Source organism: Sphaerodactylus townsendi, linkage group LG11 (genome assembly GCF_021028975.2).
Source record: "Sphaerodactylus townsendi isolate TG3544 linkage group LG11, MPM_Stown_v2.3, whole genome shotgun sequence".
In the NCBI taxonomy this organism is placed as follows: domain Eukaryota; kingdom Metazoa; phylum Chordata; class Lepidosauria; order Squamata; family Sphaerodactylidae; genus Sphaerodactylus; species Sphaerodactylus townsendi.
The window spans coordinates 50,990,463-51,134,641 of record NC_059435.1 but is presented as its reverse complement, the minus strand read 5'-3'; the positions used below and the strand labels follow the sequence as shown (position 1 = coordinate 51,134,641).

Here is a 144,179-nt window from a genome sequence, read left to right as displayed (position 1 = left end):
CAGCTGGCTAGATGGGAATGCCTGGTAGAAAAGCTCCGTCTTACAGATCCTGTGGAATTCATTCAAGTCCTGAAGGGCCCTGATCTCACTGAGGAGCTTATTCCACCAGGTAGGGGCCAGAATTACAACTCAACTCGAGATGACAGAGATCTGATCCCCTGGAAAAATGGGTTCTTTGGAGGGTACATTATACCCAGAGGTGGGATCCAGCAGGTTCTCACAGGTTCCTGAGAGTAGGTTACTAATTATTTGTGTGTGCCGAGAGGGGGTTACTAATTGGTGATTTTGCCACCTGATTTTTGCCTTAGTTACGCCCCTCCTCTCAGCAGTAGCACGCAGAACTTGAAGCAGTCTAGCAGGAGGTGCACCGACGTGCGTGGCAGCCTGCGCCTGCGTGCATTCGTTTCCCGCCCAAGGACCAGCGCAGCAGCTGTGTCCTTGCCACAGCCCCCCCCCAGGAATGCCCCACCCCCGGAATGCCTGGCCACGCCCCCGTTGTGCCCCGCCCAGCCCCATTGGCGCTACATCACAGTTTGAATCCCACCACCATGGGAACCTGTTACTAAAATTTCTGGATCCCACCACTGATTATACCCTGCTGAGACCTGTCCTCTCCCTAAACCCTGCCCTCCTCATACTTCACCACAAAATCTCCAGGAATTTTCCAACCTGGAGATGGCAATCCTAGCCAATCCCAGCACTAATGAGTCCTCCCTCAATGGCCAAAGTAGCCCCCCGCTGCCTTTTTCACACAGAAGCCGAAGCCTGGAATGCTGTGGTTGCCTAATAACAGCCACTGAGGAAATATGTTCCTGAAAACTACAGTCACTCCATATACCATTTTGGGTTCCTAAATCTCTGTTGGGATTTTCTGCCTGAATTCAGACTGGACAATAATCCTTTTCCAGTATACATCTCTACAGTTTCTCTATCAATAAATGAGATTTCTTTCACAATGTCATCTATTTTATTTGATAGAACTAGAGGACATCACAGATGCAATTCACTGTGAACAATATAAAATGCAATTCTGAGAGTGGGGCAATATAACTGAAGACTGGAGACTTAACCAATCAGAGTAGGGTTACAACTGTGGGCTGGAAATTTCCTGGAGATTTGGGGGTGGAGCCTGAGGAGGACAGTTTTGGAGAGAGAAGGGCACAATGCCTACTGCTTTGTCAGTTGTGTCAGGTTGCAGCCATCTTCTTGGTTCTTGGAAGCAGTTAACAGCAAGGGAGGCAGAGTAATTCAAGGCAGGGATCAGGTTGCCAGAGGATAAGCAGAAACAGCACGGTCCAGTCCAGGTCAAGTTTCAATCAGAGGAATGGTGGCAGTTCAACATTTCCTGTACTACTTGTGGTCATGCCCTACAGCTTCTTCTGGGAGTATTTTATAGTCCTGCTCCTAAGGCTTCAGCCACAATCCTGTAGCAACGCATCTTCACTGTTAGCAGGCAGCTGATACTGGACCAGGAGCCGAGCCCTTCGTCACCTAGCTTGCAGCTCTGTTCTCAGCCCTCTTCCTACATTGCTCCAAAAAGGTGTAGGCAATCTTGGAGGGTTGGGAGCATCCGCCTGCCTTTCATCTGCTGACTCAAGGGTGGGGTGGGGGCACGACTGTGCCCAACTCTGGTTGTACCTCACTGCCTTGCTGATTGCCTTCTGATGGTTCTGAACTAACTACCCAGGGCCCCTCTTCCTTTGAGGAATTCCCACTGCCCTCAAGCTCTAACTGATCCAGGACAATGCATTAGACTCCAACCACCAAAGGCACTTTCTTTAGGGAAACTGATCTTTGTAGTCTGGAGATTAATTATAACTCTGGGAGACCCTTCAGGCCCCACTTGGAAGTTGGCAACTTCAGATCCTTTATTGACACTCAGTAAATTGATTTGCTGGCTAATTACCATCATATCCAAGACAATTTTAAAAAGGTAACAAGATTTATTTATTTATTTATTTATTATATTTCTATACTGCCCTCCCCAAAGGCTCAGGGCGGTGTCCATCAATGATAAAACAGTTTAAAACATCATAGTATATAATTTACATAAAATAGTACATAAAATACTAAGACTACAGATGGCTTCAACCCCTCCCTCCCCTCTTTATGTACCCACGGGAGGCCAGATGTTCTTATGGCGGAGTTGACATCATCCCAGCTGGCCAAACGCCTGGCAGAACAGGTCCGTTTTGCAGGCCCTGCGGAAACTTTGTAAGTCCCTCAGGGCCCTGATCTCACCTGGAAGCCTGTTCCACCAGGTAGGGGCCAGAGCCATAAAGGCCCTGGCCCTTGTAGAGGCCAGCCGGATTGCCTTGGGGCCAGGGATCACCAGTAGGTCCGCCTCCGATGAGCGGAGGGGCCTAGAAGGGCGATATAGGGAGAGATGGTCCCTCAGATAAGCAGGGCCAAGGCCGCGAATGGCTTTGAAGGTCAATACCAAAACTTTAAACATGACCCGGTACTCAATTGGCAGCCAGTGCAGTTGGTATAGGACCGGCGTAATCCGGTCCCTAGCTGTTGCCCCAGAGAGGAGCCTGGCTGCTGCATTCTGTATGAGTTTCAATTTCCGGATCATGGATTGAGATGATAGTAACATGCTGAGGACAGTGTGCAATGACGTAGGTATAGATTTTTAATGGGGTGGGTTCAGTGACTGAGGGCTTTCTGGCTGTTCCATTCCATGCATTGTTTCAAGCAAGCTGGACATGTAATGGGAGGGGCTTGAACCCGAGAACCCCCCCCCCCTTACCTACGTCCCTGAGTCCCTGACTTGAATCTACGTCCCTGACTTGAATCTGCAAGAGAGAAAGTGTGTGGCTGAAAAAATTATCTGAAAACAACTGCCAGGGGTGTGGTAAGACTGGGTATCAACTACTACATTCCACCAGTTTACCAGGTTTCTATGCACTATTGGATTCACCCCTTTGAGATCTAATGACTCATGGATGACTAGTGTCTTTCAAATGTATTTTCCTCTTATTACCTCATAATACAGCTTTAAGTGGGGATTAATGATAATGGTGGGTGTTACTGTTCTGCATTATGAATTTCATTTCTGTAGAAAGCTGAAGTACTGTTTGTTTGTAATGGGTTTCTTTTGCCCATTTATCATATGTCGCTATAGTATTTCTATGGTATTGTGTCAATTCTTTCAGTTAAGTTTCTGCTTCCCTGAAATCGCTACCTTAAAAAAATGCTTTGCTCTCCTTTTCAAAATTTGTACTGTTTTTGCTGTTTGCAAGAGATCCACTGTTCTGCAGTTACATATGTATAATGCTGCTGTGCATTTTGACATCACTAAATAGTGTGAGCATGATTGGCTGGTTTATTGTACTTCATTGTTTACATAAATTAGTTCAGCGGCAATAATGCAGGAACTTCTGTGCGAAGTTCCCCCCAATGGTGTTTTTTACTATCCTACACCCTGTTAATTGGCCCATGCAGAAGAGCCGTCGCAACCTGGAGAATTGTTTTCAACTCTCTATCACAGAAATGAGAGAAGATTTAGATTGTTGCCATCAAGAACAATGCTGTTGTGACTTGCTGCCCCCCCCCCTCAGTGTGTAAGTTTGTTGATGTTATTAACTTGGGTTTAAATAGTTTCGGTTTTCTGTTGATGGCATGTAGGGAGTGATATTTTAAGCTTCTCTGAGTCCCTACTGAATGATGAAAAATGTGTTGAAAGTACTTTTATGTCACAGCATAAGAGGAACAAGTCACTAGCCTCTTCTGTTACAATAGTGACTTCTTTTAAAAAATGAAAAAGAATGCTGGGAATGCAGAGAATCTGATCATTATAATGTTATGACCCCATAACAACACATCATTTACCAGTTTAAAAAGAAAAGAAGCTCATTAGTGGTGTGGGACCAGGGAAAATGTTGCCAGTGCAAAAGATCCAGACTTCCCTGTCCACATGGGTGCAACCCTTTGCTGCAATCTTTCCCAAAGCAGACTGAGGGAAAATGAGGGAAATCTGTGAGATACATAGACATACTACAATGCTGGGGGAAGTAGAAAAAAAAAAGAAAACTCTGCTTACAACTAGCATCTAAGCCAGGACAAACAACCTGAGCCTAAGCGTCCAAGGTGATGGTGGAGGGAGGCTGACTGTCCGGCTCCTGAGCTCCTGATCAAACACCACCTGTCCTTCATGTTTTCTATGCTGGATTGCTGCTTGTTTAAATTATGGGCAAGGTCCATCTGTGGCAAGGGGGCATATTTCGGAGACCTGAGTGGGCTTTGAATGTTCTGAGTGATTGAGGGGGAATTATAGGAAATTTTATTTTGTGGGGCTCAGAATCAGCCTCTATCTTGTACTCAGTTTGTGGCCTTGGTCTTGTTTCCATCTAATGCAGTTGTGAAAGCAGAGCCAAGACTCTGCACAGTAGAATTCTGCAGTCTGGCTGCTTGAGGAATAAGTTTGCACTTAGGCCCCTTCTGCACATGCGGAATAATGCGTTTTAATCCACATTCTGCAGCTGGATTTTACTGTCCAGAATAGCAAAATCCACTTGCAAACAATGGCAAAGGTGGATTGAAAGTGCATTGTTCTGCACGTGCAGAAAGGGCCTTAGACTTGTTCTTAGAAAAGAAAAGAAACAGATTCTTTATTGTAAGAGAACTCCATACTAGATAGGAAAGGCAGAGTAAAGGCTTCTACCTGTCTGTGTAATCTGGGATGGAAAGAAATGGTAGAAGGCATGTTCAGGCCTAATGGTGGGCGAAGGTAGAGAGAGAAAAGGGAAGTGACTACAAGGAAGAAACCCCCGAGAGTAACATTCTAGGTAGCAAAGGGACAGTAGCAAGAGTGGACAAGGGAAAGGGTCAGAGAGCACCACGTCTACCTTAAGTCTTCACTGCCCTCCCTTGAGACTCCAAGTCTGTGCCACCATTAAGCAGTATTGCCAGTCCATGCAATCCAACAAGCATTTTACGGAATCTTGACACAGAGTGTGAAGGCAATAAGGTCCCAACATTTGCCTCCAATGCTCAATAACCAGAGAGGTTTGGCTTCTGAAATTGATGTTCTGTTTAGTGAAGGACTTTGGTTGAAAAGGTGGGAATGTTATGATAGGGTGGAGCTGAAGGAAAGTAGTTTGCAAATGGGGTGGCGGGGGTGGGGGGAGGAGACATTCTGGTTTTGGAAACACTAGCTGCCATAGCATGCATGAATGCATGCTTAAAAACACATACATAGTATTTAAATATAATAGTTACTGAAGTCATTTTATTTGTTTGTTGTAGCTGCAGTCTGTACTGAAAAATTCAGGCTGTTTTTTGAAAAACCAAGTATTTGTTAACCAACATACCCTACATTAATCATGTTGGCAGTATATAGGTTGTTTCCCACAATGCAGATCAATATAATGTTTAGGCATATTCATCTCGGACTAAGCATTGGAAATCCTTGTAGCTGGATAAAGATGCAGTAATCCCAGACATTTAGAATCCAATATTTTGACATTTCTTTTGTCTTTTTGTCTTGTTGTTTTTGTAACTTTTACAGTCCAACTTTTACTTAGCTATTGTATCTAGGAAGCATAGTTTAAACAAAATAAATACAAAAATATTACGAATACAGCAATAAGGAAGAGATTTTGTTAAATTGAGACAGCGTTTTCATCACAAGTAGTGTAGCCTGACCCATTCCTCTGCTAGCTGTTGTTGCTCTTTCCATTCACTTTCATAAACAGATTTCATCAATACACTTTCATTTGTCTCTTCATGTACAACTGGAACAGATTAAACATACACTTTATCAACAACCCTGGTCCACAGGAGTATTTAGTGTGTTTTAAGTTCTTTCCTGATCTTGATGTCAGATTCCAAAGGCATGTCCACTTTAGCCTGGGGAAAGATGTATCATGTAGGGCACCATCAGTTTCTTGGAGAAAAAGCAGAATATCAATGCATTAGATAGTCAACTGTAGTTAGAAAATAGCAAACAGAGGTGGTAAGATAAGGCTGTATTTAATTTTTTTTCCAGGCTGGAGATAAAATGTTTTGGGCTAAAAACATTGGCCGCTTCCGCACGGAGGCGGAAGGGGTCGGGTCGGCGTAGTCCACGCCGACCCGACCCCTCTGGGACTGAGGCCAGGGGACACACCCCCTGCCCTGCGCAACCGCTCCGGAGTCGCAGGGAAAAGGGGGGGTGTCCCCTGGCCTCGGTGATGCGCCGGAGGGCCGCAGGACAGGTAAGTCGCCCGGTTGTGGGGGGAGGGAAGGCGCTTGGAAGCTGCTGCCATTCGCACGGCAGCGGCTCCAAGCCGCCGGTTTCCATAAACCTCGCTTGCCAAGAGAGGTTGGGAAACGGCGGCTTCGAAGCAGCTGCGCCCCCTGTGTGAATGGCTCCCTGGGGTCGGCGTTTTTGCCGTCCCCAGGGCGCCATATTCCGCCCGTGCGGAAGGGGCCATTGTGAAACTCCTTGGGGGTGATGCTTATTACCTGTCTCAAAACATTTTATTTTGATTGTGTGGAAAAGGCCAGTGACTGACTTGGAAGGGAGATCTGAATTCAGGTTGCCTCAGTCCTAATCTAGCATTCTAATCACTGTATGATAGTATGTTTCTTCCCTGTTTGACTCTTCTTGCACCAAATGTTTCCTAGAAATTGTAAAAAAATTTCAACTTTGTGTTATTTCAACCATCAACATTAGACATTGCCTCTTCCTCCCATCTGAGTAATAACTTTGCATTGTAAAGAAGAGGATCCTTATTGTCAGGGGTGTCTAGCAACCAGAATTTGTGGAGCCCTGTTTCATTAGGGTTTTTTTTAAAAAAAAAAAACAACAAACTTACTATTGATGGTCATGTTGCTGTTCAGGAATTTGTCTAATAATTTCGTAAACTGTACCATGGAAATCCTGAAACTGAACATCAGGGCCAGAATCTGACTGACTGGAGACCTGAAAGAGTGAAATAAATTTTCTCTGAGAAAAACAGGCAAACAGGAATAGGAGTATAAAACAGATCAAAAACTAATTTTCACTCTACAGCAGTTTCATTTTTGCAGTAATTTCACTTTTGAGCAATCTGAATTACACCTATGAAGGTTAAAAACTTTATAGCTTTTCAGTGTGACCTGAAGCCCAAATGTATGAGGAGATTATCACACTGAGAATGAAAAGAAGCAAGCAGGAAAACAAAGGCCAGATTTAGTGTTGGTAAAATGACTATATGGAAACTATACATAATGATTAATAAAGCAATTATTCATTATTCTAATTTCTATATTAATCATTTCATTCATTCATTCATTCATTCATTCATTCATTCATTCATTCATTCATTCATTCATTCATTCATTCATTCATTCATTCATGGGTTTTGTATACCGCCCTACCCACGAAGGGCTCTGGGCGGTGCGCAACATAATTTCCTCACACAGCATATACAAACAAAACCCCATTAAAATTAAATTAAATTAAAACACAGCGGTAATTAACAAAGATGGCGTCAGCAATAAACCCCAATTAAAACCCTCCCAGAGAGGGCGAAAACAGAGCAGAGAAGTGGGTCCCCTAGATGGCAACGGAACTCCAAGTCGGAGGAATAGAAGGGGCACTTCAATCAGCTGCTGGACACTTCAAAAGCCCGGTGGAACTCAGTCTTACAGGCCCTGTGGAATTCACCAAGATCCCGCAGGGCCCAGACAGCTGGAGGGAGAGTGTTCCACCAGGCAGGGGCCAAGGCTGAGAAGGCCCTGGCCCGAGTGGAGGCCAGCCGCATCATTGAGGGGCCAGGAACCACTAGCAAATTGGCCTCTGCCGAGCACAGAGGCCGAGTAGGGACATATGGGGTAATGCGGTCCCGAAGGTACGAGGGTCCCAGTTTCCATTTCTGAATGTCTTTAAGCTTTCTTTTGTATGTTTTATACATATGTAAATTGTTACTGCTATTAATTACCGTATATGAAGACAGAAGGAAGTAACTGTGACTGGATTAAAAATTATATATTTATACAAACACCTACCCTAGAAATTCCTGTAGAGTCTGGAAATGCAACAAATTCATATATTCCAAAATCATCTAGTGCATCTTCATGTCCTAAAGTATATATATTTATACAATTGAAGAAAAAATATTAGCTATGTGTATTTGTGTTCGTATGAATAAATTTTCAAGAGAAAAAACTGAAGAAGCACAGAAAATAACCATAATGTGGAAACACTTTGTGGGGCCAGAGCCGCTTCTCTGGTCCTACACAGCTGGGTTAGTTTTAAGAAAAACTAAGTTAGAAATAAAAGCAAAAGGCATCTGAAATTTAGAAAAACAAACAAACAGTTTACTTAGCAGAATATAGCAAGTTACAGAATGTGAACACTCCCCAGTGCCCTCGAGTGATAGACCCAGAATTCAGAACATTACAGAATACAGATACGTTACAGAAGGTGACCTTCTCCCTAAGGAGAGGCACACCCCAATCCAATGTTTAGAATGTTACAGGAGGTGACCTCTCCCGAAGGAGGGGCCTTGGTGCTCTCAAGTGAGAGGCACACCCCGTATAGGAAAACCTGAGTTTTTGTAGCTGCAAAGACGTCACACAGTCCATCCCCTACTCTACGTATGATGGTCCATACCCCTTAAGAATCTCATTGGTCAGATCTGTCTCTGGTCACAATAAGACAAACCCCTTATTCTACGTCACACGCTTTCTGTAATTCAAACTGCACGCTGTGAGCTTATGGCCATCCTTGCCCATATGCAAAGGACTACCATAAAGTAGCTTGCTCCTCCAAGAAAAACCTGTTCTCTGAGTTTTACTCTCAGAGAGAGATGCCTTAAGGCATTGTAGGCTTAAGCTATGCAGCATTCCATTGGATCATAAAACGTCTCCCAACAGTTTGAAATGATTCTAACAATTCCCCAGTTTGAAATGTTAAAACATAATTCTAATACAATGATTCTAACAACAATAGAATTATAGTGAAATACAAATACATGTGAATATGAATCACTCTTATTATTTCTATGTTCATTTAACTATATAGAAGAACTCTTATTTAACTAATCACCTTGATTTAACTCTCCCATATTGCGGGTCCTACCCACAAAAACAAGGTAATAAAATTGCATCTTGTCTTCTGTCACGTAGACAAGATCCCAAAGATGTTATCTGTAGCCTGCCTGCATAGGTAACATGGCTTTTGACCTTTGCAAACATGCAGGCTTCAGCTGGTCACTATACAGAGACACTCCATTTTGATTCTTAAATCCTTGGTTGTGTGACTTAATCATGTTTCTTGATTAAACACAAATTAATACACATTCTGATCTGTTCCCACAACTTCAAGAGAGAGATGGTAATCCTATTAATTTAGTTCAAGCAGTTACATACTCTTATTTCTCAAAAACACCTGTGATAGATTACAACAAATCATTAAAAGTCACAAATAAAACAGAAAAGTTCCAGCATAAAAAATAAAACAAATTTAGGCAGAGTATAACAAATCTTATATTCTAAAAACAGAAAAGAAAAATCTAAAAAATATCAGGTGAATAGGTAAACTGGCCGAGTAAAAACCACAAAAGAAATCTGCATTTTTTAGTCAAACCAAAGAAATCACAAAACTTGAATATATTCCTAGGTATGAATCCTCATAGCTTTGTTATCCCTTCTTGATTTCATCAGTGATCCCTCTCCCAACAGCATCTAAAGAAGTTTATACCTTCTTCTTGTTATATTCTATATTACCTGAAATACTTTGTGCTTTTCTGTAATCCATTTCAGGCCTAGAAACACACACACAAAAAATCCATACATTTAGCATGTCTGATCCAGATTAGAAGCAAGGTGATGGCATTAGTGAGGAAATTATCATTTAGTTTTCTACCTGCTCTGCAGCTTCCATTGTATAACTGGAAATAAAAGACAAAGAAACTTTATCAATGACTTTTCCCTTTAATTAAAGGAATCAGGAATGTAATTGAGAATTCATTTTAACATACCTTTATGAGGCTGAAATCTTGTCCATAATATTACAAGGAATATTGATATTATCAGAAATAAGGAAATTCCAGTTATTATTGCCAGAGGTGACAAAAAATTTTCTTTTTGGGTCATCTTTGCCAGTCCTGTATTAGGGAAGAACAAAAACATATAGTTGATGTTTGATTTGTAGAAAATACTTGACCACACCAAGGCCCCTTCTGCACATGCAGAATTATGCACTTTCAATCCACTTTCACAATTGTTTGCAAGTGAATTTTGCTATTCCGCACAGTAAAATCCAGCTTCAAAGTGCATTGAAAGTGGATTGAAAATGTATTATTCTGCATGTGTGGAAGGGGCCCAAGTTGGGCAATGTAACGATTTAAAATGTGTATGCCTTTCTTTAAATGAGAGGTAAGTTGTAAAAGGAGGGGGGTGAAAGTGAGATGGGAGGGCTAGGTGACTGGTTGACACTTGAGAGAGGCATGGAAGGTTTTTGTTGAGAGAGAGAGAAAGCAGAGAGAGAGAGAGAGAGAGTCGTGAACTGAGTGTGAGAAGGGGCTAAAGTAAACTGAGAACAGTATGATATTAACAGCCTAGAAAGCAGATTCCTGAGTAAAGTCCTTCCTAGTGATCCATGCAACGGTCACCTCCAGGCTAGACTATTGTAACTCGCTCTACGCGGGCCTTCCCTTGCGTTTGATTCGGAAATTGAAACTGGTCCAACATGCAGCGGCACGCTTGCTCACAGGGGGCGCCTTTTGTGATCATATTCAGCCTGTGTTGCACCAGCTGCATTGGCTCCCAGTGGAATTCCGAATCATCTTCAAGGTGTGGGTTTTGACCTTTAAGGCCTTACGCGGCCTGGGACCCTTGAACGTTAGAGACCGCATTACCCCATATGCCCCTACTCGGCATCTGTGTTTAGCAGAGGCCAATTTGCTGATGGTTCCTGGCCCCTCAATGATGCGACTGGCCCCGGGCTGGTGGAACACTCTTCCTCCAGCTGTCTGGGCCCTGCGGGACCTTAATGAATTCTGCAGGGCCTGCAAGACTGAGTTGTTCCGCCGGGCCTTTGGAGTGTCCAGTCACTGAGTAGGGCGCCCCCCCATTTACTCATTTACTTTTACCATTCTTTTTGTTTACATCTACGTTACCCTCCTAAGGAGGAGTCCGGCCGTTCCCTCCTTTTGGGGAGGCTTTTTAATAAATTGGGTTATGGGACGCCTGTTATTATTGTATTGACCGCTGTTTTAATGGTTTTAATGGATTTTAGTACATGTAATAATTGTTTATTTTGTTATAAACTGGATATATGTTGATGTTGTTGAACACCGTCCAGAGCCCCTTGGGGATGGGGCGGTCTACAAATCTAAACAATAAATAAATATAAATAAAAATAAAGTACAAAACATCTAATGTATGAGGTTCCTATATGGATCCTCGCATGGAAATCCAAGCTTGAACAGTTGCAGTCCAGCTTCCTACATAAAATCTTTTGAGTTCCACACAGTGTCCCCTATGCAGTCCTTTGCCTTGAGGAAGGACAGCACCTTCTGGAAACCAGGGCATGGGTCACCACTTTCAAATTTTGGGTGCGCCTCTGTTTTCATTCCAACTCCCACAGCTTGGTCCAACTAGTGATGCATGAACTCCAGACCTCTGACTGGTGGCTACTAATCGAGGCTAAGATCTCCACATTGGGCCTTGCCTGGGACTCCTTGCTCATGCTGACTGGCAATGAGTTTACCTTCAACAAAGAACAAAACTGTCCAAAGAAGTGGTAGAATGCACATCGAAGGTATGGAGCGATCAGAAATGGAGTCAAATCCTAATAATGGGTACAGAGATTTAGAGAGTCTGAGAAAGTAGATTTATATGGAGTGAAAGTCACCTCAGCCAGAAGTTATTGCCTCAGATTGTTTTACTCATTGTAGAGATAAGATAAATTATTTCTTGAAGCCATTAAGCTAAAGAAAAATATACAAATAAAATTTTGATTTGTTCAAATTAACTTCTAATCCTACACCAGTAACTTATTAGGATTTCTTCCTCAGTACCACATAGACTTTCAAAATTGTTTTAGAGATTGGATACACAAATTAAATCTGAACAAAACTGGATGTAACAAATAATTAGTGCTAAAGGAATGATTACCTATGAATAGAAAATAAGTATTTGCTGCTGTAGATTGATCTTGTGCAGATGGGTTTGTTCAGGTGCACCTAACTTTGCTTAAGATCGAGCTGGTAGTTAGTGTCCGTCAGCAGTAATGCAGGTAAATGCATGTGGTGTCAGATATAATGAAACACATATACTACCTTCCTTGGTAATATAATTTCACAGGATCTATGCCCAATTTATCTAGGTAAAGTAAAGTTTCCCCTTCAGTCGTGTCCAAACCTGGGGTACCACTGCAAGCAGTGATTCCATAGGCAAGCTGTTTTTGTGGGGTAGTTTGCCATTGCTTTCCCCGGCTATTCTTTACCCCCTAGCTATGTGCTAGGTACTCGTTTACCGACCAAGGAATGGATGGATGGCTGAGTTGACCACGAGCCAGCTGCCAGGATATCTGACCCACAGGGGGCTCGAACTCCTGACCGTGTGAGTGGCAGTGCGAGCACTTAACCATTATGCCACGCGGCTCCTACCAATTTATCTACTTTGGGGTTAAACCAGGAATGCAAATGTCCCCTTGGCAATTTACCTGAGCCAAGTCATTATATGCTTCCATATGATCCAGAATATTTTCCAGAAACTCATAGTTCTTTGTTTTTGATTTTTTAGGCAAAAGATCTATTCATCCTTATAATTCTGAATAGATTTTTTTTAAAGTTACAAATCATAAGTTAAATCATTCCTCTCACAGGGGCTGCATGTGACCACTAGAGGGTGCTCGGCATATTGCTTTCTGTATTTCTAGTCTCACTTTCAGAAAGATTCTAGCTGCTGTCTGGAAGCACAAGAAAATAAGGACTAGTGGCGCAGGACTCAAGGAGCCATATTCTACCACTCTGTTCTTAATAAACCATATGGGAAAAGATGAGAGAGATTTCCCAGTCTCTAGCCATTTAGAAGTTGATGTGTTGTATTGGTTACAAATGATGTGGCCATGAAGAGGAAAATACGAAAGAAAAAGGTGTTGTGGAAGGAGGAAATACAAGAACTTCATCGTATGTAAAGTTGTAAACTGAGGGAGCTCTTGGTAAACCAAGACATAACATCATATTTTATATGAACCCAGAGAAGTAACACTTTATAAACTTACTAGCACTGATAATTAATAGTTGCTAGTCAGATGTCACTGGGAGCTATGACCTGCTGGGAAATTGCAGGAGGCCCTGACACTATTAAATCTTTAGAACAGCACTTATCTGATTTTCTTTAAAGGAAAAAGTTAATGCCAAAATGTATTCTCAGGGTGACTGTATACCGCACCTAGTAGATTAGAGAAAAAATAGGTGTGTCCAAGCATACCTCAGAACAACAGTCAGTTTTGTTTCCTTAGAGCAAGGTAGTCTTCCTTCTGCTTTCACTTTATTAAAGACAGGTTTACATATTTACGTATGTCTGAAATTGCTGATAGGGTTGACTCTTCTTTAACAGAAGCATACCATATGCCTTTCTTTGACATTGATTCAGTGACTCAGTGCATAATCCTTTCTTAAACATTGTAAAAATATATGGAAGACAGCGCTATGGTGACATCACAGCTGCCAGTCAGTCAATACTGTGCATACCGTGTTTCCCCGAAAATAAGACAGTGTCTTATATTTTTGCTCCCAAAGATGCTCTATGTCTTATTTTCAGGGGATGTCTTATTTTTCTGTGTTCTGTTAGTCGGGCATGCTTCCAAACAAAAACTTTGCTATGTCTTACTTTCGGGGGATGCCTTATATTTCACACTTTAGCAAAACCTCTACTACATCTTATTTTCAGGGGATGTCTTATATTCGGGGAAACAGGGTAGCTAGGTCAGCTGCAAAACCAATACATATTTGTCAACAATGTAATTAGTACACTTTCAGAGAACCTCAACTGCAGTTTTTATCATCTAGGTCTTTCATAATAATTGTGGCTTGTCACGTGACCACTGGCTCATGGCAATTCCAGGGCCAGGGGGTTTCAAGTCAAGAGAAGAGCAGAGGTGGTTTGCCATCGTCGTCTTCTGCATAGCAAGCCTCGTCTTCCTTTGTTGTTTGTCATCCAAGTACTAACCATGGCTGACCCAACTCAGCTTCCTAGCTCTGGGGAGACTGGATTAGTCACCCCTATGCTGGCTGCTTTGGTCTCTAAGAAGCCTCAAACTAATAACTTTTGCAGTATAACTTGACCCTTTACTGGCCCCCAGTACAAATTATATTTGTGTCTAGAACACTCTACCTTAAATTAAATATATAACTGATATCTCGCCAAGTGTAAATATGGGAGAGATAAGTTGTATTTATGGCTTGGCAAAGTTGCAAATTAATTTGAGTAATTGCTCTTGGTAACAGTGCGGGCTCAGGACACAGATAAAGCTCATTATTTCCATTTTTGCCCCTGCTAATAGCATCACTGTGATAATAGAGCAGGTGGTTCTAGATGTGAAATGTCAAAGGGAGCAAATGAATTTACATACACATTTATTTTCTCTATGCAGATCCACATGAATTCCAAATGGAAAAATGGGCATGAGCTCTTGGCCGGCAGCTTTATTCTAGAATCAGTTTTTGTGTCACTTCATCAGATGTACTGGAGGGTAAATCCATCACGTCAATGTATATATGCAACAGAAATGAGGAGGAATGCTACAAAGAATGGCTGATTCAAAACAAGATCCATTCCAAACAGTAATCAGTTCACTTTGGATTGGATGTTGTTCTGAATGTATTTTTGTCAGTTGCAAACAGCCATCAGCTTCTCTCTATCATTCTGCTGCTGCATTCTGCTGTAACAGCTACCCCCCTGGAATGATCATAGATGAGATAACAATTCTATTTGTTTTAAATTTTCTATTTATACTGAATGTTTCCAATTAGATAGTTTTCTAGAGCATGAGCAGCCATGGGAATGACCTTTCATCTGCCAATACATCCCATTTTTATGACTGACTCTCTTGTCAATTAAGACTTTGCTTGGCAAGATAAGAAACTATGAATTGTTGCTTCCTTTTGTAAGCACACTAATATTGACATCATAGAAACCAGCACCCTAATTAGTCTTAGTTTATAAAAGTCTGAAGGTCAGGGCTTCACAGATGGCCTATGTTTCATGATTTTTTAAATACGTCTTTCCTTTGAAAACGTTTCCACTGCAATACTGCAATGATTTTGAAAAAAACAAATTCATAGTATCTAGAATTATGCAGTATCTTAGGGTTTGTTGAAGAGTGCCACCCATTTGATGGCAATTTCGTATGGCCTGCTCTATGTTGGTTCTAATGTTTATCAGGCCCATGATTATTATGGTAGCTATGGAGCCTTGAACAGCTCTAGACATGAACTTGGACCCAGCCAGCTTTTCTGATGGTGAAAATGGAAAGAAGCATCATTTCTAACCTCTCCAAAAGGCTATGTTGAAAATCATGGTACCTGCATGTGTAAAGGCCTTGTTTGATTGGGGGGAGGGGCTATATCATGGAGGTGAAGTGAGTGAAATTGAATGGAAAAGCTGGCTGGATCCATCCCATGGCTATGAGTGCTGAAATCCCCCAGGATCAAAATCCTGGAATTGCAGCACTTCTACTGTATCAGCTGGGTTCCCATTAGGCTAAACAGTATCCAAATAGAATCCCTGTTCTGTCCCCAGAGAGCAAAGCCACCCTTTCCCTTGCTCAATATAGGTGGTGTCCTGAACTTGGTACCTCATGAGAGAGATGGAATTGTTATGCAATGCAGTAATACCATTTCTCCTGCCATCAGACATGTCATCCTTGGAGTCAGTCACTAAGCGGGACAGGATCTTCTGCTGTGTTAACCTCATGTCTAATCTACAGATTATGTATGTATAGGTCAGTGTAGCAGGAAATGATTATCAGTTAGATCCTGGACAAGAAAGCCAGACTAGTATGAGTTACAGAGACCTGTCTGGGTATGACAGGTTAGGGTATAATCCCCTGCTTTGTCCAGCCGCGTATCTGCACCACAAACCAGGCTAGCTTTTTTGGTCAGGATAAAATTTACAGTGATAATTGATCATTGTTCTCCACCACCCCCCTCCCCGAAGTATCTGACACAGAACTGCTTTGAAGCTAGAATAAAAGTTTTAATGATGTGCGATAACAAATACATGCCTTCAAGACTGCACTATCCTTTTAGGATTTAAATTTAGATTTTTTAAAAATTAACATTCTGCACAGTCCTGTTTCTTAGAAGGGAAATTCTAATTTTTATTTCTAATGCAATATTTCTAATTTTCATTCGTGTTTTTCTTTTACAGGCATAAAAATATTTTTAATTGTACTTGTTTCCCTGTAAAATTGTAATGCATTTTTCTTTTATAGCCTCTGAAAGATCAGAAGATTCCTTTTCGGTGATTATATTAAATCCTGCTATACAACAACAGCTGTTGTCTATGTTTACTTTTAGCATATTTTGTTTTGCTACGATAGACTAACAGAGCTACCCCACTGGAATCAGCTCTTTGTGTTGCGCAAATCAAACAAGCTGGTGAAATACCCTGTTAGAAACATGCTAATATCTTAATTTGCATTATTGTAATGGTTGTAAGATGTGGAAAAGTTTCTATTTCAAACTAACAGGATAGTACATGAGACATTATCATACTCCTATCAAATGCTTTTTGAATAATAACCAAGATCAAAAGCCATGTCTGGAATTTCATTGTCTGCAATGTGTTGGGTTTTTTTGGACACTTATTAACTATTTATTGAGAAGTTATTTCTGAATCTAACAAAATCAGGATAATCTTCATTTAGCAATAATCCTACGCGAAGACCTTATAAGCGGTGAGAAAAGAACAAAGGATAGGAGAGAAAATAAACTGGCAGCAGAGGCGTATCTAGGCAAACTGGAGCCCAGGGACAAAACCTGAGTCCCGCCCCGCCCCGCCGGCATGGAGGTGGGGAAGATGCAGAGCTCAGCTCTGTGATTCAGAATTTTTCATGATCAAATTTAAAAAACCCGAAAAATTTCAAAGAAAGCAAAAAAAAAAAAAAGCTGGGGGAAAACCTCATACCAATACGGGGGTTCATGTTTTCTGGCTTTTTTTAACATTTCCAGGTCTGTTTAACTCAAACCTGAACTTCTCTTGCATACCCATAGCAGACAATATAGCTTTTGCAATATGACCTCTATACATTCATTCTTACCTATTGGAATAATTACCACAAAGACACCGGTTTCGTCCCGTTTTCCAGTCATGTTATTGTACACGCTGCACCTGTACTCCTCTGCTTTCTGTGTCACTTTTTCAGATGCAACTTCCAGATACCGTCCATAGGTAATCACACGCGTAGAGTTCTCTGCTTTCCGGATCCATGAATAATTATTTGGTGGATTGGAATCTGCTGAGCAATAAAACTGGACTGCTTCGCCTTTATCAAATGTAAACACCTTTCCTATTTTATGACCTTTCTCAGAATTCACTGTAAGCCCATAAGGTCCATCTGCATAGATACAGAGATATTGGTGAAAAATAAAATAAATGACATCCATTTATTTCCAGACTTTTCTTTCATGCACTATTGTTCGGCCAATCTTTTTTTGAATATATATGTCAGTGTATTCCAAGCCTTAATTTTATTTAGAAATATGTGAGATATAGCAGTACCATGTGAAGTAGGATTGTGGGTGAGGAGGCATTCTTTCCCTCTCTCTCATATCTGTTCTTTCTCAAGGAACTAATGTTCTCCAGTGATATGGAAAATTAAGAGACAGGTACCTCAGCATTTTGTTTGTGTGGCTAGAATACATACACAAGTGTAAAGTCCAGTTCAAAAAGCACAATTTGTTGGGGCTACAGTAGAGCTGGATGTTAAATTTTTCCTCCAACACCATTTTAACAAGTAACCATTAGACCTTTGAAAGGAAAAAAGACATAAACAAAACTTGGGTTCATTCTGCATGCGCCACTGAAGCGGCTGCACACTGGCATATATGATGCTGGTGTGGCCCCAGGGTTGTTCCCATGCTCCCGTGTGGGCAGCCACAGCCCACGGGGCGCCTTTGCATGGAGGTGCCTCCGTTCTGTTATAAAACTTACCTTGTCTTTCCTGCGCAGCTTTACAGGGATGAGGGGACACGCCCCCGTGGCCATGGCAATGCCTCAGGGGTTGGAGGGCAGGAGGCATGTCCCCTCATCCCTGCAGAGCTGCAAAGAGTCGACAAGGTAAGTTTTAAAACAGAATAGAGGCGCCTAAAAGCAGCACCTCCGACCTGGTGCCATTCACTTGGCACCAGGTGCACAATGTTGTGTTTTAAAAGACTCGCTCATTGAATGAGTTTCAAAAATAACATTTTCCCACCAGTTGCCAGGGGAGGAGGGGAGCACAGCGCTGCCTTGTTTTGGAGGTGGCAGCTGTGTGATCAACGCCCCAGGAACTGTGTTTTTACCATTCCTGGGGTGCTGTTTTTTGGCCATGTGGAGTGGGCCCGGTACTCTCCCCTACCCAAGCACTTGATCAGATAGCATTTTGGGAGGGATTTTGCCAAAAACAGAACCGGGGAAAGAGTTAACACTTCTCTGCCAGTACTGCAGGTCTGATCAAGAAGAGATCAGGGATTCCTCAGCATCTCAGGTAGCTTCATGTCAGGCAGTGGAAGAGCACCTTTTCAATGATGGAACCTTAGTGAGCCACATCGTTATGCTTTTGTTGGGGTTAGATATGACAAAATGCATAAACATTTAGGGTGTGGTCTACATACCTTTTATGTGTAAGCTCTATTGTATAAAATGGGACTTACTTCTGGGTAAACATATTTAGGATTATACTATGATTTGCCTAAGTAACTTTCCTACATACAGCTGTTTGTGCCATCTATACCTAGTAGCAGTGGCGCAGGAGGTTAAGAGCGCATGTATCTAATCTGGAGGAACCGGGTTTGATTCCCAGCTCTGCCGCCTGAGCTGTGGAGGCTTATCTGGGGAATTCAGATTAGCCGTACACTCCCACACACGCCAGCTGGGTGACCTTGGGCTAGTCACAGCTTCTCGGAGCTCTCTCAGCCCCACCTACCTCACAGGGTGTTTGTTGTGAGGGGGGAAGGGCAAGGAGATTGTCAGCCCCTTTGAGTCTCCTGCAGGAGAGAAAGGGGGGATATACATCCAAACTCTTCTTCTCTTCTTAGTATAAGAAATAAGGGTAGAAGGTACTATAGATGCTTTATAGGGTAGTTATTGTAACATCTGAATACATAGAGCAGCAAATGAAGCAAGCAGGCAGTGTTAGTTGTCAAAGCACCATCAGTCGATCCCTCGCCAACAATAACACAACCATAGAATCATAGAGTTGGAAGAGACCCCAAAGGCCATAAAGTCCAACCCCCTGCAATGCAAGAACACATAATCAAAGCACTCCTGACAACCATGCCACTTCCCAAGACATGTCAGCCAGTTGGCAAAACCTTGACTGGGGCCAAGTGCAAATACCAAAACTTTCTATTGCCTGACCACTCTGGCTTTAGCCCCCACTATGCTTGGAGGTTCTAGAAACATCAGCTTAATCTCAGTGCCCATTAAGCAAATCTCTTTAGCTATGAAGGTGTACCAAAGCCTAGTAAGATTATCATAATTTCATTTTGCATGACAGATCACAACGGTGACAACGTTATGAAAAACTGTACAAACCTTGAAACGGCTTTCTACAAAAGGGTGAAACCCTTCTGTTGACCTAGCAAGGTAAAGTGCATAAGATTTCTATTTACAGAAAAAAAAATCTGCAAATTAGTTTTGGAATAGCTCTAGGTAAATACAGATCATCGTACTTGCAGCTGGGCAATTATTTACTGAACAATCTCACAGTAGAATAAAACCACAAAGAGAAATACTCAAGTGTGATCCACATGTGTCTCACTCAGGGCTACTCTCTCTGTACATGACCAGGCATGAGCCATGGAATCGATCTGGCCACATATCAAAGCAACCAAGGCCTGAGAATATCCTGATCTGGGTCTGGGGCTTTGCTGAATTATCTTGGAAGGGGAAAGGAGTATGCAGCACTGGCCCATGTAATTAGCAGGCAGTATGAAGCCCTTGGACTGGCCAAACCTGGGACAAATACTACTGGCATTCTTGCTTAGCTGATAGAACAGTTCCTTCTCCTGGCTGAATGCCAATTGCCAGATACTCCAGCTGCTAAGCCCAGAGACCTCATTTGTGGTTTATATTTAAGCATAATCACCCATGACCCATTCTGATGGAGACAAATTGAATAAGCCAAGAGATGGTCAGTAGAAAGAGCCAATAAGCAGATGGCAAATCCAGGAGGAAGGGCACAGACCCCACAAAATCCGGCAGGTCTGGGGAAAAAACAACAGTCTCGGCCAGAAAGCTTGAAACACTTGTCAGTAGTCAACAGCATCTCTAGAATGACCATGAAATCCCACCTGACTCTTGATTGGAGTGGAATGATCCCTCCATTTTCCCACTGAAACCAGTAGGGGAACTGAACTCAATGGGCCTTTCCCCACTCTCTACGATCCCCCCTATGCTGCGCGCTGCTCTCAGCGCGTGGCATCCCTGGCGCGCGCCCAGGCGTCCCCACGACCCCGCACTCTGCGCGGGGTCATCAAAAGGTGCCGTTTTCTCCAGCACCAGAGATGCCGTGCACTGAGGGGGCGCGACAGCGGCAGCATCGGGGCGGCTGCGCTGTCGCCGCCCCTGTCGTGGGGAGTGCAGGGGGACCCCGCACTACTTGAGAAGAGTAGCGCGGGGCTTAAGGTAAGTGGGGAAAGGCCCTAAGATTCAAACAGTCTACATAATGGGCCACCTAGCCATTGGCTCTTGGCCCAGTTGTTGGCTCTGTGCTTATCTGTTTTTGATCTCGTTGGACAAGTGAGGGCGGCACATTCCCGCATCAAAGAGTTGAGATTTAGGCTAGAAGTTATGAGTAGCTAGCCTGATGTGTTTAAGTTTAATTTCTCTTTGCCTTTTTTGAGAACCTTTTGTCTTCTCCATTTGAATTGAACATTTATTTCACATTTTACCAATGACTTTTAACCTTATGTCTCTACATAAACTCCTCTCTTTTATCTGTAATGTGACTATGTTTTTTTGAGCATCCAGCCATACTCTTTAACAACTTGGCACCATTACCTCAGGTAAGAAAATAACATGTTAACTTTTCTTTTAGAGGTGGCTTTGGGTCACACTTCCCCAATATGCTGAAATCCTGGCTGAACACAATAGCACTTCCTCCAAAACTACTCCACTGCTACAAGCAGACCAACTCCTTTTTCCCCTCCTTTTACAAAATTTCTATCCCTTTTCCAATTTGGTCCCATGTAAAAGGAGTGGGAGGGTGGCAATACTTGATTTTTTCAAGAGCTGTCTTGCATAACAATATTGAAACAGATGAGATGGCAATCAAGTCTCAAAAATTGTTACTTTGGAAAACTTGGAATGGCTGAATTCGCACAGTACTTAAAATGTTGGCTTTGGCTGTTCAGTCACTCTGGCAGACCAATGTGATCTTCCAAATTTTGAACTGATCTTTTTCTGTACAAAATGTATTAACGACATAGTACGTTTGTTTTTAATTAATGGACAAATAGAAAGTAGCCTTGATAAAAGCACTTATTAAAAGCAATGTTTATTTTTCTAAGTAAAAAGCATTTAAAATTTAAGGGTGTGTTTGGTCTAATTCTCTCAAAACCATCTTTTCCAGTATCGTTCTCAGAAGACGGAACCTTTTCACTTACTGAAACCTATTTACTAAATGGCTTGTAAAATAATAAATCACCACTTCTTAGCAGCAATTTACTTCTCAGTGGGAACATGACCAATTGCTCCTGTTGCCATGAAACCGTAACCCATCTTGGCTCCAAATAGAGGGTAAGTATTGACTGTGAGTGACCTTTATTATTACTGTAACTCTCTTGGCAGATATGGCATATGGCATGTGGCATATGCAGAGCCTGGAGCCTGCACTAGGTTCTTATTGAGAGAAGAGACAGCTGGAAAATAGGATTGCCCTGTATAACTGCTAAAGTTTAGATAGAATTGTGTGATGTGAAAACAGAATCTAGTAGATGAGATTACTGTGGATACTGCTGACTTTCTTGTTATTAAATGTGCTTGTAGGTTCAAAAAGGTTGGGGACTCCTGTTCTACACCCACACAATTCCCTTCCATATTAGTATGTGGTGTCAACAGTACAGGCATAATAGGACTGCTTTAATCAGTTCTGACATAGCATGGTGGAACAACAAAATGGCTGCCGCAAAATGGCTGCTGCAAGATGGAAGAGCCAGCAAGAAAGTTTGCCACAATTAACTTCTGTAACACTGTTAACTTCAGTAACACAGTGTAGATCCTTGCACTGTGATGGCAGCTGCTGCCACAGCAACAATCAAATTCTCAACAGTCAGAAACCTTGTTGAAGAAAAGCCCTATCTGGCCCCACCCACGTCCTGAAAACTCTTGGAAGATGCCAGAAAAGGTGTCCACAGGTTCATGGTGCCCATGGGTACCACACTGGAGATCCCTGGCATAGAAAGTAAGAAAGGAAAGCACAAAAGAACAAGTTGTTGTTGACTGTGCACAACTTAAAATGCAATCTAGGAATATTACTGGCTATGAACACATGAAGCTGCGTTATATTGAGTCAAACAATTGGTCTATCAAGGTTAGTATATCTAATCCAGTAACGTAGCGCCAAGGGGGCAGAGGGGTGCACAACACACTGGGCATGCGCCCCTGCAGGCTGAGACGAGGGCATTCCAGGGTGGGGCGGGGGCTGACAGGGGCGTGGCAGGGGCGCAGGGCGCACACATGCCCCGGGCGCATTTCCCCCTCTCTCCACCTCTGTGGCCATCTGCCAGGAATGCTTTGATTCCTGAATGGCAGGGGGTTGGACTTGATGGCCATTGTTGTTTCTTTCTGCTCTATGATTCTATAACAGAAATATTGATATAACACAGAAAAATCGATATCAAAATGTTAAGAGCTTTTTAAAAAAAGCTGGCAATCTTGCAATGACTTGGAGCAACCTGGAAATGAGGGTAAGCAAGCTGTGCAGCAGGCTGTGTGGCACGTCCTCATGTATAAAGAAAGAAATGTAAGGAGACCCGACTACGACCCCAATGCAGTGTGAAAAGCCCTGAGGAAAATACTCCAAGCATAATAGCCTCTATTCTCTTCAGGATCAGAGGAGCATGTCTATTATATTAGGTGCTGTGGAACACAGGCATGATAATGCTGCTACAGACATCTTGTTTGTGGGCTTCTTAGAGGTGCCTGGTTGCCGACTGTGAACAGACTGCTGGACTGATCCAGCATAATTTTTCTTATGTTCCTATTGTTTTCTACCTGCTCACCCTCATTCTCTCTAATCAACTAATGTACAGAACAATATATGTATTCAACTATGGTAAATATCTCATTTACTCACAGTATATAGTTGGTATGATTACATCACTCTGCAAGGCACTGACAGAATTGGTGGCTAAGCAGCTGTAATTTCCAATGGCTTCTTTAACAACAGGGACAATTGACAGTGTGTCATGATTTGGAGACAAAGAGAAGTTGGTGCTGGCTTCAATGGGATTTCCATTTTTCATCCACTGGTAGCTAACCCGTGTGCCATTTCTCACAGTACATTTCAAAGTAATGTTCCCCTTGTATTCCACAACTCCTGCAGAAGGTTCAGTGTACACCACTGGTTTTGTGACAGGAACTGTGATATAAGAGATATAAGAAGTTATGTCCAAGATATTTCCATTTACAGTAGACCATTTATAATTCAGTGGGGTTATTCCCAATATGGCTTATTCCGAGGAAGATTTTTTAAAAATTGCATCCTGTATTACTTGATACTTCAACTGGGTGCATCACTTTTGAGTATTCTCTGATGTAAAGAATTGCGGCAAGCAAAAAATAGCATGAGCCTTGATTTTACGGCACTAATTTATACTTATAGGGAGCGCTAAAAATGTAACACCCCCCCCCCCCCACACACACACACATTTGCCATCTGAAACAGTACAGTTCATTCTACCAGCCCGTAACTCTACCATCTAATTCCCATTTGCCGGAAGAAAAGAATGGTATCTCAGTTCCCTTGTTCTGCTGCATATATAGACCAGTCTTAAATCTGTTCCTGCACAAAAGTTGGCTAGTGGGAAAATACCAATGATATGAAATATTAAATAGGAATTTCACAATAAATACGTTTGTATTTGGAACATTAGATTCCAAAAGACTAAAGAGACTGGATTTCCTACCAGCCTCTTGTCTTTCAGAAACATTGGTTCAGGTTTGAGGTATACAAGAATCATGCAAGTGTCCCTTTCTCTGAGAACTTGAAATCATGGTGACTGCAGTTTCAGAGAACAAGATAAGAAAGGAAGGGAGTCAACCCAGGTGCCAGATAGACCATTTGGCTTAGTGTACCTCCCTCCCTCTTGGCTTCCTCCCCAGCTTACCAGAAGTAAAGTCCCAGGCACCATTTTGTGGCAATATACTACTGCATTAATGATATTTTGTGGTGTTCTTGGGTTTTGGGGCTTCAGTTTGAATGTGGTACTTTAGCTCTATTTGCTACAGCTACCAGAATGACTATTTGGAGAACTCATCTTGCAAGCATCCCACCTTGCTGGGTTGACTTCTTGATTTTAGAACCAGAAGGGCTAGATGTTTAGTCCCTTGGTCTCTGGCAGTTAGGTTAGTTAAGGTAACCCATTGCCCAGGATTGGGAAGTTTCACACTCCAGCACTTTGTGGTTCTGTATTTGACCAACCTGTCACCCCTCAAAGAACTCTATAATTGTAGACAAAAAACATGTTACTTACCATCAACAGTAACGTGAATCTTTGCATGGGCTGATATTCTCTCATTTCCAGCGATATTGATTTTAACAGTATAATTACCTTCGTCACTGAAGTGTAAAGACTTTATCAGCAGAGATGCATTGGGAGGAGTAAATGTAAATTTGTGCTGATATTCCAAGTCTGAAACTACAGTCTGATTTACAGACATAAACAGAGATGTGGTTGATTTTGATGGCTGTTCAAACATCCACGTTATCTGAATATCAGAAACCGTTATGTTGAAATGATATGCAACTGATAGTTGTAGCGGCTGCCCTTCAGTGCCATGGAACGTATGTGATGGGACTGTCAGCCTTAATGCAGAACAAACTCCTGGAAAGTTAAGAAGTTTTAAAAAAATAAAATTTAATCACAAATGACTGGAATAACATATGTTTTATGCTTTGTTATAATAAATTCAAATTCAAAGAACTTTATTAGGCATAAAAACCATCATGTGCCGTTTGTTATAATAAACAAATTCTAAAAATGCTGTGACTGCCAATATTGTAAGTAACAGCCTGGTCAATATCAGCCTTCTTTCTATTCGCCCAAATTACTGGCTATCTGAATACTTCTTTGACTTTATGCAGATGACTCAGTTTTACTTTCCCGAATCCAGGCTGATCTTCTTCAGGCTCTGAAAAGTTTCCATACTTACTGCTTGCATGAGGAATTATCCACAAATTTTACTAAAACTAAAATTATTGATTTGTTTCTCATGTTTTGACCAAAAGTGAGGCATGGTTAATTAATTAGTGGAAGATTTCTCAGGTTTTCTCATTTAGGTATTTGGGTATCTTATTTCATTTCACCTTGTCTTGGAGATGTCATGAAACAATTGGCCACTCAGAAATCTACAGCTATTATGAAGGCAATTTTGTGGGCATTATATTCTGTCATTCTTTAACTCAATGGTAATTTCACAACTTTTGTATGGTACCCCATACAGATTTCTGCTGTAGACAGTTCTATAAATAAGAGTGTCTCGTTCCTTCATGCAATTGGAGGGCACCCCAGGTGTATTTCATCATTGACCTTGTCTATGAGTTTGGACTGAAGCTCGTAGAAGCTCATACCTGGGACAAGCCTGTAATTTCTGGTTTAATCCATTTTGAGGCCCCAGAAAGTATCTTGTTAAGCTTAACCTTTGAGATACCATCCATAAGTTGTTGGTGTTCTCTGCTTCTTATATCTTATTCTGAACTAGACCCTAGTGTGTAGATCAAAAATTCTGCACAACAGGAATTCTACAAAGCAAAAGGAAGCCCCAGATTGGCCAAAAAAGTCTTAACTATTTTTTTTTTAAAAACAACAACCTCCAACCCTCCCTCTCGAATAGGTGGTTCTGTGTAGCCTTTGGTGTCTTTTAAACCTTGCCTCATTATAACTATGGAATCTTTCCAAGTAAAGAACAGATGAAAAATAATGCTTGTGTTTTTGCTGTCAGTAAGGGTGGAGCTGCCTGCAGGGGTTGTAAAGTTGTACTTTCTGAATACTGTCTGATGATTTATTCAGGTGTAGTCAGTGCAGAGGGACTTCTAAGCAGCCAGAAGGACACATGAATTAGGGAAGCTGCTGATGTACAGCAAAGTGCCCTTTGTCTATTTATGTTTCATTGTGTTTCTTGGGGAACAACATTAGATTTCCTGTGGCTCCTCCATAATAGGTTTTTAATGTATGGTTAAAATATCATCGGAAATAGCAGTTCAGGAGCTATGTTAGAAAGCAGAGAACACATCTCAGTGTTAAAAAATGCAGAAATCCAATGTTTCATTTAATGCACCTGTTTTTAAGTCTTTGATGTTTTTGATGAATATGCCAATGTGCAGCATCACATGAGAGAATATAGACTGGAGCCCATCAGCTCCAGTGATTTCAGGGGTATTAATGACATAAGGCTAACCTAAGCAGAGTTACACCCTTCTAAACCCAATGACTCTTACTGCAATAAGAAGAGCTGGTATATTTCTTGAGCCATATGTTATTTCTCAAGGGCTGATTCCTCCTTACTGTGGCTGTCAGTACAAAATGTCTGTTAAATAAGACCTTTTGTCTACCTGGTTTTCTTCAGAGGTTTCCTGTCTACCAGGAGCTCTTCTTGTGCTTCCTCTATAGAGCTGGTCTTGTTTGTGGACTTCCGAGACGCACCCGATTGGCCACTGTGTGAACAGACTGCTGGACTTGATGGGCCTTCGTCTAATACAGCATGGCTTTTCTTATGTTCTTATGTAAGCTAAAGCTAAGCACCCATAGTCCCCATTTTTAATTTCATCTCAGCCAGGACTTTCCAAGCTAGATCCTTTGCTTACTTTAGCTTGTGTCCCACAAGGCTATTGTCCACACTGCTCTCATGATCCTCAGTACAGACTTTTTGAAAGTCAGAGGCTGATTACACAGGAACCCCCTGCGGCATGCTGGCAACTGAACCCCGGCATGGCAAACGTCCTTGTACAATACAAGGAAGTTGCCATGTGTGGGGAACAGAAGTGGCATGTGGCAAACTTCCTTGTACTGATGTACAAGAAAGTTGTTGTGGGCCTACTGCTCTTGCTCTTGGCTTTCCCCGCGGGAAGCAAGAGCGCTTCAGGCACACACATGATGCTGCTGTGGGGCGAAGAGGTACTAAGCTCTCCCGTACATAATTGGCCAGAGGGGATCACTTTCTCCCTTATTTCGCCCACAGAAAAGCTGGCTGCTTCCGACTCACAGGATGGACTTAAGCAAACCATTCTCTTGCAGACTCCACCTGATTCAGGAAGATACATGACTGGCTCACTTCACATGGGCCCCTTCCGCACACGCAAAATAATGTGTTTTCAAACCACTTTCACAACTGTTTGCAAGTGGATTTTGCTATTCCGCACAGCTTCAAAGAGCACTTAAAGCAGTTTGAAAGTGCATTATTCTGCATGTGCGGAATGAGCCATGGATGTTGTAATGATTATTGCAATCTTGTGTTTGACATTAAGGTTTTAGGGAAAGTTCTCTGCTTCCCTTTGCCTCAAATTTGTATTTTTGACCAAAAGCAAGCTGATTTAAAATGCATTTACTTCATTTTTACTCTGCCTTTCCCCCCAATAGGAATCCAAAGTCGCTTACAGTGTTCTCCATTCCTCCATTTTATCCTCACAACAGCACTGGGAAGTAGGTTAAATTGACAACGTATGACTGGCTCAAGATTTCCAGCAACCTTCCATGGCAGAGTAGAGATTCGAACCTGGTTCTCATAGATCCTAGTCTGACAATCTCACCCTTACACCACAGGGTTTGGCATATCAACTATCTGTTTTTTGAAAACAAGTTTAAAGACGAGCAAGTCTCTGACCTGTGAAAATAGCTATGTAAAAATTTGCTTATACTGCTTTCCTTATCCCAATGATTTCTTGAGGTCAGTTTCTCTGTGTTGCGTATCAACATGCTAGATTTTATCAAATTAATCTCCAGAGCTCAGGCTGCTTTTTGCTTCTATACCTGCCTTGAAGTATTAGTAAGCACAACACCACCCTTGTTGACTGGAAACATCATGCAGCTTTTGTTTAAATAAAAGGTGACATCATATTTTGTGTTTAATGCATAAATGAAAAAGCTCCCTGGTTTCTTTTTTATTTTCAAGGTGTTTCAGTGCATGTCTCAGTAGCATGAGTTTAATCCTCCACTGTTACGCTTTTACCAGCAATTACTTCCAGCAGAGTAGCTCCTCCACTAAAAAGAGCAGAGACCTACTTAAAAAAAAGAAAGCTGGGAATCTAAAGGAACTACCGTGTTTCCTCGAAGACACTCTTCAGAACCGTACATCTTAGTGATGAAGCAAGATTCACCACTGAAATATTCCTGTCTATGTCATCAAGGCTAAACTACTACAGTACTCTGGATAAAAGGTTTAACTTGGTTCCTCTTTGGAAGTTCTGCTTCAGGACTAGATGGGGAATGGACAGTTGAAACATTTTAAATGGCTATAGCAATATCTGTGCCCTGACCTAGATAACCCAAACTAGCCTGATCTCATCAGATCTCAGAAGCTGACTGAGCCCTGGTATTTAGATGGGAGACAACCAAGGAATATCAGGCAAACCAATCCTGAAGCAATAGCAAACCACCTCTGAAAGTATCTTGCCTTGAAAATTCTATGGGGTTGCCATAAACAGGGAAAAAATGAATGTCTGTGACATTCTATTCTATTTGTGACATTCTAGACGCAATTCAAGTTCCAGCCCACCGATCCTTGAACAGAATTGTGACTTATATTAGGGCCTTAGTAGTATTCCAAAAAGTGGAGTCATTTCCTCCCTGTTACGGCCATTCTTTCGCTTTAGTGGTAGCAAAACACTGATTGTCTGCATTTTCATTCAGGATGAGACGATCCTGTATGCATATCTTAAAATCTGTCCTCCACTTGGTAAGTGTGTCTTTGAGTGTCTTACACTATTTTTGCCAGCTAATGTTAATACCGGGGAATGTGGACAAAAAAGCAAACGTACGTTAAATCCAAGATGCCTCTGAGGACAGTCGTGGGGGGATGGGGGACAGGGTTAGGGGTTCCATTCTCTGTAGATACGCCACTGGTTACCTGATTTAGAATTTACATTTATATTATTTGTACCCTCCTTCTCTTCCCAATTGGACTTACAATATAGTTCTCCCCTTCTCTAGATAAGGCTGAGTATAAATGATTGGCAGGGCTGGAGCGAGGGAAAATGCACCCGGGGCACACATGCGCCCTGCGCACCCACCCCCACGTGTGCTTGGTGCATCGTGCACCCCCTTGCCCGCTTGGTGCTACATCACTGATGATTGGCCAATGGTCACCCAGTAAGCTTCCCTACAGGATGGGCGTTTAAATATGGGTCTCCCAAATCTTTATCTGATACTTTAACAGCTACACCACAGGCCTCTCTTGTTGCAGGCCAATTTATTCTGAAACTGATTGCAGCAAACCTTAACAGACAGAAATTGTTCAAAAAACTGCTCTTCTAGAGGATAAAAATAAAAAGAAGTCTTGTGGCACCTTAAAGACTAACATTAACATTAACATGGGTCACCAGTGTTTTCTTTACTGAGAATTTCTTCAGAGGAATCAAAATTATTTATTTATTTATTTATTTATTTATTATTTAGATTTTTATACCACCCTATCCCAAGCTTCTTCTCCTAGGGCTGCCAACCTCCAGGTGGGGGCTGGAAATCTCCCAGAATTACAACTGAGCTCCAGATGACATAAATCGTTATTATTTGCTTAAAGCATTTATTCCACTTCTCCCAGAGAAAGTGGCTGCTGTAGAAAATGGACTGCATGGCATTATACCCTGCCAAGGTCCTTCCCCTCCCTTATCTTTTATATCCTTGGCTCCATCTCAGATCTCCAGGTATTTCAGAACTCTCAGCAACCCTATCCTCCTCCCAGGGTATTCCAAAGTTTTGCTCTGTCCTAGTAAGAAAACTTGGACTAGGAACTGCTCCAGAAATAAAGTTATTAGCTAAACAGCACAGGGGAAAACCCTATGAAATAATAACTACTTTTTAAAAGCCTAGAGCAACTCTTTTGTGCAGTGTTTTCCTGAGTCTTCTTGGGTTGCATGAACTATTCTACAGCAGCTGGAGAACTACCAGTAGCTACCTGTTGCAGACTCCTGAGAATAATATATTATGTTACTACAAACAAGTAGTTTTCTGAAGAGTAACGAAAACAGGAACCGATTTTCAAAACAGACCATGAAAATATTTAATACAACAACAATGCAATCCTAAACAAAGTCACAGCCTTCCCATGGCTTAACAGTGGTTAGGATTGCGGTGCGTTGTAAAACTTCTTAATGCTTTTGTAAGAACACAGAATATATGCATGTATCAATTAGCTAGCTAGATTGCTGCATATGCACTGGTTAACTTATTCCCAATACCTAATATGATCATACCCCCAACCTTTTCAGTAGATATTACTCATGTCTTCAGGATCAAAAGTCCCACACAATTTTATACCTGCAAAATTACCCAATTTATAGCATGCAAAATCATAGCATGCAAAATTATGAAATAAAAATCTTACATTAGGTGGAAATATTTAAAAAGTGTCAACTCTTACCTAAAAGCAGCACACATATTTTGCAGTGCAAGTCATAAAATGTTGCACTGTGGAGCTCCATGTATGCATCCTGTCCCATGCAAATGCTTCCTTCTTGTTGGTGCAGTTGGAGCTCAGTCCAACAGCCGTGGGTTTATTTGCTAGGGAAATCAGCTCTGAGTTAACAGCCCCTACCTTGTCTTGCTTTAGGTGATTTGAATATGTGTATACAAAAGACAGAGGGAGTGGGAACACCTGTTGGATTACTGTTCGACATCTTCATTGCCTATGACCCTATCATAATTCCCCGCTCCGGTATATTCACAGCAAACACAGAGCATGATAAATGGGGCATACAGTATGAATCACTTAGCATTGATAAAAAATAAATGATCCTAGAACATGTGCAGGCTATGTATACCTTAATATAACATACAAAGAAACAACCTCATAGAAGAACATCATTGACATACCAAACCTTTGTACAGAAGCATTAACAAAGAAACTGAAACATTTGGTTTGATCATATCAGTCTATTCCAAATGGCACAATATTATTCTTCCCTATAATATTGTGCAATTTGAAACAGACTAAAGTTATAAATATAAATTTGCTTCTTAGCCAAAATAAAGGGAAAAAATGACCCCCCCCCTAATTTTAAACCAATTTATTTATTATTATTTTTTTGGCAAGAGCCAGGCTCAGGGTGATTTACAATATTTCACTACAATGACATGAAATTATATACAGGATTAATTTGTAAAAGCATAAAATCTACAATTTCTATTTGCCAATAAAATCCCAGAAAAAGCCAACTAAGATGGCACCCTAACAAAGATTCACTCCAAGTACGGATTAGAAACCAATCTTCTACAATATTACCATAGTGATGGATTAATAAATCCTAATCAGTGATGATGCTGGTGGGAATAAAATAGTAAAATGGAGACGAGAGGAAGGGAGGGGGAATTTGAGGAAAGGTCCAACAAATCAGCAAGGGGTGGGGGCAGCTCTGTGTTGAACAAGTTACATAATCCAGTCTGGAAATGACCACAGTCTGGAAGTGCTCTCTGTGGCTAGATCAGATCAGGACAGATAGGAGATCACCTGCCAGGCTCAGCAAAGATATTAAAAATGCAGCCCTACCAATATTTGTGTCCTGTGTTCATGAAGCTGTATTTGTGGAAGCATCCAAAGTCAACCCCAAGCTCTTTACAGAGCCAGATGGTATGAGTTCAATCCTGTCAGATGCTGAGAGTTGATAGGTTCCTTTGTTATATCCTAGCAAAGGGTTTCCCATTCAGGCCTTATAGCACCACTCAGACAATTTCAGGCTGGGAAAATGGTTTGGAAGGGAAGACAGATGCCCCTTCTCCATGAGCTATTGTCCCACCCTAAATTGGGCACCATGGTTGGAGTGATTGAGGAGGACTTGGAACTCATGTCTGACCATTGAACAGTATGGGGACTCCAACTGCAATCTGTGTAATGCATAACATTCGAAATGGCCTTGGAAACCACAGTCTCAGCACCAAACACAACACAAGATACACTCTCGCTTCTACAAAACTGGAGGAGGAAAACGAAACTGGATCTTGGTGGCATGGGAGTAGAGATGTCTTCATGTGCTTTTGTCCTTTGTGCCTATAATTTTTTCTCCTTAATTCTTTGCTAGTTTAGCTCTTTTAAACTTTTTCCTGTAAATAAAATCTTCCAATTTCTGGTTTCAACTTTACAAGCCTCTGGTGCCATTTCTTTATTTAGTTTGTGACAGAAATACAACAGGTTATTTTAGTTTTCTTTCAGATATACTATCTGCCCAACTGACAAATGCCTTAGAAGAGCAGCTAAAGACTAGATGGCTTCTTAGAAAAAAATATGTGGGAAAACTGAAAGAGAAATATGAACTCTCGAACATCCTCTTCATGTTACTAACATTTTTGTTCTGACAATAAAAAGTTGCTCACTCAGAGCTATTCTTTCAGAGAATTTGGAGGGGAAAATTTCCCTCAAGCACAGGCAATTGGCAGACGCCTGTGTGTAAGAGACACCCCCCCGTTCCCCCGGTCTCTCGCTGAGGAGACTAGGGTGCCTTGTCTTATCCACCATTGCTCTGTGTTCCTTTGACGCTAGGCAGTTTTCAGCTCATGGCAAGATGTTGGTCTTGATGGAGTGGAAGTACCCTAGAGCCAGATAAACATGCTTTGCAGAGAAAGTCCATCTCCACAATGGAAAGGTCACTGTGCAAACAAGAACAAGGATTAGGATCCATGCTTCTGCCTCGGCTGGGAATAATAATACTTTATTATAAGAACAAATGCTGCGTATTTTAAAGGATTTACAGGCAGCTATTCTGAATAGGAATACAGTGAACATCTGTGAAAAGCAGTGAAAACAACAAATCTGCTTCTGTGTGCAAAATATATCACAGGTCCAAGACCAAGAGTGCAATGCAAATGTCCCTTTGGTGGGAGTAAATCCTACTGAATAGATATGAATGGGATTCTGAGTAGACCGCTTAGCCTGGCCTTGTGTTTTTGTGTGATTCAAACAGGAAAACAAATCAAAGGGAATTCATGGGGTGGGGGCAATATGTACCTGTCTCCTCCTGGGGAAAAAAGTCCTCAGGTTCTGCAATCTTTTTGATTTTCCTTAGTCGCAGTGGTGGGGAAAGGGTTATTTCGTTGTTGGTTGGTCATGGGGTCGTGAAGGCTGATTTTATCTTTTTTATACTAGTTGTACCACTATTTTTTTGTATTTCATTAGTGAATTATTGTCAAACTTCTAAAATTATAAATTGTTTTGAGCTGACTCATTCAAACGTTATCATACTTTGCAATCTGTTTCACTGATGTCATAATTTGTAATCCGTCTACCAAAAACATTAAAGTGACAGTTCAGTAAAGGGAAGAGTTTCGCAGCATAGACAGACGCTCTGCTGCCTTTCCAAATCTACATCCGACGCGGTTTGCTCAGTTTCGCTTTTGACGGCACTCCACCCGCTTGGTGGCTCCAGCGATTCGCCTAACGTTGCCGTTCTAGCAAGTGTCTTCTCTATTACTCATTTATTTTATTTCCCTTCCTCTCGGCAAATCTCCTCTAGGGGGAGGCAATACGGCGTCCATGAGCCTGATGGGAAATGTAGTTCATATGCCGCGCAATGAGGAAAGGGTCCCCCCCATCTGCACTACAAGTGCCATAGGGCTTAAAGGCTCATGGCATATCACGTGATGCGCAAAATGGCTTCCTTGTGTGTAAGAGAAGGGGAGCGGGATACGAGGTAGAGGGTTTTGAAGTGTTGCGACTGGCGTAGCCATGCAGAAGATCAAGTCGCTTATGACCCGACAGGTATTGTATGGGGGAGAAGGGCAAACTACTAGTGCTAATAAAGGGGCCATCTGGAGCAGTTCTCGCAGGACAGTGTGGGGCGGGCAGTGCCCGGGGGCGGGATGTATGTTTGTTACAGTTCCAGGAGCAGGCCGAAGAGCAGTGCTGGAATGCAATGACGGCTTTTGTTATAGTATTTTGTTGGTTGGGTCTGTATGGTTGTCAGCCTCGTCGCTCATTTCTACCGTCTTTTTTTCCTGTGTAGTTGTAACAATATTATAACCCCCTGCTTTCTCCTTTGCTTTTGTGACTGCCAGCCATAATTTTGATCTCAGGTCTTATTTTGTCCTAAACTCCCAGTGACGTGAAGTTCAGAGTGTGGCTTCATATGTTCCACCGTTTCTTATTTAACGTAGGGCTGTAAAACTGGACGTTTCTCTGCTGGTGTCAGGTGTGAGGAATGGGGTTGGGGTGGGGACTAGTTCTGCTAAAGCACAGCCAGGAGGTGATTCACAAATGTGTGTTTGTGTGTTGTGGAGTGAGAGTCTGAGGTTTTTTTCTGTATTGCCCTTGTTGATTCACTGGAAGAAATGCCCTCTCTGTTCCCTTGTGCATTGAACTGACCCTGAGTGGAGAGTTGTTTGTAGAAGGGTTGGCATAGTATTATTACAATAAAAGATGGTAAGTAAGATTTCTTAAGCTCCATCTGTCTATTGCAGAGATCCCCAACCTTTTTGAGCCTATGGCCCCTTTTGAATTCTAACACAGGGTGGAAAGCACAATAACATTGTTTCTGCAGGAGATGGAGCCAAACACAATAGGTCAGAGCAAGGTTATGCATAGCTCTCATAGTAACTGTTCAATGAGAGCAAGCATGGTACAATGGTTAAGAGTTACAAGACTCTAATTTAGAAAACCAGGTTCAATTGCCCCTTTCTCTACATGAAGACCTTGGACTTGTCATGGTTCTCTTAGAAGTCTCTCATTCAACACTGAGGCAGGCAACATCCCAATATCTCTTGCCTTGAAAACCCTACTGGGTCACCATAAGTCAACTGTGATTTGATGGCACACACACAACTTTTCAATATTTAAGACAGAAACACTTCTCAGCTAAGTTGCCTTTTAATATGGGTAAGTGGCAAGAAACTGGTTGGCAGGTGCTATGGTGCCCGAGACACCCCATTGGAGACCCTTGTCTGTTAGATTTTCCCCCAACAAGGCTTATGTTCAGAAATAAATTTATATAATAATTTCTTAAAGGGTAAGGAATGAATGAACGAAGTAGATAAATTCACTAGGAGAAGGGAAAGAGGGGTTGACTGTCTTCTGGGTAGTTTATACTATATGTTATTACTAAATTGAGTCAAAGGAGATGAAGCGGGAATAAATTATTTAAAATTATAAACGATCAGTGGATGTTCTTCAAGTATAGGACTTTATCAATCTTGACTTCCAGTATAAGTTATAATATCAGTGTTTAACCCTGACTGTTCAGGTGGAACTCTTCTGTCAAGCCGTTAAAATTGTCTGAGTGAGAAGCTGGTGTGAAGGATTTGTTGGTTTCTATCAGCTCTGGATGTCACAAAGCTTTATGCAAGGCTGCTGGTGTAGGGAAAAAAGACTAGATGAAGGAGAAAAAATGATGCTGTTTATGTTATACAAGAATATAGTATGGAATGTAAACATTTTGTCTGGTTCAGGGGTGTTGCAAAGTATCCCACAATTTATAAGTAGTTTAATAAATAAATATCCCGCCTTTCCTTTTGGCTCAAGGTGACTTGCAAATCATAATTAAAAGTGTAATAATTAAAAAAATCCCCCCCCCCCATTTGCAGATACCTCGTATTGATGCACAATGATCATCCTTGGACAATAGAATGGATTTACTGTGCAATGGCTGTGGGTACATGAAATAAAAACATATGTATTCATATGCTGCATCTCTCCTTGGGGGCTCACAGCTGCTCACGATAAGGGAACATTGCAATACAGTGACTGTATTAAGATTGAAAAATGACAGGCTGCAGTGAAGCTGCTGACTGATGGAGAGGAGAGTGATGACATAGAATATCCTTTCCTTAGTCCTTGGATTCTGCTCCTGCTTCAGCTGTTTTTTTCCAAAGGTTTTCCAACAGCCCTCCCCCAGAAGGATTCTACCTCAGCCAAGTAGTACTGGATGTCCTTGTTCCATGGAGCCTGGGCTGCTTTTTTTCTGGCAGCTGCAGAGCCTGTGTCTTCTGGCTCTTCCCAGCGGCAATTATGGCAAATAAATGCACTTGCAGGGGGATAGTGTTAAATCCCTCTCATCGGCACTTAGGTGTATCCAGTAGCTTTATCTCTTGCCTTTCTGTCAATAAAGAGAGAGGTCCAGGGAAGACCAGTCTGTCTCCAGATGTTGCCTGCCTTTTCTGTATTTCCTTAGGCTTAATCCCTGCTGACACTCTGCCTGGTTATGTATTCATTTGGCTCATTTATAGTCCCCCTTTTTTTGTGGAGGCTTGGGGGTGGACAACAAGATATTTACACCTGGGGAGTCTAATACTGTTTGTTTCTTGAACTGAGAAAGGCCTGCTATAACAAAGTTTACGAACACCTACTAAAGGAAATGTAGTTGTATATTTTAGCAGGGATAAACCAGTACTGAGAGAAGGGAGAAAAGAATATGCTGGATTCATATGTGCGTTGAATCTTGAGTCTGTTTTCTTTATATATTTGTCACATTTCCCCCCGTACATCCTTACCCCAAGAAACAACATACATTGTTCTCCCATCCTCCATTTTATCCTCACAACAACCCTGTGAGGTAGATTAGTCTGAGAGAGAGTAACTGGCCCAGGGTCACAGCTTTAAGGCAGCATAGAGGTGGCCTCCTGGGTCTCCCAGGCCCTCTGGCCACTGCACCACTGTGGTTCTTGATGACCATGAAGTGTGACCCGAACTATTCATTGGATCAGGTAGCAAAGATAGCATATTTTTACATTTAAAGACAGTGCCTTAGATATAACATAGTATGCTGGAAAGTACTGTAAAATTAGATGATTTACAGTGCAATCTGTGCATACTTACTTGCAGTTAGCCCCAGTGCTTACTGGGACATACTTCTGAGTGGATGGTGCCTGCTGTTATGCTGTTTGTGTTGCTTTTAAAGCTAGGTTATTGATACTTGTCTGCATTCAAGTGAAATATATAGCCCCATTTCAGCAGTATACATAGCTCAATTAGATCTTAGGATGGGCTGGTACTATATAGGAAGTATTTATCATTGCTTCCTATACAGCTTTACCATTGTCAGATTATTGCCACACAATACCTTATATTTTTATTCAACTGTGGAGTATAATTTAATAGAGGAATGAGCTGGCATGTAGTGGAGAGTATCACACCTTGTGTTGGCGGAATATCCTGTTAATAGATATGTAATGAGAGGCTATTTCCGGGATGATGCTGTTCACTTCCATGCCATTAAAAGTGTCAGCTACCCCCTGTTAAAGGAAAAGGACATTTTTCTCCAGGCCTTTTGGCAACTCTGGATGGAAAAGAGCTGGAAACTTTGCTCTTTGCCAGTATAAGTTGTCAGTAAGTGTAGATCTTCTACTCTGCTGGTGCTGGTAAATGGTGGCCGTGAGTTCCTCCCTAAATTTATAAGTTGATAGTCAAATTTATGGGGGTGGTAGTTGTTGAAGTGTTTCTGGGATTGCTGTCAACTGTGTTTGACTGTCATAGACTTATAATAATTAAATCAACTTTAAGTGTTTACTACTGCATATTTAACTGTGGAGTATGCAGAATTTCAGGGATTCCTGAAAGAAACTACATTTCAGTCTGGTTTTGGGCCTAGTTATAAGACTGAAACAGACTTGGTTGCCCCCCTCAATGGCCTGCACCAGAAGATGAACAGAGGGAATATGACCCTGGATCTCTCAGCAGATTTTGATACCATTGATTGTGGTATCTTTCTGGGCCACCTTTTGGGGTTTGGACTGGGAGACACTGCTCTGTGGTGGTTTCAATCCTACCTTGATGGTAGGTTTCAGAGTGTAGTGCTGGCGGCTTCTCTGCCCTTGGCCTCTAGTGTCTTCTGTAAGGGTCAATATCTTTTCCATATCTATGTAAAGCTGCTGGGAGAGGTCATGCACAGCTTTAGTGGAGTTGCCACAATATGTAATAGTAGCTCTATCTTGCTCTTCTAGAAGATCCCAGGGGCTGTGGAAGCTGTGAACAGCTGCCTCGATGCAGTTTTCAAGTGGATGAGGGATAACAAGCTGAAACTTAGTCTAAACAAAATGGAGGTGCTACTGGTGGGGAAAAGGCTTGACTAAGGAAACGGGATATATCCTGTTCTGGATAAAGTTGCACTCCTTCTAAAGGAGCAGGTTCATAGTTTGGGGGGGGGGGGGAATACTTGATCAGGCATACTTTAAGGATTGCCTTCTTCCATATGAACATACCCATTCACTCGTCATCTCTGTAGGCTCTGCCATCTGAGTTTAAGTGGATGGCAACCCGAGAAGGGACCTTCTCAGTGGTGGCACCAAAACAAGGAGATTTGCCTTTCTTTTGTTTGGCACATCCCCAATAATTGTTATTGGTTTTCCTCTCTAGTTTTGACTTTATGTGTGTTTATGTTTTTATTGAATTATTGTGTATATATACTTTATTTTAAATCTTTTTAATATTTTGATGTTTGCTGCCTTGGGGATCTTATTTGAGTGGAGATGCAGCATAAAAATGTTGTAAATAATAATATCTTTCTTGAGCTGTTTTTTTTTCTTTTTGTCTTCCGAAGGGTCTCAAAAGTCCTCAGGGAGATATTCACGATTTGAGCCCACTTGAGAACTTCAGAATTCCTACCAAGGTATAGTTAATGTACATTTATTTATTCATTCACTTATATATATAAAACCAGCCTTTCTTTTTTCCAAAGGGAAAAAAAACTTAAGGTAGTTTAGAAAGAAACATGTAATATGTGTGGGGGAGAAGCAAACTGATGGAGGGGGTGTCGTTGTGTCTTCCTCTCTGTCCCTCAGAGCTGGGAATCATGCCAGGTAGATTAAATGCAAGGGCCTTACTCTGTCTAGCCACAGAACGAGTGGCCATTGAGGGAGTTTGAAAATGAGATGGACCAGATGGAGTTTGAGACAGCCAATGGGAAGAGGTTCACCCTTCTTTCTCTTGCTAAGCTGGTCCGCTGCTGTTTTCAGTGTGACATTTTTCGCTGGTGAACATTTCTCCTTGAAAGTGTGGTGTCAAACTGTGCCATTAGGGACTGACAACGTATGGTCTATGGGTTGGATCTGCGCTGTGGAAGCCAGCTAGCTCTTTCGAGTCAGGATGTGCAGGGGGGGGGGGGGTGTAGTGGCACTGTTGCCAAGGACGACACAGCCAAAGTGCAGGTGTGACACCTAATAAGAGGCTTGCTATGCCATGACCAGCAAGCAGACAGCAATGCTGTCCCTTCCCTGATGGAAGTGGGTTATGCAGCGCTGGCATAAATTAATGCCAGCAAATGAGGGTGTTCCTGGGACGAAAGAGCTCAGGAATTCAACTAAAGCCAGCTCCACTGCAGAGAACATCTCCACTGGCACCAGTTCTTACACTAAAGCAGTGTTGACTCCATGTCTTCCCAGGTGCCCGGGTATTCCGCTTCCACATAGCTTCCTGGCACTGGCATAATTGCCAATTGTCACACTGCCTTTTAAGCTGTTTCACCCCCCCCCCCCCTTCTGAATTACACTGTTAGTGGTGTTACTGTCAGTGCTTTATTGTTGTATAGTTGTAATTAGTGTAACACCTGCGTATTTGGCTGCCATATGTGTGTTTTTACCAGGCAACAAGAAGAACTTTGCGTAGTTGCAAACAGATGTACACAGCCTCCACCCTTCCCTTCTCCTTTACCTCCGCCCTTGTTCGTATTCTTCCTTTGCCTGGGTTAACTTGGTCCCATTGCTCAAACATCATGCAAGACGGGGAAACGAAATTTCCCCAGTATTTAAAACGAAGCAGATTTTTAAAACGAAAGCTCAGCCTCTTAGAACTCTGTTAGTTGAAACACCTTTTGTCTTTAAGTCTTGAACTAATTCTTTCTAGCCTGTATTTTGCGAGGTGTGTGTTCAGTAGGCTTTCAGAGGAATTGAAAGATTTTGTTTGTGGCTGTCAAGGTTTCCAGTGCTGCTGTAAAAAAAGGGGCAGCTTTATGGTTTATAACTGGACAATTTGTAATGGGAATTGGTGATGGCTAATGGGTTGTGTCAGAGGATGTTGTTTCAATTGAGGACATTTACTGCTTTTTATTGCGGGCTGTTTTGAAGCTTGCAGCGAAACAGACTATGCATTTATTGAATGGATGGATGAACTGCCTTCACTGCCGATGCTTTGGTAAGCAGTTTGTTGAAAGGGAGAAGTTCAAAGGAGCAGGAAGAGAACAGGAAGAAATGTTTCTTCTCATTTCCTCTTCTGGGTTCGGTAGACTAGAGCAGGAGGAAGTGGTCTTTTTTCTGCTTCGTGATCAAGCTGTGAACCCACACAAAACAAATGTGTGCACATTGGATGCATCAGGGCTTGTATATATTTGGCTCTACTGGGTGTGCCAATGAGCACTACATGTACAGCGAATGGAACCATGAAGAGTTATTTTGGCAGCCTATTACGTACAGCCACATGATCTCCGAAAAGCACAAAGTGGTCATAGCCATCTGCTGGCTTGTCTCCCTTGGCAGCCTTATATATTTTATTCAACTTACAGGCTACTCTTCCCCATATGGGTTCAGGGTGGCTTACAACATCAATTTAAATAATCAATAAAACATTATCTTATGGGTCTTCCCCCCGCCCCCTTTCATACTTAAACCTGAACCAAGGTGGAGTTTCTGGATGTTGCTTCTTTTGAGGAGGGACAGGGGGTGGCTGAGACATAAACTGAACCCACCTTCCGGAAGTCTTCTGCTCCAAACAGAGGGATCATTGAATCATAGAGTTGGAAGAGACCCCAAGGGCCATCAAGTCCAATCCCCTGCAAAGAGGAGAGACATTGGAGACCTGAAATGAGCACCAGGATGAGGGAGAAAGTATTGGTTTCACTTGTTCCCTGTTTTTTTTGCCTTTGTTGGTTGCTTGTGTTAGTGAGCAATGTGTGTGTGTGGGGTTAGTCGGGCCAAGGAGAGCAGCCCATCACGAGGACGAGCCTTCTCCCTTGCAACCACAGCTGCCTGCCAAGCAGTTTCTTCCCCTGGACTTTAAGGTCCAGGAGAACAGCCCATTGCCCACCCCAGCAGCTCCCCACCCCAGCAGCTGCACCACAAGGCCCTTTGCCACAGGTACAGGCATCCCTGGCCACCCCCAAGTCAAAGCTGTGAACCTGGGCAGCTCCCACCATTCTCCAGAGACCTGACTTACCGTCAGGCTGTTTGGCAGCAGTGGCCAAGGCAGTTTGTCCTGGAGCAGCTAGGCTGGGAGGGTACTCCTCACCCCCTCTTCCTCTTTGATGCAAAAACAGTGACCTCCGAAGGCCAGCGCCTTAGCCAGAAGATAGGCCCCTGGCTTCAGCCCAGGAGCTGTGAGAAGACACCTGGAAGGTAGGGGAAGGGAGAGGTCAGAGGCAGCTAACACCTCTCCAGAACTGTGAGGGAAAGCCCAAACAAACAGGCTGTACCTTGATCTGCCCCAGACTTTCAGTGGTTCATGGAAAGGCAGTGTTAACAAGAGACATGGGGCAAGAGCATTTGGTATCCTGTAATCTCCAAATTAGGTCACAGTCATTGAACACGTTGGAGAAGGGTGGGTGCTGAACAATAAAATGTAAATGTGGCCAGGGGTGGATGGTTTTCCAGATGGTCATGGACTACAATTCCCATCAGCCGCTGCTAGCACGGCCAATTGGCCATGCTAGCAGAGGCTGATGGGAATTGTAGTCCATGACCATCTGGAGCGCCATAGGTTGGCTACCCCTGCTACGCATTGAGTAGTGGAGACTGCTCAGTCTGGATAAAATCTTGTAATGAGATGGGTGTGGCTCATGGGCCATAATTGGGAGACTCCTGGGCTAGAGGTCCCGAGGCATGATTAAGTACCATTTCTAACAAATGTGTGACCTTCTGAATGTTTTCAAGTGGAGGTTATTATCTGCTTTCTCCCTAGCCCTAGAATCAATGTGCTTTTGTCAAATTATTCAGAATTTAACTGCATCTCTGTGGCCTGAACTTTGAAGGGTTCCAGAGGGATGATCTAAATTTCAGAAGCTGTACAGAAGTTAAGCAACGACGGCTGTGGTTCACTGTCCAGAGGGAACACTTTGTCTTCACCTTGAATTCCATGGACTTTTTAAAAAAGGAACTTGTATTCAGCTGTGAAATTGGTGTTGCCCTGGAGGAAAGTATCAGGATTGACAGCCTGAGAGATCCTTTTTTAATTATCTGTGCAGTTATTTTGGGAGGCCTGTCAAGAAAAGTAGGCAAGTTAGGCATACATTCCTTTTCTGTGAATCGTGTTCACTATCTGTTTCTTTAAAAAGACTTGTGGGGTGGGGATATTTGGGATTTCTTTTTCATTCGGATAACTCTTATGGCTTTTCCTGACACTGTCCTCCTCATGAACTGACTGTGCAGACATAGCTAACCTGCCCAGATGATGTCTTTCCAGCAAGTGTTTTTGTCTGTAAATAATTGATTCCCTCAGTCAGGCTGCTAATTAGGGTGGTTGTCAAAAAATGAAATCCGATTGGTTCTTGCTCTAGAATACGTGGTTATTGTGCACATCTTTTTGAGGTGGTCCCAGTTTTTGGACTGATTGGAGGGTGTGTCTGATGATGCTACCTGCAACTACACAGATCTTTTCTTCCCAAGTTGCTCTGAATTTCTTACCAGTTTTAATTTACTTTTCAAATTCTTCTTCCTCCCCCTACAGTATGCTTGGAGGCTGCCTGCCTGCTTTAGGCAGTTGTCGCCCACACCTCTCTTAATGACAGGATTTCAATTCATGCCTAGTCAACACTGTCCACTAGACAATTCTTCTCTGCCCGGGCTTCCTAGAGATACCCTTCTTGAAGGAAGAATTTTCTGAAAACAAAGGAAAATTGGATTTTAATGTATGGGTTTGTTATGTCTTACTATTTATAGTGGTAACTATTGTAATTGTTGTAACATTGGAAGCTTCCAGGGGGAGGCAGCATGCAAGTGTAATAAATCAAATCCAAGTCAGTCACTCTGTATGTCTGTCATTGTTACCTGTTCTTAAAACAAAGAAGTGAATAGGTAAACATCTCTCTGCACACCATGAGTAGCTTATGATAAGAATCTCCAGGGACTGTTAATTAAATCTTTCTGGAGCTCTGTAGACCAGAGAGTGCGCTGTAAATCATAATGAAATTTTTGTGTTGCTGTTCACCCTTGAGACCGCCAATATGTTATGACAGGAAAAAGCTCTAATTGCAGAGCTAGGAAAGCCGAGTCGTTTCCTTGTGTGTGTGGTGTTCTGCAGATGTAATTGTCTGGAAAAAATGTGTGGGAAACATGCAGAAGAGAACAACAGAAGGCATGGCCATAACACGGTTGCCCTGCACTGGGTCACCTGTGCCTTGCTTAACAAAACATCCTCCTTTTTTGCAATGAGCTGGTTCTCAGTCAAGATGGACTGGTGTTCTCTGCTTGGTTTCTCCAGTTATATTTTTGTTGCTGGTTTTGTGGCTTCAGTTGTATTTGGTAACGTGTGTGTCATTTGTGCAACTTGCGTGGCTAATGTACTGACACACAGGGCAGGTTCACAATTGGCGAGCTGCGAGGATCCTTTGTGAGTTGTGCGGAAAAGGTTGAGTGTGTGGCAGATGGCTCCGTTCCCTCAAGAGAGAAGCAAAATTGACAAAGGAGGCTTTTGGGCCGATGAAGTTTAAAATCATCTATGATTCACATTTGTCAACATATTTAACTTTTTAAAAATCCAGTTCTTATTTGAATGTAGTTAAAAAATCCCTTGCAGTCAAATTTTTGTGCCTGTTTAGCATCTCTGGCCCCTGAAATTTCATTCCACCAGAAAAGCCATAAGAAGCGTCACTAACCTCTATTGATTTTAATCAGTGGAAACTCCTCAGCTATCCTTAGCTCTGTGTTAGAAACCAAGACCTTAAATGACTTTACTTATAATTGAAGTTCATACATACTCCACAAGGTGGCAATTTAATACAGCTGTTGACTAAAGTCTGAATATGGGCTGAAACATTTTGGAGGTGTATTTTATTTAATTGTAAAAATTATATGTGACATGAAAAAAAACACTGCACATTAGCACACTCATCACCCTCTTTGCATGATTCCCTCCTCCTTTTTATGCCTTTCGTTGCTGAGATGAATCAAAATCACTGAGATATCTCTCCCACACAGTCAGATGGAGTTCCTATTTCTTTGGCAAATGCCTATTGAATAATTACAGTTCATTCATTAATTCTTTGGGACAATCCTTTAGGACAACTGTGCTTTCAAGGAGGATTGCCAGTTCCCTGACCCATGCTCTTTTCCATCTTCCACCCCCTTATAAGAGCAGAAAAGAAACAGGAAAAAACCTGGTGCAGCCCTGTGGCAGTAGCTGATTTATCTTTCAGTCTCCTAGTGTTGATGCTGGCAGGAGGGGAGAGAGAAGGCTAAGGAAGCAAAGCAGTGGGGAAGATGGACCTCTGGGCCAGTATCGTCTTCGCTCCTAGTGGAGTGGAAGATGCCAATTTCTTGAATTGTTTCATGTAAAACAAACCTGGATGTCTTTATTAATACCCCAGTTTTGTCCCCAGTGGGAACCTAATGTGACTTGCAGCAGCATCTTCTCCTCCTCCATTTTCTTACAATTATCCTTAGTTCAGTTGTTGCACAAATTCCTCTCCCCCACACCCCCACGTTCACCCAGACACATATTACAAAATCTCATCAGTGGTGGGTCCCAGGGAGATACAGTCGTCTGGTAGTCTCCAGCCTTCAATGCTGGTTGTAGCATCATGTGATTTCGAGCTGGTCTGTCATGGTCTCCAAGCACCCCCCCCCCCCCCCACAACATGAGCCCCAGGCTAAAAACCAAGGTCAAAAGTCCTTTGGCTCTTTGGCTTACATCTCTGGCAAGAGCTGGATTTCAGGCTGAGGCTCTACTGATAAATGCCTGTTATTATCGCCTTCCATATTGTCTAGCCTGCTAATTGAGAGGTGCCTATCAGGTCCTACTCTCTGTGGCCTTCAACTCCAAGGTTACAATCTCAGTCTAGGCCTTTTCTGTGATGTCACCTCTCTTATGGAATCCCTTTCTTCTTCAGGCTCACCTGTGCCTATGTGTCTTTTTTGTAGGCGCCACACCAAATTATTCTGTTCCCCAAGCCTTTAATTAAACAGTTTGTCTTTTAATGCTGTTTAAACCTGGGATGGTTATCTTAAGCTGTCAGTGGTCTGTTTTGCGGCCTATGTTTTTATGCTGCTCTGGTGTTTTTAAATGCTGGATTTGTATTGATATCTTTATCTGTTATTATTTTTTATTTTGCAAGCCATCTTGGACAGATTCCAAGAGAGGTGGCATGATTTTTTCCCCCTCAATAAATCTTGTGAGGTTGGTTAAGCTGAGAGTGTGTGACTGGTGCAAGTCACTCCAAAGGCTTTCAAGGCAGACTAGCCATTACACCATTCTGGGTTTCTGTCGTATATATTGGGTTAAGAATCCCTTTAGCATTGTTTTGGCGTGACATCTCCAGTAGGCAGATCCTCAGCAGCCTGCGAGGAATAAGAGAACTCATTGTTAGGCTGGTACTGAGAGTGCCGTCCTTCACAATAACACAATAACATATGCTGTCAGCCCTCCTAGGCTAAGATTAGACTTGCTTCTCATGTTATGAGATACAAAAATTGACTGTGGCTGTATGCCCATTTGTCATAGCAACAGCAAGAGAAAAATGTTTTGAGGATAAAGTCTTCCAGTCTTCTTTTTAATACTGGTGACCTCCCCCAAAAGCCCAGCGCCGATGTCTTGTTTGCGATTTTGGAGACTCGATGCCCTCTGTGGTCTTGCGTGTTCCTCCTCCTCGTGCAGATTCTTTCCCCATTTTAGAAACGAACCAATATTAAAAATCAGTCGTAATTACTCAAACCAAAGTTTGCAACTGTGATTATTAGTTGTGGGTTTGGAAATGCTAGTCTGAGCTAGGCTAGTGTATTGATATTGTAAGTCCAGATGTAACCTTGAATTACAGTTGGGCCTGAAGAGGGGATAGAGAATTTGCATGTGATGAAGACTAGCAAGAGAATTCAGGGAGCATATGCAACAGTGGGCTGATTCTTGATTGTTTCATAGCCAACAAGTCCTCTTTGATGCAAATGTTATGAGTTGATGGTGTGATTGCAGTTTGCAGATTGTTACCGATTGGTGTCTGCTTTGTCAGAAAGAAGTCAAAGGGAAGATTAAAGCAATACTGTTTAAAGTGGTCAGATGTTCTATGCAAATGTACTGTGATCAGAGGTGTAGCTACAAGGAGGTCAGGGGTGCATGTTGCACTGGGCGCGCGCCTGGGGGGAGCAAAAATTTCAGGTTTGCGTTTTATATTTTTTAGTGTTTTCAGTTTTTGGTCTGCAGAGGAAGCAGTTTTTAGGCTAGCAGCACCAAAATTTCAGGGAGTTTTCGGGGGACTCTCCTGATGATACCACCCAAGTTAGGTGAGGTTTGGTTCAGGTGGTCCAAAGTTATGGACTCCCAAAGGGGGTGCCCCCATCTGCCATTGTTTCCAATGGGAGCTAATAGGAGATGGGTGTTTGTTGTGAGGGGGAAGCGCAAGGAGATTGTAAGCCCCTTTGAGTCTCCTGAAGGAGAGAAAGGGGGGATATAAATCCAGACTCCTCTTCTTCTTCAACAGCAGCAGAAATCCCTGGCAGCAGAATCCCTTCTTATCCCTGGCAGCAGAAAAAGGGAGTTTTATTGGCGTTGTTGGTGGAATGTGGCACTCCAAGTTTCAGTTAAGATTTTGGCAACCTTGTATGGAGGCTCTTTTTGTGTCTTCTAATACAGTGGGGGAAACCCTCTTCAGAAGAGCCGTTCCCGTCTACGCTGGAATGTTGAAAGACCAGAAGGGAGTCCCAGCTTTTGTTATTGGCTCTATTACTAGTGAGAGTAAGCGACATTTATTATGGGCATCCTGCAATGGTCCAGGTAACGGAGTCAGGGCATTCTGCCCTAGGAAAGAAAGAGGCTTTGGCACACAGTGCTCTTTATTCAAAACAGTAAGAGGTGTAGGCGTATTGTTGCTGTTACCAAGCTCTTTGTAAACGGCCATTGTCAATTGCATGTTGTTTGCTTTCTAAACATTGTAACACTATTTCCATGTAATCTGTGTTAAGGAGGAACTTCGAGAGCTTCGGGAACAACCAACTGATCCTCAGGCGCAGCAAGAAATAATTAACAGCATTGAAGAGGTCTATTTTTCCAATGATTCCTTTGATGTTGTTAAGTACGAGTTGGAGGTAAGAAAAGTTTATCACATTTTCATCCTGCCATTCCTCCAGAGACCTTGAGGTGGTGTGTATAGTCCGTCCTTCCTTTCATTCTCCTAACGGTCCCGTGAGGAAGATTAAGCTGAGAGTCTGAGTGGCCCAAGGTTATCAAGTGAGTTTCATGGCCAAGTGGAGATTGAATTTAGGTCTTCCCGATGTTGACCCATCACCCTCACTGCTAGATCATGTTGACATATTCTGATTTTTTTGAATTGGAACACTGCTTCTAAAGATGTTCCTCATTACTGTACAGGATCTGTATTTTCCTTCTGTCCTTAAAATATCAGAGTCACTTCTTTAGTTGCTTGGTAAACGAAGATATCTAGTGGGCACGGACTGTGCCATCTCCCGGTACTCACTGATCTCTAAATAACAGAACAATTGAGTGGCTTGTACATGAACATTTTTATTTGTTCTTTACACACAGAAGCTACCCCCTGTGCTGAGTCTTCAAGAACTGGAAGAGTACAGAGACAAATTAAAGCAACAACAAGCAGCTGTAAGTAGAATGGATTCCCTCCATGAGGTCATTAATTCTTCTCTGAAAGCAAGAAAGATAGCTGACTCTAACTTAAATGCAGTTTTGCAATTTCAGCACAGCCTGGCAATTTAAAGCATCTCTCAAACTTGTCTGTTTTCCCAAGCTCCACTTTGGCCTTTGTCTACATATCCAAATGCTCCAACTGCCCCTGTTTACTTGGGATAGCCCTGGTGTTTTATTGATTTCTTATTTATCCATTTGAACCCTGCTTTCTACCTGAAGGGACCCAATGCAGTTTACAGCTGTAGTCTGATGTAGTGGCTGTCAGAGCGGTCCAGAATCTCTGTGCATTCAAATAACATTCTGTGTCCAACTTGGCTTGTAGCATGTTCTGCTGCTGCTGATTTTTCTGGCTGAGTTTGTTCGTTGTGCACATGAGTTCCAATGCGTGTGCATGAATAATGAATGGTAATGCAGAGTACTGCCCTGCCACCTTCATATCCCACCTGCCAAAGTATGCAATAAATGCACAATGAAAGTGGGACAACTGTGTGCTTCTAGAGTACAGGTGTCAAACTTGCAGACCTCCAGATGTTATGGACTACAGTTGCCATTATCCCTGCCAGCATGATGCTGGCAGGGGATGATGGGAACTGTAGTCCATAACATCTGGAGGGCCGCGAGTTTGACACCTGTGTACCAAAAGAACAAATGTGCTGTAGTCTTTGAAATCAGGTAGGGTAGGATGCTGGACCACGGCTTGCAAAATTCCTCAACATTGGTCCCTGTTTTGAAGAATGAGGGTGTTACAAGGAAATTCTTCAGTTCAGTAACCTTTATTAGGCATCAAGAAGAGAAGCACCAAATAAAAATATACAGGATAAGAGAAGTGGAAGGGATATCGAAAAAGAAGGTTCTTATTTTTTTCTGCGAATCTTTGGAGGATGCCTGCCTCCCTGGCTCCGTTCTTTGCTCTCTCTTTCTTTAGCTGGCATTCCGTGGCATTACCTGTAGCAAGAGAGGCCTCGTCAATGCTGTAAGGGAGGAGGATGGAATAGGCAGTTGGTGGATCCTTCAAACTTAGTTCAAGATGGCTAGCCTTGCTGTCTGGGCTGTATTTGGGGGCTTTGGTTTGCTTGAGTTATCTGAATTGCTTCACTGAACTTTTCTTTAAATTCTGCTGAGTGTTTGTGTGGGAAGTCATGTTGAGAGAGATGGAGAGTCCTCCTCTTTGCTGGATGCACGCCAAACTTCATGGATTGACTTGCAGAAAGGAATGTCTTGAGACTGAAAATGAAATGTACTTAATTCTGTGTCCTTGTGGTGGATGTGACAGCACAAAGATGCTTATGGAGTTCAGTGCTAGCAAAGCACAAGATGTAACTGGAACCCTGAAAGAGGAAAGGATATTCTGCACGTTAAAGGAAAAATAATAAATTATGAGTAGCATGCAAGCAGTAGTTGCTACATTGTGTAAATTGCTTCCAGGGTAGTGCATTTATTTTCAAAAAGTGGATTTGTTTAAACCCCCTTTAAAGGTGAATCATTTATGAGTACACACTAATAACATGGTAAACAGACTATATTAAGCTTCATTGTCCGGGTTAATTTTTATTCAAATGTGCGCTTTAGTTGGGAAAGGGTAGGAGGTTATTTTCAGTATGGCTGCTGATTTCCTGAAAGAGTCTATAATTCTGCTTGTTCTTTGAGTTTTATTTACCATTTAGACTTGCAAATATTTTAATGTAATGCGTTTAGTCCTGCTGATAATTTTGAAGAATTTCTGATACAACTTGTGGTTTATTAAAGATTTCTGATACTCTTCAAAGTACTTGAAGCACAATAGTTTTGCTCAAATGCTGTATTTCCCATGATTTGTGTTCTTCATTGTAACATTTTATTTTAAGGTATCCAAAAAGGTAGCTGACTTGATACTTGAAAAACAGCCCGCCTATGTGAAGGTAAGGCGGGTGAACTGGGTGCTGGGAGAAATGTGTTATAGTAAAAGCATTGTGTGGTTTACCAAGTGCTATGACAAATGTAATTCAGTCCAGTTAATAACTTCCATTAACCATAATTGTGCATGCTTTAGTGAAAAGGGAAATTGTTGTTTTAATCTCAGAAATCTGTGGCACATATATTTGAAAACCTATGCTTGATCCCAGCAACGGTGCACTTATGCCGTTTTGATCAATATATAATTACCATAATTAATTTCATTAATAAACCCCAATTTTCTTCATTGGCCTAATGTTGGTTGCAAAACATTAAGGTGGAGAAATGTACATTTTGCGGTGCAAAACATTTGTATCTGTGATGACAGTTAATGGTAGGATCGCCTAACCCAAATATGTTGGCTGTTGCTTTCATGAATCTCAGCAGCTTGGAATTGAATAAGCTGAGAATATTTTGGAGAAAGACCAAGTAAGTCAAGTACTTTCCCCAAGCTTGGTTTTAACCTTTTTAAAGGGCTCCAGCATATCCCAATGATGAAATATTGCTGTAGCAATTGGAGAACAATTTCGTTTTTATATCCCGTGTAATTTTCCAGTTTCTTGCATTCTTCAAAAACAATTAAATCCTATCTCCCTCATACTTTTTGACCCATGAACTGCAGATAGACTTTGGTTTTATGAACCAGCCTGTCAGTTTTTCCATGTAAGGAATGTCCTCTACAGAAATATAGCTAGAGTAGCTGAGATGTAGAATACCATCTTCCTTTCTATCCAGTTGCCCTGTCCAAGCACTATGGTATCCTAACTAACATAAAATGTGGCACCGATAGCACCATCATGAGTCTTGCTTATGGTACAGTGTGGCTTGGCTTCCACTGAGAAATAACTGATGAGGAGTGATGGACAGGCCCATTCATTCCTCTTCTTCCTTAGACTCCTTATTATATTCCTTAGTCTCCCTAAATGGCTTGGGTCCAACCTATCTGAAGGAGCACCTGAGATCGAGCAGGAAACTCTCCTTGGTGGTCCCTTCCCCTGACGCTGTGGGGGGAGGGATAGCTCAGGAGGGCTTTCTCTGTGGCTGTCCATTCCTGTGCTACTAATGAGCATTTTGCTGGAAGGGTGATTTTCTTTGGCATCTCTTAGAACTCATAGATGCTAAGTACTGTCACCCATCCTGAGAGGTGAGATCAGTACCGTATTTACTATAAAATAACTTGTGTGGTTAGCTTTTTTTGCTCTGAGGTATGTTTTTATTTATGCTAGCCACAAAACTATAATGTGGAACTTAGCCTTTAGTGTTCGCACTATTGGCTTTTAAATGCTTCTATTTCCTTGAAGGATTATTACCCACACATAAAACAAACAAAGTAGGTATTTAATGTTAGCAGCAGCAGCATAAATAGTCCTGTTTAGTAGCAGCAGTTTAAAAATAGTCCTGTGCCTAGATCTACACTGAAGCATGGCTGCCTAATGGCTCCAAAGGGATTGTTTAAGCCTGTTGTGGCGATAAGAATACTTCCTGAATGCCAAATGTGTTTTTACTTGATATGAGTTGTCCAAACATAAGCATATTCTACCAACCATTAACTGGAAAGTTTTGTAGGGCTCTTTTGGCATGAGAAGAATAAACTGGAAGATGACCCCAACTGATCTACTATCAGTTGTAATGAAAGCGAATAACCTCCTGGTAAAAACTAAGTTTTTCTAGTCTTGTCATCTGGAATTGATGTATTAAAGTTGGAAGTCAAGGAGCTAATGAGTGGGCAGCTGTTGTCAAGCAAGGGTGAGCTGTATGTAACTCAGAGGATTTCTGTGAAAACAGGAAGGCTATTGTACTTTGGCCATTTCATGAAAAGACAAGAGTCACTGGAAAAGGTCATAACACTTGGAAAAGTTGAAGACATGGCCTTTGGTTTGCGAGACCTGAGCAAGGCTGTTAACAATGGGATGGTTTGAAGGTAATTAATTCTTAGGGTTGCCATAGTGTAGAAGTGACTTGACAGCTTGTTAACACATACTGACATCCTACGTAAACAGAGATTGAATTTAGTAGGTACAATGAATAGTATCAAGTCACATTGGGCTAGCAGTACTTAACTGTATTTTTGTAGGTAATTTCCCCTTCAGTTGAAGGATCATTTTCTTGTTGGCTACATACATTAACCCTGATAATGCATAATGTGCGATGCTGAGAAAATTGACAGATCCAGGCATGGTCTTGTACCATGATCATTCCTTTGCTGGTTTAAGGCCCATGCTGCTTTTTACTGGTTAAGATTTTTTTTAACAACTGTGCTCATGTGAATTAACAATAAGTTTGGAGGAGCATCACCTTTTAACACAGTGACTTTAATTTTGGAGTAAGTAAGTAAATAAATTAAATGCTGTTATGTTTTTGTAGGAACTTGAACGAGTGACATCGTTACAAACTGGCCTTCAGTTAGCTGCAGTCATTTGCACAAATGGAAGACGGTACAGTAAAAGTTTTTTCTTAACTGCTATGTGAAGCTCCCCCTCCTCCTTCTGGCCAGGGATTGGCAGATATGCTGTGCAGATATGGTGTCCCTCCTTCCCCTTCTTGGGCTGTCTTCTGTCCATCCTTGATCCCATTGGTGCAGTTGGCCAGCTTGTGGAACCACAGGGCTAATGCCTGTGGACCGGGTAGGCGTATCAGGCCTTGGCAGGCGGCTGGCCTTTCTGGTGGGAGCCAAAGTTGAGATTGTGTCATCTACTATCAGTGGTAATGAAAGCAAGTAACCTCCTGGTGAAAACTAATTTTTTCTAGTCTTGTCATCTGGAATTGATGTCTTTCTGAGCCTTGCAAGTCCTATTCGTCTCTACTTCCCTGTCCTTCTCTAAGTTACAGTGTTTCACTCTTGGCTCAAACTCTCCTTCACTCTTCCCCTCCCTCTGGCTCTATTCCGTCTTTTATCCCCTCCCTTCTCCTAGATCTGACTTCTGATCCCACTTCCCTGCTCTCCCATAGGCCCACGGGGTGCTTAGGCCCCATGGGGTTGAATGCACATGTTTTAGTGTCCCCTTCCCCCAAGTACCAGGGTTAACTTCACTCTACTGAGACAGGAGCTCTTCATTTGGTCCCCTTGTAGAAGCTTCTTTTAGTAAACGATGTTGTAAGGAGGCTGTCCTGTGCATATATTGCACTATAGATTGGGCGGCTTATGTTTTTGTGGAATCCTGTTTGAATGTGTTGAAAGAGATTTGTTGACCTTTCAGCTTGGGACTATCGCTCAGGTGTTCTATAGTGTATATTGGCTCTAATCTCTGATTTAGAACTTTGGTAACTGATCCATCACTCAAACTTTGACTTCCATGATCACTAGTCTGACTGTGGTGTGTGTGTGTGTGTTCACCTGCAGACATCTGAATATTGCGAAGGAAGGTTTTACTCAAGCCAGCCTGGGCCTTCTCGCCAACCAACGAAAACGTCAGCTGCTGATGGGGCTGCTCAAGTCCCTGAGAACAATAAAAACTCTGGTAAGAACAGCCTGTGTCTGGCGATCTATTAAGACAGTTTAACTGTAGCATCAGTTGCAGTAACCTGCTTCTCTTTTTCTTCAATTTCAGCAACAAACTGATGTACGCTTAAGTGAAATGTTGGAGGTAAGAATAGTTCAGCCCAGAATGTAAATGTTGGTGAAAGGCTGGTATTCTTATGAATTCTGAATGTGCTAGAGGCTGGCAGCTACCATCCTGGACTGTAGGTCTCTGAAAAAGATAAGACCTGGCTGCTATATGACTTGCCCACACTACCTGCAGCAGCTGTACCTGTCCAGAGGAAAAGCTGTCACTACCATGGTCGGAAGGAGGAGAAGAAGGAGAAGAAGAAGAAGGAGGAGAAGAAGAAGAAGAAGAGGAGGAGGAGGAGGAGGAGGAGGAGGAGTTGGATTTATATCCCCCCCTTCTCTCCTGTAAGGAGACTCAAAGGGGCTTACAAACTCCTTTCCCTTCCCCCCTCACAACAAATACCCTGTGAGGTAGGTGGGGCTGAGAGAGCACCAAAGAACTGTGACTAGCCCAAGGTCACCCAGCTGGCATGTGTTGGAGTACACAAGCTAATCTGGTTCCCCAGATAAGCCTCCACAGTTCAAGTGGCAGAGCAGGGAATCAAACCTGGTTCTCCAAATTAGAGTGCACCTGCTGTTAACCACTTCACCACGCTGGCTCTCTAGCCTCTCTAGGAGGAAAAGTGAACAGCAGGTGATTCCCTTTATGCTGCCAGTCTTCTGTTTCTTTTGCTGTACTTAATTAGGCCTCCCTAGACTAACTTATAAGGGAGCTCGCTTCTCTCAGACAATTTATAAATTTTGAATTTTGGATCTGTGAGATTTTGCTTTCTGCTACCACTTTCCAGTTACAGTATCTGAGGGGATCCTCTGCTTATTGGTAGTCATTGTCATAGAGAACTCTGATCTCTCTGCTTACCTTGCGTTTTATGGCATCCTTCAGAGCTGTTGCAGTCTTGGCTTGGAAGGCATGCAGGGAACTGGGCAGTCCTGGTACTTTATGAGGACAGCTTATGGATCTGGACTAAGTGTTATGAGGAAACAGTTGTTTTTTTAAGTGTTTAAAGGGGACGGGGGCTTAATTTTAGATTGTATCTATTGCCTGTGTTTGAATACACCTGTGTTTAATACTTCCCCTGATAGTCTACTCTGAGATGCTGTTAGTTCTGGCAGTAAAAAACAAAGTCAGGTAGGATATTTCCTTTTCTTTTGGAGCTAATAGCAGTTTGTAGGAGGTGTGGCTGTTTTGCTGGGGATGTGGTCAGGATTAAATTCCTCTCTTCCCAGTGCCACAGCCTTGATGCGAATTGTAGCTCTCCCCCCGGCTGCTTTTTGACAGAAAAGGCTGGCTGATCCATTCCTAGATATTTCATAGGTTAGGTGATGTGGCTTTCAATTTCTTCCTTTATTTAAGGCAGGATTTTTCTGCAAGAGGAGATGTAGGTATATCTTTCCCTACTTGCCCGCAGCTACTCAGAGAAGATAGCATCAGTGGTTTTCTTTCAACAACAGAAATGCACTGAAAAGAACGCCCACACAGGGTGGAGCTTTTCCTTCTGTGAAACTCTGAATGCTACTCAGCCTTTAAGGATGATACTCCTGCAGGCCAATCATGGGCAACTTTATGGCCAGATCCTGCATTTTGGGAAGTTAGCACCAACAAGCACAGTTAACCAGAAAAGAAGAAGAGTTTGGATTTATACCCACCTTTCTCTCCTGTAAGGAGTCTCAAGGTGGCTTGTAAACTCCTTTCCCTTCCTCTCCCCACAATAGATATTTTGTGAGGTGATAGGGTTGAGAGTGTTCCTAAGAACTGTGACTAGCACAAGGTCACCAGGAATGTAGGAGTGCAGAAACACATCTGGTTCACCAGATAAGTCTCTGCCACTCAGGTGGGGAATCAAACCTGGTTCTCCAGATTAGAACCTGCTCTTAACCACTACACCACGCTGGCTCTTGTTCAGATGAGCTGTCCCTGTGCACATTATGCCAAAAGTGTGGCTGGAAGATGATTCTCTCTCTCTCTGTGTGTGCTAATGTATTTTTTATTTCCCTCAGGAGGAGGATTATCCAGGGGCTATACAGTTGTGCCTTGAATGCCAGAAAGCTGCCAGCACATTCAAACACTACAGCTGCATAAGGTAAGGTGGCAGATGTTCTCCGACACACTTCCCATTCTTCTGTTATACCACGGGCTGAGAAGGAACATGCAGCACTTTAGGGAATTGCCAGCTAATTTGAATGTGCTGTGGCAGCCTGGCTGTAAATTAATTTTCTAGTTAGAATGACAGGCGTAGGTATTTTTTGTTTTGTTTTTAAAGCTCGTAAAGTGCAATTTACATTATGAAATTTCCTGAATGCATGTAGCGGCTGCTGTTAATGCCGATGTCACATGCTTCTAAGTGGCTTAATAATTATTCTGGACAGATCTTCCCTTTTTTAATGTTAATGTTTTGTGCTGAAGGCTGAGGAGTGTGGTGCTGCATAATGCATTTGCTGAGGTAGCAGCTTAAGACTTATCTTTATTCACAGTGCCATTCAAAATACTTAGTAAAGCAAGAATAACCAGCCCGCTCTGGAAAGAGACACAGATATCTGAATGCTCCACACATGTGTGAAGCTTATGAAACTGGCCATTCACGCATGCACTTCTTATCCTGTGGCTGTTTGCTTCTCAGTGTTTGTTTTCGCAGTTTTTTTTGTTTACACCAGGTTTCTTACCCTGTGAAGTGCCCCAATCCGATCTGCCATTTTGCCCACTGTTTCCTCCATTTGGGAAGATTGCCTGCTGTCTTCCCCACCCTTTTGTCTTCCCCCCTTCATGTCTCCCCCCCCCCCCCTTCATGTCAGTTTCACAAGATCTATCGCTCCAGCAGTAGACCTCCAGCATTAAAATAAAAAAGCCTTTCGGATCGTTTTGAAATGGTGGCCTAAAGAGTGGGAAGAACTGCTGTGGTGTGGTCAGAGGAAGGCAGGGAGGAGCGAGAAAACCTGAAGAACGGCTAACACAATGGATCTCCTTCGCTTTCCCTGTGAAGGGAGAGACAGTTGCGCTTAAACAGGTTTCAGAAATTGTGGGGATTCTCTGATCTGGGGGAGGGGTGACTGCTGAAGAGAGCAAAACATGTGCATAACTGAGACTCAAACCCAAAGGAAATTTATGCTCAATGAAGAGGAACCCACATGTTTGTAAAAGTCCTGTGTCATTGTGTCACTGTGATAGATTTTCCAAATTACATCAAGACTAATAGAATTCCTTTGGCTGTGAATTTAGCTCCTTATTCCCTTGACAGCACTGTTGGAAACTGGGTACCCTAGGCAGAGGTGGGATCCAACCAGTTCTCTAGAAGTGGTTACTAATTTTTTCTGAGTGCCGAGAAGGGGTTACTAAAGCAACCTCCCTGCCCAATAGGGACTGGAGGTGCGCGTGTGCAGCGGCGCCACTGTTTGAATCCCACCACCATCGGAACCTGTTATTAAAATTTTTGGATCCCACCACTGACCCTAGGGCTCATATTATAAATGTATATGGTTTTTTTAAAAAAAGATCCTGTGACCTGGTGGCATGATAAACAGAATGTTACACGTAAGAGGAAATTTAGTAGCAGATAAAGTATCTTGATAATCTTTGCTTTCTTTGTTGAAAGCAAAAGAGTTTCCAGTCAAGATAGCTTCAGATTAGAGAAGAATTTAGAAAAGATCGAAGTGATACAGGCTGGCAAGGTCTTGGAGGGTGTGAGGCTCCCCATGCTGGAGACAGTGAGTTTTCCACTCTTTGACTCAGTTGGGAATTTAGAGAGACGATTGGACCTTGCTCTCTTGCTGGTTGGTGCTGTGGGAAAAGTGCATTTTTCCAGCTCTTTCTTGCCCAGAAATTGTTCCTGTTCCTGGACTCAGCTGAGCTAATTGTACTGATCATGAGTCCATTGCAAGGTTACATGTTCTACAGGCCACTACCCTTGAAGATAATTAGTTATTCTAGATTATCCTGTAGTTTTATGGATCAATGGATCAATCAGCAGTGGCGTAGGAGGTTGAGAGCTCGTGTATCTAATCTGGAGGAACCGGGTTTGATTCCCAGCTCTGCCGCCTGAGCTGTGGAGGCTTATCTGGGGAATTCAGATTAGCCTGTACACTCCTACACACGCCAGTTGGGTGACCTTGGGCTAGTCACAGCTTCTCGGAGCTCTCTCAGCCCCACCTACCTCACAGGGTGTTTGTTGTGAGGGGGGAAGGGCAAGGAGATTGTAAGCCCCTTTACATCTCCTGCAGGAGAGAAAGGGGGGATATAAATTCAAACTCCTCCTCCTCCTCCTCCTCCCCTCTTCTCCTCCTCCTCTTCTCCTTCTCCTCCTCCTCCTCCTCCTCTAATTAACTGTTGTAAGCTGCCCTGAGTCTGTAAGAGGAAGGATGGCCTATAAATCAAATATGTTGGTGGGAAATGCAGCAGCTTATGTGCTATATATTATTCCTTTCTTTAGAACATTGCACTGGCTGCCTTGGTATTCTTGAGTTCAGTTCAAGGGACTGATTCTCACCTGTGGCATGGGAACCATGGGACTACCTTTTCTGGCACATGCCCAAGTAGTAGCTTTGTTCTGCTGGCCAGGGACAACCTGGCATTGTATTCTACAAGTGGGTTAGAGGAGTTACCTATTCATGCATGCTTTGAGGGCTTCCCTTGAATGGTAGAGTAGCCATCTTGAACATGTTAAGAAGGAGCCCAGGTTGTTAACGTTCCATGAAGGTCTTATGGCTGACTTGCTTTGGAGTGCTTTTCAGTTCAATTTGTGGAGTGTACTGTATTGGTGAAGGCTTTCATGCCAGAATCAACTGGTTGTCATGGGTTTTCTGGCTGTGTGGTTGTGGTGTTGTAGTTTTTGCTCCTAACGTTTTGCCTGCATCTACGGCTGGTATCTTCAGAGGCATATCACCATGCCAGCCATAGATGTGGATGAAATGTTAGGAACAAAAACTACAAGACCACAGCCACACAGCTAGAAAACCCAAACAGCCACCTGTGGAGTGTTTTGTTGAATCACTGATAGTTGTCAGAGTATACTGTCTTTATTTACTTTATGTATCAATTTGAAGTTGATGTGGTGCTTTTAATAATGATTTGGTGGCTTGTTCTAATCAGCACTGTAACTCAGCTTGTGTCTGTGACTAGAGAAAGCCAGCATTTAAAAGTGCTCTAAATAAATAAAATTGGGAAACGTGAAGGCAATTTCTGCTTAAAGCCATATAATTCTGGGAAAGAGCAGATAGAATTTCTGTAGGTAAGAGAAGATTTTCATGCGTTGCTGATCTTCGTCTCTTTTCAGCAATATTTGTCTCCAACCAATGGATTAATTTTCAAAATCATTTCTATGACTTGTAGACCATTCCCAATAGACTTTCTAATCCTGTGAAATACATTATTTGCATGGTGTAATCTTCTACAACTGGAATCATGCCAGTTATTAAAAATATGTCCCCTTTGCAAAATGAATTACAGTTGTGTATAGATTTGGTGTATAATTCTAGGTGTCTGACCCTTGAACAAGCTGCTCAGATCGGTTGCTACTCTTCATTCAGAGTAAAATATACACACTGAGCCCAATATGATTTACGTCTCAGGGTTTAAGAATGTAAGGAGAGCTAACTCATTCTGACTTTGGGGTTGTAGCAGATATTTAAATACCTGTTTTATTCCTAATACTTTGGCTTCATCACTTCAGTCAATCATTCCTAATCATAATGGTTAGAAAATTAAAAGGAGATCTCTCACTAGGAAAGTGATTGACCCAGTGTGCTTTTTCCCTTTGCCTGCCCGTGGAGTAGCGTGATCTTGGAAGGAGACATACCTGGGTCAGGGAGAGGCTCCTGAGAAGAGAGGCAAGGGGGAAGGGGGAAAACTGTAAGATGTCGGCAGCATTCAGATGTGAAGAAGCCAAAATTAGTTCTTGTGAATGAACTAATTTCTTCAGCTCGTATACTTCTTCCTATCTTCCTTCGCACACAGAGCCAAGAGTGAATGTAAGAAGAGCCTTGCTGGATTGAGCCAATAATCCAGTGTCTGTTTTCCCTCGTGGGAAGCAGCTGTCATGGCCTCCCTCTGCTGTTACTTACCAGCAGTTGGCATTGAGTGGTAGTTTGTCTCTGAACAAGGAAGTCTTACTCAGGCATCATGGATGTGTTAAGATTCAAGGTGTAGGCTTTGTTCGGGATTCATCTCGTGCTCACAAACTGGAGCCTAAACCACAGTCTAACTCTAGTTTGTGGCAAAAAGCAAACTCCAGTTTGTTTGGAAGTTCAGATGTCACAACAAATTGGGGTTGGATTGAAGACTTCCTAAAGGACAAAGGTAACGCACAGCTCAAGGATTTGGAGCTAATTCATGTCATAGTGGGGGCTGAGGTGTGAATGCAGCTTGGATGTTTGAAAAAGAAATGAAGTCCAGAAATCCTGATACAAATTATATATCTTGGACAACTTTTATGACAAATAACAGTAACACAGAACTATCTGGCAATGAAGGGGAAAAGCGCACAATGCTTTTAGTGCCTTCTTGAGCATGAGGGCAGAAACAGATGTTAATCCTCGTGATAATATAAGAACGAGACAGGGAAATGTTTTGTGGGAGTCAGATTTTGCATATTTCTCAATCATGATTCTTAGCAGATTGACACATGGATCAGCATGGAAGTCACAATGGGAATAAATATAGAAGAACAGAGAGATATTTATTCCATACTAAATTGTTCTTCAGATTAATGTGGGATTTAGAGAGCTGCAAAACCAAAAGGGCAAGCCTATTGTACTCAGGAAAATCGTACAGACACTCTAATTGTAGCAGAAGGGGAGAGAATGAAATCTCCTTTGTTGGTCCAAATGGCCACGTTGGCCCTCCCTTCTCAGGCAGCCTTCTGCTCTTTGCTGGAAAAAAGTAAGAATGGAAGGCTTCCACCCAACTGTATTTTTGTTAACCGCTTCAGATTTTTCTGTTGGAGAACTAAAGGTGTGTGTGTGGGGGGGAGGGGGGGTATTACATTTCTCTTCCATTCTATTTCCTTGAAAGCCCCCATAGCCTCTCCCTTTTTCCTGCCTTCTCTTCTTCCTTGTCTACCAGCCAACATATCTTCACCTCCTCCCATATTGTCTATTCTTCTGGGTGGTGTACAGACATGTTCAAAAACTAACAAATAAAATGATCAAATCACATAAAACCTTAGAACCAAGAGGTTTCATTCAAAATAGAGTTGAATTAAAATGCATACGTGGAGAAAAAAAACTTTGATCTTTTAGTATATATATTTTTACCGTTATCTGTTACGGTAGCCTACCATTGCTTTGCAAACCATGCTTTGACCTTTCTTGCGTTGTGAGTTTGGTTTAAATTGACTTATAATCACCTGTAATTTAAAATTTTTTAAAATATGTGTGTTCTGCAATTTCTCCATTAGGAGATCTCACTTGTTGATATGCTTGAAACTGGATCCCCCACGTGTGTGACTCGCACCTTTTCATCCACCGATGTGTCCTTTATTGGCATGGTTTCCTTTCCCCCCACCTCCTGCTGTGAGGTTAATATTGGCAAGGATAAACTGAGACCTTTTAATATACTTGCATTAATTGACTGAGTTAATGCCACAAATCACTTTTGCGACTATATTTAATTACATCTTTTCTCGATTGAATCGTTTTGCCAGAGCTTGCTCTATTACATTTAGCTTCATGTTACAGATTTGAGCTGTGCACGTTGTTCAGACCAGAGTAAATTGACTGAAATACAAAGTGGAATCTGTGTTGCATTTTTTCTTCTCTCTAATATGAAGTGTACCAAAGAGACTTTTTGTCCTGAAAATAGTCAGCTCTAAGCATAACATATTGTTCCCAGCTTCCACGTTCTTCAGGTTGGAAATAACTGCAAGAAAGAACATGGAGTTGTAAAGTAACAGCTTTCTCCTTCATTCTTCCTGGCTCTTCTTCACCTCTCACTGCTAGAATTGAATCAGATGTTTAACAGCACTTGTGACAATTTTGTAATGGACAATGACTTTTGAAAGTATAGTAGTGCATTAGTTCTCTTCCTGAGCTGGGTGAATGGATATCTGTGCCAGGTCCTGATTTTACTGCTTATTCGTGCCATGCTGGAAGCAACAGGAAGTCTGCATCTGAGGTGAAGCATCAATACAAGAGACAATACTTTGAGGGTGCATAAATTATCATGACGTGTAGTCTCATTTTTAGTGGGAATTTTTACTTTTCTACAGTATGAATGGTTATGCTGTAGCTACACGAGTGATTTTTAAAGAAAGAAGGTCTGTTTAGATAGGGGATATGTTTATAATGGAGGCTGAAATCTTTAGTCTTTGTTTATATGCAAACGTGTCCCTTTGGAGACAGTGCAGGGGGCCTGAGAACATAGATAAATGGAGGAAATTCTCATAGATCAATGTTTTATTTTAATCTCTGATTTATAGACCACGCTTTACAGACCACAGCGTGGTATAGTGCAGTGATAGCAAACCTTTTCAAGACTGAGTACCCACATTATTTATCGCAAACCCAGAACCCACTTATTTATCGCAAAGTGCCAACACGGCAATTTAACCTGAATACAGAGGTTTTAGTTTAGAAAAAATGGTTGGCTCAGAGGTGTGCGTTACTCAGGAGTAAGCTTGGTGAAGCAACCGTGCAACGCTTCGAATAGGTGAATCACGGATTTACTCAGGGTTTACTCAGAAGCAAACCCCATTGCCAGCAACCAAGCTTACTTCCAGGCCAGCCTAGATATGTGTGAGGGGTGTGTGTGATTTTCTGTCCCCCCATGATGAACTCTGGGCGCATGTGCCCACAGAGAGGGTTCTGAGTGCCACCTCTGGCACCCGTGCCATAGGTTCGCCACCACTGGTATAGTGGTTAGAATGTCTGACTAGAATTTGGGAAAGGTTGAATTCCTACTGTGCCATGGAATCTTACTGGGTCACCTCAAGCCGGTAGGGTATAAACCTCTAATAAATAAATGTTACCCCCATTCCAAAATCTTGCACATATAGCAGCACATTACTAATGTAAAATATCCCACTAAACCAAATTCCTCTGCAGATTCCCAGCTCCTTTGAATTTTCTTTATAGAAAATTCTTTTTGTTCTTTCCCTTATTCATTCATATATTTACAGCTAGTAAGCTAAGCAGCATAATGTACAGAAAACAGGAAAGAAAATTCATAGGATTAATCATTTTTTCAAGGCTAGTTGTTTTTTGCTTGAATTATAATGTCTGTCTGTCAATTTATGCCACTGGCACAAAAATAGCCAGATGTTCAGTTTTATTGTGTTTTTTTCCATTTTTGAACTTAATTATGAAAATAAATGTATGCTCAAAGTTGCTACCGGTATTTTGGGGTTTGGTGGATCTCTCCATTGAATTCAGTTCAGTTTTGTCATGAAAGCACAGATCCCCTGGCATTAATAAACTTGGGGAATTACATGTATCTGAAGGAGCCCAGATATACTGCTGTTCTTCTTTGTGGATTTCTCTACATGTTCAACATACAACTGAACTTTAAGGGATAATAATAATGGATGCTTTTTGGAAGTGCTGTTGGAGGAAAAAAGTGTCTCCTGTCATCACATGAGGTAACAAGAACAAAATGTCAGACATATTGTCAGGAAAATTGCCCTGAAAGGATGTGCCAAATTAAAGTGCAGTGCTAAAACATTCACCTTGTTCTGAAACATTCATATAACTTAATGGCTTGGTTTTAGACAGATTCTAAAGTTGGACTTTATTGTTTGCAGTGAATTGAATTCAAAACTGCAAGACACTTTGGAGCAAATTGAGGTGAGAGCTCTTTGTTTGCATTTTTACAGAAAGGGAATGCTTTAGTGCATATTGACTTTGAGTGGCTTTAGCTATTCAGGTAGCACTTTGCTTGGGTGTGGGGAGAGATTGAATGTTTCCGCATGAAATTGTAGCTTGATATTGTATAATTATAACAGATTGTTTCTTTCATCTGTGTTCACTTTTTTTTAAACAAACTTTTTAGGAACAGCTAGATGTTGCGCTTTCCAAAATCTGCAAGAACTTTGATATCAATCATTATACAAAGGTTCAACAAGCTTACAGACTACTGGGGAAAACACAGGTTAGCACACTTGGTTTGAAATCATGTGTTGATAAGTTGGGAATTAGTCTTTGTAATTATTTTTGCTCCTCCTCCGGGTGTTGAAAATAAAGGGTAGTTACAATACAAAAATGAGTAAAATGTATGAATGTGCTTTCTACAATTACTGGCTAATTATGAGCCTATGAAACTGCTTTTTGCCGAGTGAGACCATCGATCTAGATAGCTCAACGCTGTATTATCTGACCAGTAGTAGTTTCCAATGTGTCGGGCAGAGAAGGGCTTCCCTACACTTCTTTCAATGATTCAAATGCTGACCTAAGCAGAGTTACGACCTTCTAAGCCTAGTGACTTCAGCGGAGTTAGAAGGCTGTATCTCTGCTTAGGGTAACACTGTTGAACCAGCAAAAACAAGTGCTTTAATGCTTGCATCAAGGTCTTTTTAAAATCCTACTAAATTCCAGATGTATAGCCAATTGGCCATGCTGACAGAGGCTGATGGGAATTGTAGTTCCTGAACATCTGGAGAGCCGCAGGTTCCCTACCCCTGGCCTAGATCTTTGGGTCCCAAGGGTGACATGTATACCCACTGCAAGAGAAAAATATACATAGAATATTTGAAAGAAACCCAACTCGCATTAGTTGATCATTCTCTTGATGTGATTGATCATTCTTCAGCAGCTGCACGTCCCTAGCATATTGTTTGTGCTTTTACACAGATCTACCTTTTGAAAATAGCTGACATTGTTTTAGGCTCCTTAGGGTGACTTGGAAGGGATCTGTGGATGCTAAAGATGGTACATGGGTGAGAAAGTGTTTAAGATTTCTTGCGCTGGCAGTCAGACCTACCAAATGGGAGACTTGCCAGCCACCTCCTGCACTTTTACTCTGTCCCTGCAGTTAGATGTCTTTGTTTTCTTTTACTTAAATGACCTTTCACTGGTGGCAGAAATAATTGTGGATGTACTAGATCGTGAGAGGATTTATTGTTCTCCTCTTTGACATTGGCAACAGTCCTTCATATTCTATCTATCCTTTATCTGCAGCCAACTGGTTTTCCACCTGAATTATGAAATCTTCAATCTTTTTTGCTGTAAGGCTTATTGACTATTACTTATGCAAATCCTGCCCGGTGTGCTTTCCAGAATGAGATACACTCTGCCACTTGGACATCTAGTGTCCATTCATCTTCCTTTGTCAAAGTTGCTGCGGCAGAAGCTGTGAATGGTATTGTTTGACCTGCAGGGTGTCTTGATGAAGTACATCCTAAGGCCTGCTGCCAAGGTAGTTTTGGCTGGCTGGTACTGCGGGCTGCGGTAAAATGTCCCCAATCTAATGATGTTTGCCAGTGTGCTTAATAATTTGTACTCTGGAAACTGTTAACTCCTGTGGAAAAAAAACACTAAGACTCCTCAGGAACACTAAATTCTGATATTGGTTTCTGGTGCTAGTGTCTACAAAGACGTTTCTAGTTTGATCTTCTGGCTGGTTTTTCTGCTGGCTAGAGATGAGGGACAACCTAATGAGGTGTAGTGGTCAAAAGCAGGTGGATCCTGATCTGGAGGTTTGATTCCCTACTCCTCTACCTGGGTGGCAGAGGCTTATCTGGTGAACCAGATGTGTTTCCGCACTCCTACATTCCTGCTAGGTGGCCTTGGCTAGTCACAGTTCTTTGGAGCTCTGTCAGCCCCACCTACCTCACAAGGTGTCTGTTGTGGGGAGAGGAAGAGAAAGGAACTTGTAAGCCACCTTGAGTCTCCTTACAGGAGAGAAAGGTGGAGTATAAATCCAAACTCTTCTTCTTCTCATTGCAGCCCCATCCAGCATGGCTTTTTTGTATATATTTATTTCATTAGTTTTATATGCCACCCTTCCCTTGGTGGGCTAAGGGTGGCTTCCAACAAATTCTAATAAATACATAAATCCAAATTTTTAATATGTGAGAGTCCTATGATAGCAGTTTTGAGGATATAAGGAGCTGTCTTCCCTCTGGTAGTATCCAACCCACTAATTGCAATCACTTTTATTTTGTCTCAAGAAAGCACTGAGAGGCATTCACTTGTATGGGAGAGAATAAACATGTTGTACTTGGCTAAGTGGCACTGGCGCTGGTGACCTCGGTAGCGCCTATTCACTTTTGTAAGAGAAAAGGTAGCTGTACTGGAATCCTCTAGACATGCAGTCTGCCCAATGTGCAGGAAGCAGGGAACTGACTTTCTAATGATGCATTTTGTTCTCCCCCCACCCCTTTACTTCATCAGACAGCGATGGACCAACTACATATGCACTTTACTCAGGCCATTCACAACACAGTATTCCAAGTGGTCCTTGGGTATGTAGAGCTGTGTGCCGGAAACACAGACACCAAATTCCAGAAGCTTCAGTACAAGGACCTCTGCACAGTACGTAGTAATGGATAATGGTTGAAATGTTTTGCATGAATGTGTGTCTGCACTCTGCTAAAAAGGATTGTAGACCCTGTTCTGCCCTGAGCACCTGCTGTGCTAATCACTGTATGGGTTTAACATGGGGGAAAAGTAAGCGATTTGAACATGACTCCGGATAGACATAACTCATTTAGAATGTATTGCCCTTGCCTTTAATCATCTACTGGTCACCAAGTATGCAATATTATCATCAGATGCCTGCCCTCCTACCAGTGAAAAGTGAAGATGTGTAACCCTTGTGTTTCAGGGAAAATTATGAAGAAAGCATACAGTTTTAAGCTCTTATATATTTATTTAGGATTTTTTTCTGTTCTATCTCTTCAGAGTCCTGTTTGCGGTGCCTTACGATTATAATCAACACACACAAAAATGAACCACTCATAAGAACATAAGAAAGAGCCTGCTGGATCAGACCAGAATCTATTTAGTCCAGCACTCTGCTACTCGCAGTGGTCCACCAGATGCCTTTGGGAGCTCACATGCAGGATGCGAAAGCAATGGCCTTCTGCTGCTGCTGCTCCCGAGCACCTGGTCTGCTAAGGCATTTGAAATCTCCGATCAAGGCAGATAAAAATTGGCAGCCATAGAGCAACTTCTCCATATGTCTGTCCAAACCCCTTTTAAAGCTATCCATATGTCTGTCTAAGCCATCACCACCTCCTGTGGCAGCAACAGGAAAAGTCCTATCTCTGATCATCACCTACCTCAGCTCTGAAGGCAGGAGCACAGAGAGCAGGGTTTGAGTAGTGGGTTTTAATTGGCTGGCTGGATAGTGAGGGAGGAGACTGGCCCTCTAATGATAATTTGAGTAATTGTGTCTAGCCAATTCTCAGCTGACAGTCTGCCTTTTTGTCTTATGAAACATTATTTAGGTTTGCCAAATTTGTGTGACTCAGTGAACTTAGCACATCCTAGGCTTTTGTTCCACATGCTTCCCTATGGACTTAATCCATTAAAAATTAATGAGGAAAACCTCAAAGCTCAGGATGAAGGGTATATTAATCTAGTCGTAAAAGCCTTCCCATTCTTCCTTTTAAAGAAGCTCTTGAAAGCATGACTATATCAAAATACTAGCTTATTTAGTGACAGTTAAATTATATATTTTTTAAACATCAGCATTTAAACATTTGTGAGTTGTGAGTTCATGCACGTTCATTTCTAGGCCTGGAAAAATCAGATTTCTAAGTGCCAGCTCATGCTGAATTTTAGGTAATTGGCCCCTTTATGACTTTGATAATTGTGCTCCAAAGTATCCTAGCACAGTTGTAACTGTTCATGGCTGTCTTTAAAATCTTCCTCTACTTAAGACTGAAATTAAGTAATTACTATTGAATTGTTATAGTAAACTGCTGCAAAATTGTCAATTTCTTTTGATTTTTAGAACACCTAGAATTACTACTGAAAAAATGGAAATGTGCACACTGTAAGGAATTCCATAGAAGCAGAAATAAAAGGCTTTTTGGGTGTAAAAGTCCGTTTATTAAGACATCTTAGAAAGCTCACGTACACGTAGTGGCAGGAATGACACTTCCCGCCAGAAGCACAGGTTATAACACCATTCACCCCATCCCCCTCCTGCTTCCCATGGGAACGGAGTCCTCATCTCCCGCGCAAAGATAAAGTCTCCGCCGATGAAGCTGGCCCATCGCCCGGGCTGTGGAATGCACTCAAGGTTACTTCACCATCAACACCATTGAATCCTTTACACTCTGCCTCCCTTAAAGAAGACCCCTCCCCCCCAGGTTTATGAAAGGCTGGCCGTGGAAAGCAGAAATAAGGGTGGGGCGTCAATATTTAGGAATAAACCCATTGATTATACCCAGAGGAATATCCCACCCAAGAGACTAAATATTGCAAGCCGCTATGCGATTAAAGCGAGAGCCCAGGCTAGCGTCAATTTCGTAGTGCTTGTGACCATCAATAATAGTCGGTGGGGAGCCTCTCCGGTGAGGTCGTGCCAGGCATCCCGGAAGCGGGAGCCTCCTTGAGCAAGCTGGAATGGAAGACAGGATGAATGTTACTAAGAGAGTTAGGCAAATCTAAGCGGCAGTGGCGTCATTAATCACTTTAGTAATCTGAAAAGGTCCCGCAGATCTTTGCCAAGTTTAGAAAATTTATGCACGTCTCTAAGATTTTTTTGTAGATAAATACACCCAAGAGCCCACACGCAGAGGGAAATCCGGCGGTGTTTATCCGCTTGCAGCTTTTGGGAGTCCTTAGCTTGTTGTGGCCCGGTCTGGACCGTTTCCATCCCTCGGCTAGGGATGAAATCCATTGTTGAAACTCTGGAGGGTCCAAAGCTGTCGTGAGGTAGTTGTGGCAACCTTGGCCGGGGAAGGAAGCGACCAGACACAATTTCAAAGGGTTTTTTTTTGTACTGCTATGAACGCATTGTTATAGGTACTCCATTCGCGAACGGAATAAGCTCGCACTAATTGTCTTGGTGGTAGTTGGTGTAACAACGTGAAATACTGCTCTAGGGTTCTGTTCGTTCTCTCTCCGTCTGCCCGCTTTGAACGTGGTAGAAGGCGACGGCGGGCGGCCCCCCAACAACCCCAAAACGCCTTCCAGAACTTTGAAATGAATTGGGGGCAGCGGTGGAGACCACCTTAACGGGCGGAATGGAGACGGTAAACATGTTGAATGAACAGTCGTGCCAACTTAGGAGCCGAGGGATGGAAGCACATGGAATAAAATGAGCTTGTTTAGAAAATAAGTCTACCACCACCCACAAAACCGTGTTGCCATGACTTTCGGGCAAATCCGTAATAAAATCCATGGAGATGACTTCCCAAAGAGGCGGGAGGCCACGGAGAGGTTTCAACAGTCCATGGGGCTTTCCGGGATGGTTTTGGCTTCTGCACAAACCGAAAGCAGCCCTTAATGTATGCCTCTCAATGTCCTTGCGCGTGCAGCGCCACCAGAACTGCCGGGCGGGCCAAATGCAGAGTTTTCAGAAAGCCAAAATGTCCAGCCGGCGGGCATCGTGGCAAGCTTCAAGAACCTGCTTGCGGAGGGGAGGCGCGTGCAACATTCCCCCCTCCGCCAAACTCCATTCTCCAAGCGCCAATAGGGAGTCACTTTCTTCCGCTGGAGGCTCGTGCAGCCCGCCTCCTCGAGTTCCCACTTGAGGAAAGGAGGAGAGACGACTAGGAATGGGGGGTGGAGGAGGAGTGGGCGTTTGAGATCGGGTGACAGCCAGCCCCAACTGGGAGGGAGAGAACAGTCGCGTGCGAATGTCTCGTAGAAGGCAGCTCCCCCCTCGGTAGGCCTTGGCCAGCGATCAGCCAGTTTATTGGTTTTCGAGGGAAAAAGTGGACTGTAAAAGAGAAGCGAGAAAAGAAATCGCCCAACGGGTTGTTTTATGGACATCTGGAGGGGGGGTGGAAAGAGCTGCCAGGTTTTTGTGATCCCACCAAACCTGAAAGGGGTGTTTAGCCCTCCAGCCAGTGGCGCCAAGTGGAGAGTGCTACTTTAATGGCCGCAGTCTCTTTATCCCCTACAGTCCAGTTGAGTTCAGCACCAGAGAATTTCTTGGACAAATAAGCAGCACGGAACCAGCCTACCATCTTTATTTTTTATGCAACAGGGCTGCCCAAAGTGCTTTGTCCGAGGCATCCACGTGAACCACAAACGGGAGATCTGGGTCAGGGTGCTTTAGGATAGGTTAGGTGGTAAACGCAGACTTTAAGAGTTGAAAGGCTGTTTGACTCCTCGACCAGGAAAGGGGCCCGGGCTTGGCGGACAGTGGATCTTTACCCTTAGTGCGAAGAGGTCTGTGAGAGGGAGAGTTCAGTTCAATTGGGGTATAAAGTCACGATAGAAATTAGCAAAACCAAGAAAAAGATTGGAGCTCTTTCGCGGTTGGTGGGGGCAGGCCATTGAGGACTCGTCAATCTTAGCAGGATCCATTTTCAAGCCCTCGGCGGAATCCGTAACCCAAATAGTCAATGGAGGTCTGGTGAAAACAGCATTTTGGAGAGTTTGGCAAAGAGAGAATTGTCGAGCAAGCTGTTTCAATACCTCTCGAACCAATGTTTCATGCTCTTCTATGGTTTGTGAGTAAATCCAAAGCGTCATCTTAAGTATACCCACAACTCCCTTGTACAATAAATCATGGAGAACTTCGCTGATAAGGGCCATAAAAGCCCGGGGGCCCCACTTAACCCGAATGGCATTATCAAGTATTCAAACTGTCCAAACTTTGCGTTAAAGCGCAGTCAAGTGTTCATAGCCTTCAGCAATTCTGACCCTGTAGTAAGCTTCTCTTAAGTCCAATTTAGTAAAATCTCGGCCCTTTGCCGAGTGCATCTAAAAGGTCCTTGATCAAAGGCAAAGGATATTTATTGGACAGGAGACACATTGAGACCTCGATAATCTGTGCAAAGTCAGAAGACTCCATCTTTTCTTTTACAAACAAAGCGGGGAGGCAAGCGTGTGTGTGTTTTGGTAATATGCAGATGAACCCAGCTGAGGTTCTTGTCCAAGAAGGCACTGAAGTTCCTTCTCCTCATTGGGACTCATCGCGGTAGATTCTACCTTGGGCAGTTGCTCTGGTTGTATAACGATTTTGCAGTCAGTGTCTCTGTGGGGTGGCAACTGATCGCATTCTTGCTCCTGAAAAACTCTGGCTAAATCATGATACGCAGGTGGGATGTCAATAGAATGGGGAGCAATGGCTGAAGAAGCCAGGGAGGGTGTGTCAGGAGAAGTTGGGTTTCCCCAATTCATGTGTTCACCGCAGGGAGGGTCAGTGAATTCTAAGATCCGTTCTTTCCAAATGAACTTTGGTTCATGTAACAATAACCATGGCATGCCCAAAACTATGGAGTGTTTGGCCACTGGCGTAAAATAAAACTAATTTTCTCCCAATGGTGTGCGCGCGGAGGAGAACCGCTGTGTTTTGAACTGGGCGGTCCTTCGCGTTCCGAGGGGCTGCCGGCCCATTTGGGTGAATGGTATGGGCTTAGCCAGGGGAATTTGGTCCAGACCTGGCTCCTCTGCCACCTGGGGCCGCGATTAAACAGTGGGAGCAGCCAGAATCCACAAGGGCGAGGCTATAATGCGAAAGTGTGTTTAGCGGGGTTGGCCAGAAACGCTTGGACAGTAATGGGGCGCTGCCTTCACTCACCGTCAGGAGTCGGGCCATGTCCATGGGGGGGCTGAAGAAAGGCAAACAGCTGCTTCCCCTCCTCTGGGTCGCCGATGACCGCTTTAGACGAGCCCGTCGGAGGCTGCCCCGATCTCGTGGTGGCTTGGCAGATGGAGTCGTAGCTGGCGCTGTTGGTTTTGTTTCTTAAGGACAGTTGGCGGCTAAGATGACCTGGCCCTCCGCAGTAAAGACACAATCCCAGTCGGCGGCGGCTCAGAGGTGGTTTCGGTAGGGCGGCTGGGCTTGGCTTGGTGGGCACAGTGGTAGGTTTTGGCGCGGCTGCCTCCGGCACGAGCGTATTCCAAACGAGACGCCACCTGGGACCCCAACTGGATCCAATCTCTATAGTACGAGGAACCCGAATTAAAAACACCGCTTTCACGCAGCTTGCCGCCCACAGCATCCGAGAAGTATTCGCATTTCATGCTCAGGCCACTCAGGGAGGAAGTCGAAGCAGCCACGCATCTAAATTCACGGGCAAATTCTGCAAACGGGCGGTTGCCTTGCTGGATAGTTTTGATGGTGCGGATAGCTTCATTCTCTGCCTGGATCTTGGAAGCCAGCTCTTAAGGCTTGGAGGAATGTAGGCACCGTCGAGAGTCTTCATCTTGCAAATCCAAAGGAGTCACGAACCAGTCGGCTGCTGCCCCATCCAGGACTGAGCCGATGTCCCGCGATTTTTTCACAGCTCAGACCGGTATAAATCATCATGAGTCTTCCAAGTGGGCATTGAGTTGCAAAATGAAGTAGGGAAGTTTAGGCGGTCCCATCAAAACGGGCTGGTATCGGGGCCGATAGTAGCCCCGCTCCATCGCTCTTGGCCTGCTGGGGCGTGGTTGCCGTGGAGTTGAGCAGGTTGGGCAGGCAGCTGTTATGCGGGGGGGCCGAATCGGGCTGGCCGGTGCAGCTGGCGCTTGGGTGGCAGGACAGATGCGTGGCCCCTGGCGCCGGGCGTGATCAGTAACAGCATAGACTCCAACTTGGGGCTTCCTGGTCTGCTGCCTCCTTAGCTCCCTCTCCAACGCAGCCAGCTCCCTTTCCTTCGCGGGTCAATGCATCCTGGTGCGCATGCAGAGCAGCTTTTTCGCTCCACTTAGCCAGTTCGGCCCCGCTTAAGAGCTTCAGTGAGCTCACTTTGGCGCGGCGCCAGAGCCTGAACGCAGCTGCGTTGCCGTTATGAAATCCAGTCTGGAGTGTTCCAGGACTTTATCATGGACCGACAGATTCTGGGCATATTGTCGTTGAGCGCATTTTTTGCACGGTCCAACTCGAAGTTGAACTTCTTTGGCGTTGCCGTTCCGGTCCCTCTGCAGGTTTCGCTCTTGCTGCAACTGTGCCCGTTCCTCCTCCCCTTAGCTGACGTTCCACCGGGTCCATGCTTCTTGGGGCATCTCGCGGTCGCTTCCACTTCTTCATCCCAGGTCTCCTTCGATGGGAGAGGAACAGATCCGGCTGGGAGTGCAGGCTTTCTTCGGACTCTTCGCCGCCTGGAAGGCGAGACGCCGAGACACCGTAGCCACCGGGTGGCTCCCCCGGAGCACACCTCAGGTGCGATTACGCTGGCCCGATCAGGGGTCCGATTGGAAGGCGCACGGATACCCTCCCAATCCCAGAGTTTAGTCCCAGTATCCTTCGAAGGGCCCCAGTGCTGTGCCACGGTGGTTCTTTGGGAGCATCACCAAAATACGAAGTCCAGGAATCGCTCAATGGATTCCTGGGTTGCCGCATGAAAGGTGGTCAGGCCCGTCTCCTCCATGACAGGTTGCATCTGAGGTTTGTAATCCACACGGGGAAAACGGGTAGAGATCCGGATCCACAATTTCGATCCATAGACAGCGCCCCAAACGGCTCATGGAAGTCCCCATGGTCGCCGCCACGCCTCGCTCCAACGGAGTAAAGGAAGACTTCGTGCTGATACGAGGACGGAAAGAGCCACCAGCGAGGCCCGTTCTCCTGCCGGTTCCTCCAGATCCAGAAGGGAAAGGTCGGAGCCCACTGTTGGGGGCTACCGCACCTTGCGCAGTAACATTCAAGCTCTCCATGTCAAGACACCAGGGGACCACTGTACTAGGTATATAGATGAATTAGGATTCCTGCCACAATGTAAGGAATTCCATAGAAGCAGAAATAAAAGGCTTTTGGGTGTAAAAGTCCGTTTATTAAGACATCTTAGAAAGCTCACGTACACGTAGTGGCAGGAATGACACTTCCCGCCAGAAGCACAGGTTATAACACCATTCACCCCATCCCCCCTCCTGCTTCCCATGGGAACAGAGTCCTCATCTCCCGCGCAAAGATAAAGTCTCCGCCGATGAAGCTGGCCCATCGCCCGGGCTGTGGAATGCACTCAAGGTTACTTCACCATCAACACCATTGAATCCTTTACACACACATTATGTTTGCACCCAATGTGTTGAATTAGAAGGGGAAGAGGGGTATCCCCCCTCTTTGTGGCCTCCTCTCTTCTTCTCCTGGGTGTACCACTTGTGCTTTTTTGAGTTTTGGAGAAGTACTGCTTGTTTTGCTTCTTGAATGTTTTTTTCCTGTATATATCTTACTAATTTTGCATTTGGTGATTGCTTTAAAATTAGAAAGCAAATGAAAGTGAATGAAATGAAAGCAAATGAAAACCGCAAAAAAATCTTTTTTTTCTTGTGTCTTCTATAGCACATTACATCAGACAGCTACATTCCTTGCCTTGCTGACCTCTGCAAAGCTCTATGGGAGGTAATGCTTAGTTATTACAGCACCATGGAGTGGCACGAGAAATGCGATTGTGATGAGCCTGCTTCACCTTCTGGTAGGCAATGGCTATTACTATTTTGAACTAATCCTTGTACATAGTTGCCTAAGGGATGGAATGTTTGACGACGAACCCCCAGCCAATGGGTGCGCAGGAGTCACGACATTCCATCCTGTCCCCGCCCAGCCCAAACAATATAGGCTGCTCTCCTGGAGGGAAGAGGATGGAAAAAGAGGGGATCCCCCCTTCTGGAGTCCCTTTTAATTTAATTTAAAATGGACTTTGGTGCTAGTATCAAAATGAAATATGTAGTCCAATTTTCCTCTTCAGCTGAAGAATGGCAGGTCCAGTATATTTGACAAATGGAACCACAGAATGACTTGCAGTAGGAAACCCCATGTAAAAGTGTTAATTTGGTTTGATAGTAAGATTTTTTTGTGTGTATGTTGATTTATAATTTTCATGTTTACTCTGGTGAGCTTCTGATGTTTTGTAGTGTTTTTACGTTAGAGGATGAAAACTAGGTGGTTTATAGTAGAGCCCTAAGGCAAGGCACACTCTTCTTAGATCATTAAAGTCAAAAGGCTTGGAAGGGGATAACTCTGTAGATTTGTGACTGTTACTATGATAACCTCTTGTTTCTTTAGTGTTCCAAATGGTTGAGTAACAGTTGTTCAGTAAAGCACTATACTAATGGCATACTCTAATCTGGTTGAGCCTGTGGGCACTTAAAATTCTGAGAACAGAGAATGAATGCCATCATAAAATGGCTGCCTTGGAAGGCCAAGAACAGTCAGAAAACAGCTGCGGTTGGGCACTGGGGCCAATCACAGAAAGTTGATAAGGTGCCAGGCAAGCATCTCCCTACTATGAAGTTAATGATCCAGTAAGGTTGTGGGAAGCCAGGGTTGGGTCTTTGTTTTGGGAAAGAGATGCTTTTGGGGAAGAAAGAAATTGTTTGGGGAAGAAAGAAAGGAAACACATGGCTGGGGGTTATCTTGGTAAACATTTAGCCTGTACAAGTCACAAGAGGGTAGAAATATTTAAATGAAAAAAACTCTGGAGGAAAGAAAGGGAGTGCTAGTGAGTGACATTTTAAGAACTGGACTCCTGCCTCTGAGGTTTTGAAACCTTGCAAGTGCAGAGTAAATGAGAGGAGCTCAGAGAATATGTTACTTGGGGTTGCATAAGAAAAAACAAATAGTTTCTTATTTTCTGGCATCTCAAATGAAAAACACTTAAATTTCTTTTCCAGATGGAAGCAATACGATGGGTGGTGAGGAGACCAATTTTGACCGCAGCTATGTGAAAAAGAAATTGGAACACGGACTTTCAAGAATATGGCAGGTCTGTCTTTGGAGCTGGCAAAATGCTTCCCATTCCCCCATGGATTTTTAGCACAGAATATTTTTTAAATAACTAAGTAGGGATTCATTCTTCAGGTCTGCTTGTAGTACCAGCTAAGCTAGGCTTATTTTTGCAGCACAGTTTTATTTTCTTTCTTTTTAATAAAGATTTTATTTTTTATAGATAGAAACAGAACAGAAAAAGAGAAAAAATACATCAATAGACAAAGAATATACATATAATAAATAATGATATAATAAAGAATAAATACCCTCATGGACACCCCCTTGGCATGGGGAAGGGGCTTGCATACTTCTAGTTGGAGCAGCAGTGACGTAATGATTAAGAGGAGATGTACTCTAATCTGGAGGAACCGGGTTTGATTCCCCGCTCTGCTGCTTGAGCTGTGGAGGTTTGTCTGGGGAGTTCAGATTAGCCTGTGCACTCTCAACACACGCCAGCTGGGTGACCTTGGGTTAGTCACAGTTCTTCTGAGCTCTCTCAGTCCCACCTACCTCACAGGGTGTTTGTTGTGAGGGGGGAAGGGAAAGGAGTTTGTAAACCCCTTTGAGTCTCCTTACAGGAGGGAAAGGGAGGATATAAATCCAACTCTTCTTCAGTGACGTTGAGAGCTATGCTAGAGGTATACTACCAGAAGGGACTCCCAAGCCAGACAGGTTTCAACAGAGAAACCAGACTAAGAGTCTACACCAACTCATACAATATGGTAATACAAAAGAAAAATAATTCCATACCCCCAGGACATCACACCTCCCCAACCACTTTTATCATTATAACAATCCAATGAGGTAGGCTGGATTGAAAGAAAGTGACTGGACTAGGGTCACTTAATTAGTTTTATAGATTTGAACCTGGGTCTGTCTGATTCCAGTTTGACATTTTGTCTGTACCTCTGTAAAGTGCAATCAAGTCACAGCTGACTTATGGCAACCCCATATGGTTTTTAAGGCAAGAAATGTTCAAAGGTGGCTTGCTTTCCATTTATCTTGAAATTCTTTAATCAGTCTTTTATTCACATAATTGGTTAGTTTTGCTGTTACTGCATATTACAGATTATTTTCCCTGTCCTCTTGGCATGGGCACTCTCTTGCTTTCCATTTTGCTGCAAGTATAACTTTGGCTGCTGTTATTGTGTGTCAAAGCAATTCTTCCGGGATTTTTGGAATTTTTTGGCAGAATGTCTCTTGGCTTCCATATCAAATTTAATTTTTTAAATTTTCTGGATTTTGTCATGTATTTCTTTCCAATTGTTTTGCTGTTTGCACGGCTAGCACATGCCCTAACAAGTATTGTCCACTTAACATTTCTAATATTTCCCTTTTAGCTCTTGTCCATCTTTGTGACATCCTTTGGGGTAATATGTCACTAATAAAACATCTGTTATCTATTTTCAGTTAATGATTGGCAGGCTGTAAATTTAATGTCTTTCATGTATAAGTGTTTCCATTGTTGGAGATACATTTCCTCCTAAACATTTTGCATGAATGCAAAGTTTTCTTTTCTGTAACAAGCTTTAAAAGTCTTTTCTAAACATTCAAATTATACACAGTCTTAAAACAGCATAACAATTTTGTATTGCAGTGACCTTTATTTTCTAGGCAGCGTGTTTCCTAAAGCCCTTTTGAGACAAATTCACAATGTCTCATTGTTTAGTTTTTAAAAGGTATTGCTGGTTTGTCTTAAGGAAGCAATAGAATGTTCTCTCAGAAATATAGGCCAAGGCAACACTTTCTTGTATTTATAGGCAGCATACTACTTTTACTCTTTAAATACTGTTTTCTCTAAGTGATGAATTTAATGAGTCTTACAGAAGTTCTGTTGCACAGTGAACCTAAATCTGTTTTGAAGGGGGTACCAATCCCAAGGCTAAATTCAGTGAGCCAGTGTGGTATAATGACTAAGGACGTTTCCGCACGGCCAAATAACAGCGCCCTAGGGATGGAAAAAATGCTGTCCCTAGGGTGCTGTTCGCACAGGAGGCACTGCTGCAGGCCACACCTGATCAGCGCGAAGGTGCCACTTTCAAACGCTTTGAAAAGCGGCGTCTTCTCGCCGGTGCAGTGTGAACAGCACAGGCAGGAAGACGCCGCTTTTCCCGTCCCCTCCACTCACCATCCTGTCCAGCACTACTCTGGAGGGACACACCCATGCTGCCCTCTGACCCCTGGAGGTCGGAGGGCAGTGTGGGCATGTCTCTCCAGCCCTCCAGAGCAGCGCTGGACAGGACGGTGAGTAGAGGTGGCCGAACCAGAGCTGGGGAGAAAGTCAGCGTGCGAACGGTCCCCGAGCCTCCACCAGCATAATTTATGCCGGCGGAGCTGTGTTTCCCCCACCGTGCGGAAACGGCCAGTGAGCAGCAGGGCTGTAATCTGAAGAACCAGGTTTCGATTCACTACCAGTCCGTTCCTGCTGGGTGACCTTGAACCAATCACAGTTCTCGCAGAATTTTCTCAGAGACAGGCAATAACAAAAACAGCAAATGGGCCATTCTCGTTAGGGCAGTTCTGCACAATTGGCAAACTAACCAAGATTGGTACAAAAAATGGTTGCTGTCTGGATAGAGACACAATTTGAATAGAAGAAGAAGAGTTTGGATTTATATCCCCCCTTTCTCTCCTGTAGGTGACTCAAAGGGGCTTACAATCTCCTTGCCCTTCCCCCTCACAACAGACACCCTGTTAGGTAGGTGGGGCTGAGAGTGCTCCAGAAAGCTGTGACTAGCCCAAGGTCACCCAGCTGGCGTGTGTGGGAGTGTACAGGCTAATCTGAATTCCCTAGATAAGCCTCCACAGCTCAGGCGGCAAAGCAGGGAATCAAATCCGGTTCCTCCAGATTAGAATTCACCTGCTCTTAACCACTACGCCACTGCTGCTCTCCACGATTTCATCTTAACTGTAAGAATTATTTTGAATAACTACCCTTTCACAATAAAATTTGTTGACTGTTGATGCGCTGAACCTAAGGATGAACACAACACTGTTTTAGAAGGTTTCTGTTGTTTTTTCCCAGTGGCAATGTAACTATGGGAAGCCAATACAAAATTGTGTGTTAAATAGTCTGTAACTATTCAGTATGTTTGTGTTTTATAGGATGTTCAGCTGAAAGTGAAGACGTATTTGCTGGGGACTGATATGTCGAACTTCAAATATGATGATTTCATCTTTGTGCTGGATATTATCAGCAGGTATTTGGGGAGAAGCATCCATTTGGTGAAGTCATGCAATACCAAAAAAGTTAACAGTATTTTTTGAGGATCAAGATAGTTGATAAATGGCTGTATGTGAACAGGTGCAATTATCCCTATTCTGTTTAATATAAAATATCTACGTTGTGCTGGTGACACAACAGAAGGATCTACACTGTGTTACTGAAGTTAACTGTGGCAATCATTTCGGGTCTAGCTCCGCCTCCTAAGGCAGCCATTTTGAAGCAGCCATTTTGTTGCTGCTACCAGTATGCCATGTCAGAATTCCAAATGTGCTCGCAGACTCAAAAAGGTTGGAGTCCTCTGGACTAGACCCAATAACGAAGGGAGGGGGAACTGCGTCCGGGGCATGAACTGCCCATGCGTGCCCTCCCCGCCCCTGACACACATTGCCCCGCCCCTGAAACACCCCTAAATGCCCCCGGCCCTGCCTCCCCATTTGACTGCAATTGCAGCGCCTGGGACAAACCTCCCTGGATGTCCCCATTGCAGCTACACGCCTGACTAGACCAGCCTAGGACCGAAGACTCTGAATGAACTGGTTTGTAGATTGAGCTGTCTATGCCACGTGTTAGGCATAGGCAAATGCCTTCAGATGTATCATGGCCACCTCAGACTATATCTACACTACAGGCTAAATCAATTAAAACGTCAGCTTTGCTTTAGGATCTTTGGGGAATTGTGACTTGGCTGGAAAACTGTGAAAGATCCTTCAGAAAAGAAATGTCCAGAGTTCCATGAATGGGGTGTGAGAGCCAAGGCAATTAGCAAGATTTAAGTGCAGGAGTAGCCGTAGCCTCTGTTAACTATCAGATTGCCTTGTCAGCAGAACCTCCCTAGTGAGGTTCTACTACCGTGGTTGATACGGCATGTCGTGTGTCTTGTGGTTAAGTGTATCTTTTCAAAAAGTCCAATAATTACAAGTAACGTTCATAAGCAAAAAAGTATGAAATTTGGTAGTCATTCCCACCCCCACCCCCCTTGAGTTCCAGATGTAGGAATTCATGGTAATTTGCCTTGGTGCTTCAGTTTTCTTCCCTGATAAAAAGATGACAGTAAATGAGCAGACTTGTCATTCGAATGCAGAATCTGTATAGAATCTAAAACCCAGAATTTAAATGTTTGACTAGAAATCTTTTTTCATTTTTGGTACTTTGTTGATATGAACAAATGGCACATAACAAGAAAGGGAGAAGGGCACTTTATGTACAGGTTTATATTCTGTGGGATAAGGAAGGCCATAAATACAGGGGAGATGGGGAATTGTCTCTTAATGTTTCTGTACCAGTTGTTGACTTTGGTATGTTAAAATAAACATAGAATTAAAAATATTTTTTAATAGACTGATGCAAGTTGGAGAAGAATTCTGTGGCAGCAAGTCAGAAGTTTTGCAAGAATCAGTTAGGAAACAAAGTGTTAATTATTTCAAGAACTATCACAGGTAAGACTGGTCAAACTGGAGATAAGTTCCAGTTCACTTTCAAAATCATGAGTCAAACATTTTTATTTACTCTTTCTTTCTGGAAATAGGGCATAATAGTTAATGCCAGTAGATATTTTATGTATTGTTGGAGTATATCTTGTTGTAAAGTAATTTTTCCCATTCTTCATAGTACCTGAAGTCCATCTACCTCTTTGCTGCATTTTGTGTGTGTATGTATATATGTATGTATTTATATTAAAATATTGCTGTAATTGTTCATTTGCAGAAAAGAAGAATAAAATGGTAGAAATGTTTTGTTTGTTCAACCCTTGCTGATATAGTGTTCATGTAGAGCAAGGGAAAGCATTAGTTGATAATTGTTGGACAAAGAAACTTAGTCCAGATCCTTTTGGCTAATCTGAGCAAATAGTCCTCAGTGATGACCGTTGGAGATTGATGTTGAGTGGGTGCTGTAAAGATTTGTTGTAAAGGTATACTTATTCACATATTATACTCTGAATCACATGATGTCCTTAGGAGATCTAGGCTTTTCTCATAACAGCACATACAGTTCTTGTTGTCTGTTGTGAGCCTCATGAAGAAATGTTTCATGCTTTTGAAGATGCATTAGTACATAAAAGCTATCCTGTGAGAACTGTTCAGAGAGCAAGGTCTTGTTCATCTTGACATATGTGAACAAGTGGGCTGAACTTTAAACTGTACTTAGATAGGGCATCAGGAACTCTGGTGTATAAAACTTGAGGGGGAGACTGAGTGCATGAAGCATTTTAATGGGCCATTAGTTTTGAGAGTGAAGTGTTGGTGGGTGTGTTTATTGAGGACCCATTGGGGTCAAAGTGGTAAAGATTTGTAGAAGGGTCTGATTGATGTGCTTTGGGGGTGGCAAACTAAGTTATGTTTTTCTTATGGAAGCAGATTGTATCTGATATCCAGATTGAGAGTTTATGACATGAATTTAATAGACTCCTTGTGCCATTTCAGTGGCTTCTTTCTAGGAATCACGACCTGGATCGATGGTTCTGTTCTCTAGCGGTGGGGATTTCCTAACGATGAGTAACCTTAATCTGATAGAAACATTTTCTTCTCCTAAAAGAGGATTCCTTGCATCAGGGGAAGGCTTCCCCATTAGTGGAACAGAACCTTTGAATCCAATCCAGTAGCCTGTCTAGTGACACAGGACAAATTCCTGATTGTGCTGTGTGGTACAGCAACTGGGATCACTGGAGTATGTCATGGAGGCATGCTCACAATAGATGTTCAGAATAAGATTTCTCCCACTCCCCCTCTGTCTCCCTCTCTGGGCTTCTTATCAGAGTTTATCTTCATTCTCATATGCTTTTTTGCCTCCATTGGGAATTAAGCCCAGTAACTTTTGCTTGATCTTTCTGTTTCAGTCTTTGGAATCCAGTGGCACACTGGTGTATTGTTCATTGCTTACATCTTAGCTTTTATATGTCAGTGGCAATGTATTTGTTGAGTTAATTAGTTCTTTAAAGGAGGTGGTGAATGAGACTGATGTTTGCTTCATCTTTTGAAAACTATGTTTCTACACCTTTTCCCCCCTAGAAACTGCAGTAATTTTGTACATGGGGTTCCTTGCAGTGTGCCAACAATAATTATTGTGTTAGCAACATTTGTAATTATACTTCTGCAGTGGTTTCATAGACTGATTGGGAAGCATTGACTACTGCATTTCTTGTTCAGAATAAGCTTTTCAAAAAAGCTTTGATGTGACTTAATTGCTACTAAATTTATCTCTCACACACATTTTCCTTTTCTTCAATTTTCTAGCAGAACTGTTTAGAAATATTTTTCAAAAGGCCGGCTTCTGACAGTTGAACATTATGGCTTTTTAAATTCATTATTAAAGGGAAAATGTGAAATGGATGGTTTAATGTGTGTTTGAAATAGAAAAGGAGAGCTATTTATGAAGATTTTTTTAAACTCAGCACAGTATGCAAGTAACGTTTTAGGAGATGTCTACCTGTATTGCTCTGCAAAATGGTGATAAAGATTTCTAACTTGCCATACTCTGATTCTCTAGATTTCTGAATATGGTACAATTTTCCCAACTACTTAGCAGAACAGTGTATACTGTAATCCTGGATTTGGATTTGATTCTAAATCTTGGAGGAGGCAGCCAGTGTTTTCACATTTGCTAGTTTCTGGCTGCTATCTAGTCCAGTGGTTCTCAACCTTCCTAATGCCACAACCCTTTAATACAGTTCCTCATGTTGTGGTGACCCCTAACCATAAAATTATTTGTGTCTCACTTCCTAAGACCTTCGGAAATATGTGTTTTCCAGTGGTCTTAGGCGACCCCTGTGAAAGGGTCGTGACCCACAGATTGAGAACTGCTGATCTAGTCCTTTCCGGGAGGGGGGGATATATATTTAATTTACAGGATTATGATTGCAGGGTTTGTTGCAGAATATTCCTGTTTCTAGTAGGGGGAAACCATTGCTGCATGTACCACTCCTCACGGCATTTCATGTTGCTCACTTGGTGAAATCTGCTTCATTGCTATTTTCACCTCACTGCAGATATATACACACTGTTTGTCAATTCCACTGTGACCTGGATGACCTGGATGAGTTACAGTTCGTTTTACAACAGCCATGTTTGTTGTTCTGCCTCATCAGGTTCTCTGCTTACGTTTGTGTGTTAGTTCAGGATATCCAGTTCGTGGTGTATGTGATCGAGTGAGAGATGTATATGGTTACTTCAATTGCTGTCATGACACCAGAGAGGAAAATATCAAAAGGAAGCACAATTGCATTCACTTATAACTTCTCAATTGGCAACTTTTTAATTCTGTCCCTTTATTCACTGTGTAGGAGCAGTGTTCTTTTGCTGACATAAAATGTTTTGTTTCAGAACTCGTCTTGAAGAACTGCGAATGTTCTTAGAAAATGAGACATGGGAGCTTTGCCCTGTTAAATCAAACTTCAGCATACTGCAATTGCATGTAAGTGCCAGCCATATTAAAAGTATGGTATTGGATGAATGGATGGTCTTATGGCAGTAAGGCTTTCTAACCTTTTCCTGTTGTACCATTTTTCTGCAGGAATTTTCTGGGTGGCTTTTCCTCCAGTAGCAGGGTAAAAGCAGCAGGGGACTATCTGTCAAAAATGGCTAGTTAGCTTGATGGCTAATATTGTAGCATTTGACCAGAAGCTGATTTTTATAATATCAACAGTTGTTGAACAACATGGCCGAATGTTCAAATTGTGTTCTGTTTCTATTAACAGGAATTTAAGTTCATGGGCCAATCACGTTCTCCTTCTGTCTCACCGAGCAAGCAGCCTGCTTCAGAAATAGAAAGAACTGTAACTCTGTTTGAGCAGTACTATAATGGAGGAAACCCATTTGAAATCCCAGCCAACAACAAGGATGATGAGACTGAAGATGTACTGGCTTCTAATGGGGTACGAAATCGTATTTTGTGGTGTGTTTGGGATAACATGTTCTTAGTTATTTTTTAACTCAGAATTTTCAAATCATGTCATCTGCTCCACAATTTTATGCCACTTCTAAAATCTGTAAACCAAGGTGTGTTTCTATTTATACCGCTACCAGGCTTCATTCACTAAGCATACTTGTTGTGAAATGGATCAAGAGTGTTCAGCCAATCTAGTGTCCATGAGTGGTTTGTAAATAGTGCTTTACCCTCAGGAAAAGAAGAAGAGGAATAGGAACTTAACAAGGAACTTAAGGCAATTTCAAATACTAATTAGTTTTTTTTCTATGCAGTTAAAATGTCTTATTTTAATGTTAGTACTTCTAGCTCATAATGTTAGTACGTCTGTGGTTCATTAGGGAATTAACTTAACGATTGATTTGTAGCTTTTGCTTATGAACAAAGATTCAGTTTGCGAACCTACAATCATAGTGTTGTATTTTTTAAAATCTACTCATAGTTTTTGAACAAGAAATGCACTTAAAAGAATACCCTTTAGTCTTAATTTTTTTTTTGTCAGTCCAGTTTTGGGTAACCAGAATGTGGGCAGGACAGGTTTAATGGCCATTCTTCTAACAGATCTTGGAAATAACTTGAAGAAGAATCTTTCTGCTAGTTTCAGAGCATTTGGGGGAATTGGCCATGTTTTTAAAGGAGAATATATTGCAATCTTTAATCTCGTGATCCAACAGTAGCCTATTGGAATCTGGACAAATTGGACACTTCTTACCCAATTTCTTTTCTCTTGGCAGTATCAGAGAGTACTGTAATTGGATGCGGGTAGATAGTCTCGTTTCAGGTCTCTGATGGATGAGGTTCTTAAACTTGGAGTCTAACAAATATTACATTTGAGTTCAAGGAACAGCTCCCTCCAGATTGGATTGGACACTAACTATTGATCTGCCATTGTTTAATAATAATTTGTGTGACCTGAATGCTTTACAACTCTATATATCTCCCTAGTAATCTTGTATACCCTTAGACCCATCACTTTTTAAGGTTGTTTGTGTTGTTGTTAGGGAAAAAGTAGAGTGGAGTGTGCCACTCTGAGTTAAGTGTATGCAGACCAAGCTTGAGATGAAGGGTCACTGTTATGGTGAATTTTCCAGCTCAGATTTGACCCGCGGTCACCCATGTGCAAGTCTAGCCATTTTCTTAGGGTAGTCCCCTGGCTTCTGTGTTGCAGTGTAGTATCTTACTTTGTCAGAAGCTTTAATGGGCTACAGTGTACTTCATTCAGATGTATGACATGGTCACTAACTGGGCCCTATTGTGTGTGTGTATTTATTATGGGCTGAATCCTACTGCTCCATTGTGCTAAATGTGGAAGCTTGATCTATTGGAGGAGGGCTGTTTGTAGAGTTCTTTCTGCTTTACTAAAAAGTCTAAAAGAGGTCAGGCAATGCAAGAGAGTGCAGCATGCATATCACATGTAGTACGCTGAACGCAGTTATTTATTTATATGTACCCTGCTATGATGGAAAGTTTCGTTACAAATTGACTTTTCTTTCCAGTTAGCTTTAAGCTGCTCCTTGCCTCAGCTTCACTGAGTCTTACATCCTCCTGTGTGCTAGCTGCCAACTTCCAACTGCTGTTTTCCAGCTGTCTCTCACTAACATTCCATTAGCTCTTAGGGAGAGGTGGAGCCTAACCATCATCATGTCTTCAAGTCCAGTAGAGGACTATGCAAATGCAGGTTGGCTGCAGAGAACGGACTACAGAAGGCTTCCAGAAGCTTCAGAGTGCTTGGAGCACTTTCCTCAATCTGGAGCCGAGAACAAGCTTGTTTCCCCCCAAATGGTCACATGATGGAGAGCGGGGGCTAGTGTTCCTCTCTCAGCTCTCTTTGCTGCCATGTAGAGAGGTCCAGCTTTAGCTGAGTGCTTTAGTTTACTTCAGGATTTTTCTCTTTTTCTCTTCTTTTTGTGTTCGTTGAGATGCCATTATTCAAGAACTATTCCAAGTGTGGAATAAATGTCTTTTCTGCATTGGTGAGACTCGTATCTCTGAGACATTCCCATCTTGCCGCATTCTTTTTCCAAAGTCAAGACATGAATGGGCTTTGAGGCTTAAGGCCTCGTTGTGGAAAAATACTCTCACATTTCTTCCATAGTCCAAGGACACCCTCCCCTTTCTTTGGCAGACTTCTTCAGAAGATGATGTTTTTGAGGTTCCCTAGCCTCCTTTGGATCAGGGAACATGATCGACATTGGCGTCTCATTCCTCTTGTCAGTCACAAGATTTCCACTTTCATCCTTGCCTGTCACCATATGCTTGCTGTTCGGGGATTTATATACCAGTATGCACCCATTGGGGCATGCCTTCTCCGTGTCAGCTCCCTTCCTTTTGACCTCCAAAGCCAAATGGCATATACTCATCAGTGTTGAGACATGGTGAGACTGGCTCCTCACTGCATCTACATCATTGACAGTCTTCCCTTGGGTTGGATGCAGAGTATGAAGACACCTCGAAGACATTGTCAAGGGCCTGGCTCCACTCTCCCCAACGGAGGACCATAAGCTCTATTCAGAGAAGTTAATCTGGACATTGACTATGTTCAGTTGGATTCGAGATCCTCAGATCTATAATGAGTATGTTAGACAGTGCTGATTTGGGGCTGATTGTCCTCTTTTTAATCAAGGATATTCAGGACCTAGGGGAGGGTGTGTGGTTTAGACCTTCTTCTAGCTTGAAGCCACTAAATTGAAAATTCATTAGCAATGTGACACTATGGAATTGGGTCCAGGAGGTCCTTGGAATGTTTAGTTCACTCTGGAGAGTGCAGTTCGCCTTCTTCAGATGCTTTATTTGTGCGACTGGTACCGCTGTTCATCACCAGTGGCTGCTAATCAGGAATGTTTCAAGCATGTGCTGACTGGAACCTGTATTAATTTGATTCTGCATAGATTTGTGTTCTGTAGTCAACTGCTGCCGTCTCTTGAATTGCTTAATTTTGGGGACTTATTTGGAGAAAGAAAACTGTTCTTTTTGAACTTGGAGTAAACATACTCCTCAGGCGTCTGAAGTAGAGGCTACTGGCCCTGAAAGCTTAGGCCACAGAACCAGTTGCATGTTTTTGAGACGTCACAAATCTCTTCATTGGTTTTGCTCCTTGTTTTAGAACCTCATATCGTTTGCGTCATATATAGAATTCTTGTACACCATTAATATCATTGGCAACTTAATGTCATTGTCACAATTTTTAAACATTGTTGGAGTACATTCATTGTTTGGTTATTTGTGGTCTCCAGGTGGTTTATGTAATTTTCACATACCTCCTGTACCTTGTACTTTGTATTTTCAGTTTTAAAGGGTCTTTATTTTTGAGGGTCTGCTGCCAAGACAGCTACTTTGGAATTCTTGGGAATTGAAGGATTCAATTACAATATTTGTCTTGCTTAATGGAGCTGCTGATGGAATATTTTTAAGAATTATGTTGATAAACAGTGTACTTATTTGAATTTCCATCCTGGTATCTGCATGCCCTGGCGGCTCATCTTGGGTAACAGCTACTTTGGAATTCTTTATGATACATATAAAGCCGCTGCTAGCTGATGGGCAACTTAGCTTCTATTGTGCATTCTATTGTGCCTCAAGTGATGTCTTTTATAATGTCTTCATAGCTTCTTGTCAGTGTTCCAACTCATGATTGATCCATGATAAAGGATTGCTTGTCCATTGCTAGAATGTGAGTACATCATGTCTGCATCTTCATGATGTCCTGAAGATTATGGCAGTTTTTGCAATCATATCAGCATGGTTATTGGGAACAGCCACTAGAAGGAGCCATGATCCCATCAGCCAGCAATAGGCTGTGCTTTTCTGAAATGAGTAATACCGTTTCCCTGTAACCTTATTCTGGATTGTCCATGACAGTGCTGAATTGCATTCTGTTTGTTATGAAGACTGACAGATGTGGCCTTGTGCTATGGCTGCTTCATTTTTTGTTGTTCATTGCAGGGCTGCATGCCAATCTAGAGCATTTTACATTAGTTAATCCTCACTGTGACATGAAAATGAATTTGTGCTGGGTGATTGGCTTCTCTGTAGTACTAGTAATACAGAACATTCTGTGAGGAGGAAATTAGAACGCTGGAAAAAAAATGAGTTATGTATATGTTTTCCTTAAATCTTGATTGAAAAAAGTTAGATTTGCAAACATTATAAATGGATTCATTAATTTTACATGTAGTCTTTTACTTTGTTTTTTGAAGCACTTGTCTAGCTTTTTTAAAAAAATTAACGTGGTCTGCAATTTATTACCATTTAATAGCATCTCATATTTAGGTGAAGGATTCAATTACAATATTTGTCTTGCTTAATGGAGCTGCTGATGGAATATTTTTAAGAATTATGTTGATAAACAGTGTACTTATTTGAATTTCCATCCTGGTACCTGCATGCCCTGGCGGCTCATCTTGGGTAACAGAGGTATAAAACACACACCACCTATGTCTTCTTATAAATCTCGGTGTTAGATCCAGACTATAGGGTGGTTCTTAGGTTGAGATACATTTGGCTCACACTCAAAATCCATCTTTGATAACAGGAAAGTCCACTCATAAAAACAGGACAATTTCTTCAATTCTCCATTCTCACATCAGACTTCTACATCACGCTTTGCATAGTTCCTGAAAGCCCCCAGCCCCCACAAGTCATTGTTTGGGGAGCAGAGGGCTACAGTGAGAAGAGAAAATGTTCCTTTCCTGGTCTTTTGACTCAATCCCTGGTTGAGGCCCGGTGGCGTAGAGCAATCACCTTAGTTAGGTGTAATGCCCTGCCTTCTTCCTTTAGCCTTGGACGCCACCTTGGAATCCCACATAAAGAAAGGAAATGCCCGTGTGGCATGGGTTCTGTGGAAACAGTATCTCATATGCTGTTGAATTGTCCTTTTTATGAGATAGGTAGGAAGAAGCACATAATCCCCTTCCTGCATGGAAGTGAAGGCATTACAGATAAACAGAAGGTTATATATCTTTTAAACAGCCACAACGCTGAGCTGTTGGAAGCGGTGGCTAAATTTTTAAATGGTGTTGTTTTAACTCGTCAGAAGTTGTAAAGGCTGTTATTACCTTGCAATGTTAATCTTAAACTATTTATATGCCATTAAAGGTATTCAAAATCGAATCGGTTCAATCCCTGTGTCTATATATATATATTGCATTGTTCATGAAGTAGAGGGTGTGCATGTATTTTTGGAGTTAAGAAACCTTTAATACTGCTGTTATGCTAGGATTTTTTTCTGAAGCTCTTGTCTTTATTAGCATGAAGTTCACCAGGAGGGTAATATGAAAAGGCACTTGAAATTGCCTTACTTAGAGCAGAGAATTAAAGTTTAAGGACTACTGAAGGATCTTGCCTGTGTTCCAAGTTATTGTGAAGCTCTTCCAATTTATCTTGATATAGTATGAGTCGGACGAACAGGAAAAGAGTGCCTACCAGGAGTATGACAGCGACAGTGACGTTCCTGAAGAACTGAAAAGAGACTATGTCGATGAACAGACTGGAGATGCCCCCGTGAAAAGGTATCTTGAACCACATGTTTTGCTTCTTACAGTGATCTGTTTTCTTACCATGCTTTAAATTCAGCAATGTTTTAACACAGACTTTGATCCATAAAATGAGTTCATTCTCATTGATTTCCTTGCTGTGACTCTCACACATCCACCTGCCACGGGAAACCTGCTTATTGCAGAAGGATCTGGGGCACTCTATTACTGTTCATGGAAAATGGGTGACACATCTTGTTGAGTGTTTGTGATAGACATAATTCCCTTTATTTCTGTTTGGGTGTTCATTGCCATTGGTGTACATAATCAGGACCCATGAAAAACTGAAAGAGCCAGAAGAGAGTGGAAGATAGAAATCCATTAAGCTGTCAGCGTAGTCAGATAGGATTTGTGTCTCAAAGGGTTAGATTGGAGAAACTATGTTTCAGGGTACTTTGTAGGTATTAGAACCTGGCTTTTGGAGAAAGCAGGCTAATTTCAGTAAATGCTTTCAAAGGAGACTGTGTTGTCTGCATACTCACTCCCTGCTTTTGTCGGGTAAGTGTTGTCTCAGCCAGGTTTTCAGAGAAATCAAGCTAATTTTAGTGAGTACTATGTAAAGTTTTCACTCTAAGATTAGGGTTAGAGGCTAACCTTTTGTTATGATGATAGTCATGGTTACCTGTATATGGTTTTGTGGTAATAATTACAGAACATGGTCATTAAAGTGTAGAACTGCAAAGTACTGAAAAATAAACCTTATAAGATACACAAAAACGCGTGGCACATGGGCGCCGGCTCAAGCAATTTATATTACCTATTAGTTACTTGTAAAGTATGCCAAATTGTTGGCTATTAGACTTATCAAACTATTTTATATATAATGTGTTATGGAGATATAATAGTTTGAGATATATTTATATATCCACTTTTCAATCCAATTCATGCAACACAATTTATTACAAGACAACCTTCTCTCAAGTCCACAATCATGTATTTGTTAAACCAACAATGTCCATAATCTTGTATATATTATTGCATCTGCTGTTTTTGTGTATCTTACATTGAAAAATAAACCTGGCTCATAAATTTTGGGGCTGGCTCTGAAAGCTCAAGAAAATTTGTCAAGGCCTGTTGTAGTATCAGTGGAAAGTGCTACAAAACGGAGGACCAGCTTCATAATGGGCAGAAGTGGAAGCAAGGCTTTGGGATACAAACTCATATGGAATGAAAACTTGCTTGTGGTTTAAGACAATTACTGCTGTAAATCAAAGCCCAATTTGAAGGCTTAAGATGTTGTCTGCTACTTTGTAGATGAGTGTTCAGAAACGTGAATGTAGTTGTGGAAATATCTGTTGTTTTGCACATTTTAGACTACTACAGATAGAAAAACTTAATAGTTAATAGTTACTACAGATAGAAAAACTTAATTTTAATTTTTTTTAATTCTATTCTGTTTGTAGGCTGCCCTTCTCCTTGTGGGCTGGGGTGGTTTTCAACCCTGGCCCTGTGGGACTTGAAACAATTCCTGTGGGCCTGTAAGATGGAATTGTTCCATCAGGCCCATTGTTGAGGCAGCAACTGGCTCCCTCTCTACCACCCTCTCTTCCCCTTCTTGTTTTCTTTTTACAATTGTAGGGATTTTTATTGTAATTTAGTATATGAGAGTTTTTAAGCACCACCTGATTGTTTTTGTAGTTAGATGTAAATTACTGAATATCATGTCTAATTTTGTGTTTGTTTTATATCACGTAATATTTTAGTAGCATCTTCCTCATTTTTGGTAAGGTTGAAAGGTTAGTGCAGAGCTATGCACCCTCCCACCCCAAGCATGTGACAACAGTGTCGCACCCTATCATCTTGCTTGGAACCCAGGACCAAACCTCCACCCAAATTACTAAGGCCCCCAACACTGTGATGCAGGCAAAGGCAACTGGCACAGCCTCTGCCAGTTTTTGCTTCTTGGACCACCGACGGAGTCCAAAGACAATGAGTCCCTGAGATCTGTCACCAGAACTTGGCTTATTCTGTGCATGTCTAGCCAGAGGCGTAACTCCAAGGGGATGGGGGTAGGCGGGTGCATGATGCACCAGGCGTGTGCCCCTGTGGGGTGTGCCGAGGGCGTGGCGGGGGCGTTCTGGGGTAGGACGGGGGTGTAGGACGTACCAGTTCACCAGGTGCTTTCCCCCCTTGCTACGCCTCTGTGTCTGGCCAATTACATCCTTTGCTTCCTTCTCTCAGTTTTGTTTGCTGATACACCAACATCTTCGCTGGTCATTGATGCATATAAACTTAAGAGATCAGTTGTTCTTTCCTCCAGTCCTTGTGACCTAGAAATGTGACTAGATCTGTTACCTTTTAATAATTGGTTTATACTAGGTTATTTGTGTATTGGCACAAACAAAAAATGAATGACATTGCTTATCACCCATCATTTGTTTAAGCATTTATAAGTTATTTGCTTTTCATGTAGTGTTTCTCGAGAAACCCTGAGGAGCAAGAAGCGATCAGATTATTGCCTCAACAAAGGGAATGCACCCATTTTAACCAACACTACACTTAATGTTATAAGACTGGTTGGTAAGTGAACTTGTTCTATGGCTTAATTTTTTGGGGACATGATAACTATATTTAAATATTTGAAGGGATGCCACGTTGAAGAGGGAGCAAGCTTGTTTTCTGCTGCCTCAGAGACTAGGACATGGAGTAATGGATTCATGGTGCAAGAGAAGCGATTCCACCTAAACATTAGGAAGAACTTTCTGACTGTCAAGACTATTCAACAGTGGAATTCACTGCCTTGGAGAGTGGTGGAGTCTCCTTTGGAGGTTTTTAAACAGAGGCTGGATGAACATATGTTGGAAGTGCTTTGATTGTGTGTTTCTGCATGGCAGGGGGTTGGACTTGATGGCCCTTGCGGTCTCTTCCAACTCTATGAGTCTATAAGTCTACTTAAACTCCTTATTCTAAGTCATAAAGACTAGTGACTGAAAACATAAAAATGATAGGGGAAACATGTAAATTTCCTGGGTATTTTGTTTGTGTCACTGTTTTCATAATCATTGTGACAACTCAAGTGTCAGGATTTCCTTGATGTCAGTCATATAACTTATACGCAGGATATTGATACAAAGTAAGCTGTATGCCTGGATCAAAGCAACGAACACTTCTGCCTTCCAAAAATTGGACAACCTCACAAGATATCAAGATGGAAAAATGGAAGACCTTCAAGTAAAATCCACTGCCTACATACAGACTCTTGTGGGTGCCCCTGAAATAGCAGGTGTAGCATTTTAATGGAAGCAAGGAAGTGTAACCAGTCTGTTATAAGGTTACAATGCTACTTGGCTTAAGAGATAAGAGTCAAATTGAGGAGTTTAGTTGTCTTAGCAGATCCACTGGGGAAAAATGTGTAGGGTTGTGGATGTAACTGAGCTTACTTCAGTATTGACAGCGGGGTGTGTGAGTGGTTGGTTACTTTTTGGTAATGCTTTATTTTTTAAATTTTAAAATGTACCTTAAGTGATTAACTTAATACCGTGAGCAAATTGATTTTAAACTCATGGAGATAAGGCAGGTAATTATTTTATGTGGATGCTCATTTTCATGCATGTTTGGCTGCCTTGATCTCCCCAAGCTCTTCCTGAAACTTCATTACACTTGGGAAAAAATCTGTTTGTTAGCTTGACCTAACGGGCAGAGTTGCTGTGCTTTGAGTCTTCTGGGATGCTGTAGCAAGTTAATAAACATCACCCAATAGCTGTTGGCCAACTCATACACTCTTGCTGAACTAATAGCTTGTTGATGCATCTGTTTGCTTCAGTATTAAGTACCATATACAAATCTGAATAGGCACTTTGCTTTTTATTGTACTCCACAATGTTCAGTTGAACTTGACTGAAATTATGTTGTTCAGCAGTTACAAGCCAAATTTTTTAAAATATGGCCCTTATTCCCTAAGCTTCAATTTTTTAAAAAAGTTATATTTTTACTCAAAGGCTTCTGTACAGATAGTACTAGATTGGCTGTGTTTTCATGGCAGAAGATTGTTCCAAAGATTTTATGTGTGCAGATTTATGAAATCTGAAAGGAATCCATCACTCTAGTCAAACATGACTGACTGCTGGTCCTAAGTTTGTATTCAGCCTTGATGGCTCCTAGTAAATTTTAATCAAGTTGAATTCTCCAGGAAAAGCAAAAAAAATCAAGTAGTAAGAAATGGAAATATTCCATATTTTCATTTCATATCTTTCTTGGATTTATTATGTGACATTACACCTTCTAATACAAAAATGGCCAACCTCTGTTATAATGAAGGAAGCAGCAAAAATTAGGCAACCCACAGTCCAAGGTAGGAAGGGTTTTGCCTCAAGAACTCAAGAAAATATGTTTTTTAGTTACAAAAAAGTCATGGAATACCAAAGGCCACAGCGAGTTATTTAAAGAGGGGTGGGGAGTTAGGTTGCCAACCCAGTCAGCGTTGCAATCCTCAACAATGAGCAAGGGTGGGTTGGGTGCAACAGATGAAAACAGAGAATGTGTGCTAAATATGTCTAGCAGCAATAGCTGTATAAGTTAAAAATATTTACCAAGTGAGAAACCTTAAAAGAAGTATTCAGAGCAAGACCCAAGCATTCTTTGGCCTCATATATGGTCTGTTTACAAACATACGTACAAAAGCTCAAGAGCGCACCAACAGTGCTGCATGATAAACATATTCTTTCAAGCAAACAGTTCAAAGAGCTCATTACACTGAAAAACTCTTAAGAAAACATGAATGAAAACTTCTCAATGGCCGATTACCCACTGGTGCTCTGGCCTGTGGTGGGACAGGAAGTGCGTCGGGGCGAGAAATCTTGTCCTGATGTTCTTCCTTTTGTGGCATGCCGAGAGAGGAGGCGCCTCAGGATTTCTTTTCACACCAGAGTGGGGAACAGCTGGCAGCGGGTAATTGGCCAGTGATCGTTTAATGAGGAGTTTTCATTGATATTTTCTTCAGAGTTTTTCAGGGTATTGAGTTCTTTGAACTGTTTGCTTAAAGAATATGTTTATCATGCTGGTGCTCTCTTGAGCTTTTTGTACTTATGCTTGTAAATAGACTATATGACATTAAATAATTTTGCGGTCTTGCTCTGAATTCTTCTTTAAGGTTTTTCACCTTGTAAATATTTTAAACTTCTACATCTATGGCTGCTATTCGTGTTTCATGCACTTTCTCTGCCTTTAAGCGTTACAATCCTGGCAGGAAGATTACGGGGATGGGAAGATTCCCAAACTGATTTCTTCTCTAACTGTTCTTTAGGGGCCCTAATTTATTTATGTAATCTATAAGCTTGGATGCAGTAAATTCTTTGTTACCTGGCACTTGAGTATCCAGAATGCTCATATAACAGGCATTGCTACCTTATTCCCAGCCACCATACTCCTACATCTTTGGGCGCACATATTACCTAAACCAACACTGCCGACCAGCTTGATGTTAATGGCCTTCTTCTAGCTTGTGCTTGGGTCCTCCTTCCTCTCAGCGTGTCTTGAGCTATTGAGAGCCCACTGTGTTGAAGGGCTCCCAGGCAGCTGACCCACATGTCTCCTTGCTGTGCAGGATGACCTTGTGTGATAGAAGGAAGAAAGATCCAGCCAGGCTTGGCATCTGTCACTATGGCATTGGGTTTGGGTTGCTGTGGATTCTTCTAAGTAGGAGGCAGGACAGTGCGCCAGGCTTCAGTTAAGTGGCAACCCTCATTCCCCGTCAAGGCTAAATAACAAAGTTTTACCTGTATTTTTGTATAGTTCCTGCGCTTTGTAACTGGGAAGCTCATGTTTGCTAGATCACACGCTTATTATGGAGCCTGGCCAGTTATCAGAGGGTCAGACTGTATATCAACCAGTCTTCTCTAAGGTTAATAGAATTGACTCCTGAGTTGACTATCCCTGACCTAAGATCAAAGCAAGTTAATGGATCTGTCTTTGACTTGCAAATTAGGTCCTAATGAGCATTCTGTAAGAAGAATAGCAGAAAGGAAAGGAAACTTCTAATGGCTGTTATGAGCAAAAGTGTCACTGAATTCTGTTGAACACTCTAGCTAAGAGTGGGGGAGGAAGCATTTCCCCCTGCAATGGGCTGTACTGGGGCCATAGCACACACCCCGCCCATTCCTGGCATGATGGATCCCACCTACCTGGCCATGAAAGATGTTGCTTAGGCTAGGTGGGAAGTTGAGGGTTGGGGGCAGGTGGAAAAGAGTGGGCTGGGGTAGGAGAGTGCGGAAAGGTGCATCTTGGGTGGAATAGGGATGCTTGGGGTGGGGAGAAGTCAAGAGGCCTTTGCAGGGCTGACAGAGGAGCATACTGCCAGGTGCCACTGCTCTGCTGGCTGGGATGGCTTCTTGGGTGTGGGGAGGGGGGCAGTGGGAGGGCTTTGCAGGACCAGCAGATCACATACACTTGGGAGATGTTGACCTACAAGCTGCGATGGGTTCTTGGGGGTGGATGGTGGAAGGGCTTTGCAGGGCTGGCGGATCAGTATGCAACCAGGCACTGCCGCTCCATTGGGTAGGGTTGGAAAAGACAGGCAGGGAAGTCCTGCTCACCAACCCGTGGAAGACTTGTCGTTGTGACATTAACCATTTATTGGTTAGGGTATATTATAAGATGTCCAAAAAAAATGAGCACTGTTGTAACTTCAGGGTAGTTCTTCCAGTGTCATTCCCTGTGAAAAGATTGCTTCTCTGAAATTCTCCAACACAACTTAAGGATCTCCTATGAGGGCGAAAATAATGCAGTCCTTGTGCTGGTACACAAAGCCATTTATCTGCCTAAAGATTGCAGCTATAAACGTTAATTAGTGACTTTATTAAATCAGTTCCCTCAAATGAGTTTAAGCCAAACAACCTCACTGAAATTTGAGAGGGAAAGTCAGATTAGTCTGTTGCATCAAAAGCAACAAAGGGACTTGTGGCTCCTTCAAGAGGCATGAATGCTCCTGAACCTGATTCCACATACATTGTTCAAGTCTGCTCTGATTCATATAAAAACATACAGTGTAATACATTTGGTAGACTGGGCCATTCTGATGGATTTCTGATGTTTTTGACTGCAGTAACCATTGCTGTGAAGTGTTTTGCTAGGTTGGTGTTCTAAAACCAGGGCATCTGGCAGCGTTTTTGCCATTCCATAGTTACTGTGAATTGCTTTTTGGTAGCAGCTGCCCCCTTTGCATGAAATGTGTGATAGATTGTTCTTGTACATTAGTCTCACGAGAACCTCATGGAGATTATTAGATTGCTATTAGGAAACTTGGCTTTCCTGAGCTGAGTCCGTTCTTTGCATGAGCATTACAGTTCATTGGCAACAGAAAGAACATAAAGCACATGTAGTATAGATAAACATTGTAAAAAGCAAGTGAATGTTGTCTTGATTTTGGGAGGCCATCTGGATCTTTGCCATTGTGTATAGGCTTATGTAATCTCTTTTGCAGATACCATATGAAGGGTCACATATCTAGAGTGATGTTTGCAAGATACAGTTGATTTCACAGATGGTCTGTTGTGTTTCATTCCTTTTAATGTGATGTGGATAGCCCAGGTTAGCCTGATCTCGTCAACAGGGGTGTGTAGCATTTTTTTCAGGTATTTTTCAGATTCGGCTATTAAACAAACCCCAGAAATTTTCACAAAAAACCACAAAACCCACAAAACCGACAGAACTAGTCACAAAATGTAGTCTTAATAACTGTCAATTTAAAATGATAAAAGAATGCTGAATGCTGAACCGGTAGAATGATTTTAGTCAAGCAGACAGCTAGGCAGTATGGTTGACGATATGCAGCCCAGTCCTAACCAAGCTTTCTTGGAAGTTAGTCTTACTGACTTCCATTTTGTTTACTCTTAAGTAAATATGCATAGGCTTACAGCCTTGAGAAGTTCATAGTTCCAAACTGGGGTTGCTGCAAGGTGAATGCGGAGTGTGTAAGAGGAGGGTTTTCCAGGTGCTCAGCTGCTATCATCCGCTCTGGGTATGTGATGTGGATGCTGAGCTGTTCTTAAAATAGAAATGAATGGGAGCCTGTGCTTGAATGGAGCGCTGTGTGCATCTCAGAATGTGGTGTGTCTCTGAATGGATAATTTCTAAAGAGATATGAAATCTAAACTTTGTTGAGGGCCTGGGCAGGGTGATGGTGATTATTTTGGTGACACACTTCTAGAGTGTGTTACAAATGTGTTACAAATATGCTGGCATGGTTGGGCGGGAGGAATGCCTTCTAATGCAGGAATGAGGAATCTTTGGTTTCAAAAGACTTGCAATGCTGGCCTCCAGACTTCCTCATTGTAGACTTCATTTTTACCATACTTTGCCTTTTGCTGTAGTTCACATTTCTGTTTTTAGTGGCTTGTTCAATTGTATGGTTGTTACTGTGCAGACAAGAAGACAGATTCATAAGGTAATTTATTTTACAAAGATGCTAAGGGATCTGAAAAACCATTTCATTCTTCAGACAGCCTACGTGCAATGGAGTCTCATTTCTCAAAGCCTGTTTTACATTGGAAGCCTGTTTTTACATTGGAAGTGGTGTGATTGATTTACTATCTTTCCATGTCTTCTTTTTCTAAAAAAAACATTGGCCATATTGTTCTTTTCTTCCTGTTGGATTTCTCTCCTTTCTTAAAAAAGAAACAACGCTGCTTAGGTTGTTAGTGAACTGTCCGGTATCCTTTTAGGTACCTGTTTGTAGCAGACTAGCTGCTTAATAGTTTTACAGAGGACAGTTGAAAAAATTGGCCTTATTTGTGGCAGGAATAAAGAAGAAATGTTCTTGGAACATGAATGGTGTCAAGATGCAGAATGATGTAGTGATAAAGAAATGTTCTTGGCAATTACAGAGAGAAGATTTTACAGGGACAAAATTTAAGGGGAAGAGGGCCTGGTATTGCCCATAGTTTTAAGTATTGTCCTCTACCCCTTTCTACCCCTTCTGTTCCATAAATATGCCAACTGAAGAAACATTCAAAAATCCATCGGTACCAGATTATAATACATGATTTCTGTTTGCAAGACATGAGCAAAGCTATTAATGATAGAATGTTTTGGAGAACATTAATTCATACGGCCATCATATGTTGGAAGTGATTTGATGACACAGTATTCTGAATGTTTTGTTCAAGGCAGTGTTATACTGAGGTCAAAAACTGTCTTGTACCCCAAGAGTGGGAGCCAGTCATGTTGACAAGGATGACCTCTGTGAATGTTGTATGCACATAGATGATATGTGCATTCCCCAGTGCTGGAATCCTTTCAACATATACTTGCTCATCCATCATCTGTTTGGAGGTTAATAATAGTCAAAGGTGAAACAGTAAGTTGCTGTGGAAGTCGATATTTAAACTCAACAAGTATGCTAATATTTATGGGAAGATTTGGCTTGGGAATATTAACATTTGTGGGTTATTTTTTTGTCTTCAAGGCAAATATATGCAGATGATGAACATCTTAAAGCCTATTGCCTTTGATGTGATCCACTTCATGTCCCAACTTTTTGACTATTATTTGTATGCAATATATACATTTTTTGGCCGAAATGATGCGGTAAGTAAATTTATTGCTGTTGAATTAGTGTGTGGTATAAATGGGTGTAGGTGAGTCATGACCATTTTTTTTCCTGGAAGGGTTAAAGGAATGCTTGGTGGAGTATGGAAGTATTAAAAACTGAAACACTGAATTACTGCTAAAGTCCAGTGATTACGAAGTCAGCAGGTTTTCAAGCTGGGATCTAGGGTGAAGTGTTGTAGGGAAGCAAATCCAAAGACTAAGGAAGAACAAGCTTCTGATTTATGATATATAGGCACAGAAGAAAGGAAAGCCATGCTGGGAGAATTGATTTTATTTCATTCAGCTTTCCAAATATGACATTACTTTAACTCCGCAAATCTCACAGGGTGTTGTAGTAAGACTTGATAGATCAGGAGAACTAGTTAAATCTCCTTTTCTTGGACAGCTGTACTGAAGGAGTACTTTGGACCATATAGCCAGAGGTGTAGCTCCAAGGGGGAAAAGGTGTGTGTGCGACGCACTGGGCGTGCCCCCCTGTGGGGGTGTGGCGAGGGTGTTACAGGGAGGTGGCATGGGCGTTCCGGGGCGGGGGGCAGAGGATGCACTGGGCGCATTCCCCCTTGCTATGCCTCTGCATATAGCTCATGGGTACATTTTATAGTTTGATAAAAACTCCCGTTGAGATGTTTCAGGTAATTCTGAAATAAGCATATTTTGACATTGGTTCTAGAATTGTAGAGTGACTTGTACTATTTTTGTTAACTCAGTTTTAAGAGCGCGGCACTGATGGGTCATTAGCAGGTCTCTTGACTATTTTAAGATACATAGGCTGAGGATAATAGGAAGTGCTCGTGTCTCTCTTAGCACCTTTCAGCAAACCTTTCAGTAGGCTACCTTCACACACCCAAAAGTGTGGCTTTAATGTATTTCACACCTGATTAAAAAAATGAATTAAGATTTATAAATCACCTTAAAATGTCTCGAGGACATCAGTATAAATAAGTGAAGGATATTTCCCATGAGAGAGCAATTGCAAAACCAATACAGTTCAAATCCATTGCTTGGTGAACCTTAAAATAACATTTGAGATGAGTAATTTATCTGCTTGTCAGGTGCAAGCATGTACAATATGTTCTTTTTAGAGAGAGTGACATATTGAGATTTGGCTGTTTTTAAACCAAACAAAAATGTTCCTGATGCGAAACATGTTAGCATTTAGTAATATAACCCAAGTAGACCCTGGTGAAGCAGGTGTGCTTCAGTACTCCTATCATGATGTAGTTTTACTAACCCAAGGGGTCCTGTTTGAGCCTTTATCATTTCCACTGAATTTAACATTGGGTGCAAAGCAATTGCTGCAGCTGGTATAATTGAATTATAATTGAAGTAGCTGGTATACAGTTGAAGTATGTCAATAAACACCTTCTGAAAACAGGCCCCCTTTGGGGTCGTATGTAATTTGTGGCATTTTCTCACATTTATAGCTTAAGTATTCATTTGGATTTGCATTAAATTACTTTTTGCCTGGCAAAAGCATGTTACTTTATGACCTTATCACCAAGAATACAAAACCCATGGTTTTCCTGTGTCCTATATTTCCTGTGTCCCGTATTTCCATGATGGTTTTGGATACAATGCCTTGAAGAGTTTTTATGTAGCAAACTGTGAATGTAGCAAACCTTTGATTTGTTGGTGCTCTTCTGCATATACTTAGCATTTATTCTTATTTCCAGTTTGAATCAACGGGGCTGGGACTCAGCAGTAGCAGACTTCGTACTACTCTGAACAGAATACAGGAGAGTCTCATTGATGTGGTAAGTCACAGGGCTTTGTCAAAACAATTAAAACTGACCCAGGATGGAAACTTTACTTTGTATTAGATGCTGCCTTGGATATTTTTACTGCACGGTTGTTATAATTGAAAAGGTAGTTGTGATGGGAAAAGAACATCTTTCCTATGTAATTCAGATATAATGTTACCTTAACTCTTGTCCTTTTGCACCCACAACGAAAGGAAATCAGTCATGGTCCTGCCAGGTGGTCCTGCCAGGTGATTTTGGCACAGCAGGCGCAAGACTGTAGTAATCGTGGGAGAATATCCTCTTTTAGAACACTCTGGGATTTGTTCTGCAGAAAAGTTATATTCTGGTAGACTGTCCCAGGAAGGGATATTTTATTTAAATAAGATGTGAGGTGTTCAAATTTTCATAACCGTTTAACAGAGTTATTCTAATAATGAGACTTAAATTACATTTTGGCAATGGGAACAAAGGGTAATAAGTATTTTCACCCCTACATTTCCTTGTTACATTTTCAACATCACAAGTCATCTTAGCGCTTAATGTTTTCATTAGCAAGTAAAGCTCTCTCTGATACAGTTGAATAATTCAAGCACAATTAAGTTGGCTGATCCCTCTGTCTAGCTATGTGTAACTGTGATATTTATTATCTCTGATAATAAGCTTTGATTCTAAGGTGCAAAGTGAAAACACAGCAACTTAGTAGAGACGCGTTTTGATTGTGAACTCTTGCTGTAGTAGGACATTTTCAGAAATGTTGACATTCCAAAACATTGCTTGTTGGCATACCAGTGTTCATGGTATAGACGAAGGAAAACCAAACTTTCAAATAAATATCCAATTTGTTCATACTCTTTTGAACTGATGCTCCCAAAGTGAAGATAAATGCTGCACAAATTAATGGTAGATAGTGAAATAATGAGGTCATAATGAGGAGCAGCAGTGGCATAGGAGGTTAAGAGCTTGTGTATCTAATCTGGAGGAACCGGGTTGATTCCCAGCTGTGCCACCTGAGCTGTGGAGGCTTATCTGGGGAATTCAAATTAGCCTGTACACTCCCACACACGCCAGCTGGGTGACCTTGGGCTAGTCACAGCTTCTCGGAGCTCTCTCCGCCCCACCTACCTCACAGGGTGTTTGTTGTGAAAGGGGAAGGGCAAGGAGATTGTAAGCCTCTTTGAGACTCCTGCAGGAGAGAAAGGGGGGATATAAATCCAAACTACTCCTCCTCCTCCTCCTCCTCCTCCTCCTCCTCCTCCTCCTCTTCTTCTTCTTCTTCTTCATCATCATCATTAGATGGTGGTTGATTTGTCAGAGATCTCCATTTCACACTCTAAGTTCTGAGATCAGATATAAGAATGAGACTTCTTTTATAATCTTTATACCAAGGATGTCTTCCTCATTTCTCTCAATCTGCCTCCTACATAACTGGTTGTCTATCCCAACCGTCATTTCCAAATACTTAATTAGGTACCTGGATTGGGAACATTAGGATTACTGCCATTCCCCAGCCGACATTGTTCCTTAGCATTTTGCTCCCATTTGGTTCCTGTAGAGCCGTGGTGGCGAACTTTTGGCACTCCAGATGTTATGAACTACAATTCCCATCAGCCCCTGCCAGCATGGCCAATTGGCCATGCTGACAGGGGCTGATGGGAATTGTAGTCCATAATATCTGGAATGCCAAAGGTTCACCACCACTGCTGTAGAGGATATTATCACTGTAAGTGTCGCACTATATTATCCATGAAGATCTTGGAATTGAATTATCACTGTATACTCCTGTCATCTTCTTAGCTCATCTCCTGAAGTTCCAGATGGGTCTACCAAAAATGCAGAAATCCAGTCTCTGTGGAAACTATAATTTAATGGTTTAAGGAAATGTTGGCCTGTCTAGATTATAAAATTAAAAGTTATGGAAATATTAGAGACGATTTTTACTCACCTTCATAGCTGCTTGAATATGTGGTTGTGGATGCGCATAGCAGCATTCAGGTTATAAATAAATGATCAGTGTGTTGTAGTGGTTAAGAACGGCAGACTCTAATCTGGAAAACTGGGAGGGAGCATGTTCAGAACAGTAGACTGCTAGTTGGCTTTTTCTAGCTTCAAGTAGTATAATTGTAGTGCAGATTAGAAGAACATGAAGAGCACACAGGAAATGACCTCTGGAAAATTACAGTCGGGGTTGTGCAAAAACCCAAAGAAGGAGCAACATCAAAACCTCAATGGAAGACCATTGATCATTTGGAGATGGCAGTTTCCTACCTGGATGCAGGAGTGCTGTTATTTTGCTGACCAATTTTCAGATCTGGACAGCTCTACTTAACTTTCTCAGACCTTATTCCATCAGACATTCCAGAATGGGTTCCTGTCGAGACAGAGGAAGTGATAACAGAAATCAGGCTGAAGAATGGGAAAGTGTCAGGGCTAGATGGTCTTTCATCTGAATTGCTCAAACAACATAAAAAATGGTGGGGTGGTATGCTGGCCTCCCTGTTTACCTCCATTGATCGCTATGGTGTCCTTCCTGAATCTTGGCTGAATGCTGTTATTGTCCCCATATGCAAGAAAGGCAACCCTAAGTCTCCAGACAGTTACCAACCCATTAACCTTCTCTCAGTAATTGGCAAGTTGTATGGTTAATATCTGCTGGATAAATTACTAACATGGATGAGGAAACATCACTTGCCCAGAAAAGAACAAATTGGCTTTTGTAAGGGTAACAACACTTGACCACTGTACAATGCTCTCCTTTTTGGTAGTGGAATACAATGGACCAGGAAGGTAAAGACTTCATGTGGCTTTCATTGATCTCAAGGGCACCTTTGAGTCCAGAGGTATTCTCTGGAATACACTATCTGAATTAAGTATCAATGATCAACTTCTTTTCCTCATTAGGAAGCTGAATTCCTCCACAACATGTCAAGTTGGATGTAAAATCGCTGGGCCGTATACCCACAACATTTCCGTTTCCAAAGGAGTTAAGCAGGGCTGCTTCCTGGCACCCTTTCTATTCAACTTACCGTATATTTGAATGAGCTGGCCCCTACACTTTTATCTCTGTGCTTTTTAATACGAAACCTATTTTCATTAGTATCAGAGTAGACATTCCTAATAATGCCTCCCTGCATGGCTTTGGATAATTGGTCCCAGGGATTGATTTTGTGTTTTCCAGTCCTCCGAGTTGCTAGACATCTGTCCTTTAATATTTGCAAATTAACTGATTTAATGTCTAGCACGTTTCTGGTGCTCTGTGTACTATGGAAACGTTACGGGCAATGTGTTGCCCGAAGCAACAGTCAGAGTCGCCCTAGGGCTGAGCTTCTTGTGAATTATACATCCTCTACGGGTATTTCCCAAAATGTTATTACACACATCCGTGAATACTTGACGTATTATTTGTTTCTGGATGCATTTCTCTTGTAAAATCCAAGCTTGAGCCAGTGCTTATTTTCTCTGGGAAGAGCTGAGTAAAAGATGCAGTGTGGTGGATGCTATAGGGTGAAGACTGTCCTTGGGAAACTGATGGATAAAAATGGCACTTCAGTGAATCCCTTATTAGGTGTAAGATTGCATTCCAGTTTTTTCATACTTTCTCCAAATCATTTATCATTTAATAATAATAGAAAGCCTTGTTCGATGCATGGCAGAAATATTGTGTGAAAGATAAACTGGCTCCTTGGGAGTAAATCCCTTCAGACATTAGGCTAGTTTTTCTCCCTTCCGTATTGTTGTGGGGGGGAAATTTCCAAGGGAAATATTTGATAGCTGTTGGTGGGATGTTTTTGTTTGGCTATTATGTTAACTTGTACCAATGCAGTCTGGGGTAGCTTTGGACTTTCTTGATGCCATCAGTTTTGAGGGGAACTGAACCATTTTTCCTCAGCTCATTTATTGGACTGTGTTTTATTGCTGCCAGGATTTTCTTCCAACCTTGCTCTAATGCCAGGTTGAGAAAAAAGTGCTAAAAGCAACTGAATACACTGTGATAAGGTGTGGAAGGTGCAGGGTTTAGTCCCGGTCACCTGCAAGCTCTATTTTTAAAAGATGGCCTCCAGACACACTTTAGTGTGTTGTACCTGTACATACTAATGCCTAGTTCAGCCTCGCATATTAGAAATGACCATCTCAGTATGCTCTTCTGTTAATTCAGTTGATTGTGGATTTTTTTTAAAAAATGTCTGTATAGTCAAGTTTCTCCCACATTCCCACAATTTGCCTAGGAATAATTCTTACTGCTAAGTGCTTCTCTTCAGCAGTTACATTATTTAAATTTTCACCATCAAGTTTTTTAGTTCCTGCGCTAAATCCAGATACCACATTTCAGACCACACATGATTATATTCTTGAGACCATACCAAATAAAAGCAATTAACAGGGAATCAAAGTGGCTTGTCAAAGAAAGGGAGCTCTCCAAGGTAGAAAGGGAAAAGATTAGCCTAAACTTTGTGTGATGAGTGTGTGTGTGTGTGTGTGTGTGTGTGTGTGTGTGTGTGTGTGTGTGTGTGTGTGTGTTGAAAATCTTGTTTGTTTATTTCATTTTTTAATTACAGGAACTTCCTGGAGAAAGTTTCTCATATCAGATAAAATAAATTTCTACTCTAGGTTTGGAAGACTCTGGGTGGTGGCTGTCCCTCTGGATGGTTTGGATACTTCTGATTACTCCACCATCCCAACTGAAAGCTTTTCTTATTATATCGAGTTTGTGCAAGGATTCAAAAAATGTAATGGCCTTTACTTGTTTTCCCAATAACCAAGAATCTGTGTTTCTCTGTACAACAGTTTTGAAAAATGTGAAGTTTCTTTAGCTGCTTTGCCACTCTGTGCATTTACAGTCACTGTATTTTAAGGCAATCTAGTTTATTCTTCCTATTGCTTAATTTTATGAGAAATCTTTAATTGGCAATGTCTTTTAGTTATTCAGTTAAGACCAAGTGTCTTCTGTGTGACTTCGTGTCCAGGGTTGACTGTGAATTATTCCATTAACTTTAATAAGGCTAATTTTGCTTTGGCAAAGGCCAGATTTTAAAGCAATTCTGATAGTTGCAAAAATGTTCAATAATGATCCAAATTAAACCAATAACAATCTTGGGCCGACTCTCATTTATGACTTGGGATAGATTCAGGTAGGTAGCTGTGTTGGTCTGAAGAGGCAGAAAAAAAGGTCGGAGTCTAGTGGCACCAGTTTTATTCTTGGTGTAAGCTTTTGTGTGACTTTGTTGGTCTTAAAGGTGCCACTGGGCTCAGTCTTGAACAGTTTGGCACGCATAGAATTACTCTAGATGAGTGCTAAAGTGAGCTATTTGCAGAAGATTCATGATACTATCAAAATTGGAAAATATGGGTTAAAAAATTTGCTAGAATACATTTTTTAACCATCAAGTCACATCTGACTTACAGCGCCTCCAGGAGGCAGGATTCATGGTGAGAGACATTCAGAGGTGGTTTGCCATTGCCTGACGCCGTGTCATGACCCTCGTATTCCTTGGAGTTCTCCCATCTAAATACTTTCTAGGGTCAACCCAGAAAGATCAGACTAGGTCAGGGCAGAATACATCTAGGTCTAGGGCAGATGTATTCAGGTCAGGGCAGAATACATTGCAGGAAAAAGTAATTTGGACAAATAAGCCAACACTGTAATGGCATCACCAGTTGGTATTCTGAATCTTCTCAAGCCACTAGTTGAGGAAGAACTCTTAACATAGGTCTTCTGAATCCACATCCTGTACCGGATTGTACTGGTCCTCATGCTAGCCTCAGTTTTCTGTGCAGGCAAATCACTTGTCATTCTTGCCATGAAATCAGGTTTAGGACCATGGTTCTCAGTGAAAAGAATCTTTGAATTTTGTACCGACTGCCCACTGCATGAATAGTTCTATCATCAGTTCCAAGCAACTTGTGTTTATAAAAACAATAGTAGAGAAAAGGACATGTTTTGATTTGCAAAACTGCCCTTGCCCAAGGAAAACATTAGCTGGTGAGTACAATATAATTAATGTCATCTATGACCACGAAGGGGATATATTTTAATGGTTTTGTACTCAAAGTGTGTGCAAACATAAAATATGGTCTTTAAGAAAGCTTGCCGGTATGTACAATTTTACATTATCAGTGCTGAATATAATTAGGTTTTAGAAAAGTAGATTGCAGTATCATTTCCTATTTAGAAGGAAAACTGTTATAACAGCAGCATATATCATTTGAAATCCTGGTAGAAAAGGCTTTCACGAAAATCTTCCATGGACTGCACATATAAATGAATGAATGAATAAATAAATAAATCTTTTGCAAATATTTGGGGTGTATTCTGAACAATAGTATTACTTTTTTCCTTGCTCATTATATTTCTTGGTAGTTTGTAAAGTAGCTGTATGGTTCTGATAGTAAGCCTAGCTCAGGGGTCTGCAACCTGTGGCTCTCCAGATGTTCATGGACTACAAATCCCATCAGCCCCTGCCAGCATGGCCAATTGTAGTCCATGAACATCTGGAGAGCCACAGGTTGCAGACCCCTGGCCTAACCTCATTAAGAGAAAAAGAGTCACCTTGTATTTCTGCTCTTTTAAAATGAATGCACATTTAAAATTGCTTCATGATGAATAGGTTGCTTTTCGACTATGGATTGTTCATGGCCTCTTCAGTTTGACTGATCGGGTGACACCTTTGTTTGATGTGAATTGCCGTGTGTTGATTTAAATGAAGAGTGGCAAGCACAATTTATTATAATAGCTTAGTAGATGTAAAATGTATTTTTCAGGTCATAATGACGTTAGTGCTAAGAAGGTTGGGGGGATTTGTTGTCAAGATGTGGCTGATACAGTGACTCCATGGGGTTTTCAAGGCAAAATACATTCAGAGATAGTTTGCCATTGCCTGTCTCTGCATGGCAGCCTGGGACTTCCTTGGTGGTCTTCAAGTACTAACCAGGGCTGATCCTGCTTAACTTCTGAGAGCTGACAAAATAGGGATATTTCCAGGGGTCTGCAACCTGTGGCATTCCAGATTTTCATGGACTACAAATCCCATCAGCCCCTGCCAGCATGGTCATTGGAGAGCCACAGGTTGCAGACCCCTGGAGGCTGTCCAGGTTAGTGCTAGAGGAGGTCAGACTTTTTTTTTGAAAAGTAAGTTCAAAATACAAAGTTCATCCCTTTGATCAGAAATGATTATTTGAGTAGCAGTTCTAACTTGCTGTGAAGTTGTTCAGCTTTGTACCTGATCATTTCCAATACGGGTGAGCAGGTGAACAGTCTTTGGGTATTTAGTTATGTGCTTTATGGGCTCCCTTTGGAAAGTACTTGCCAACTTCATGTGATAACTAAAATATTGACTAGAGCGAGCCAAGCTTTTAAACATGCTTTTGAGAAGCTGTCGTCCTATTGTAACTAGGGTTCAAATGCTGTGCAAAAGCACTCTTTTCAAAAGGCTGTTTGGTATGTAATGCATCTGATTGGTGGGGTGCTGTGTGGTTTCCGGGCTGTATGGCTGTGTTCTAGCAGCATTCTCTCCTGACGTTTCGCCTGCATCTGTGGCTGGCATCTTCAGAGGATCTGAAGATTCAGATCCTCTGAAGATGCCAGCCACAGATGCAGGCGAAACGTCAGGAGAGAATGCTGCTAGAACACGGCCATACAGCCGGGAAACCACACAGCACCCAAGTGATTCTGGCTGTGAAAGCCTTCCACAATACATCTGATTGGTCCTTTTGAAAATATGAAATCCTGAGGAGGATATAGAAGTGAAAATTATGTATTGCAAGAGCAGCGTTTAATAATTAGCAGTGAAGTGAGGAGAGATTTGAAAGGCTACAAAGTCGTAAGCCTCTGGGTTACAAAGTCGTAAGCCTGCCAGGTTAGAGTGCTGTCCCTGTCTCTGTAGCCATAGGAACCTCTGTGAGATTTTCAGAAAGTCTACGTCCTATTTGTGTAGGACAGAGGAATCCAAATATTTCACACATGATTGGCCAGTTGATGGACACTCTCAGCTCTAGGCATTAGAATTTAGCTAAGGACTGGTGAACTAGGTGCCTAACCAGTGGTGTCTGAATGAGTCTGGCCAGAGCCAGTGAATGATAGAGCTGCTTGCTGATGGTGGTAATGGCAAAAAGAGCTGCAGAAGACTGGACAGCACAAGAAGTGGTGTCTGAAGAAAAGGATCCTGTGGTTTGGCAGCAGAACTTGGAAAAAGATGATCCTGTGATGGGTCATCTGAGGAAGCAGTGGAGTCTTCCAGCAGATGCCTGGCAATGGCTCATTCATTGAGCTCTCCTGCAAGAGGTGTGTGTGTGTATGTGATGGTTTTTCTTTTATTCTTTATTATTCAGCAGTAACATTTTATATAACTATATATGCCTTGAAGCTGCAAAGGAAAGACTAGAAACATTTACATAAACACATCATGTTCTTTGTTTCACTGGAGTGAATACAGCAATCCATCATTGTCTGCATTGTTAGGTTTTATTTTTGTTTTATTTCTTGAAGGCTGTACATTCCAAACTTGTAAGCTCTACTTTTTGTTTCACCGTGCTGATCAAAGAAAAACAGGAGCATTCAATGCTGTGTTCTCGAGATATTTTACATATAAGATCGTGAGGAAATGTTTGCTAGATTCTGAAAAGCCGTTTCTCTTCAAGTGTGTTTCCAGCTCCGCTGAGAACACTTACGCAGTCTGAAAGCTTTTTGCAAAACATCAGTGATCTTTCTTCCACTTTTCTAATTCTAAGGAAAAACCTGTACCAAAACTGTTGAGGGCTGAGACTTTTTTTCTCTCCAAATGGTGCCCGTAAACTTGACAACAGTTAGAAGATCCATCGTGTTTTCTTGTTCAGTGAAGAGGAAAATGGAGTATGAAAATATCTCTCTTCTGAATGAAGTGAATTCTTGAGATAGAATATCTTTCTTGTTTTTGAGCCTTTTGAAGCACAAACTCCACTGGTATATCAGGAGGCTTTTCTTAGTCCATAGCTGCCTTTGTTGTCTTGAAATAATGTTTTTCTTGGCGTATATGAAAGTGCAGAGCTGTATTCCAGAGAACCTGTGATTCAGGTAGTTGGTATATTTTCTTAGCACACTTGTTCAAAGGTTGGTTTGGGTGATCAGGAGTCTTACATGGTGGGGATTCAAAAGTCTCCCTTTGTTCATTTTGTCCTTCATCTACATCCTTCCGTCTTGGGATGTTGTTGCTAGGACTGTTTATGTTTAGAACTCTGTTTCACAAACTGCTGCTAGGTAAGCTAGACTCAAGCCCAGTAACCACTAAGAGAGCAACAAGATTTTAGGGATTTAAGTTTTTGAGAGTAAAAACTTCCTTTGACAGATACCAAAAATCTTGGACTCTGGGGTGCTCCTGGACTCAATTCGGGCTCTTCTGTTGCAGACTAATATGATTATTCTCCTGCCGATGCAATCCTAAGCAAAACTATCCCCCTTCTAAGCCCACATTTTAATGGAACTAACAAGATTATAACTCAGTTAGGACTGAGCGTTAACTGTTTCCTCTAAAAAAAAAAGCCTGCAAGAGATTTTACCTCTTTTTCTTTTTTAACTCTGTTAACTATCCGTGTTTTCCCTTACTGATGCTGCTTTAGCACCCTTCTCATTATGATGATGTTTTCTTTTTTAAAAAGGTTATCCTTCCTCCACCCCACCTCCCAGCAAATTCCATTTCATCACCCCCAAATTGCCTGAAATGCTTTTTAGATTATAGCAGAGCTTACTTTACACTTGCAGAGGTGCAAGGGTTTAAATTTGTAAGGGAGATATGCCATCGCTCTTAAGCCATTCTTCCTTTTTGTAAGAAGGGGAAACTGTTATTGCTCACTGGTTAGAGGAAAGCACTTGGCATACGTGCACAGGTAGTTTTACTTCTGCTCCAATTTCCCACTGGCTGTTTATTCCTGCACCCCATTTTTCCTTAGCTGTCAAACAGAACCAGTATCCTGTAAGTAATATAAATGCAATGTATGATAAGTATGTGCATTTTGATTGCCACATTTTGTGTCATCTGGAGATAACCCTCTTAAGTGCAGGCTTAGTTTCTGGTTATGCTGCCAGTCTTATCCCATGGTTTCGCCTCACCCACACACTGCCCTGTTATCATTTGTTGAATGTTAAAGAGTACAAGCTGCAGACCCACATGGGCATATTGTAGTGGAGATGTTCCATTCTCTCCTCCCTTGTTGGTCCTTGTTGGACAAGACCCCCCCCCCCCCCCCCGACTAGATGATAGGAGTCTGAGTTTGGAACAGAAAGTATGTCAGATGTGAATTCTCTTCCAAATCCACCCCTCTTCTCCAGCTGAAGGGTTCAAATTTTTGCTCCAAGCCCAGATTTCCAATTTGCTGGCTGATGGTGGTAGGAGGATGGGAAATCTTAGAGAAGAAAACACAATCTACTGTAATCCTTCACTCCCCATCATGGGTTCATTCCGCACATACAGAATAACGGACTTTCAAACTGCTTTTTGAAGCTGTGTGGAATAGCAAAATCCACTTGCAAACAGTTGTGAAAGTGGTTTGAAAACGCATTATTTTGCGTGTGCAGAAGGGACCATGGTGTCTTCTTTCCTTCCCTGTGCTCCTTCCTGTATGGTGGATGCAACACTTCCTACATCACTGGATGGTCTGTCCAGCTTTATGGGTTTTCATCTTTAGTAGTGGTACCCCCCACGTGACCCAGGTGAATGGCGTGTGGGTCATAAACCCCCTCAGGTCCCCCTAGATCCACCATTGATTGAGAGTCCAGCAATAAGTCATGCAGTGAGGCAAAAAGAGGCTCTATTAATCGGTTTAGTTTATGAATCATTGCAGAAGTAGATAGTTTTCCCAGAAGCAGTGTGCATGCTATGACCAAACTCCTCCTCTATTCATGCTGAAACTAAAGTAGGAGATGAAGACATCAGAGAAAGATATTAGACCTGGTTCTCACATGCAGGGAAATATGGTGGTGGAGACCTAAGACATCGAAGGGACCACACCAGTTTATTGCAGGTGGAAGATCATGTTTTGGAAGGCTTTCCTGTGTTAAAGCTCCCTGCAAATTAAAAACAACAACACCATAACCAGTGCTTCCTGGGGCACCACTGTCTGTGCTAGTCAGTTTGCATAGAATATTTTATTTGAAGGATTGTTCACAATTAGAATCTGCCACCTGTCATCTCAAGTGGGTGCAGTCAATTCTGCCATCCCAGGGCATTGCCACGCCATTCTCCTGTGTATGTGGATCAGGGTAAAGAACCATCTCAGTCATTCAGATGCTCCACTGAATTCTGATTCCTAGAGAATAATACCAATTTTTGTAGTGGATTCCCAACCCACAGTCCTCTACCTAAGAGAAGATGGATAATTGAATGGGATGCTCACTTTGAGCCAAAGTCTCACCTTTTAAATGAAATGAGAGGGCATCAAACAAGACATCTTTTAAGACACCTAAAGACAAGATAGAATATCAGTGGAAGTTGCGTGGCTTCCAGCTGGCACTGATTATCCCTATTGGGCAAATTAGGAGATGTAGTAGAAGGAAAGCTGAAACTTGGCACAATGCATGTTGTGGACTCTGTGGAGGGGAAAGGATCAGGAAGAAGCCCACAAGTTCCCTCTGAGAAGCCTGAAAGGCACTGTTGAAATTATAGCCAAACTTCAATTCAGTAAAAATGCCTGAATTGTATCTTTCTGTACTCATATTTCTTTCCATTTTTCACACACCTACTACTTAACATAATCAAAACAGTGGATGCATCAGACCTAAAAATGGTGATTCTAGCCAGGTTTTTTTTTAAAAAATGCCTGCAGTAAGCATTAGCACTCTGTAGACTGAGATTTGTCCGTCACTGGAGAGGTTTTTCAATTACGAACCCCGTAAAGGTTGATAGAGGCAATGAGAAAGAGGACAATCTCTTGGCATGGACTTCCCAAGCTGTTGCTTTGCAATAACTTCCCTTTGGTTTGCTCTGAGCACAGTGCTTGTTTCTCATTCACTTTGCAAGCACAGGTGGATTTTTAAAAGTGTTCCTATCAGGCATAGCTTTCCATCTTTGTAATGTGTAGGAGAGACAGCGCAGCATTACATCCAATCAGATGTGTGCTGTAATAAGTACTCCTTAAAATAGAGTTGTTAAGAGGAAGTGCAGATATTTATTGATGTGGAGATGACTGGGAATTAAGTTATTGAGATCTTGAGTGCCAGTTATTGTTGATGCAAATCTAGGGGTGAGAGATTGGTTCGGTTGAGACTGCTGTACTACTCTGAGTATGTTCCTTGTGCTTAACTCCACATTTTAAGCACTTGTTAAGAAGAATTTTTGTCAAGTATTTTGTAAGAGGGAGATAAAATTATCTGTCCACTCTCTCTACGCTGTGCATAATTTTATAAATCTTTATCATGTCTCACCCCCCTACTTGTCTCTTTTCCAGTGGTCCGTCTAACTGTTCCGTACATCTGTGCGGACTGAGCTGCCTGTGAGAGTTCCCCTACCAGGCAACCATCCTGTCTACATAGCACCAATCTGGTGTCTGCACGACTTCCAAGGAATTTTGCTCTTTTCTAATCTTTTCACATAGGAAAGGTGCTCCAACTGCTTCATTATCTTGGTTGCCCTCTTCTGTACTTTTGAGATAACGGTGACCAGAACTGCACGCAGTGTTCCAAATGAAGTTGCACCACAGATTTATACACAGGCATTATAATATTGGCTGCCTTATTTTCAGTCACGTACCCAATAATCCTTAGCACAGAATTTGCTTTTTACCACTGCAGCACAGTGCATGGATATTTTGATTGAGCTCTCTACAATTCCAAGATCTTTTCTTTCTTTCAGACTCAGCAAATTTAGACCCATTACTATGTACTTAAAGTTTGCTTTTTTGTTCCAGTGTGCATCACCTTACACTTAGTAACATTGGACTTCATTTGCCACATTCCTTCCCACTGACCCAATTTTTTGAGATCCTTCTGGAACTCTTCACAGTCAACCTTGGTTTCCATCATTCAAAATAATTTTGTATCAGCTGGAAACTTGGCTGCTACACTGCTCATCTTGAGTTCCAGATCTTTTATGAACAAATCAAATATCACCAGCCCCAATACCAATCCTTGTGGGACGCCACTTCTTGCTTACCTCCATTTCAAGAAGTGTCATTTATTCCTACTGTTTCTTTCTGTCGTTTTTCCTAATTTTAATTCATAAGAAGACCCATCTTACCTCATGACTGCTCAGCTTACTCAGGAGTCTTTGGTGAGGTACTTTGTCAAAAGCTATTTGAAAGTCAAAGTATATAATGTCTGTTGGGTAGCCATTATCTACTTGTTTGTTCACTTTCCTCAAAGAATTCTAAGTGCTTGGTGAGTAAGGACTGTTATTTCCAGAAGCTGTGCTGACTTTTTCTCAGCAGGTTTTGTTTCTCTGTGTAACCCTGATTACAGTTTCTATTAATTTTACATGAGTCAGATGTTAGACTAACTGGTATGTTATTTCCTGGTTCCGGTATGGAGCCCCTTTTAAAAATTGGTGTGACATTTGATACTCTTTAGTCTTTTGGTGTAGTGGCTGAATTTAGTGATAAATGGCATGTACATCAGCAATATCACATTTGAGATAGTATGCCATCAGGACCTGTAGACTTATTGGGTTTTCATTTCCCCAGTAGATCTTCATCTCTTATAACATCAACTTGACCCAATTCTTGGTATCCTCATCCTGAAAATAGTGGCTGTAGTGTGGATATGAGTCCCTTCTGTAGTGAACACAGAAGCCAAGAATTAGTTTAGCTTCTCTAGGGCCGCTTCTGCACGGAGGCGGAAGGGCTTGGGTCAGCGTAACTGACGCCGACCCGTTGACGCCGGGACCGTCCGCATGGACGGTCCCAGAAAGAACCGGGAGCGTCATCAGGGCCTGGGGACACGCCTCCCCTGCCCTGCGCGCCTGCTTCAGCGTCGCAGAGCAGGGGGCATGTCCCCAGGCCCCGGCGACGGGCCGGAGACCAGGTAAGTGAAGGGAGGGAGTGCGGGGGAAGGCACCTTGGAGCCGCTGCCATTTGCACGGCAGCGGCTCCAAGCCGGCATTTCCCAACAACCTCGCTCCCCGAGCGAGGTTGGGAAATGCTGGCTTCGCGCCGGTCGGGCAGCGTGAGGGCGGCGCGGCTGCGCAGCAGCTGCACCCCCTGTTCGAATGGCGGCCTGGGGACGGCGTTTTTGCCGTCCCCAGGCCGCCATATTCCACCTGTGCGGAAACGGCCTAGGTTTCTGTCAGTGCACACCATCAAGTATCATTTTACCTTGATGTGATACATTGTTGAGTGGGAACTTACTGTGAGGAACAGCTTTATTAAACTGCCTCATGAACGGTGCCTTACAAAAATCACCTATACTGATTCTGTCACTTGTTTTGAAATTGGTTGACACATTACCCATCTGGTAAATGCTTTCTCATTGATCAACCTGGGTTGCCTTACCCAAACATACGGTGCTTCATTGGCAAACTGTCAAAAGTAACTTGAGATACGGCATGCAGGTCACAGAAACAAGCAAAAGAACCCTGTTTGAGAAACTAGTTTGGGTCACAGGCAAAGCCTCCCTTTAAGATCAGAATGATGCTTAAAATATCATATGATGAACCTTCCTCTAAAATTGGCAATCCACTCAAAATCCAACTCTTTATCAATCCAGAATCATGAATCAGTTTTTTTAACCACATATCCTATGGCAGTGGTTCTCAACCTTCCTAATGCCACAACCCTTTAATACAGTTCCTCATGTTGTGGTGACCCCCAACCCTAACATTTATCCATTTTACAGATGGAGAACACTGATGCAGAGAGTCTTAGGCGACCCCCGTAAAAGGGTTGTTCGATCCCCAAAGGGGTCGATTTCGATTCGATTTCGAATACCTTTAATGGCATATAGATTGTTTAAGATTAGCTTAGCAAGATAATAACAGCCTTACAATTTCTGACGAGTTAAAATAACACCATTTAAAAATTTAGCCACCGCTTCCAACAGCTCGTAGTTGTGGCTGTTTAAAAGATATATAACCTTCTGTTTATCTGTAATGCCTTCACTTCCATGCAGGAAGGGGATTATGTGCTTCTTCCTACCTATCTCATAAAAGGGACAATCCAACAGCATATGAGATACTGTTTCCACAGAACCCATGCCACACGGGCATTTCCTTTCTTTATGTGGGATTCCAAGGTGGCGTCCAAGGCTAAAGGAAGAAGGCAGGGCATTACACCTAGCTAAGGTGATTGCTCTACGCCACCGGGCCTCAACCAGGAGATAAAGGTACTGGGCTGCAATTAGTCTATCCATAGGTATTCCCAGAGAGATCGGGGAACAGGTTTTATTAGCTTCCTCTAGCATCTGTTGAAACTCTCTGTCAAAAGTCTCTTCTTGATAGCCCCATAGACCTCCTGCTCTGTTAGCATTAGCAGGTCCTCCAAGGAAATGCCCAACTCATTAAGTTTGGCTTCGATTTTAACCCACCACTGGGTTGTGTGGAGGATGGAGCGTCCCTGGGATGTATAGTCCAACCCCGTAAAAGGGTTGTTCGATCCCCAAAGGGGTCGCAACCCACAGGTTGAGAACTGCTGTCCTATGCGGTGCTTCCACAGCACAAAAAAACCAAACCACTTCTTGAATCTACAACTAGTTTGAAATATAGATCATCCCTAATTAGTTCAAAGGGCCCTTTAGAAGTAATAAAAACCTATGAAAATTTAATATTATACATTACTGAGACACTTAAGCAGGAGCCTGGAGTGGGGAACATAAAGAGAAGACATGCTAACAGCAGGTTTGACAAAAATTATAGAGACTTAAAAAGTCACACTATTTATAGCTACTGTCATGAATCTAAGGCTGCAGCTCTTACAGCTGATTTTCTCCCCTTAAAAACCAGTTACAAGGAATCATTAAAGGAAAAAGAAATGAGTTCATAAATAAAAAATGGGAACAACTTTTCCATGCTACTTTTTAAAATAACTCGAAGCAATTTTGGGCTATAGTAATTGGAACTATTCACACTAAAGTCCCCTCCACGTCAGATTTCCCCTCACACATGGTTTCAGCATTTTTCAGATTTATTTCATGTGGAGGCGATGCGTGAAATTAATAATTCAAATCTCTCTATAGACAATCTACTAGAGTGGTCACCTGTAACATCAACTGAAATAAAAATAATAAAGCTAATTGGCCAACTTTAAACGGGGAACATTTCGAGCCCTGATATATTAATATGGGAAATCTTAAAAGTAAATCCAGACCCGGGGGGTGGGGGGCACCTTTGCACACCACACTTCAACAAATGTCATAGTGGTACCTTTATATAAAAAGGGAAACTATACAAACCTGGCTAATTTCAGATCGATTAGTCTTCTCTCTGAAATGGGGAAGCTTTATGCCAAACATCTGTTATCCACATTAACATTTTGGATGTTCCACCAGAGAATATTGGTTCTGGAGCAAACGGGCTTCTGTGAACCAAAAACTGCCCTGGACCACTATATGGTTTTATCCCACTTGGTTAATAAATATACTAGAAGAGCGAGGTCTAAGTTGTATATAGCCTTTCTGGATTTAAAAGGTGCCTTTGATGCTATTCCAAAGGAACTCTTGTGGAATCAGCTAGCAAATTTGAATTACAGATAAGAGGTGTTTATTCCTAATAAAAAGCTACATACCTCTACAAGTTGTCAAATTAAATACTCCATGACAGGGAAGCTAACTCAAAAAGTTCTTATTAATAAAGGAGTCAAGCTGGGTTGTATTTTGGCTCCTTCCTTGTTTAATCTGTTCTTAAATGATTTTGTACTTTTAAAATCTAAAGTTGATGGTCATAATTCTTGTTTAGGATCTGTTCATGTTCCCCTATTACTTTATGCTGATGATGCAGTTTTGCTGTCTTCTTTGCAACTGGGTTTTAAACGCTTACCGAATTGTTGCTTTGAGTACTGCACGACAAATCAATTGGAACTGAACTATGAGAAATCAAAAGTCCTTGTCTTTTCAAAAACCTGGAAATCCTATAATTGATAAATGAACGGGAATAGAATAGAACGAATCAGGCATTTTAAATATCTAGGCATACATTTCCAATATAACGCATCTTGGACTTCTCATCATAAGTCAGCAATAAACATGGCCAAAACTACCGTAATGCCTTCGCCGTTGCACATTTTTTTTTCATACCGGAAACCAATATGTGTCCTCTGCATTAAAAGTTTTTAATGCTAAAATAGGTGCACAATTGCTGTACCAAATTCTGTTGTGGATTGGTGCTTTTAACCATTTCCTGGAACAAATTCAGTCTCAAGTGGAAAATTTTTGGGATGCTGAGATGTGCACTGTATGTGACTATATTTGGAAACTGGGCAGGGTCTGTTGGAATCAAAGGCATGACTTGCAGCTATCGGGTATTGGTTGGAAATACACAATAATTCTGATCCGCTTAGCCTCATTTATCAAATGCTGTCAGAATGTCTCAAACTGACTTCCTGCTATCGAGGAAAAAATTAGATGCCTTGGAATACCCACTGACTCTCTTTTTAATCTCTCAGCATCTGCAGCCTTCTGTAAAATAAAATGCAAAATCTTTGAGATCAAAGCACAAAATCTTAATTGTGCAGCCAATAAGACTTGCTTCCTTCTGAGATTAATGATACCACTTCATGCAGACTATACTGCTACATATTTTTACCATCTAAAAAATCCAAACCAACGTAGAGATTTAATGTTATGCATAAATGTTGTGTGATGTCAAAAAGCTGCGTCAAGATAAGACTGGGAGATAAATTGTCGTTCACTTGTTCTTTTGGTAATTTGTGGTTATGGCTTGTTGTTAGTTTTGCTTATGGCTTGATCATGGTTGCCTGGTATGTTTTATATGCCAATAAAGTTTTTTTGTCCATCATATAAATAGAACTGTGGTCAGATTTTGATATAGTCAACCGCATTGTAAATCATCCAGTTACCCTTTAGAGTAATGTTTATTACAAATGTTGTGACAGAATTTTGTTTATTCCTATTGCTTTTGTTTTGTTACCTTGGAAGTTTCTTGTGACTTGCTGATAATACTTTCTTCTTTATTAAAACTTATTTTCTTATTTCAAGCATTGGGGACCAACTGAAAATGCTAGTGCATGATGAATCTTCCACCCATTTCCTGTAGGGATTTATGTGAATAAAACTAAATGCCACCAATTGAAATAGAAAATCCTACTGAATAAGGCCATGTGGTTATTACTAAAATAATTTATATGCTATGTGCTTGTGCTGGTGAAATTTAATAAAACCATGGACTAGAAAAATGGATTGTTTTGTTATCTGTAAAATAGCTGCAGGGTCGGAATCAAGTAGGATAAACTTTCTCCTTGCTTGTAGCTATGAGCGTGCTTTGCTACCTCTGGAGATAAGGAACTGTCTTATTAATTATGCTTCTGAAAATCTCAGGCCTCGATGCCTTAGAAGCCCACTGAAGTGTGTGAGTTCTTGGGGTCAGATAATCAGTCCACTGGAAACTAAAATGGGCTGTAGAAATGTCTCGCTTGTGATCCTTTGAGGGTCTGTGTTCCAGTTGAATTTCAGCTGAATAGAAATGAAACCGGCCAATTTCTTATACCGTTAATTTGTTAGCTTGTCTCATCATATTCAGTTAGTCTCCTTTCCCACCCTCTCTTTGCAGGAGATGTCCTCTGATGCCACTGGGACTCTTACTGGCGCTGAAGAAAGAAAAGAGAAAGTTCCAAGCCCACATCTCAGTCATCTCGTCATTCTGACCTCTGGCAGCTCTCTGTATGGCTTGGCAGAGAGGGTGGTGGCCACAGAATCCTTGTACGTTGACACTTGTAAACCATTTGTGGAAAGGTGCTGCAGGATTGGTTAATAAGGGTAGATTTTCTATACTGATAGTCTTTTATCCATTATGTCATCTGAGCAACAAAGTTCCACTATTATCTGTGCAAGGAACAGCTTTGTTAAGGGGTGATAATCTCCCCAAATAGTTAAATAGCCAAGTTTTTACAACCACCAGTGTTTGTTGTGGGGGGAGAGCGGGTTGGACCCTCCAATGATTTAATTGTATCAAGATTAACACTGTGCTAATTCTAATTGAAAGAAGACAAAAATACCGGAATACAGTTAATATTTTAAGGTATGCGATAAGTAACAGAATGACTGTATAAAAGCATATGGATTCAAAAGATGCTATATTACAGAGTACAAAATAAAGTGTACGCAAGTTTCTTAGCAAATTCCAAACCCTTCAAACAGAGAGGGAAAATCAGAAGGCAAAAGAGCCACTTTGCTCTTCCATACCTGCAAATGCAAAGTTATGCCTAATGGCTCTGAGCACCTGTTGTGAAGAAAACCCAAAAAGATGCATCTGCAGGGTTACTCTGAAATTCATAGGCTTCTTCCAGCTTGAGAGCCAGCATGGTGTAGAGGTAAAGAGGAGGTGGATTCTAATCTGGAGAACCAGGTTTGATTCCCCACTCCTCCACCTCAGTGGCAGAAGCTTATCTGGTGAACCAGATGTGTTTCTCCACTCCTGCATTCCTGCTGGGTGACCTTGGGCTAGTCACAGTTCTTTGGAACTCTCTCAGCCCCATCTGCCTCACAAGGTATTTGTTGTGGGGAAAGGAGCTTATAAGCCACCTTGAGTGGCTTACAGGAGAGAAAAAGGGGGTAGAAATCCAAACTTTTCTTCTTTTTCCTCTGATATTTGTATTTTGAACACATCTTGGATCCCTCTAACCTGGAAAAGAAGAAAAGAGTAAAGCTAGCAGAATCTCCCAGACACAGAAAAGTGTGCATTCAGCCATCCTTTACCACAGCATGTAGATAAGAGAAATATGCTTGAATGTTACTCGAGGCCTAGTGATAATACCTTCACACATGTTCTTCCATTGATGATGGAGGATACCTTCAAGCATGTTCTTCCATTGCAGACCACAAGTTGGGGCTTGCATTGCCAGCTGTTGCTTTTCCTTTGTAAAACTTGTCTCGATTTTATCAGTTCTGTCCTTCAGTATATGGTTGTACAGATTTGGGTGTATGGAAAAAGGGTGATCTTGTAATTCAGAGAAATCAGAAAATAACTCTAACTAACACCACTGGGAGGTTTGCCAGCATGTGTTGCTGTTTCCTCCTGTAATAAAATATAAATCTGTACTAAAAGAGCTTAAACTATTCTTTTTCCAAAGTGTTTCCTTTGTCAGCCACATGAGAGTCAGCCTGTGAAAGACTGTACCTGGTGACAATGGATTTTCTGTGTTGTTTCTCAGAGTATTTTTAGCCGAGCAGTTTGAATTCCTTCAGCCTCATCTCGATGCAGTAATGCCTCCAGCCAAGAAACCTTTTCTTCAGCAGTTCTACTCTCAGGTAAGGATTCTGTGCAAATCTCCAGTGTTATTTCCAAAGCACAGGAATAATTCACTTCCATGTACAGCCTGATAATATCTTGTGCAATTTGTTCATGGCATGATGCAGATTAGAAAAAAATAATTCTCTTTTACCTGTTCCAGACAGTATCGACAGCCAGTGAGTTGCGCAAACCTATTTACTGGATTGTAGCTGCTAAAGCAATTGATTATGAACAGATGCTGCTCCTTATGGCCAATGTGAAATGGGATGTGAAGGAAATCATGTCCCAGCATAATATTTATGTAGATTCACTTTTAAAGGTAAATACTTTTTTCTTCCTGCAATGTTTACAGCAGTGTAATTCTGTGCAGAGTTGGATTAGCCTAAACCTGTTGAAATCAATAGGCTTAATCTTGAGCAGTTTTACTTTAGACAGTGTTGAAAATTAGCTACATTTCCCCTCCTATCTGCTATGTGCAGTTCTGTGGTAAGTATGTCAGAGGCAGAAACAAAATTAACCTGTTTGGTATATTCATTATTACATCGAAAAGTTTAGCAGCATTTTAAGAGGAGAATGAATGAGGTATCAAAGATAGTGGTTTGACCTGTGAGGGACAGGGTAGCAACGAGTGTTGAAATCTGTTTTTCACAGGAGTCCACTTCAGATTGTGAGTTGGACTTTCTGTTGAATAATGGCATTTGAAAAGTCTGGCACTCTTGGAAATTTGAAAAACCTATCATATGAAGAGGAAAAGGAGCCAACTGCAAATTGATAAATAGTCAACTTTGCCAGGACCTGGTCAGACTGACCTTGAGTAAAGATGTATTATCATTTCCTTTCTCTAGTTTCTATTTAATATATGATTCTGTGTCCTTGTACAGAACCCCGGTGTGCTTAGACTAGTTACAAATGTTAATCTTATAAGGCTTTTATTTTCACTAAATTTCTTAGACAAGTTGAACAGATGTGTGAATTATTTCCGTCAACTTTGCAAGTTACTATATTTGTCAGTTTCATCTGGTACTATGTGATTCCAGGGTAATGCTTCTAATTTTAATGCTTAACTGAACGTAAGGAAAACGAAAAGTGGGCTCCTTATGTTGAAATAGAGCTTTAGTTGCATATGCTTGTTTTTGGCATCATGTTATGGCATGATGTTATGGCATCATAAAAGCTTAAGATGAGCATATCACGGTTAATAATGTAGATTTACTAGGTGGTGTGAAATCAGCATACTTGTAGCAGGCATATTTCTTACCTTTGCTTTCTGCACTTTCTGCACAGTTATGCTTTTGATTACTAGGTAGGTGTATGCAGCGCTAACTAATATACGTTTTATACATTACTAGGAATTTGAACAGTTCAACGGGAAGCTGAATGAAGTATCTAGAAGAGTCCGTATTCCATTGCCAGTGTCAAATATTCTTTGGGAGCACTGTATACGATTAGCCAATCGAACTCTTGTAGAAGGGTAGGGGCACTGTTATCTTCTTCTAAAGATAAAGCTCGCCTTGTTGCATATGATTTATTGCTACTCTTTTCTTGTGATAACATGAAGTATGAAGTATGTGGCCTAACTGGATACAAAGGCATCGTGAGGGGGATCCAGGGGCACAAGCCCTGGGCACAACTTAAAGAGATCACATGGGGGGAGTTGTTGGCCGCCTCCTCCTTCACCCCCCACCCAGGAGCTAGGAGCTGAAGCATAGCTACTGCCTGCTACCTCTTCCTCCTGTACCCTCATCATTTCTTTGGCCTCTGTCTGCCTGCCTCAGGTAGCCACCCACCCTCTGCTTGGGGCCAGGCACAGAGGAGAGGAGAGGATAGTGGTGCAGGCACAGCACCTTCAAGCAGTGGCTGGGGGAAGCCAGAGACTTCCTCATTGAGGCGCTTGGTGGACACTTCCTCACTTTTTCACTTGGAGAGAGCCCTGAGGAGTTGCCCACCACAGCAGGAGCCCAGATTGGAGCCACAGGCAGGTGGAGGTGCCATGTTTAGCCAGTGCATACAAGAGGAGAGGGATGGGGAGGTTGTGCAGAGTTGGCTGCCTGCCTCCCCTGCCAGGTCACCTTTTCTTCCATGACTGGCTGCTCCTTCCCATGGTGAGTCTGCTGGTGGGAGGGAGAGGGTTGAGACTGCCTGGCCTTGTGCTGTGCTCTCCTTCCCCAACAACAACTAAGTATATAGACTATAAGAGGGAAAGGAGGGCTCCCAGTTTCCTCTGGACCAAATAGAGACACAGTTAAAGAATTGCCACTTGCCCCCCCCCCCACTTGCAATTATGAAATTATAATTCAATTAATTCTTAATTACTGTTAATTAAGTAATAGGTTATAATTAAAGACTGCAGCCATTACAGTTTTTGCCTGAAGTCCTTCTGTCTGCTTTCTCGGTGCATCAACATAACGCAACACAGCCATGATATGCTGAGGAAAGCTATTTAGGAATGAGCAGAATTTGTACAGTTGATATTATTAGTTTATCAATTATCATTTACACATTAAAGGCCAGGATCAGACACCCATGTCTCTCACTGGAGAATTGAACACATTCAGACATGTCTGCATTCAGACTGATAGGAGTGCAAGGAACTCCATTCTAGACAGTATTGAGGCAGCATTCTAAATGAAAGCTAAATTAGGATGGATGGATATGAACCAAGTACTACCCTTACGCTTGCAAGATGGAGATAGAAAGACAGGGAAGGTGTTAGCTGAAAGGAAGAATCTCTGACAGTAGCAGCCTGCACATTAAAAGGGCAGTAGTAGAGCATTAAAAGGGAAGGGATATAAACGTCTTGACCAGTCTGTACACAGGTCCTGACACTTGTGAAGTCTATGTCTAAGAGACAACATAAAGTCCCCCACTTCCAACACAAACAAGATGAAAACTTCACAAGTGGAAATCTGTTTCGTCCCCACAATTTGGAATTAAACCATGTTTTAGAATCCTGGTTTACAAGAAGGGCAAACTCCAGTTTGTTCAGGCATTTGTACTAAGATGCCACTGCAGCAGTTTGCTGTCTGATTGGAGTTTTCCAAACCAGGAAGCTTATCGTCATTCTCCATGAAGAAGAGAGACTAATCTACCTGTTGTGGAGAAGTAATTCTTGAGAGCAGTTATTTGCACATAACAATTATGAGGTTGAGTATCAGAAAAAAATGTATGTAATAATTACGAGGTTATGTATTAGAAAAAAATCTGAAACATAAATGCTCCTTAGAGCATAATATTGCAGTCCAGATAAATCACCATTGTTTGTGCCTATTGTGGTCTTGGCTGGCCTGGCTGCCTTCCCCCTGCCCCACTGGGGGCTGTGATCCCTGGCCCAGTTGTCCATTGCCTCTGTCAGGGTTGCCCTATTCATGATAACTGTCTGGGGCCAACCAACTCTTTCTCGTCCCCCACCTCTTGAGATGGCTGCTTCTGAATACTGTTCCCTGGAGGGTGTGTGCAGCGTTGACACTGAAGGTCCAGTCTAGCCTTATCTCATCAGATTTCAGGGTCAGTTCCAGTTAGTATTGGATGGGAGATCCCCAAGGGGGCTCAAGGAAGTTAAACAGAGGCAGGCAATGGCAAACCATCTATCTCTGCATGCCACATGCCTTGAAAACTCTACAGCATCATGACTACAACTTGATGGGACTTTCCACCAGTTTATATGCATTGCTTTCCTACCAAGGTGTGTAACATGGATGACTAATGAAAAATCTAACAGAAGGCTTAGAAGGACTGATTCCCCTAGGGAAATGCCCCCCCACCCCCACCCCATCAGAAATGCCCCTCTGCAGTGAGATGAGCACAGTGTACACTCTGACTTGCTTGCCTTCCTGTCTGCTGGCCCATAATGCACCCTGTTTGAGCATGTTTGCTCAGGAATGGTTGTCTCTGGGTTCAGTGGAGTTTCCACCCTAGATATAAGTGTCTGTTAGGATTGATGGAGGTGGGGAGGAAGAAATCTCAGCAGGAATCTTTGAGAGTGTTTTCTCATGACTGTGGAGTCTTTGCCATGCTGCATGGCTTGTCCAGGTGTAGTGTTGGTATCTTACCTTGTCCTGGGTTCCATTTTTTTGTAGCTACACTCCTATTTGGATAGAGTCAGTCAGATATACTGCAGCCTGTTCATCACCTCAAGGCCAGAGGTTCTGTTCCCACCCCTATAATAATCATACTGTGTATGTCTGTTGACTGTTCAGCATCTGACATGGGGGAGGGGGTGGTGGAATCCTTGAACGGAGGCTTAGCAAATAAGTACTGCATGCATGCAGTATTGCCTTATTAGCGACATCTCTTCCCTCTTGATTTTGCTGCGCAGGAATAGCTGCAACAGTCTTTTAGGCTGCTTCCTGTATCGGCTCACAGCTTTTTATCCATGTGAGAGTATTTAATAGTATTGTAGAATGTCTGGATTCATGTCAGCTTCATTTCTTTGACGCTCATTGGAAAGCTAGACTATGCCTGTTCCAAACTGATTGCGGTCAAGGTAGAGATGACATGGGAGGTCAGGATCACTCTTTAGCCAAAGAGAGCTTTCAAAATAGCTTTTTAGAAAGAGAGGATTGCAGTACTATGAAGAGGGGCAGTGGTCATGGTCCGCCTTCCCCATGAGCTGGTTTGACCTGTTGAGGAGAATATATGCAGAACAAACTTGTATCAGTCAGCTTAGAAGACCTGCCTTTGTAAATATCTCAGTCACAAAATAGTATGCAGAGATTTCCTTAAAACCTTTTAGCTTCCTCCTACATACTGTCATAAATTTTGGAATAGATTGGAGTATCAAGGCAGTTGTCAAACAAAGCATTGAGCGTGTGACTTTATTTGTTGCTTATCTGCTCCTGTCTTGCTTATCTGCTAGTTATGCTAATGTCAAGAAGTGCAGCAACGAGGGCCGTGCCTTGATGCAGCTGGACTTCCAGCAGTTTTTAATGAAACTGGAAAAGCTCACGGATATTAGACCAATTCCAGATAAGGAATTTGTTGAGACCTACATCAAAGCTTATTATCTGACTGAAAACGACATGGAACGCTGGATCAAGGAGCACAGGGTAAGGACTGCTCTTTGACTTTTCATGCTGGATTGGAGTGCAGAAGAGGGAAGAATGTACTAATGCAAAAGTAGAAATGCAGTCCGCTAATCTAATCCCCCACCCAACATTAACTTAAATTGTCACAAAGGTGGATGCTATTTGCCACTCTGAGCTCGATTGAACATATAATTTCCATTGATAGTGGTATGCCACATAAACTATCTATTGTACTGATACTGTGATCTTGGGTTGTCAGCCAACAGGGAGGAATAGTCATCACAGGAAACAGCTTATTGAGATTTTGTTTATTTACTTTGCCTCTGAAGGGACTCAAAGAAGATGATACAAAAGTGCCAACATGCAATTTACCAGTTTAGATGAATAATACAGTGTAACAAGACAAGCACATCCCAAGCCCATCCGAATTGACCACACGGGCTGCAGGCTGTGAGCCACGAGTTTTGCAGCCAAGAACCCTTTGGTTCTTGCACTTCTGACTCCTGTTTAATACCTGCAAGGAGAGGAAAACAAACTTTGCCTACATAGAACTCAGCTGCTGCTGGCTTGCAAGATCTTCCTCACTTCCCCCCATTTGATGTAAAACCTTTCTTTCGCAGTCTCATCTAAAACTTTTACAGTGAAGGTGGTACTTCTTTAGTTGGCCAGAATAGCACATGCTGCTAAATAAAGTGTTTATGTCTGAAATGCTTTGGGCCCATTATTATAAACTCCAGGGGGGGTTGGTGCTGCTTTTCAATTAGGTAACAGCAAGATTCCAGTTTTATGCAGTTTTATCAATCTATGGTGGTAAGGAAAAGGCCCATTAGGAACTACTCTGCATTATTCCTGGCTGTTTTGTCACAAGTAGGGGATTTTCAGTTACACTATTAAACAATTAATATTCACTTCAGAATTTTGACACTGTTGATATAAACTATCAGTAAGAAATTAAGGATAAAAATAATGTATCTGTAAGAAATTAACTCTACTGTGTTCTGTTACAGTAATCTGGTATGGGTTGCACAGTCTTATTACAGTTTTGATATTAAAGCATCCAAAAACATAAGTACAGAAACCTGGTGTGACCCACAAACCACAAACCTCCACAAGCCACAATAAAAATCTCTTCAAATTTCTTTTTTGTAATTCTCATAATATTTATTGAATTTTTTTTAAAAAATGTAGAAAGACAAATACAGAAAAAGAAAAGAAAGAAAAGAAAAAAATACAATTATAATAGTACAAAAACAACATCATGGATTCCAAGAATCTTGTCTCCAGTAAAAAATTGCAAAGCATTTTTGACAGCTTTAATAACTTTTATTCTTTTATGTATGGCTTCTTATTTTTTTAAAACCTTTCTTATTGCTTTCTATATCCTTCTATATAATTAAATTTTATAAGGAAAAGGAATTCCATATGCTCTCTTCTATATGGCTAAGTTTAAATTATTAGAACTCTTTGGGAAGTACATTTTGCGTCATGGGCGGGGAGGCCCTGCTGCCTGAACCATTTTTGTTAGAGGTGGACTTTCAGCAGAGTCTTTCCTGTTGAACTTAGCACACAGAAATACTAGATTCTATTCCGTGGCTGATCAAAAATATTTTTAAAGTAATGTGATCAACCAGAAGAACAGAATGGCCAGTTTCCTACCAACCATAGCTTGTCACCATTCAGGCAAACTTGGAGGCTAATAATTTGATGCTGCTTTGATCATGCAGTAGAAGTGTCATTGATTAGCAGTAAGTGGTGGAATATTCTGGGTGGTAATAGTCTGGGGAGCAATACCATATGCTGCATCAGGAAGCCTTGGAAACAAAATGAACTGGATGTGCCAGAGCTGTGTTTAGTTTTTCTCACTTGATGAGACATCTGAGGAACAAAGCGCACAGCCATTACAAGGTCACCAATTAATCATTGGGCTACAAAAAATATTTAAAATTAAGCTGCAAAATCTTACTCCCGATGTTTGCCAACTTTTTACAAAGATGAAACCGGAATAATAAAGAAGTCTTCAAAGCAGGGATAAACACACACTGCACCACACTGTCCACAAATCATATAAATACCTTGTGCCAGAACTTAAAATAGCTATGTTAGATGGGTTTGTGTGTTGCTATTTTGGAACCTATTTTATACATGACTGTTGCATTTTGTAAACAACATAAGTAAAAAAGGCATAGTCAGTGCCATCATGAGCTGGAACTATGGATGGTTGCAATATAAAAACTTCCAAAATGCCACACTGAATTTGTAATTCTGGATCACCCTCTGTTTCTCTCTAGCTACACTGTTGCTTTTCTTGGATAGTTTTCACATTTTCACCCTTCTTCGTAGCACGAAAGAAATGTTAAAAGCTGTTAGCCTTTACCTCTATTAATCATTCGGATGTGCTGGCAGTGTCTAAAGGTAGAACTCGGTTTGCATGGGCAGCTGTTTCCAATCATTTTTCCAACTTTTGGGGTTTTTTGCAATTACAAATTTTGTATTTCTTTTGATCCAGTATAATGTTGCTAATTTGTTCTCCAATCCTTTACGTAAAGCTAAATCAGAAATGCGAGCAAGGGTCCTAAAAACAGATTTGTTGAAACAGCGTTTTTAAGTGTCTGTTTTCATAGTTATTTTCAATCTTACACAGTTTTTCATATCTTCCTCCAAAGAGTGGAAAATAAAATTTCATGAGCCCTAAGATATTTAAACTTTCACAAAATTGCATTCTGTCTGGCACATGACTCAAGCTTTAAGTAATTTCCATTATAACCTGCCATACTTGTGGTTTTGTGTGTAGTGAAAAATGAATTTTTACCCTCTCTTTTTCCTAGACTCTTTTTTATTTTTATTAATAACAAATAGAAACATCTATATAAAATAGTATGAAACAAGAATAGAAATAATATAAACAGAATGGATCTAAATTAATTACAATTCTGCAAACTTAAAAGCCAACATAATTATACAAATAATAGTCTATAAAAGCATAAAAATACTCAACAAGAAGATATTTAAAAACATTAATAATATAGTTATTATTAATAATATATTATGACTGTTAATGTTTTCAATCTATTTTCTTGTTTGATATGCTTTTCCATTCTATTTTAAAACCTTTTTTTCCAGTACAATTCTTTTAGTTCTAAGCCTAAGCAAACTATTTTTATTATTTAAACATATCACATCAACAGTATTTTACTTCATGACTTTTTCATTTATGAATAATATAAGAATTACATTATCCGTTTATCTTGGAATTCTTGATTAGGCCTCTTGTTAACTTAATTCTTTAGTTTCGTCATTATTGCATATTTTCTTGATTTATATTCCCAATTCTCTAAGCTAGGGCATTCTTCTGTTTTCCATTTGGTTGCAAATACCACTGTAGCAGCTGCTGTTAAATGCTGAAATAATTTCTTGAAATATTCTTTGGTAATATACCTGGGAACATAGCCTTAGCATCCATAATCAGTTGATATTTTTTTTTGCATTTTCGCACATATTGCTCTCTAATTTTTTTTCACTTTACTTCAGGACCCCCACATGTGAAAGGAGCCATCAACTTCTTTACATTTCTAACATATTCTTAGTGTCATTATACCAATGATAGAACATCTCATACCAGTTTTCTCTTAAAGTTTGACAGGCTATAGGTTTTATTCCCTTTGTCCATAAAGATTCCTGCTGTCGAAAAGGTATCTTCTTAAAGTTTTGCATCCATTTAATCATACATTCACTTGTTCTTTTTCTGTATCATATTGGATATATGATACAGAATATATATATGATACAGCAAATATATATATATATTTGCTATAATCAAAGTCCTTTGTTCTGAGAGATTTAAAATTATGTCAATCTTCTTAACACACCTCTTGCTGAATTGTTTTCCCTTCTTCTCAAGGCTAGTTGAAAATATAATAATCGTATTTTTTCGGTTGACTTTTCTGGTTGCTTAAATCTAAAATTATTTCCTTTCTTTTTGGCCAGGAATATTCTACCAAGCAATTGAACAATCTGGTGAGTGTTTGTCTGGGATCGCACATCAACAAGAAAGCAAGACAGAAACTATTAGCAGCTATTGATGACACAGACAGGCCTAAAAGATAATTGGAGCAAGTATCTAGTCTTATGATTATTTCGGCCATCTGTTAATGTGAATGGACTACTGATGGTTAGATGAAAATGTGTGCATCCTTTGCTGTTGGCTTTGGAAACACTCCCGAATCAGTGTGTGGTCTTCTCAAATACAATTTTTATAATGTCTCTTTTTCCTGCTTTTATTTATGACCAAGAGGGCACTATTGCACCACTTTTGACTGTATATTTTCCTTAATTGTGTATTATATGGCTAAATCAAATGTAGGAGGAAGTTCACTGAGATAATATATTTAGTTGGTGGTTTTATGTTTTTACTTTTGTGAAGGAACTACTGTTTTTGTAGACTTTCCTTCAATGTTAAGAACTCCCTTTGTTACAAACCAATATTTTGAAAGAGAGCTTTGTACAGAGGACCTCAGATTATGAATTGTGCATGTCCTTTAAGAGTGTATGCATCAGTAAAACATTACTGTCATGTTTAAGCCCCGTTGCCTTCCTATGTACTTTTAAATGTAAGTTCATTTCAAAATGAATTCTGTCTTGTCAAAACGATTGACCACAAATTATGGGAAACGTAATAAACAATATACACTAGTGTGTGGTGTATGTGATCTGATTTTGATCGTTTATGTATTCTCTGATTCATTTTTAAAACTCTTCCATATGCTCTGGCTGTATGTGAACACTAAAATGTTCACCATAAGTTGGTTGGAAGGGCCTTCAGCCCAATCTCTACATACTTTTCAGCACTGCACTGCCTTCAAAGGGGCTTTGAGTGGCACAGAAGGGGGAAAATGTGAAATCCCTTCCACTGCCCAAATTTCCCCACTGCTGCCAGTGGTTTATGCCACATTTTTGTGCAGTGTAAGTCCAAAGGGGTGGGAACCAGACCTGGGAACAGCCCAGCCTATGCCCACTCTCCCCACCCCCCAGCATTATTCCATGGCAGCCTGGACTTCTGGGTTCACCACTGCAGAGCTGAAGGGCAGCTGGCTACTTGCATCTCTGCTGCTTTTTCTGCAGTTGGGGGGGCCCTTGCACTGATGGAGGGGGTGAATATATCGGTACAGCCTGGCACCTCTCCCACAGCCTTTTTGCACCCCCCCTCCCCCAATCTGGATTGGACTGCCCTCTTGCTTGCATTTCTTTAGATTTAAATCTTTCATTTTAGGTTGTGGGATTGTGATTTTGTCTTTCAGAAAAACAAACCTACTTTCATTTTTGTCAATGTGGTGAAATGTAAGCTGCCTTGTGGAAAGGTAGCATATAAATGTATTGGATTTTATGAAGACATTACATGTTTGGTGCTTATAGAGAGATCAGCTGAGAACTACATGGAAGCTGTTCTGGGCTCTCTAGACAATAACTGGGATACAAATACAAGAAATAACCAAATTAACAATTGCACACTAATAAGTGGTTGACAACGGGATCAAATCATTGCTTGTGGTGTCTCCATTTTCAGGAAGTCCTCTGTACATTTAATACGTGGTTCTATAGGTTGATCAGTGTTTTATATAAAATATCCTTACAATCAAATCACAGGGAGTACTTTTTATAGCAGGTGAAACTGAAAGATAGATCATATGACTGTCATGCGTTGTGACCCCTAAAACACGCTTAGAATTGCTGCAATAATTTGTTTTCTGCCTGGAAGCAGAATGTAATACTATGCAAAAAGACCAATTCCATCTGTGAAAACCACCTTGATATGTCTGTGGGCAATGATTCCAGGCAGATTTTTGGCGCCCTCCATTTACCTAAAGATCATGAGAAGAGGCTCTAAGTACATAAACTTAGCAAGGCTGAATGGCAGCCCAGTTGCTGGTGGAAATGTTACCCTTGGCTTCAGTGGGCCCAGAATGTTGTTCTAGAATTCAATGGGAAAGTGACTAATGAGGTAATGGTTCATTCGCTCTTGGCAAAGTTGCGCAGAGGCAGAATCAAGCAGATTATTTTGTCAACTACAGTATATTCCATTTCACTCCGAACTGAAAATCAGAACAAAGAAAACTGCAATTTTTTTAAAAAAATCATCAGAACAGAAGAACCTTAAGACTTCTGTAGTATCCAATGTTAGGAAATAGAAAACTCTGATTTATACAATTGGAGCTAAAAGTGGGTTTTAAGTTTGATAGAAAAAAGTGTGCATCAATCCCATTCAAGTCAACTACAATTAAGAGACTGGCAGATATATATTCTTGACAATTGGAAGACCTGATGCTCACTTGGAATGATTTTGGAGTATTTTCCAGTTCATAGCTGTGTAAGTTCCTCCTTTCATGTCAAAGGGTTTTATTCACCCACCTCCCACTCAGAAGCCTTCTGGTATTGGGAGAACCACCTCTACTGCAGGAAGACTCCTCAATTTGCCCAGCCAAGGGGGTTAGCTACAACCTACTTATCAAAGCTGAAAAGCCCCTACTGGCAAGCAAGTCAGCAGTCATCCCAGAAGACTCTGTAGGTAAAATTAGGATTTATTATGCACAAGAGGAAAGCATACTTGTTTGATGTAGAAGAATGGATGTGTTTACATAGCATAAAAGAAGAAGAAGAGTTGGATTTATATCCCCCCTTTCTCTCCTGCAAGGTGACTCAAAGAAGCTTACAAACTCCTTTCCCTTCCCCCCTCACAACAAACACCCTGTGAGTTAGGTGGGGCTGAGAGAGCTTAGAAGAACTGACTAGGTTACCCAGCTGGTGTGTGTTGGAGTGTACAGGCTAATCTGAATTCCCCAGATAAGCCTCCACAGCTCAGGCAGCAGAGCTGGGAATCAAACCCGGTTCCTCCACTATGCCACTGCTGAGAATGCAGTTTTTAGTTGCTTCAGAACTGAGGGCTAAAAGCAATCCAGTAAATGTCCTTCTGTAAGGTAAATATTTTCTCTGTGACCCTCATCCCATTTCAGCAAAAAGAATGGGAGTTTCTTAACCCCAGTCTCTTCACATGCATTTGACTAGATAGGATAGAATACTGGCAAGGGTGCATATCAAAATTCTCATATTGCTGGAATTAATGGATCAGAGATGGATGGTGTCCTTATCTGGATATATGTAAGCGAAATCTCAGCTTTCAATGGAATGTTCATCTAAATACTGCTTATCTTCAATTCCTCATCTACATTCTGACCCAACCAGGTATGACTAGAACGGGATCAATGGATAACTCTTACGCACAGTTGGGTAATGTTGGGTAATGAAACCACCAGTGTAGCAAGTCATGGAATATCACCTTGGTATCCTTAGTTAACTGCATGTGCTCCCTTGTCTCCATCGTCCCTTCAGAACAAAGGCAATGACAGGGATATCATTGTGGAACCCAATCTGACTTGCTGTATGGTTCCATGGTACTGTTACGAACAGCAGTGGCATAGTGGCTAAGAGCAGTGGCTAAGAGCAGGTGCATTCTGGTCTGGAGGAACTGGGTTTGATTCCCAGCTCCGCCGCTTGAGTTGTGGAGGCTTATCTGGGGAATTCAGATTAGCCTGTGCACTCCCACACACACCAGCTGGGTGACCTTGGGCTAGTCACAGCTTTTCGGAGCTCTCTCAGCCCCACCCACCTCACAGGGTGTTTGTTGTGAGGGGGAAAGGGCAAGGAGATTGAAAGCCCCTTTGAGTCTCCTACAGGAGAGAAAGGGGGGATATAAATCCAAACTGTTCTCTTCTTCTTCTTCCGTTAGGCTGCATTGAAAAAGTAACAGTTTGAGGAAGCAATATACAAAAGGCATGAAAGAGTGGAACGTAGAGACTTTCTAATGTATCCTTTTATCATACTCCTCTGCCCTCCCCAAAACCAGCACACTGAAAATACACAGAAAGATGTTCTATTGAACCTAAAGTCAGTTTATGTCTAACCAAGTTTAGGACTAGGCTGCAAACTTTTTTTGCCATTTCTTTGATGTGATTGTCTGCAGGCGTGCTTTGAAAGGAGCTATGGCCCATTTAACCTTTTTTTTCATTTGCTTTCTTCTCAAAGCCTAGAAATAGATCAGCGCTGTGAGTTAGCTGAACATGAGCGACTCTGCTGTCCTGAGCCGCTAATATCTGCTGAGATGTAAGACTTCAAATATTTCAACCAGAGCAAAACCTTCTGGAGTTTTCTGTAGCTCATTTTATACAAAACTATTCGTGAAAAGATTTTGATTTGAATTATGGTTTTCAGAGCTGTAGGCAGAGGTGGGATGCAGCCTATTCGCACCTATTCGGTAGAACCGGTTACTAAAATTTTCTCAGTTCGGAGAACTGGTTATTAATGATTAACTCCACTAGGGACAAGGGGGTAATCTCTGTCCCTGGGTGCAACAAATCTCATCAAGTGGGGGATGCAAAATTGCCCCCCCAGACCCCCTGCGGGCCCCCTGCCCCCCATGGCACCCAACTGTGTGTATGAACTGTATGAAATAATACAATATATAGTAATTCTAATTTTTTTTGTTCATTGGTATAAAGGTTGGGAAAGTATTATAGGTAAAGATTTTTCAGTTTCTTTTTTCCCCTTGAAATTTATATTGGAAAGAGAGTAGTTTAAACTACTCTTTTTGATTAAGGGTGTTGGATCCCTCTCTCTGTTAGTTTTCTTTCAAGTGGAATAGATAAAGTAGTTATAGGAATCTGAAGGGGAAGTAGAAAGTAGGGAGGGAGGGAAATATGGGAAGGAGGGAGGCAATATAGGATGTTTTAGTTGGGGGGGTTGAGAGAGATAGACAATTAGATATGTTTGTAAGATGTTAACAATTGTAAACAGTTTTTGGTTTCTCTCCTTACTTAGGTTATTATTTAAAATCAATCAATATAATTATATAAAAAAGAAATAATACACTACCTCTCAGTATATTGCTTTTTTAATACTTTAAATAGTCATTATTTGAATCTAGAGGTGAGGCGAAGGGGAACTGCACCTGGGGCGCAAGCACCCTGCGTCCTTGCCACAGCCCTGCCCAGGAATGCCCCGTTCCAGAATGCCTGGCCACGCCCCCGTCATGCCCCGCCCAGTCCCATTGGCGCTACGCCACTGTTTGAATCCCACCACCATTGGAACCTGTTACTAAAATTTTTGAATCCCACCACTGGCTGTAGGTGTCAGTCCATTGAATAACATGGGACTTACTTTTGAGTAGACCTGACAAGGATTATTCCCTTACCCACTGTAGGATTTTTTTTTTACTTCAGTCTATTCCCAAAGGTTTTATTTTGGCATTTTTAGCTGCCTTAGAATCATTAATGTAAGAATGCAGGGTATAAATATTTTAAATAAATACAGTTTTATTTTTGCTCCTGAAGACATTGTGGCAGCCAATGCCTTTTGCAATAAATATGCTAAAAGAAGTGATGTATATCTTCTTTTTAAAGCACTTGCATAAAGAATGTAAGCCTTTGTTGGCAGTGGGAATGCTTTGATTACTGTTCCAGGCATGCTTATATGAGTCCGTGAGGCAATTATTCAGTTTTGAAAGTATCTAATGGTGCAAAAACAAAAACAAAATTGCATTCATCTTTAAAATGTAGGGCTCATATCTGGATAGCATTCATAACAGGAAGAGAAGCAGAAGTAGCTTACTAGGAATTCCATAAGACTTGGGTTTCAAGAGAGAGGAGCATTTTGAATACAAGGTAGCAACTAGAATTTTGGGTATTTCAAGTATGCCGATTTGGTTAGCCAAGATCCATAGAGCTGCTTTTGGCAAGCCAGTGACTTGGGCATATCCACTGAGAATCTTTTTTGAAAAAAAATGTTCCCTTTTCTTTCAGACATTGTTTGTAGGATAATGTAGTTCAAAATGAACTCCAAAAACTCTTGTAGCATCTTTTCCCCACAGGCACTTTAGAACGTTTTGGGGCAGGAAATAAAATGTTCCATCCAAGGAGTTCAGCATTGTTTTTTCGCCAAAACACTGTATTTGCAGCCCCAAAAATATTGTAAATGCCATCTTCTTTTTAAGTCATTCTTTTGACTGAAACATTTTTTAAAAGGCTTCATTTGCTTGTGCTGTCCCTTTAAGATATTTCCCATGTCTCTCTGCCTTCCCTGCACTGGCTCATTGGCACCATTTTGTGAGCTCACTCCTTGCCCGCAAAAGACCCTTACCCTGTTTTTGGATCATTTCGGAGTGTTTTTGTGATTTGGGGAGTGGGGGGGCTTAATCTTCACAGCATTGACTACAGAAGACTCAGAATTGCAGCCTGAGGCTACGATGTATAGAAGCACTGATTTGGCCACACATTGGCAAAAACAGGGAAAACTAAAAATGATGGCCAGGAATTGTTTCAAGGGGGTGAACGTGAAAAAAAAAGTCATTTGCAAGAATCTAAAACATTTAAAAAATGACTTGTGCAGAAACAGCCATTGACTAGCAGCATTACTGTAGTGTGTGTTTCATAAACCAGAGTCCATTTTATTCTCTGGCCTGTAATCCGCAAAAATTTATCCACAAAAATAGTAAATTTTAACTTTTAAGTTTCAATGCAGATGTAAAGCTTACCAAAGAAGATCGTTGGTCTCTGGCTCAGTACTTGTATTTTGGATGACAGTAGCTCTCTGGTAGACGAAAGTCTTCTGCTACTTTTAATTTAAGTTGCCAGAATTTGAACCTGTGACCTCTGCACACAAAGATCTCTGCTATGGACTAAATGTCCCAACTCGGCCCATATACCCCAACTCGGCCTTTGGTGTTCAGTAGGGGCAAATTTGCTGGTGGTCCCCAGTCTCTCAGTGATGCAGCTAGTCTGTCCCTGGGCCAGGGGCTTTACAGCCCTGATCCCTGCCTGATGGAATGCTTTGTGTTGATTGGTTTTACTGTACACCACCCAGAGCCCTTTGGGGGTGGGTGGTCTATTAAATTTAATTAATAAATTAATAAATTAATTATCATCATCATCAACAACAACAACAACAACAACAACAACAACAATAATAATAATAATAATGATGACAATAATAATAGCTTGATCTTTTCTGTTTCACTATTCACATTGTTATTCCTCTGGAATTTATGCCCAGAAATGAAAATGTTCCTTGCTCTGGCACCCTGGTTCTGGCAACTGGATTTAGTTAATAATCTAATTTGACTTGGGGAGCTGCTCAGATTTAAGTAGGTGGCTCGAAGAGTTTCAAATGCTTGATTTGCATTTCATCAGGACTAATTTTTAATATTCATTGCACCTTGAAGAAGTAAATTATGTGCATTATTAAAATCTTCCTGAGTCTTAATGAATCATTGTCAAGACTTGAATTGACTTTAAAGAAAATACAGAATCTGTGTCAGCATGAAATTAACCATGTAATTAAAATCTGGATCGTGAGACAATGGAGATTTCATAAGAACAATTTGGAGGGCAAAACTTTAACTTTGTTTGACAGTATTCTTGCCTGCTGATCGGAGTGAATGATTCTTGTTACATAAACTGATTTATGTCTTGTGTTATCCTGTTGAAATAATACTAGGCTGTTTCTGCACAGGAGCGCCAGCGTACATGATACTGGTGCCAGCCTGGGCCTGTTCACACAGTTGTGCGTTTGCATCCCTGGTGCTCCCGCGTCCCCATGGCGGTGTCTCTGCATGAGGTGTGCTGCTTTTGTTTTTAAAACTTACCCCGTCTTCCTGCGTCTCTCCGTCAGGACGAGGGGACATGGCCAGGCCCCCAGGCTTTCAGGTACGCCGGACCCCCTTCGGCACTTCAATCTTTCACCCCACTACAGTTTCCAATACCTCATGGGAATGTTCAAGCACACACGATTGAGGCCATAGCTAGACTCTATTACTCATGCAGGTGTAATAAGGGAGGAGGTGGCATGACATCACATCCCTGATGCTAGCATGCTATTAGTCTCCCCACCACCACTGAGTACAAAAAGGGATCATACGGATTCTATAACATTACACAGGTAAGTGGAGAATTTTACACCAATAAACATTTCACAGAAATGGGCTAAAATAGGTGAAATTGTAGCTGTGAATTTAAATGAAGCATCTCCTACCTTTTATTACTCTTGTCTGAATACTGGAACATAGATATTGACAAAAATTGAACTGGTAAGCAGTATGGCATTAAGGGGTGTGTGTGTGTGTGTGTGAATAGATAGATAGATAGATAGATAGATAGATAGATAGATAGATAGATAGATAGATAGATAGATAGATAGATAGATAGATAGATAGATAGATAGATAGATAGATAGATAGATAGATAGATGATAGATAGATAGATAGTATTCTTATGAAAGTATATATATGGATGAATACATATGTACACATATTGCTACAATGCAGATTGTATTGAAGTCCTATGGTGCTGATTACAGTGCCTCAACAATAACAACAACAACAACAACTTGAAGGGCCCCTAGTCCCATAGTGGGGCCCCTAAGTGTCAGTCTACTCCACTTTATGGATAATATAGCCCTAGAACAGTGATGGTGAACCTTTTCGAGACCGAGTGCCCAAATTGCAACCCAAAACCCACTTATTTATCGCAAAGTGCCAACACGGCAATTTGACTTGAATACTGAGGTTTTAGTTTAGAAAAAACTGTTGACTCTGAGGCGCGCATTACTCAGGAGTAAGCTTAGTGAAGCAACCATGCAACACTTCAAATGGGTGAATCACGACCCTAGGTGGGTTTACTCAGAAGCATGCTCCATTGCCAGCAACCAAGCTTACTCCCAGGTAAAGGATCATGCCCAGGCCAGCCTAGATGTATGTGTGTGTGTGGGGTGATTTTCCGCTCCCCCCCACAACAAACTCTGTGCACGTGTGCCCACAGAAAGGACTGAGTGCCACCTCTGGCACCTATGCCATAGGTTCGCCACCGCTGCCCTAGAACCTAGCATAAAATTGATTTGTGGGAAAGGCTATGCTCTGCATGTGGAAAGTCCCAGATTCAGTCCCAGATAATCTAAAACAGGAGTTGTATTCACCATGTCATTTCTATCTCTAATATATTGGGGGGGGGGGGCATTTGGTGGGTGTTTTTCTTGCAGTACTTAACTATTGCCAGAACAATTTCCAGGAGTCAATTCATATCTTTCAGACATAATGAAGGAGCAGCGCTTTATGAGTGCACATTGTAATCTCCAGGAAATAGTCTTCCAGTCTGAAATTCCTCTAATTCTTCAAAGCATCTTAAAATGTCAGAGTTGCCTGTTCACAAAAGATGAATATCCTAGACAGGACCTGAAACACCCCATCAGGTCTGCAGATCTTCAATGGTAATACAAATCTTGCTCATCTATGTCTGGGCAAATAAAAGAGAAATAGTGGGTGAACTCTGGAAGGTGCAGGAAAAAGGTGTTTTTGTAATGTCCTTTTGTGGCAGGGGGAGTAGATCACAACTTTTTTATTTCATGTAGCAATCATTCAAGCAGCACTCCAGTCCTTCAGGTTTAGGTATGATTGTAAGGTCATTTACAAAAAGGGATGTGTAGTGCCTGCTCTTTTGTGGGCCTTGTCTTCTTAAAATGTCACGGCACTGAATTATTCTGTGTAATGGAAAGAAAATGTGATCATGCCACATTGTCCTATGAAAAGAATGAATTTGCTTTTCTGGGGTAAAAAAGAGAGGTTTAAATTTCTGTCTTGCCATTATGTTTTCCAAGAGCAAGGTAACCTGAAAGCTGACAAATCTCTTTTTATTGTGTTGCCTGGAAATGCACATCAGTTCACATTCAGAGTCAAATCCATTATAATATGCTCTTTTTTATGATGGTTGTATTTTTCTTTCACTTGCAATAAATCAAATTTTAAACAAATTTCAGAATACAGCATTGGTGTTCTCTTTCTTTTCAAATATAGCAATTAAAAGATTAAATATGCTTTGTAGAGATTATTCTAATCTAATGCATCAGTTGTGGCTCTCTTTGCTCATGGAAAATTTCCTGTTCTCACATATTTTCTAAAACATTCCTCTGGGACATTAGAAAAAGGCTCCAATAAATAATGGGACCAAGAGGGCACTGTTGGAGAAATTTAGTAAATCAATTTTGTTTAATCAATCTTTGAGGCATTTGAGAGCAGTTTGAAACTTTCCACTCTCACAGTTCTTCTGGGGCCCCACTGTCTGGTTTCAGTTTTAGATCTTTGGAGAACCCTGATTTTAATTCTATCCTCCTCCATCCATTTTCTGCAGAGGTTGCTTTTTATCTTGGTTCAGCAATTGTTGCTTTAAAAAAATGCTTTAAATCCCTTTGGGCCACACATTATGAATGCTGTCAAGACATATGAATGCATGTTCTGTTTTTAGAAATATTAAATGTGCAGCTAATTCCCTCTGAAAGCATCAGGTCATTGCTGACCTATCGGGTGACATCACATCACAATGTTTACTGGGCAGACTTTGTTCTATGAGGTGATTTGCCATTGCCTTCCCCAAGTAGCTACACTTTAACCCCAGCAAGCTGGGTACTCACTTTACCAATCTTGGATAGATAGAAGGCTGAATCATCCTTGAGAGGGCTATCTGAAACCGACTTCCTATGGGATTGAACTGACGTCACGAGCAGAGCTTTGATGGCAGTACTGCAGCCTACCACTCTGCACTCCAAGGCTCATTACCCACATTTATATTCTCATCTCTTCTCACCTTTTCCTCTGTTAAGCAAATAATATTTTCCACCTTTCCCCCCATTCCCCAATATCATTGTTTGCTTTTCTTCTTGGATCTTTTTTGCTCTTGCCTCCTCATTTCTTTTTCCTGCTTCTCAAGGTGTCTTTCTTTGCTGAATTACTGTTTTTGTCCTGCTGCTACGTGCAGACCTTGGGTCTCCATAAAATATGGTACTTGTGTGTAGAGTTGTTGCAGCATTAGGGCAAAGGATACAGGGTGTCAAAGCCATCTAAAAAACCCTTTTCTCTCGACAGTTTTAACCACCTTGCTAAAGACTGTCACGTGCAACTCCAGCTATTCCATTGCTTTTCTTCATCCTTTTGAAGAGTTTGTGCCTGCTGTTACTTAGGAGGGTTGCTTGGAAACTGACCTCATTCTCAGCAGGAACATCACCCATAGCTTGAAGAAGATTATGTCATGTAAACTCTAGAATAAAATGCATTATTTTGGCAAAGGGCTGCAATATTGATAAAATTGCAATAACAGCAATATTGATGTAACAGTAATTTAAAGAGTTTTTTTTAAAAGCCAGCAATCCGTGTGCCTTTAAGAAAGAGTTGATGGGTGGAGTTAAGAGAACCAAGAAAAGTGACCTGGGAGAGTTCTGCAGATAAGCTGCATAGCAAACAGCAGGAAGCTTCCTCACATGTAAACGGAGAAATGCAAGGAGACGCCATTACAACCCCTCTGTACAGTGAGGAGCCCCAAGATAAGAGTTCCAAGTATAACGGGCTTCAGTTGCTGTGACCTGAATCCTTCTCTTAATCCTGCTGGACAGCTCTCTTGCTGCTGGTACATGTGAGATTTGCCTTAAGGGCCAAACAATAGGTTACCTTTTACAATCAATCAGGTCGAGGTTTCCCTTTAAAGTGCAGTTCCACACAACTGCTGTGTAGCTGTGGAAAAAAATTAGTTGGGTCTGGTTTTTCTGGACCCAACTCACTTTACACAGCAGCTGTGGCAAATGGCATTATAAATGTCTTCAGGGGCCCCATTCATCTAGAGACTGCGGAATAGAGAAATGCTATTATGTCCTTCAATCTAGACATTGTACTCCTATTAATGCAGTCCAGAACTGCACTGACTTTCTTAGCTGCCACATCAAACTATTGACTCATGTTCGGCTTCCCAGATCCCTTTCACATGTCCTGATCCTGTCTTCTGGGGTATTAGCTACCCCTCCTAATTTGGTGTCATCTGCAAATTTTATTAGCCTGCCCTCTGTTCATACAAACATACTGTATGCAGAATTATTTATGCCTAATAAAGGTTTACTGTACTGCCCTCTGTTCCATCATAACAAGTAATTTATAAAAATGTTGAATGGCACTGGACCTAGGACAGAACCCTGTGGCACCCCACTAGTTACTTCTACTTAGGATGAAGATGAGGCCATCAGTGAGCACCCTTTGGGTTTGCTCAGTCAACCAATTACAAATCCACCCAATGGTAGTGCTGAAGTAGGGAGTAGCAGGAGATTGCAACAGAAGATCTTTGTGATTAGAAGAACTAGCTTCTTCTTTTTATTATGAAAATGGCCTCTGCTATCTTATATGGGTTTCTACTTCAGATATTACCCTGCTTCTGTGGGATACCATTTGTGGGATCAATTAGTTGAGGATGTTATGTGGCTGCAGCAGCAATGTTAGCACTACCTCTTCAATACTGTTTCAAAATTTCTATAACCTAATGAGGGAGGACCTGTCAGCAACAATTATCAGTGTTAGCCTAGCCTCTGTATATCCTGGAGTAGCAAACATCGATAACAAACTGGCTTTTGGCCTTCTGGCTAGGCTTGTTAATGTCCCAGAGAAATATACCTGGACCTGCTGGATGCAGAATGGTGTACTAGATGGACCTTTGCTCCTATCCAGCACAGACAGTTCTTATCAATATGATTCAGTCACGGAGTGTGGGTGAAATCTTTGTCTGGAAAAAACAATTTCATAGTTTCTGGAGATAGCTCTGGATTGGGGGCTGCTTCTCCTGCTCATGTAACTGACGTGTTATCTGGGTATGTTCTTCCCAGTAAGGCAGAGGCTGAAGCACTAAGGTTGGGACTTGTGGGCAGGCCCTGGTTTGGCAGGGGCAGGAATAACGTCCCAGGGGCTGGCTCCAGCAGTAGACAGTCCAGTCAAAAGGTTGAGCTTGCTAGAGGCAATGGAAGAGTGGACTTGCTGCAAGGTAGAAGAGGTCTGGAGTCCCAATAATCCTCCCTTTTCACTATCCTGCCTGGTTGTGAGGAGGCAGGAGGCAGAGAAAGGTAAAGAAATTGGGGTAGGCAAGGGGAAGAAGGTCACTGGCCTCTTGGACCCAGGTTTGGCCAAGGTACCAACTAGGGTGGAACCCAGCCCAGGAATGGATGCCAGTAGGGAAGGAGTGGAGACAAAAGAGTTAAAAGGCAGGCTCTTGATGATCGTCAGGGAGGAGAAGCAGGGTTAGCTTAAGGTTGCAGGATCTGCTGCCTGTGGAATGGAGGAACAGTGTAATAGAACCCCTTGTGCTTCCATTTCTGAGGCTTAGGTAGGTCACAGGCTCATGGCAAGATGGCAGGGTGGTGACTGGGTAATACTGGGTAGAAGGAGTGTCACACATAGATTCAAAATGTGTTTTTTCTCATTATAATATAGAGTCTCTTTAATTCCCCAAAGAGTAAGTTTTTATTTTAAAAGAACATGCCTCACAATTCAGTTGTGCATGTTTTTACTTGCCTAAAGCATGCCATCAATCACCCATTAGACTGTATCCTTTTCCGTTGCTTAAGGTGAGGGAAGCCTGTCTTGATTCATTTTAGATGGATGAGGATGAAATAAGATTAATCCTTGTTACTTTTCTAGTGAGGCTGAGAGAGATTGTGAAGCTTGGCAGGGAAGATATTAGGATCTTTTTTAAAAATGAGAAACTGTGATATTTCTCTCCCATTTGTCACTTGCTGCTGTGCTTTTGAATAAGTTGGTTTCTCTCTGGCTCTAGATCCTGGTCTGGCCTTTGAACAGAGGTGCTACTATCACCAAGTGATGCTGGTAAAAAAATACTGAGGTCAAGCATGACTGCAAGGAGAGTTGGTCCCAGCTACTTACAGCTACAGAAGTCATACAGTCAAGTATTAATGGTCTCCATTGCCTCCATTTGGAGAGGTTTGCTGAGAGGGGACCACTGTTTACTTCCCTGGATGTGCTGTCATCAACTGGTGTTCCATCTTTCCTGCCAAATGTTCTAATCTATTCCCTTTCAGCAACGAGTGAAAGCAGCTCCAATGAAGCAAATCCTTGCTCTCAGCTCAATACTATCATGCAGCTATTTTTATACAATTCACAGCAATCATCTCCTTGATTCAATCTGTTCTGCTTTTTTGGCTTCATTGTGTTTCACTCCGCTTTACAAAAAAAATCCCTAATATAGAACATAGCTGTTTATTAATATTTTATTGCATTTCGTTTCCTAAAAATCTAATAAATCGACATGCCCTGTACATGTAATTATTAACAATTTTGGTTTAAAGAGCATGTAGGCATGCCATAAACCTTGGAGCTGGCAGGAGCTGGATAAAATATTTGGCCATAGCCAGAGGTTTTATTGACACAGAGTA

General features: G+C 41.8%; 2 protein-coding genes across 2 annotated transcripts; one reads left to right on the top strand and one right to left on the bottom strand.

Moving 5' to 3' along the window:
* Nucleotides 1-5,227: 5,227 nt before the first annotated feature.
* HEPACAM2 (HEPACAM family member 2) lies at nucleotides 5,228-31,057 on the bottom strand. Its single transcript, XM_048511459.1, has 10 exons — nucleotides 30,988-31,057; nucleotides 24,888-25,238; nucleotides 23,489-23,773; nucleotides 17,249-17,545; nucleotides 9,954-10,079; nucleotides 9,839-9,863; nucleotides 9,700-9,737; nucleotides 7,978-8,051; nucleotides 6,804-6,910; nucleotides 5,228-5,890 (listed from the first exon to the last, which is right to left on the bottom strand). Coding segments are annotated over exons 1-10 (1,365 nt in total). The 5' UTR covers nucleotides 31,049-31,057; the 3' UTR covers nucleotides 5,228-5,889.
* A 3,115-nt stretch (nucleotides 31,058-34,172) lies between these two features.
* Nucleotides 34,173-130,583, top strand: VPS50 (VPS50 subunit of EARP/GARPII complex). The gene is made up of 28 exons (XM_048511067.1): nucleotides 34,173-34,314; nucleotides 39,083-39,151; nucleotides 47,637-47,759; nucleotides 48,217-48,288; nucleotides 50,178-50,231; nucleotides 52,630-52,700; nucleotides 53,606-53,723; nucleotides 53,814-53,849; nucleotides 55,811-55,893; nucleotides 63,538-63,580; nucleotides 63,786-63,884; nucleotides 66,125-66,265; nucleotides 74,130-74,262; nucleotides 75,461-75,552; nucleotides 78,663-78,757; nucleotides 80,121-80,219; nucleotides 83,100-83,190; nucleotides 83,474-83,650; nucleotides 89,089-89,207; nucleotides 91,645-91,751; nucleotides 98,632-98,753; nucleotides 100,451-100,531; nucleotides 119,191-119,339; nucleotides 120,791-120,887; nucleotides 121,031-121,189; nucleotides 122,220-122,341; nucleotides 125,726-125,915; nucleotides 129,879-130,583. The coding sequence occupies exons 1-28, from the start codon at nucleotides 34,282-34,284 to the stop codon at nucleotides 129,996-129,998; spliced, it is 2,895 nt and encodes a 964-aa protein (XP_048367024.1). The 5' UTR covers nucleotides 34,173-34,281; the 3' UTR covers nucleotides 129,999-130,583.
* The last annotated feature ends 13,596 nt before the right edge of the window (nucleotides 130,584-144,179 follow it).

Bases quoted from the DNA above. Each gene is read 5' to 3' on its own strand.
- HEPACAM2 (XM_048511459.1), bottom strand. From the start codon at position 31,048: ATGGAGCTCCACAGTGCAACATTTTATGACTTGCACTGCAAAATATGT. The intron at 23,774-24,887 runs GTAAGTAACATG...CTTATATCACAG, and splicing joins GATTCACGTTACTGTTGATG to TTCCTGTCACAAAACCAGTG. The intron at 6,911-7,977 runs GTAGGTGTTTGT...TCACTCTTTCAG, and splicing joins ACTCTACAGGAATTTCTAGG to GTCTCCAGTCAGTCAGATTC.
- VPS50 (XM_048511067.1), top strand. From the start codon at position 34,282: ATGCAGAAGATCAAGTCGCTTATGACCCGACAG. The intron at 63,885-66,124 runs GTTAGCACACTT...TTACTTCATCAG, and splicing joins GACTACTGGGGAAAACACAG to ACAGCGATGGACCAACTACA. The intron at 80,220-83,099 runs GTAAGACTGGTC...GTTTTGTTTCAG, and splicing joins TATTTCAAGAACTATCACAG to AACTCGTCTTGAAGAACTGC.